This window comes from Mesocricetus auratus, unplaced genomic scaffold (assembly GCF_017639785.1).
Source record: "Mesocricetus auratus isolate SY011 unplaced genomic scaffold, BCM_Maur_2.0 Super-Scaffold_100003, whole genome shotgun sequence".
NCBI classification, from domain to species: Eukaryota; Metazoa; Chordata; class Mammalia; order Rodentia; family Cricetidae; genus Mesocricetus; species Mesocricetus auratus.
In genome coordinates, this window is record NW_024429188.1 from 7,604,804 (window position 1) to 7,748,982 (window position 144,179).

The window sequence follows — 144,179 nt, forward strand, 5'->3', positions numbered from 1 at the left end:
TCCAGTTCCTTCATCAAAAGTATATAAGCTTCAGGTGTCAATAAAATTGCACACTACTCTGGCTAAGGCAAATAGGACTCAGTTACTAGAGAGAAGGTTTAGTGGTTAAGAGTGCTTACTGCTCTTGCAGAGAATCCAGGTTCAATTGCCAGGAACCATGGCAATTCATATTCTCCTATAACCCAAGTTCCAGGGGACCCAGTGCCCACTTTTGACCTTCGCATAGTCCTGCACACATGTGCTTCACATATATACACTCAAGCACTTACACACACACACACACACACACACACACATTTTAAAACAGTCAGTAGTTTCTTATTAAAGAATACAATAAAAACTTTTGCATTATTTTTTTTATTTTGGTTTTTACGAGACAGGGTTTCTCTGTATTGTTTTGAAGGCTATCGGTCCAGCCCGGCCTCGAACTCACAGAGATCCGCCTGCCTCTGCCTCCCGAGTGCTGAGATTAAAGGCGTGCGCCACCACCGCCCAGCTAAACTTTTGCATTTTTGTATTGTAGTATCTCTTGACCTAATTCCTTACAGTCTGACTCCTCGTGTGTCTCTATGCGTTTGTGCACCTTATTTTTGTGTACAATGTTATTAAAAATTTTTGATCAGTGATCTCATGTATCTGAGGCTGGGCTGGAACTTACTTACCTAAGGATGACTTTGGACTTCTGATCTTCCTGAGTACAAAAGCTACTAGGTTTATGCAGTGCTGGGGATTGAATATTGGGGCTTTGTGTATGCTAAGCAAGTATTCTACCAGCCGAGGTGCATCTTGTGCCTTAGTGACTCTATACATCCTCTTAGTCTGCCCGAAGTACATCTTACAACAGCAAGCAGCCTTTGAGGCTCTTAGCTTATTTTACTCTTTTTTTTTTCTCCACTCTTTCCTTTCATCTTAAACTTGTGATTCTCCTGCCCTGTCCTCTCAGACTTTTTTACCCCACCAGCTGGTAATCACAACACCCAAGAACCCGGGGCTGAAGTGGAGAGGAGAAATGGGGGAAACAAGTAAAGAAAAATTATTTTTCACTTATGAGGTCCTTTTTTTCTTTATATTTCTGCTTACCAGTCAGAAAAATCATTGTATACATTCTCTTTTCCACCCCACTTTTCCTTTTTTAACATTGTTTTATAAAGTAACGAGATCCTCCAGGAAAGTGGTAACAGTAAAAGAACTAGAGCTATTTAATGTTTGAGGGGAAAAAAAGAAAGAAAACAGCGCCATCTTGAAATATACTACATTCAGTCAGAAAATCCTGGTACAGATGTATGGAAATCCTTGAACTGTATTTGCTCCTTATGGAATTGAACCTGCAGGGTCGGTGAAGAGAGCTTGGAAGAGAAAGGAAGACTGACAACTCAATGTGGGGGGAAATTGGAAGCCGTTTTCACTTTTCACGCTCTCAAATCACTTGCCTTCTCTCAACCTGTTTGTTCATTCGCTTGTAATCACAGATTTTCCTCTCACAGAGTGAAAATTAAACGATGCACCGGCCACGGGAAAAAGACCTCGCCCGCTAACAGCGCTCCGTGGACGGGAGCTGCAGGGAGTATTCCGCCCCTTCCCAGGCTGGAGTACGCCCCCGTAGCCCTCCCTATCAGTTTTGCAGTTTGTGGTCAGAGTTCACCTCCCCTCATAGGAGGAGACTAGGGAGGAGCAGTTTGTGTTAGGAGGGAGGGAGAGAGGAGGAAGGTGCCGAGTTTCTTTAACTCCCAGTCTGCCCGGGGGTAGGGAAGATTTGGGTTCCAGGCCCCACTCAAAATGGAGCCAAACTACCGCCTCGCCTAAGATGGCGGCTTCTCCGCCTATCAGCTCAAGGTCTCGAGCGGCCATTGGGCCACCTAGAAGAGGCAGCGCGTCCTAGGGTTTACTGGGCACCGCCCCTCTTTCTCAAGGTGTCGCCCCGCCCCATGACGTCACGCGAGAGCCGCCGGCTTGACGTTCTGGGCTCCACCTTCACCTCGCGTGCCCGGGTCTCATAAGATGGCGGCGAGCCTGTCTCCTCGCAGAATGCCGCCACTCTCAATATGGTAGCTGTTTACCATATTTCTCCTCCCCTCTCCGCCTCAACTTCCTCGTTATTTTGAATAAACTTTATTGACTGCGGTGAAATTCCTGCCCGCTATTACTGAGTTCTACTGGCGGCTTCTCTGGCAGTCGATCCCAGACCCGGCGACTGGTTCATCGGCTCAAGGCTACTGCCTGACGACCCAGCGACAAAGCCACTTGCCAGTTGGCCCGGCGGACCCCCCCTCCCTCCCCCCCGGATTTGGCCTCGGTCGCTGGAAGTCCCTGACCGGCCAGGCTGTGGGAGCGCTGTGCCGAACGTTGCCCTAAAGCCCCGTCAGACTCCAGGCACTGCGTGACGCGGCATGTGGTTTCCAGGAGAAGGCAAGTAAGGTTCACAGGTTTACAGCGGCAATCCCACAATCCCTCGCGCGCTGCCTCTGGGGCCGGAACTGCCCGGACAGCCTCCGCTTAGCGTAACGCTGTGTTGCCCGGGAGCGAGCCCAGCCGCTGTTGAGTCTCTGGGGCTGAGCGCTGCGTCTTGAGGACTCACTCCCTGCAGCCTTGGACATGAAGAGGTTCCTGTAGGGTTTGGGACCGAGGACATTCTTATCAGGTTTGGGGCGTGAAAAGGTTCCTGTCAGTCGGGGAGGCGTAAAGAGATCCTCGTAAGTTTGGGGGGGCTACAGGCAAGATCGTCTTGGCTAAGATGAAACCTCTGTCAGCTGAGGGGTACGGCAGAGCTCTCGGCAGTCTGAGGGGGACTGCAAGGAAATGCCTGCCATTTGGAAGCGGTGCAAAACAAAATCTTTGCTTAGTTTCCCGGGTATGAGGAAATTGTAGTCAGTTTACTGGGGCTTCAAAGAGATCCTTTTTAGTGTCAGGGGTGAGATGAGATTCCTGTCAGCTTTGAAGTAGACGACAAAATTGCGATTAATTTCATTTTGGAGCACAGTGAGACTCCTTACCGCTCGGGAAGGAATGATACTGAGAATGACGAAAAGGAGCATTTAAACTCTCCAGACGCAACCCCAGAACTGTGATTTGAGTTGGGTGCCTCGTCTCGTTTGTCTTCTTCCTGAGGGCTTTGGGGGTAATTTTGGAATACCCTGCGCAGGCTTTCAGGGCTTTCCACATATCTGGTGCTTCCTATTTGGGGAGCTAGAGAGGGTCTCTCCGTCAGCCTCCCTCTTCCCAGCCTCATCCTTTATGTCGTGGTTTGCGTCATAATAAAAAGGGGCTGGGAGTCCTGGGAAGCAAGAGGGCAGCGAAGAGAGGGTTCAGTGAGGGATTGAAGAAGCTTCCCGAAAGCTTTCAGATATTTACATGGAACCCGGAAAGAAGTTGTCACTGACTTCAGGGCCAAAGAAGGTAGAGGGCTGAGGAGGGCGTTTGGGGAAGGCAAGGGAGGGCAGAACAGAGCAGAGCGCAGTAGGTTCTTTCTGTTCTTTCCAAGTGAAAAATTCTGAAGGGTGGGTGGACTTTCTCACTTAACCTCTTTGCACTCTTACCAGCTGTGTTGAGTCCTGGCTTGGTTACTCCCTATTTCAGAACTGGAGGTTGGTACCCAGGGGGTGGGGTGGGGGCGGGGACACGGGACGATTTGGAAACCCGGGCTGGATTCACTTTGTAACAAGTGTTGTTTGTGTTCAGCCTTCGTCTAGGGAAGGCGCTTGCTGCTGCCTTCTGACCCTCTTAAAGCCCTAAACCTGGCACGACGCAAAGCGACCCACCCCCCAGTGAAGATGGCCTCGGTGCCTGTGTATTGCCTCTGCCGACTGCCTTATGATGTGACTCGCTTCATGATCGAGTGTGACATGTGCCAGGATTGGTTTCACGGCAGGTAAGAAGGGCTGGCCAGGCTGGTCAGGGTGCACCGGCCAAGTGTGTTGTGTATTTATTCACTTGCCCTCTCCTCTCAGCCTGGTTTTCTACTCTTGCTCGGAAGCTAAGCCCTCCCTCAATTTACTTTCAGTTCCCCACTACCAGACTTAGGTTTTGCTATCCCTCCTTGCAGTCTAGGGCCTTGCATGCATATTTGATTTTGTAGCTGCCATCAAGCCACAAAGAAAGTATCAGTTTAGTATCCTGGCTGTTGTGTTTTCCCTCATATGCTGACTTTGGGGGAGGCAGTACTGCATTTTTGAGATATCCGAGTCCAAGAACATGGGCTTCTTTTGTAACTTGCTATCAGTGGCCTTGGACCAGTTAGTTGCTTTTGCTTCTGTGAGCCTCCCTTACAAATCAATACCCCTTTCATAGCTGTAAAGCAGTTTGCATGCATTCAATTAATGGAGGAAGAACTGGAAAAGTATTTTATTTCTGTGCTGTCTGCAGGACCATCTAACAAAATTAAATTTCAAAGATACAGGGTAAAACAACAGAAGGAATAGAATGCACCTGTCATCCATTTCTAGTGAGGTTAGTGTATGTTATAAAAAATCATAATTTTATCCTATTACTGGGAGGATTTACACACTGCAGTATAATAAAATCAGTATATGGTACCCTTCTGCTATATATTAGAGTCTAGAATTTTTAATTGTCACCTTAACTTTCAGAGGAGCTATTCCTATTATGCTCAAAAGCAAAGTAAAGGTACTGGTGTTACCAAAATTCTGACCTATGCTGGGACTGCCTTGGTGCAGTACATCCAAGTTCACATTTAATTGACTTTTACTGATTATTATGTGCCTGGTACCAAGTTCTATGTTCTGCCTTGTTATTTTGTGTAATGGGGACAAACTTATGGTGAGATCTTTTCCTTCACTCTAGAAATGTGGAAATTAAGATGTCTTTCATAAGGGCTGGGGAATGTAGTGCGGTTGGTAAAATGCTTGTCTGGCACACTGGAAGATCTGAGTTCAGTCCCCACCACTGCATAAACTGGGTGTGATGGCATATGCTTGTAATATCATTACATGGGAGTGACATAGTAGTTCTGTGCCTGCTTGGGATCTTGTCTCAAAAAAAAATCTTTCATAGCCAGGCATGGTGGCACATACTTCTAATCCCAGCTTCTTGAAGGAAGTCCTGTCTAATTTGCAATCCTATATAATTTACTGGCTGAGGCCAATGGGTCTCATGTTCAAGGCTAGCATGGGCAATTTAGCAAGATTCTGTCTCAAAATGAAAATAATGTAAAGAGCTTGGGATATGTTAGTGGTAAGCTCTTATCTAGCACGTGTAAGAGACTGAGTTCAGTTCCCAGTATCACACACACCCAAAAGAAGTCAATGTCTCTGGTTGTTTTTAACAGTGTTGATCAGGTATCACTCCTCAGGTTAAATTATTCTCTCAATGGTTACCCTACAGAGTAGAATTTAGGATTTTTTCTGTGATAGACAGACTTACTTAATCTAGTTTCCTGTCATACTTACTACCCCCTGTTCTTGCATACAGGGTCTCACTACTTAGCCTGGCTGGTCTGAAGCTTGAAATGTAAGTCAGGCTGGCCTTGGCTTCACAGAACTCCACATGCCTCTACTTCTCAAGTATGAGGATTAAAAGTGTGAGCTCCTATGCCAGCCTTGTTTTTTATGACCCTGCAAAGCTAAATTATCTCCAACTCTGGGACACTATCCTCCTTTATGCTTTTGTTTTTGTACATACTATTCCCTTTGATGCTATTCCCGTTTAGCTCACAGAATACTTCTTTATAAAATGCTTTCTTTCTCTGGGTTCCTATTGTCCTTTGTATACATTTTTATTAAAAAAAATAATTATTTCATCTTACAGTTATACTATGTATGTGTCTCTGCCTGGGAATATAGTTATCTTTTTACCTTTAGTATTTCTATGCTAAACACAGAATAGATGGTGAGTATATTTTGAATAAATGAAGGAGTCTTCATGAAAAAAGCTACTGCACTGTGGCCCTTTGGACTGTGTAGTAAGTGTGTAAGTTCAATATCTGGAAAAACAACTTTTGCTCACAGTATAGAGATCTGGGAGCAGAGAACAGGGATGAATGCTTCCTAAGTACTTACTCTGTGTCTGACTCCATAACTGACATTCTATAAATTATTTTATCTATACCCAGGTCTGAAAGTTTTATTTTTTTCTCCGTGTGTGTGTGTGTCTGTGTGTGTGTGTGTGTGTGTGTCTGTGTGTGTCTGTGTCTGTGGGGGGGCAGAGGTCAATCTCAGGCTTCTTTTCTTAGGAGCCACCACCTTGTTTTTTTTCGAGATAGGGTTTCCCACTGGCCTGGTACTTTATAAGTAGGCTAGGCTGGCTGACCAGAGAGCCCCAGGAATCTTCCCATTTCTGTCTCCCCCTACTGGGATTACATGTACTCCAAACTTTTTTACTTATCTTCTGGAGATTGAACTGAGTTCCTCATGTTTGTCTAGTAAGCATTTTGCTCATTGAACCTTCTCCCCAGCCTGAAAGTTAGCGTTGTAAGAGTGTGCTCCTGTGAGCATGGTGTATATTCATCCATTTGTGCACATGCAGAGGCTTGAAGAGGATGTCAGGTATGTTTTCTTGTTCTCCACCTTCTTTTTCACAGTAAACCTAGAACTTGGGTTAGGCTAGCTGACTAGTGAGCTCCAGAAATCCACTTGTCTGTTTCCCCTCAGTTTTAGGGTAATACAACTTGTGGCTATGCTCAGTTTTATGTTGGCTTGGGGGATTTAAACTTAGGTCCTCTTGATTTCATAGCAAACATTCCTTACCCACTGAGCCATCACTCTAATTCTTGAAAGTTAGATTTTAAAATTACCTTGTTTTGTGTGTGTGTGTGTGTGTGTGTGTGTGTGTGTGTGTACGTGTGTACGTACATAGGCTTGTGTGTGCACACAGGTGGCATGATATACATGTGGAGGTCAGAAGACAATTTGCAGGAGTCAATTTTCTCCTTCCACCACGTGAGACCAGGAATGCACTCAGATTGCTAGGCTTGGTGACAAATACCACCTGCTGAGCCATCTCATCAGCCCCAACCCATATTTTTAAAAGAATATTTTTAAACTGGACCTTGGGACACAGACCTGTAATTATAGCTACTTTGGAGACTGAGGAAGAGGGATTGCAAGTTAAGACTGCCATGTGGAAAAAAATGATTTTTTCTGATTGTATAGGTGAGACATGTCCTTAATAGAACACACTAGAAGGAAATAAAAAAAATCATCTGGGATGTTGGGTACAATCCACTGTTTATTTTGTTGCTATTGTATTAATTCTTGTCTTTTTATTTATAGTGTATGTTTTTATAGGTTAGGATTATATCATAAATACCATTTTGTGACCTCCCCTGCCCTAACATTATAATGTGGGTATCTGCCAGGGTTGTTATATAGTCATCTAAAACCTGTTTCTGATACCTTGTTATGTGTATGTTTAGTACCAGTTACTTGTACACTTAAATTATTTGTTTTTTTCTTTTTTTGTTTTTTGAGATAGGGATTCTATCTGGAACTTGCTCTGTAAACGAGGCTGGCTTTGGACTCAGAGATCAGTCTGCCTCTGTCTCCTGACTGCTGGGACTAAAGGCATGCACCACCACCACCCACCTGAAACTTAAAAACTTTAAACTTATAAATGTTTATGGGTTTATGGGTCAAATCTGTCTTTAATCATGTTTCTAAGGTATATTCTGGTTTTGTTTATACATCTGACACTAGTTTTATAAAAGCATCCAGTTTTAAAATTCTCTTCTGCTTCTTTCTGTGGGCTGCCAGTGAACAAGGAGCCTAGCTGAAAACCAGATCCTTCATGGGTGGCTGGCAGCTCTTGCTGCTCAGTACACCCTAACTCAGTACATGCTCACTGTACTCTTAAGTTTTTACTTTAGCTCAATTGGAAATTACTAAGTATTGTGGAGTTTTCATGATTGCTTACAATAGTTAATCATGCAGACCTGGTGTGTGTGTTGTACGATTATGAGTATGAGCATATGCTTGTGAACCCACAGAAGTTAGAGGAGGACATTAAGTTTTTTGCTGTATCTTTCTCTATTTTATTCCCTTAAGACAGTTTCTTACTGAACCTTGAGTTAAACTGGTGGCTAGGAAGCCCCAGTGATCTTGCTGCCTTTGCTCCTCACAGGACTGGGGTCACCAGCCACACCTGACTTTTACGTGGGTACTAGGATCTGTGTCCTAAGGTCCTCAGACTTGTAAAGCAAGCCCTCTTACCACTGAGCCATTTCTCACACCTCAGTCTCACAGATTTTTTTTCTACAAATACCTAGAGATTATAGAAATCTGTTCACATCTTTGATAGACTTTTAAAGTTCAGTTAGGGATTATGGTGATAATGACAATTTACTTCTTGGAGTGGTGGTAAGGAAAGGCAACTATGCTATTTAGATGGTAAAAATCTGGAACTGCCTTTAATCCCAGCATTTGTGAGGCAGAGGCAGGCAGATCTCCAGGTTTGAGGCCAGCCTGGTCTATGGAATGAGTTCCAAGACAGCCAAAGCTACACAGAGAAACCCTGTGTCCAAAAGCCAAAAAGAAAAGAAAAGGAATCCTGTGGAGGTTAAGTGACTTTCTGAGTGTGGATTTTCTGACTTTAGAAATTAGACAAAAGCCAGGCGGTGGTGTTGCACGCCTTTAATTCCAGCACTCGGGAGGCAGAGGCAGGCGGATCTCTGTGAGTTCGAGGCTGGGCTGGACCGACAGCCTCCAAAACAATACAGAGAAACCCTCTCGTAAAAACCAAAAAAAAAAAAGGAATTAGACAAAAAATGCCAAATAATTTCATTCTTCTTGTAAGGCGGTTGAGTTGTGCAAAGCATTCTTTTAAACTTTAGTGTGCATCAGAATTATTTGAAAGATCCATTAAAAAAAGATCTCCACCTCAGTTTCTGATTCAGTAGGTAAATGGGGCTCACATTTAAGAAACATATATTTAAAGCAGAGTCAATTTCTTCTCCTTGCATAGAATGTAACATCTGATATTGCAGGATGGATGAGATAATATTATCGTTACTATATACCAATTATTCTTAAAGAATTTATCTGTGAGACCTTAGTTTTACTGATAATAGTTATGATACTTTAAATAGAAATGATATATACATATTAATTTTTGGTTTTATTAATGTATAATAATAGATCTTATGACATCATTTATTTATTTATTTAGTTTTTTTGAGGCAGGGTTTTTCTGTGTAGTCTTGGCTGTCCTGGAACTTGCTTTGTAGAACAGGCTGGCCTTGAACTCAGAGATCCGCCTGCCTCTGCCTCCCAAGTGCTAAGATTGAAGGCATGCACCCCCACTGCCCAGCTGACATTTCTTTTTTAAAATATTTGTTTAGTGTGTTTATATATGTATATATTTGTGTGACTATGTGGGATTGCACATGAATACAGCACATGTGGAGGACAGGACAACTTCTGCCTTGTTGAGGCAGGGTCCCTTGTTTCTGCTGCAAAACTACTCCAGGCTGGCTGATCTGTGATCTTCTGGGCAACCTTCCTGTTTCCACCTCCCATATTCTTGTAGGAGTGCTGGGTTACAGATGTGCACCACTGCATCTGATTTTTTTATGTGTGTTCTAGGGATGGAATTAATTAGCATCTTAAATGCCAAGTGATTTTATCATTGAGCCATATCACCAGACAGACCTCATATATGTATTTTGACCATCCTCATCACCCATTATCCTCTCTCACCTCCCTCCCAATGATCCCCTTCTTCCCAACTACCTTCTACTTTTATGTCTTTTTGATAACCCATTGAATTTAAGATGCTTACTTAAAGCACAGGATTACTTACCAGAACATGAGCCCTTCAGTGGCTGTACCACTGAAGATTTTACATTCTGTCAACATTAACTGCCTATATATTGTCAGGGATGGTTGAAGCCTTGTGAACCCCTCCCTTTTACAGGACAGAATGTTAGCATGCTCAGTCTTGTGCAAATCTACAGATAATTAGCTGCTGTACCTCCAAGAGTTTAACAGCTATGTCATGCCAAGAACTTGATGTTCCAAACTGCTCCTCCACCTTCCTCTGGTTCTTTCATTTTTCTGTTTCTTCTTTCAAGATGTCCCAGGAGCCTTGGAGGGAATGCTATGTAGATGTTCTATTTATGGATAGTAAATAATCATTTATTCTTTGTTCTTTGACCAGTTATGAGTCTGCATTCACCACCATTAACCACTACAAAGAGAAGCTTATTTTCGAGATAGGGTCTGGCTGTCCTGGAACTCACTATGTAGACCAGGCTGGCCTTGACCTCACAGAGATCTGCCTGCCTCTGCTTCTTGAGTGTTGGGATCAAAGGCATATGCCACTGTGCAAAGCTGTTTGTTTCTTTGTTTTCTAACTATATAACCTTGGCTGACCTGGAATTCATTCTATAGACGGCTGACCTCAAACACAGCTGTCCACCTGTCTCTGCCTCCCAAGTACTGATATTAAAAGCATTAAAGGCATTAAAGCCACCATGATCTGCAAGAGAAGTTGCTTTTGCTAAACCCAAGAGCAGTAATATTCTATAGGCATGAACATAGTTATTTAGATGGCATTTTTTGAGACAGGGTTTCTCTGTGTAGCCTTGACTGTCTTTGACCTCACAGAGATCTGCCTGCCTCTGCCTCTGAATGCTGGAGTTTTAGCTGGCTTGATAACTGTTGTGGGTTTATGAGTGCAATGACTCCATCCTGTCCAGAAGACATTATTTCACAGCAGTCTTCCCCATTCTTAAGATTTTTCTGCCCCTTCTTCCACAATGCTCCTTGAATCTTTAGGGGAAAGGGTTTGGTATAGATCCCTATTCTTACAGTCTTTCTCCCCCTTCCACTATGTTCCCTGAGCCTTGGGGATGTGTGTGATATAGATGTCTCATTTAAGGCTGAACACTCCACAATGACTTATTCTTTGCATTTTGACCAGTTGTGAGTCTCTGTATTAAACATCCACTATGTAAAGAAACTTCTCTAATGAGGGGCTCTATAGATACTTGGTAACATTTAGAAGGCCATATAATGGAGGTAAAGGTTTAAGTGGGGACTGGGACATGAGGATAGAGTTTGGGAGGTAGAGGAATAACCAACACTAAATATATTTGAAAAAGCCTCATAAAAACACTGTCTTATAGGCTTCCTATTATATACATATACATACACACAGATAAGTTTAATTGATGTTACCCTACATAGAGGCATAATGCTCATGCCAAAAGCTGTAGATTATTAAAAAACCCAGTGCCAGGTGTGAAATTCCTCATTTGTCAAGGTGGTTCTAGAGCTCCCCCCACCAAATCAGTACAGGGTATTGTCATTGTTCTTGGTTGGTTACTCATTGGAACTAGCTGATAAGATCCTATTGCTGAATATGCCATATACTTTGATCATAGGGCATGGAAAATTCAAACTGGTTCTGACCTGGAAGCATTCGTCCTACTACCTAACTTTCAGAGCATCAGAAGGTGTTTTTGTAGTCTAGTGGGGAAGAAAAACCATCAACAGTCTTTGCCAGCTGTGAATCCTGTGAGCTACAGTAATGACTGTCCTGGCAAAACATATGCTCATTGGTTCAGTAGTAGCATGAATGCTATGGAGGTAACCCACAGCTTTCTAATTGGACTTAAGGCCTGATCCACAGTGGGAAACTCATGCCTTGTTCTATAACTTGGCCAAGAGCCTTTAGCTAAGGAAATTATAGGCCCTACTACTATTATTTTTGCTAAAGAGACATGCCTTCTGAGTTCAACTTTAAATATTTTTTGCTTCTGTTTATTCCTTCTTTCCCTCCGCCTGCCTCCTCTACTTCCCCCTTTCCACCCTCTGTGTGTGATCTTTCGTGCTTGTGTGTGCCATGGTGCTCATGTGGAGGTCAAAGGACGGCTTGCGGAGTCAATTCTCTCTTTACACTATGTGGGTCCCTGGGATCAAACTCAGGTCATCAGGCTTGCAGAACAAACACTTTACCCGGTTTAGCTGTTTGCCAGTCCTGGTTTTTGTCCCTCCCTTTTTCAAAATTTAACTTTTATTAGTGTGTGCATATTTTGATGTATGTGTAATAGGGCATACATGTGCCTTGCATATGTGTGGAGGTCAGAGGACAACTTTCAGAAGATAGTACTCTCCTTCAGTCATATTGAGGCAGAGTCACTTGTTTCTGCCTTGCTGTGTACTCTGGGCTACCTGGCCTGTGAACTTGTAGGCAATTCTCCCTTCCCCACCTCATCTCCCTGTAGGGAAGACTGCTAGGATTACAGGTGTGCACCACTTTAAACTTGCTTCAGGTTTGCATGGAAAGCACTTCTTACCCACTGCCCAATCTTGCTGGTCCCTTTTTCATAGGTCTTTATATGATATTAATATACCCACTCCTATTTCCTTTTGATTAAGGGTGACATTATATATATTTCACCCCCTTTTCTTTTTGCAGTGCTCAAACCCAGGCAATACAGTACAAGCAAGCATTCTGTCATTGAACTATACCCAGCCTTCATCCCTTTTCTTTCCATCTACACTTAAATGAAATGGGATTTTGTTTTTAAATGTTGTGTGTGTGTTGCTCATGTCATATGTTGTGATGGGCAGGGAGGCATGAATGTGGAGGTTAGAGAACAACTTTGTAGAGTTGATTCTCCTTCTACTGCTATATAACTCTAGGGACTGAGCTCAGGTTTCCAAGCTTTGAGGCAAACAATTTTACCTGCTGAATCCTCTTGCCAGCCTTTGTTTTGGTTTTGGAGAGAGGATCTTACATAGCTCAACTGGCCTCAAACTTGACTGTAACTGACAGTGACCTTGAATTCCTGATCCACCTGCTACCACCTACCTCTTGAGCTCTGTGGTTACTACAGACCTGAGATAACATACCTGGTTTTATTCAGTGCTGGGAATTGAACCCAGGGCTTTGTATGTGCTAGGCAAGCTTGATACCAGCTGAACTATATCCTCAGTCTTTCCTGTGATCTGTATGCCTCTGTTTACATTCTCCTGTCTTTCTGTGGCTTACTTATATCTGTTTTATAATTTCATTTTTTGTAGTATATTTGAATACATTTTTCACTTCTTGCTGTAGACAGTGTTTATATATATTATATATAAATAATATATATTATGTATATATGAAACTACAGTCACCTGATATTCATATTTTCTGAGTGAGGAGTAAAGCTTTCTCTTTTAAGTTCCTTTTACATTTCTTTGTGTGTAGCATAATTCATTTTAAATGTGTTCTATGTACATTGAGAAGCAGAGTGCCATAATTTTTGTTTCTGTATTTTAATAGGCCCCCGGATATTTCTAACATTGCTTAAAAATTGAGAAACGTAAGTTGGGGATATAACTAAGTTGGTAGAGTTAGCCTAGCATTTGTGAAAACTAGGGCTGGATCCCAGCATTTAATAAACCTGGCATGGTTATACACATTTGTAATCCCAACACTCAGGCTGTGGAAGCAAGAAGATCAGAAATTCATGGTCATCTTTGCTACATAGTGAAGTTGAGGCCAGCCTGGTATACATGAGATCCTGTCTCAAAAAAAAAAGAACCTTGAGAAATACTGATCTAGTTAGAAAATGGTGACTTAGACCAGAATCTGTGTTGATGAGAAGTGGTTTCATTTTGACTATACAGGATTTACTGATAGATTGGATTGGTATTGTGAAAGAAAGAGGTCAGGAATGATTTCGTTTTGTATTCTAATATAAATGGGTATAGAGTAATGGGACAGTGATTGAGAAGCTCACAAGAGGTACAAAGAATGACCTGTTTTGTCTGTAACATAAAATTATTCTGCAATTTAGTGAGGTCTTTTAAATGATGTGTCAGGTACTAAACAGACAAAGCAGGAACTTCTCAGGTACATGGGAGTTGTTTAGTTTCTTTTACACTACCCCAAGTCCTTTGTGCCTGGAGGCAGTGGAGCCAGTGGTGGGAACATTGCTTCTGTTTGTGTAGATTATGTTCTGTCTGATAAAGGTTGTTGCAAGGAAACCAAAATTGGATTTTTTTCTGAAAAAAGTTTTGACTGAAGGTAAAATATGCTTTTTCTCTTCTTCACTTATGGATGAAGGTACAGGTTATTGACAAGACCTGGCTCCTTGGGCATCATCAGAGACCAGAGGCTAAGTAGATAGGAAATCAGATAGAATCTTGAGCAAAACTTGCTATTGTTTTGATATTGAGTCCCACTTGGTTTCATAGCCCTGGATGAAGCAACCAAATGCCTGATTTTGTGTTCTTGTAGCATTTGGTTCTTCTAACTACCCCATTCTAGTTAAATACTTGGTTACATATTATAGATTCATAAAGATCAAAAATTTTATATTATACCTGCTGCTTAGTTTTGTAATTGATCCATATTTCCCATCTGATACAGATGTTTATCGTGTATTGACACTTGAGTACTTTATTTAAGTTCATTGAATTAAGTGGTTACTACTAATTTTTCTGTTTCACGGGTATAGAAACTGGAGCACAAAGAATTTATATAAAATGCCAGTGTTCGAAGAGCTGTATATGGAAGAGGTGAAATTCAAACCCAGATAGCTTGGCTCCCATATCTTTGTATCTTTTAACCTCTGTGTTTTAGTGTCTCAATGCTGTACAGAGTGTCCTGATTTGTTGTAGAGATTAAATATAATGTATTTAAAGTCAGTAACTCAGTTTTCTTCTTGGTTACTTTTATGTAGGCTTTAAATGTACTAGTCCACTTAGCAATCATTATTCTGCTTTACTTTGTAGCACTTAATGAAACTTTTCTGACACTTCCTGTATCTTTCCCTCTAAAATGATCGTTATAGATGTCTGTATACAATTAATATTTATTTATGTACTCATTTACTTAGTAAATATTTGTTGAGTGCCTATAGTGAGCCCAGCTTAATTTCTGTGCCCCATACTGTAATAATTATCTTTACCAAGGAAGCTACCCAGAGCAATACAACATTTACTATCCTTGGCACCAGTGACAATTATTGAGAAAGTGAATCTAAGATTGATTTTAGTTTATCTGCTTCCCTAGTCTGAGGAGTTCTCTAGCCGCTTGCATGTTTGCTGAATTAGGCTGGATAGTAAGTAAATGAAGCAAGACTGGGAGATGGAGGAGCTGAGGACTTTGGGTAAATACCAGAATTTCCATGTGCTAAATATAGTAAACACAAATGGCAAGTAAATGAATATTTGTTGTAGGCCAGCATAGGTAGAGCTGAAATAGTATTTCATGGAGTGTCAGTAGTTGGGAAGAGAAAGAGCAGTAGAGAGCATCATTGGCCGGCACTAAGAATCTAGCTGGTTTTTTAGTCTTCTTTTTTTTTTTTTAGCTCATTTTTGTTGTGCTAGAGATCAAACACTTACGGGTTCACTCGTGTTAGGCAAGTGTTCAATCTCTAAGCCACATCCCCAGCCTTGTTTTAGATTAAGGGTGGCTTCATGAGCATGTGAATGCTGTTGTCATATGGAGCTTCACAGTTGAGGTTAAATGTACTGCTTCTGTTGTACCAAAAGTCTTAGTATATTGTACTTTGGAATATTTATATGTGACATCAGTGGGATGTGTGCTGAGAACGTAGAACTTTGAGTTCTGTCGTTCTACCTATTCCCTCTTTCTTGACTCCCTGAGTAGGTTCCTGGCTAATTGCCTGGGACCCTGTCCCCAGGTGGAGATGTGGAGAAACCCAGGGTCCAGAGCAAGTATTTTGTGTACTGAGTGATGTACCCTCACCCTAGGAGAGTATGACAGAAAAAAATAAAGAAAAGTCTCATATTGACAAGCCTAAGTCTGTCATTGTACTGGCTGGTTTTGTGTCAACTTGACACAAGCTAGAGTCATCAGAGAGGAAGGAGCCTCAGTTGAGGAAATACCTTAATGAGATCCAACTGTAAGGCATTTTCTTAATTAGTGATTGATGTGGAGAAGGCCCAGCCCATGGTGGGTGCTGCCATCCCTGGGCTGGTGGTCCTGGGTTCTATAAGAAAGCAGGCTGAGCAAGTCATGGGGAGCAAACCAGTAAGCAACACTCTGCATCAGCTCCTGCCTCCAGGATCCTGTCCTGTTTGAATTCCTGTCCTGACTTCCTTCAGTGATGAACAGCAATGTGGAAGTATAAACCAAGTAAACCCATACCTCCCCAACTTGCTTTTTGCTCATGGTGTTTTATCAAAGTAATAGAAACCCTAACTTAGTCATTACAGTTACTCAGTAAGCTGAGGCAGGAGAATCATGAAGCCAGCTTAGTGAGACCCTATCTAAAGTAGGATTTTTGTTTGCTTGTTTGTTTTGAGACAGGGTGTCACTGTATGTAACTGAGGCTGTCCTGGAACTAGCTATGTAGACCAGCCTGGCCTTGAACTCACAGAGATATAACTGCTCTATCTCCTAAGTGCTGGGATTAAAGGCATGCACCACCCTGCTGGACTTGAGACCATATCTCAAAATTTGTGAGCACTTTGCCTAGCATGTATGGCCCCAGGTTCAGTCTCTAGCCACAAAACAAACAATAATAACTGAAATTCATGTGTGTTAGTTACTTTTCTATTTCTATGATAAAATACCATGACTGAAGCAATTTATAGAAGGAAGGGTTTATTTCAGGTTTATGGTCCAGAGGGATAAGAATCCATTACCGTCATGATAGGGAGACATGGAAGAAAGCACCACGAATGGTAGCAGGAATAGCAAGTAGAGAAAGCTTTTGAAATCTCAGAGCCCACCCTCAATGACATACTTTCTCCAGCCAGACCACACCTAAGCCTACCTAAGCTGTGTAACCAATTGTGGAGTAAGTATTCAGATACCCAGGAACATGGATTCAAATCACCACACCAGGTAACGTGAGTGACCACAAAAAGGAAAAAACTCTTTTTTTTATGTTTCTGAAGAAGGAATACTTACTTCTCTTGCACTAAGTATTTTCATTACTAATGCTATGTGTTGGTATAAAAGGTGAGACCAAAGAGGCAAGGCCTTTATAGGCCATGGTTAATTCTTTTTTTGATTTTCCAAAGCAGGGTTTCTTTTCTATAACAGCCCTGGCTGTACTGGAATTTGCGTTGTAGACCAGGCTGGCCTCGAACTCACAGGGATCTTCCAGCCTCTGCCTCCCAAGCACTGGGATTAAAGGTGTTCACCATTATCACTAGGCTTGGTCAATTCATTTTTTAAGAAAAATAGGGAGGAAGTAGAGAGGTGACTAAGTAGCTAAGAGCATTTGCTGTTGCTATTCCAGAGGACCTGGGTTCAAATCCCAGCATCCATGTCAGGCACTTCACAACTGCTTGTAACTTCAGTTTCAGGGGTTACAATGCCCTCTTCTAGCTTCCAAGGACAGCCTCCAACACATACACATATACATAAAAATTTTAAAATGTTAAAAAAAGAAAAATAAGGAGCTTTTGAAGAGTTTTATGTTTGAGATAATAAGCTCACATTTGTGTTTTTATTTAATTAATTGATTTATGTGTTTTTGTGTATCTGAGTGTATGTATGTACACCATATGTGTGTAGTGGCCAGAAGAGGTCAGAAGAAGGTGTTGGATCTTCTTGAATTGAGGTTCTGGATCCTCTGCAAAAGCAGTAAGCACTCTTAATTGCTGAGCCATCTCTCTAACCCATACTTGTTTTTTTAATTGTTGTTTTAGTATGTAGAATCATTTTGTGGGAGACAGAGCAGAGGCTTGGAATCTAGGTGGGTGATCAGGACAATAATTCTAGTTAGAGATCATAATAATCTGCATTAGGACAGCAACAATAGGAATGACAGAAGAATACAGCTGATAGTTAAAGATTTAGGATATAGAGCTGATCTTTTGAGTTTTGTACCATGTTTAACTGCCACCTATTCAAAAAATGGTCATTTTGAGCTATATAAGTATAGAAAGATGTTTAGCTTTGAACTGTCAGAGAGGGGCAGGCAAGGAATGAAAGAAAAGAATGAGGGTTTTTTATTGTTGCTCATTAAGTTCCGTGTACTTGTTTAAGTGGTATTGTGAAGAAAGGAGAGAAAGCAATAGGGTGAGAAAGTGAAGATACTTTAAAAAGAAGGGACAATTGAGAAAGTTGAAAAATGTGACCTAGATGTAAACACCGACTTTAGGATAGATAGCACTTCTGTTGTAATAGAGGAAAGGATGGGCAAAGGAGATAGAGTTGGTATTAGGAAGTCAAATTAGTTCTTGTCTGATTATTTCATTTGCTTTTTTTTCCAAGAAGGAAGTAAATCATTTGCATGGAGAGAAGGGAGAGATCAAAGATTTTATGTTTACTGTGCATTGTGGGAAGGAAAGAGCTAAGTAGGAAATGGTGGGAGGATTATCAAGCAATATAATATACATATTTTATACAGTGAATTTATTTTGCCACCAGCCCAGTGGGTGGTTATTTTTCTCTAGCATACGCAGTAGTCTAGTGTTAGGTAGTCGGAGTGAGCTAGGGATAGGTTTGTGAATGTGATGAAAGGTAGTAGGGCAAGTGAAGAATGCTGGAATTTAAGCTAGATAGTAAATAGGTTGAAGTCAAGAATAGGTGGATTTGGCAGGGGTTTGGTGTCACAGGCCTGTAATCCCAGTGCTTGCCTATAATCTCATTATTCAGGAGGCTGAGGCATAAGGATTATGAGTTCAAGGTCAGCCTAAGCTACACAGTAAGACCCTGTCTGAAAACAAAGCATAACATTAAAAAAGAATACACTGAGTGTGATGTGATGGCACAGGCCTTTAATCCTGGTGCCTAGGAGGCAGAAACAGATCTTTGAGTTTCAGGCTAGCTAACACTACACAGTGAGACCTTATTTCAAACAACGACAACAAAACAAATAAAGAATGGGTGAAAAGTAGAAACAGCTAGGTTTTTGAGAGCAAAGAACAGGTATTATGAGAGCTGGATGGATATATTTATGGTCAAAGAAATGGTGCAGTTGCTGGGCTGTCTGGGGGATGGTCATGAGAGTAGCTGAAATGAGAGTGGAGGTGACCATCTGAAGATGACCCAATCAAAGAAGAGTGAACCTAGGAAGTTGGATCCCCATGTTAATACTGATACCATGTAGAATTTTGAAAAGACTTAGGGTGGAGAAAAACTTGTGAGCAGGTTCTTCGATGAAGTGTTGGGGAGAAGGGCAACTAGAAATAAAGAGGAGCAGGAAGTGGTATAGCTGCATGGTATGAAACTCAAAGAGCAATGAGTCATCATCTCACACAAGGCCTGATGTTAATGCCAGTTGTTAACTTGATGAAATCTAGAATCACCGGGAGTTGGGCCTTTGAGCATGCCTGTGGGAAATGATCTTGATTGTATTTTAATTGAGGTGGGAAGACCCACCCACTGTGAGTGGTACTTTTCTGAATTGTGTAAACAGAAAAGGAACTGAGCAGCAGAATTTTTTCTTCCTGACTGTGGACTCAGTGCCTGCTCCCTTGACTTTCCTACTGAGATGTACCTTTTGGATTGTGAACTATGAGCTAAAATAAACTCTGTCCTTAAGTTGCTTTTGATTTTGACATTCGATTATGGTAACAGGAAAAGAAACTAAGACACGGAGTAGAGATGATTTCAAATCCTCATTGGAGTGTTAAAAGGGTCATCTACTGAATTTGACTTGTCAATGGCTGGGATAATTCAAGGCTTCCATCTGATAGAACTCTTAACACAATGCTCCTTAGACTCAATGGTGAAGAACCAGGACATATTTTCCTTTATTTTCAGTCTATAATGGATTTTATATAAAAAAGAATACCTAGAAAAGTAATGTGAACAAAAAGCAATATAACAAGCCCTAGTTTTTCATTATTAGATTCAATGACTATTAAAACATCCTGCCAGGCAGTGCTAATGCACACCTTTAATCCCAGTACTCAGGAGGTAGAGGCTGGCAGATCTCTGTCAGTTTGAGGTCATCCTGGTGTACAGAGCTGTTTTCCAGGACAGCTAGGACTGTTACACAGAGAAACCCTGTCTCGAAAAACAAACAAGCAAATATCCTGCCAGATTGCTGAGAAGTGATACCTATTCTCATTTTCTGTGCTTAACATAGATCTGAAAGCAACAGTTCACAGATCAGTATTAGACTATGGATTATACCTTGAGTGGTGCTAGTATGGAGAAAATAGTTTCCTTGTAGAAAAACTGTATTTAGCTAAACTTGGAAAGTAAAGGAGGGTTCTTTTTGTATTGTTTTATTTTTAAATGGGTTTCATCTAGCCAAAGCTGGCCTCCTGATCACCCTGCTTCCATCTCTGAAGCTCTGAGATTACTGGTATCCAAACATGGGAGCTTATGGGGAGCATCCTTATTTAAACCACCATAGAATGGATGTACCACCAAGCCTGGTAAGAGTTTCTTGAAGGGGAAAAACAGCTAAAAGCTTTAGGCTAGTGAGGGGTGATAGCTGGATTTGGCAAAAAATAGTTATTCTATGCCAATCTCTGCTTTCATTGTGCTATGACCTTTATGTACATTATCTGCTTGACTCCTCTAACCTCTACAAAGTTTATGATGATGATGATCAGATTTCTTGACATACTGCAGGTTTATAGACAGAGTTATTGTTGGAAAGATGAAAGTAAGGGAGGGGCTTGATTTCAGGAAATTGATCATTATAATCTTGACTGAAACTATTTGAGTTCTACCATGTTTTTATGCACCTTGCTTTATGTGGTTGCTGAAAAATTTTTAAACATTTAGCCATATTTGAAGGATTCTTGTTACCTTCCTTCATGAGGGAAGGGTTTAATATGTGAAGTTCCTGCTTTATGTACACACTTACAAAATTAAATCTCTTTTAAACTTTAAAATATGAAACAACACATTGTCATTGTAGCAAGTACAAAATACAGTGAAGCTGCAAAATAGGGTTACTTAATAATCCTTCACTCAGTTTTTGTTGACTGTATAATATATTTCTAATAATTTTATTTAATAAAGTATCTCATAAAGTTCTAAGTTTAGGTTCTATGTTGAAATAGTTTGGAGCCGGGTGTGGTTGTGTACGTCTTTAATCCCAGCACTCAGAAGACAGAAGCAGATAAATCTCTGTGAGTTCAAAGCCAGCCTGATCTACAGAGTGAGTTCAAGGACAGGATGGTTATACAGAAACCCAGTCTTGAAAAAAAAAGAAAGAAATAGTATTTTGGATGTGTAAAGCAAAATAAAATGTTATTAAAATAAGACCGGTTTTTAATATTTTGAGACATGTTTTCCCTATATAGCCCAGGCTGGTCTAATACTTGGGGGTAGCCAGAAACACATGATAATCCTCCTGTTTCTGCCTCTAGAATACTAGAATTGGAAACATGAACTAGAACATTGGCCTTTTTTTGCTTTTTAAAGTTGACTATTTGGAAACATTTAAAATTATTTGGTTTACATATTTCTGTTCATTCACACATATGGATGCTCTAGTTTCTTTCAGCTTTGGCCATTCTGAATCCTAATAAAGTTTTTGTTTACTTGATTTTCAAAACAAGGTTTTTCTGTGTAACAGCTCTGGCTGTCCTGGAGCTCACTTTGTAGACCAGGCTGGTCTGGAACTCACAGATATCTGCCTGCCTATGCTTCTTGAGTGCTGGGATTAAAGTAGTGTGCCATCACCACCCGACCCTAATGAAGTTTTTTTTTTTTTGGTTTTTCGAGACAGGGTTTCTCTGTGGCTTTGGAGGCTGTCCTGGAACTAGCTCTTGTAGACCAGGCTGGCCTCGAACTCACAGAGATCCGCCTGCCTCTGCCTCCCGAGTGCTGGGATTAAAGGCATGTGCCACCAACGCCCGGCCCCTAATGAAGTTTTAATGACACTTTGTCATCATTGTTTCAGACCAGTAGAATTTGCATTGATGAAAATGTTTTGTAATCTTCATAATATGTGGTTAATGAAATGTAGCTAATGTAATAGCTACATTTCATTACTAAGTTTTAAAAAAGTTATTTACTTTTTGTATGTGTGAGTGTTTTGCCCACATGTATGTATATCTGTATACCATGTGCCTGGTGCTGGTGGAGGCCAGAAGAGGGAATCAAATCCCCTGAAACTTGAGTTAGACCCAGGTATTTTGGAAGAGCAGCCAGTGCTCTTTACCACTGAGCCGTCTATCCAGCCCCCAATTGTACTTAATTTTAATTAATAAAAATGCAAATAGCCACATGTACTATACAGGACTCACTGTTCTAGAACTTTTAAAAGTAAAGATTTTATGAACCTTTACTACTTTTTCTTTTCCAGTTGTGTTGGTGTTGAAGAGGATAAAGCTGCTGATATCGACCTATACCATTGCCCCAACTGTGAAGTCTTACATGGGCCCTCCATTAGTAAGTAGATTTTAGGGTTTTCATCAGGAAGTGATTAAGGGGAGAAATAAGTCAAAGGTAGTTTTTGGAGAGCCTTTCTGCAAATTGCCTTTGCCTAAGTGCTTCAGATGTGTCTTCCTTTGAAACAGAAAAGCTTACGCAAGTGCAGCAGCCTCCAGCTATTGCCCTGAGATGGCAGAAGTGCATAGCTTTATCCCTTTTTAGCAACTGCCTAGAGGAAGCACACTCTTCTTCACCAGGAACTTTTCTGTGTGTAAGAGAGTCTCTTTAACTCTAGATACCCCCTGGTGTTTTAAGATTAGAAAATAAGAGTATTGAAAATACTATTGAGTATTGAGGAGTTTGTTCTTGGAATCTTAGCTCTTGGCCATTCTAACTTATGACCTGTTTTCTTTTTCTGGATTAGTGAAAAAACGCCGTGGATCTTCCAAAGGGCATGATACTCATAAGGGGAAACCAGTGAAGACAGGGAGCTCTATGTTTATCCGAGAACTCCGGAGTAGGACTTTTGACAGGTGAGGACTCATATTCCAAAGAAATGTTAAGCATGAGGGCTATGGGAAGATGAACATATTTTCCTTAAGTTTCTCCTCTGAATGTGCTTCCCTCTCATGTCTGAATATCTTCTAGGCTCTGCAAAGTCTCCTGGGTGGGAACTTCTGTTTTGGTCAGTTTCTAAGTAATAGTGGCCAGAGTTTCACTTTATGTTTAGAGTACATTATGGGCTACATAGAAAAATCTGCAGTACTTGGGAAGCAGCATTTGTCTTAGTGAATTTATAAGCATCTGAGTAATGTTAGAATTGGAAGAATTCTTTTTGTTTTTCCCTGTGTATACTAATTATACAAAGTAATGCATTTTGTTATGACATTTCCATATATGCTATAAAATGTACTTTGATCATAGGCAACTATTCTATGACCCTTTCCTATTCCCTCCCCTTTCCTCTTCCATATTCATAACAGTCTTCCATTTAATGTCTGAAAGATTTTTTAATGATCAGCAAATTTAATTCACTCATTATAGAGGAGAGAAAACTTTAAAACTAAAAAGAAATTCTGCTGTCAGGTATTTGTTTTTCAGTCAAAATTGTTTTCTTTTTTCTTTCAATTACCTGGTTTTATTAAAAATCAAGTTAAGTACTTTATGAACTGAACAAAAATAATGAGTTGGAAATTAATAAATTTTATGTGGTTTTTAAATTCAGTGTTTTCAGGTTTCTTGTACTTCAAGTGTTATTCGGAGTATTTTTCCAATTTATTGGTTGAAAAGTTTTTAACAGGTGTCAGTCTCCTTTCTTCTACCTATGCTAGCTAATTTCTTTTATATTCTTTCAAAAATAGTCTTTGTATCCACATATGTATATATGTTTGTTTGTCCTTTTTATTTTTGAAGCAAATGAAATCACTATATTTTATACATTACTTTTGTTTTTAAACCTAAAGTATATGTCTTTGAAATCAATACACAATAGCATGTACAGATATTCTTTATTCCCATTCATGGTCATTTAGTATTACGTTGAATAGATATAAATTTTATTTAACCAGTCTTCCATTGATAACTATTTAAATTGATTCCAGCATTTTGTTGTTATTAAGAAAACTTTATTTTTTCAGTCATGATTATTGAATCTAGACCTTTACTAGTGGACTATATTTGATGCCTCAGTGAATATCTTTGTACTTAAGTTTTTGAATATGTGGCATAGGGTTGTAGATTTAACTGTAAAAATGAAATTGTTAGGGCAAAAAGGATTTGCCTTAAGAATCTGTAAATATTACCAATTGTTTGTGTGAAGGTTTTACAATTTTATATACATTTTGTCAAGGCTCTGATTTTACTATATTCTGACCAATAATTTTTTTACTATTAAACTTTTTATCTTAATCAAAATTTAGAAAATCTTTTTATTTTAACTTTTAGTACTTTAATTATGAAAGAGGTTGATTTTTGTATATTTACAAGTCTTTTTCTTCTGGTTTTGGTTTTTTGGGACAGGGTTTCTCGATGTTGCCCTGACTGTAATGGAACTTGCTCTGTAAACCAGGCTGTCCTGGAACTCACAGAGATCTACCTGCCTCTGCCTCCTGAGTGCTGGGATTAAAGGTGCACACTACCACTGCCTGGCTATTTATAAGTCCTCTTTATTGAAATTTTTCATTTTTTCTAAGGCATTTACCATATTTTTATTGAGAAAAATTTTCATGCATCATATTCTTATGCTTTTTCCCTTCCCCCAACTCCTCCCAGGTCTTCCCTACTCACCCCTTTGCACCCTTTCTTTTCTCTCTCTTGAGAAAAGACATATAATGCAAAAACAAACAACCCCACAAGAAACACACTCTCTGTCTCTGTCTCTCTGTCTATCTGTCTCTCTTTCTCTCAGACACACACACAAATACACCACAAAACATTAAATCAACAAAAGACAAATAAAACCAATAAAAAAGTCCTAACAAAGCAATATGAAACAAAAAGTCCACAAAAATACCTTTGAATTTATTTGGTGTTGGCCATATACTGCTGTGCATGGAACTTACCTTTAAGTGTGATTAATATACCCAGTGAGAATCCATTGAAGAAAACTGATTTATAACAGTTTTTCTTGCAATTTTTATTTTTAATGCAGATCAATTCATTTATTAACCATTTTAGTAACAACTGAGTCTTATCTCTTAAATGCTTTTTTCCCTAGTACCTTTTGCAGTTTAATTTTTGGGCTAATTAGAAATACATAAAGAGCAAAACAGATACTGAGTTTAATAATGTTTGTTTTAATTCAACTCATTTTATTTTTCTTCATAATATATTTTCTTTTCCTATTGTTTTGTTCTAGAGATTGAAATCATAGTCAGTGCAAGCTAAGCAAACGATCTGGTACTAATCTATACCTTCATCTATCTACTATCTTTTCTCCATCATGACTAGGAGTTAAGAGAAGGGAAAGAATATGATCAAAATATATTGTATGAAAAATTTAAACAAGAATTCCCATTTTATAAGTATGTGTACTGAAGAAGTGGTTATATACTGTTTTTTTAAAAACTCAGTCTTTGTTCTCTTCACTAACATTTTAAATTGGATGTTGCTATTCTGGGTTAGAACAAATGAGTCAAAATAATTAGTTATATCTCTTCTTAGGTAAGCTATTGACTAGTTTCCTTTGTTATTCACAGAAGAGCAGTCTGTTCACCATAAATTCCTACCTCTGTCAGTGACCTTGTCTCCTACTTTGGGGAGGCCATTTCTTTCCTGGCATATGAGGTTTATGCCATTAATTGTCAACCCATATAAGACTCCCTCAGGAAGACTACGCCCCTTGAGTAAGAGGCTATTAAGGCCTTTAGTGAGCAAAATCTCTAAAGTCAGGGTTTCTCTCCTATGACTCACACAGCTCAGATGAAGTGATTCTGAAGCCCACTGGAAGTCAGCTGACAGTGGAATTCCTGGAAGAGAACAGTTTCAGTGTGCCTATCCTCGTCTTGAAGAAGGATGGGTTGGGGATGACACTACCCTCTCCATCATTCACTGTGAGGGATGTGGAACACTATGTTGGTAAGACACCACAGACCCTTTTAACTGTGACATTATCTATTCCCATCAAGACTTGAGTCACGCTTGGCCTGGTGGCATACACTACCTATAATCCCAGCACTCAGAAATCATAGGTAGTCAGATCTCTGTGAATTTGAGGTCAGCCCACAATAAGTTCCAGGATAGCCAAGGATACATAGAGAGACCCTGCCTCACACAAAACAGAAACAAAAAGACTTCTCTAAACCACCTTTTATATTTGCTTTCTAGCCATCTTGAGAATATGATGTGAAGTACCTTTCCAAAGTCATTCTTTGGCAAGGTAAATAGACAAAATACTAGTCTTCTTTCCTTCTTAATTTGTGTGTGTGTGTGTGTGTGTGTGTGTGTGTGTGTGTGTGTGTGTGTGTGTGTGTGTGTAGTTAATGACAGTATTTGCTTGTTTGATTCTCTTCTCTTAATAGACCACACAAAAACTAAGTTGGCCCTCCCCACTTTAACCTGGCAAATTTTAGGGTTCATATTTTCTCTGACACAGTTCTTACATACTATTTCTTACCAAAGCATGAGTTGTGGGGAGAGTGGAAGAGAAGAAATAAAGAAGCAGATCCATGGCAAATAAACTATATGAGAATCTCTGTCAGGTAGCTCCAGAGCCCTAACAGGCCTCCACCCCAATCTTGAGAGGGTGTGATAGATTCTACTCTCTGCCCTGAACACAAGCAGTATCTGAAGACCAGAATTCCTGAGCAAAAGGCCATTCATTCTAGATGCTGATAATGGGGCAAGAATTTTTTCTCTCTGAGATTGCTTGGTACAGAACTTGTTTCTTTACTTCAGGTTCTGACAAAGAGATTGATGTGATTGATGTGGCCCGTCAGGCTGACTGCAAGATGAAACTCGGAGATTTTGTGAAATATTATTACAGTGGAAAGAGAGAAAAAGTCCTCAATGTCATTAGTTTGGAATTCTCTGATACCAGGTAGGAGGGGAAAGGTAACAAAAAAGCCTGACCACATGTCTAAAACTTGTAGATATACTTGAATTTATATTTTGGTTTGTTTCCTTCTGATTGTTTCTTCCTTTGGAGTGGGGAGGTGGTGTATACTTTCTAGGGTATTGATTCAACTTTATAGTAGCAGCCAATTTCTTCTCTTTTTTCTTTCATTTTTTTTTCTTTTTTGAGACAGGATTTCTCAGTGTGACAGTCCTGGCTGTCCTGGAACTCACTCTGTAGACCAGACTGGCCTCTATCTCACAGAGATCTGCCTGCCTCTGCCTCCTGAGTGCTGGGATTAAAGGTGTGTGCTACCATCACCTGGCTCTTCTCCAGTTTCTAACATTAGGTGGATTGTGTAGTATCTATTTTACTTAATTTGTCTCCTTCATTCTAGGGCATCTTTCTTTGAACTTTTCCTAGTATTTATATTTTTACCTCATAACTGTACTAACTGAAGTAGAAGTCCTTAGTCTCTGGAAGTAGATTTTAAAATCTAAAATTAAAAATAAGTATTTTTTTCTAAAGGTAGGTTGCTTATGATTTTAAAGTGAGAGGTTATAATCTTTAAAATATTCTATTTATACTTGTATACTTAGAACTGTGGTGAATACAAAGGAATCATAACATTTTTGCTATTAGGATAACTATTGATTATTGATTATTGGCATTTTAAGCTGTGAAATAATAAAAAGTTAGATTTGCAAGAAGATGCAAAAGCAGTGTACAGCAAGGTCCTGTGAATTTTTCTGTTTCCCACATGGTAATAAGATTATAATGTTAAAACCCTTGCTGTTGCTTTTAAGATTAAAGACCCTAAAGGTATTTAAAAGCTATAGTTGCTTTATATATCACTTTATCTACAAAGTCTATGAGATAGCTTTGAGGCATGCAGAAAAGAGAAAAAAGAAAAGTGGAACAGAAAATAAAGGTGGGGGACTTGGATGCATATGGATAGGTAACATACATATGAATGTATAATTTGTTTAAATTGTTGGTAGTGATGGACTGCAGAGTTTTCTTTGAATTTCCTGAAAATTAGAACAAATAGGAGTGGAGAGTAAAATTTGTGGGTTTATATGATATAGAACAGCCTGATGTATGGGACTGATCTCCTGGAGGTTGCTGTAATATAAGGGCTTTTCATAAAGAAGATATCAAGTTAGGAACTGTCATAACTACATGCTAAATGGTAGACAGGAAGTGAAATAATAGGCATGACAATTTAGTAGGAGAAATGACCACTTCCTACTACGGAAGGACTTGGAGCTAGGATTTAGAACTTTTGAGAGCTTGGTGGGATAAGACTGCTAATAAGGGTTGGAGAGACGACTCAGCAGTTAAGAGTACTGGTTGCTCTTCCAGCCTTCACATGGCAGCTCATAATTGTCTATAATTCTAGGGGACCTGACACCCTCACACAGACATACATGCAGGTGAAACACCAATGTACATAAAATAAAAATAAATAAATAAAATATCTTCAAACTTGGAGGGACAAGTGTTGTATATACTTTTGAGTTCTGTGGAGAAAATGATTTTTTTTTTGGTTTTTACGAGACAGGGTTTCTCTGTTTTGGAGGCTGTCGGTCCAGCCTGGCCTCGAACTCACAGAGATCCGCCTGCCTCTGCCTCCCGAGTACTGGGATTAAAGGCGTGCGCCACCAACGCCCGGCGAAAATGATTTTTTTTAATTGTCTTATATGACCAGGGTATTTTATTCAGGCTTGAACTTTCAATTTTCAGTCAGCTTACATTTCTTTTTACCTTCTTTACTAGGCTTTCAAACCTTGTGGAAACGCCCAAGATTGTTCGAAAGTTGTCATGGGTGGAGAACTTGTGGCCAGAGGAAAGTGTCTTTGAGAGACCCAATGTACAGAAGTACTGCCTCATGAGTGTGCGGGATAGCTATACAGATTTTCACATTGACTTTGGTGGGACCTCAGTCTGGTACCATGTGCTTAAGGTAGGAATGAATATGATTTCTGGAGGTAGTCTACCTCTCATAGTCTATTTAGGTAACACTTTGACATAATTAACTCTGTTGAAGTTTCTTACTTAGGGTCTCTTAATTTTGATGCTTAAGCAGAAAGTTTTAGGTTGTGTCTATAATCCCCAACACTTGGAAGGTTGAGGCAGGAAGGTTGCCATGAGTTAGAGGTCAGCCTGAGCTACATGATAAGTTTCAGATCAGCTTGAACTAAAGAATGAGATACTGTCTCATAAAACCCAAACCAAAACAAAGAACAAAAAATAAATACATGGGGAGGGAGGCATGCATAAGAAGGCCCTAGGCAATCCTGGTGGTGGCACATACCTTTAATTCTACCACTCGGGAGGCAGAGGCAATGTGGAGCTCTGTGAGTTCAAGGACAGCCTGTTCTCCCATTACGATTTCCAGGACACCCAGGGCAGTTATACAGAGAAACCCTGTTTCAAAAAAACAAGCAAAAAGTCCCCAGGGTATACCCCAGCACTAAAACAACACTTTTTTGAGGCCTGGGGATATAACTCAGTGGTGTAGTGATTACTTAGCATGTTCAAATCCCTGATTTCTATGTATCTCTAACACTGCAGAAGTAGTTTTTAAAATTATAATAGATCCCTTAAGATATTCCCAACTGTTACCTTCTTAAATGAACCGATTTTTATTATTTCTAATATTCGACATTTCTAATATTTCTATTCTGTCAGTATATATGAAAATGTCTATATTTACTGTAGAAATTTTTGATAATATGAGTTTTCCCTCCCCCAAACTTTAATACATATACCACAGAATTATTTATATGTTTGTGTATTTTGACAGTTATATACTCACTTAATTGCCACCACAGATAAAACAGACATATTAGAATTCCTTTCAAATGAATAATTCCTATGATTTTTTAGTGGTTGTTATGATTTTGTAATTACTATGTGGTGACTATAAAGGATTTTTTTCAGTTGGGAAAACAATTTCTTAAATAATATTGATTGTTTTCACCACTGTTTATTCTATTTGTCTTATCAGAAGTAATAAGGAACAGAAAACTTGCTTTGTGTTTGTGCAAAATGATCATACATCTTCAATTAGTTGTTTTCTTTGGTTTATAATGGAGAATTGGAACATATAAATGAAAATGCTGTCATGCAAATGCATGCTTTACTGTTTCCATGGAGTTGGACGATGGTGGTGCACTCCTTTAATCCCAACACTCTGGAGGCTGAGGCAGTCAGATCTCTGTGAGTTCAAGGCCAGCCTGGTCTACAGAGTGAGTTCCAGGACAACCTCCAATGCAATACAGAGAAATCCTGTCTCAAAAAAAATATTTTCATGGAAAAAAAATGGAAGAATAATGAGATGACTTTCTGTATGTTCTTCATCCAGATTCACAATGCTTCCATTTTCTTTCTCCAAAGCAAATAAAATAAAGTGACCATGTCTATTTTTTCCCTGAGACATTTGGGAAGAGTTCCAGACATAGTGTCTTCTTATCTCTAATAGTTCATTATATAGCTCTTAAGAACAAAGGTATTCTCTTAAGTAATTCCAGAACAGTTGTCAAAATCAGGAAATTGATATAATACTATTATTAGCTAATCTATGAAGGCTGTCAGTTTTCTCTAGCTGTACAGTATGCATATTTAGTTTTCTAATGCATATCATAATTTTCTATGTTTAAATTTATAATATTTTAGCTAAGCTATCAGAGTTATCCTTATGCTATGGTATGGTTCTTTTTCACCAAATTATCTATCAGGTGATAATGAAGGAAAAACACAATTAGGAAATAAAATATTCTTCCAATCGATAATCATCTAATGAAAAATAAACTTCTAGAAGTCCTTGGGCAGTTACTGAACTTTTACAGTTAATTAACTTTGATTGCAGATGTGAGAAGGAACACTGTGTAACTGGCATTTAAAGGCAGATTTAATTTTCTTCTCATCAATAACATGGCCTTAAATTCTAGGCCTAGTAGTATGGCTTTTATCTATAGAGGTCATGTCTCACTTGGTATTACATTTAAAATCAAAGCATTTCTTATATATTTCTCCTAACTTAAACAGTTTTGATTTAAATACCTCCTTTAAGTTGTTTTTGTAAAATTTGAAGAAAATTTCAGCAGTTGATTTAAAAAATGATATAAAATTTGGGAAACGGCTCTGACACACTGCTCTGGTTGTGAAGCATGGGAGAGAGATTTGGTCTTTTGGAACAACCCTTTCCCTAGAAGGACTTTTCTTGAAAGTGGTGTGGCATCTTTTTTGTTTCAGGGTGAGAAGATCTTCTACCTGATCCGCCCAACCAGTGCTAATCTGACTCTCTTTGAGTGTTGGAGCAGCTCCTCTAATCAGAACGAGATGTTCTTTGGTGACCAGGTGGAAAAGTGCTACAAGTGTTCTGTGAAGCAAGGACAAACACTTTTCATTCCTACAGGTCATTCCTGAGTCCCTCTAGAGGGGAGGATGGGAGGATGGGAAAGGCAGAAAGAGGGGAGATAGTAGCACTGCACTAAATCCTGCCTGTAATTTATTAGTCTCATTATGTGACGTCTTTTTTTCTTATCAGTAGGTAATGTGGTTGTTTGTGGAGGCTGCAGATGGCAGAGCAGGCAGGAGGAGGATATATATCAACTGGGTATACAGATAGAGAACAGGAGTTAGTTCCATGATTCTAGGGATAATAACTGGGAAGCTGATGTTCTAGTCTATAATTTTGAATGACCCAGGATGGGAACATTCTTTCTTAATAGTTCTTGCCTGGGTTTTACTTCTAGAATTCTTAGGTCTCATGTAAAGTCTGAATTTGTGTATTTTGCTAGGCAAGTGTTCTTCCACTGCTATATCCTGAGCTGAGTATGTACATTTAAAAAAAGTAGCTTTGTTGTCTCAATCTGGGAAGAGTTAATATCTGGAATTTAATCGAGGTTCCTATGAATGAGGTGTCTCTATCCAACTTAAATATTCCTTATTTAATCAGAATTAACATCAAATTTTCTTGAAATACTCTTATTGAATGTGGCATAGTGAAACACCTGGAATCTCAGGTACTTGGGATACTGAGGCAGGGGAATTGTGTTTTCAAAACCAACCTGAGCAACTTAGTGAAACTCCATTTAAAACAAAACAAAGTAACAAAATAAGTATTTTAAAGATTCTCTTTTTGTTTTCTGAGACTAGGTCTCACTCTGTAGATCTGATTGACCTTGAACTCACAGAATTCTACTTGCCTCTGCCTCCCAACTGCAGAGATCAAAGGCATGAGCCATTTTGCTCAGCTCAAAACTAATACACAAGTAGACAAATAAAGGGAATTCTCTTGAAATCATGTGAACCTGAAAATTGGGGGGGGGGAATTTTAATTTAGCATTCAGTTTCCTTAATCTTTATAAGGTTCTTTGTATTATCTAGCCCATGTTGCTTTTACCAACAAGGCCATCTTGCCAGCCCATCTATTCCATATTAGATGAGTTATGGTCTTCTATTCTTTTCAAAGAATTATTTTATGTTCTTTCATTCTCATTTATTCATATTTTCTCTCTCCTTCCCTCCCTCCTTTTCTCTTTCGTTCCTGATACTAGTTATCTGTGTCTTCTCTTTTACTTTTGTCAGTTTTGCTAGAGGTTTATCAGTTATACTAATCTTTTACACTAAGTAATTTTTGTCTAATTTTTTCTCTCCTTTATATTTTCAATTTTGATTTCTGATTTTATTTTTATTTGTCCTTATGTTTGTTCTGAGTTCATTTTGTACTTTTTTCTTAGTTTTGTTCCTAGTCTTGAGAAGGATTTTAGATTATTGATTTCAGACTTTCCTTTCTTTTGTAAAGTGAGCATTTAGTGTTAAAAATTCCAGCACCAAGGCCAGCAGAGATGGTATAGTGGTTAAAAGCACTGGCTGCTCTTCCTAGTGTACCTAGGTTCAATTCCCAGCATCCACATGGTAGTTCACAACTGTCTGTAACTCCAGTTCCAGGGTACCTAACACCCTCAATGCAGACATACAGGTAAAACACCAGTCCACATAAGTTAAAAATTTTTAAAAAGTTTCCAGCATCAATTTAGCTCTTAGACGTTTATGTTATCCGTTTCTTTTTGTTAAGTGTGCCTTTGTAGAAAATGAGATGGAATTTACATATTGTAAAAATTACCAGTTTAATGGTTCCTAGTGTGTTATAAGGTTGTGTAACCAGGGATATTAACAGTTATTGTAACAGTGAATGTTTTGCCTCCCTTGTATATGAATTTGCCTCTTTTGAGTATTGCATATAAATTTGCTTGTGTTCCATATAAATGTGTTGTTGCCTTTTGTTTCTGTTTTTTTTCCACTCAGCATATTTTCAGAGTTCATCCATGTCACAGCATTTATTGTCACTTTAATAGTTTTTGAGATAGGATCTCATGAAGCCCAGGCTGGCCTTAAACTCAACTGTGTAGCTGAAGTTGACCCTGAACTATTGATCCTCCTGCCTCCACCTTCTGAGTGGTGCAATTACAGGTGTGCACCACCTTACTTTGTTTTCTCTTTCCACAGAGTCATGTGATCTTGGAATTTGCTGTGTAGCTCAGCCTTGCCTCAAGTTTGGAATATTTTTTCTGCTTCATGAGCATGTGACACCTTATTTACTTTGTTCCTTTTAATGACAAAATAGCCCCTCCCCACCCCACCCCTTGTAACAGGGTCTTTGTATTCATGTTTGCTGTGTAGCCAAGGATAACCTTGAACTTCTACTCCTGCTTCTATCTCCTGAGTACTGTAGTTACAGGCTTGCACCACCATGCCTACTTTTTGTGTTTATGTAGTAGAAGAAATCAAACATGGGGCTTTGATCATGCTAAGTAAGCCCTCTACCAGCTGAGCTACAACTCCAGCCCCTGCAAAAAATATTTCATAATGTGAATATGCCACAAACTTCCATTTTCTTTTTAATTTTTTTTTTGTATTTCAAGACAGGGTTTCTCTGTTTAACAGCTCTGGCTGTTCTGACTCCCTTCGTAGACCAGGTTGGCCTAGAACTCACAGAGATCTGCCTGTTTCTGCCTCCTGAGTGCTGGGATTAAAGGCATACATCACCATCACCCAGTTTAAAAATGTTTATTATCATATATTATCCATAATAGTGGAACTCAGTATGACATTTCTATGCATGTATATAATGTATTTCATATTCACTACTCCCTTCTGTCCCACCATTTAGTTCCCTTTCTACTTTCATATCTTGTTTGTTTGTTTGTTTTTAGAGACAGGATTTCTTTGTGTAGCCCTAGTTGTCCTGGAACTCGTTCTGTAGATTAGGCTGGCCTCAAACCCACAAGAGATTAGACTTCCTCCGTCTCCCGACTGCTGGGATTAAAGGTGTGCACCACCATTGCCCAGCTTACTTTTGTGTGTGTGAAACACAGTGAGTTTCCTTAGAGTTGTTAGCAGGAGCATATTAAGAACCATATCAGTGGCTATACTACTGAAGAAAATCTCTTGTCTTCCCTACCAACCATTAATTGCATATCAGTCTTTAGGGAAGGATGGCCCCATGAACCCTTCATCTGACTGGGTGTTGGAGAGTCAATCCTGTGATCGCAGATGCTGTGAGTTAGAGTGGGAGAAAAAAGTAAAATAGCCATGTCATGCCTTGACATACCACTCTACACTGCTTCCTCCAGCCCTATTTTGTTTTTTATTCACAAGCTCTGGGGATTGAATGCAAAGTCTTGTGAATGCTGTGTAAGTGTACTACCAGTGAGCTATTTCTTTTTTTTTTTCTTTTTTAGTTTTACAAGACAGGGTTTCCCCATGGCTTTGGAGACTGTCCTGGAACTCACTACGGAGACCAAGCTGGCCTCGAACTTGCGGAGATCTGCCTGCCTCTGCCTCCCGGGAGCTGGGATTAAAGGCCCCTATTTATTATTTATTTTATCTTGCTTATTTTATTATTTTTTTGAGACAGGGTCTCACTAAGTTGCCCAAGTTGGCACTGAGCTCATTATGTAGTCCAGTCAGACTTTAGCTTCTTGAGTAGCTGGACTTATACTTACATGCTAGACAACTTAGCTCAGAATTATTTTTGGCTATTATGAAAAATGCTACTGTGAGTATTCATGTACAAGTTATTGTGCCAGCATAATGATTTGAATATTCCTAATTAAAAATCTGGAATCCAGCTGGGTGGTGATGGCACACACTTTTAATCCCAGCACTCGGAAGTCAGAGGCAGGTTGATCTTTGTGGGTTTGAGGCCAGCCTAGTCTACAGAGCAAGTTCTAGGGCAGCTGGGGCTGTTACACAGAGAAATCCTGTCTTGAAACCCTTCTAATAATCTGAAACCTTTGCCTCCAAATCATGTTTTATTGATGTTTATTTTCTATGTGCAGTGTATGTACATAGTCTGTGTGTACACATGTGTGTGTTGGTATGTATGCACATGGAAGTCCAGAATTTGACACAAGATGTTTTCTGTAGTTGTTCTTCACCTTATTTTTTTTTAGTCTTAGTGTTTTTTATATTAGTAAATGTAAGTATGTGCCTCAAGTGCTTTCCTTGTTCCCCTGGAAGCCGAAGAGAGCAATTGAATCATTTGGAATTGTAGTTACAGACCATTGTGAACTACAATGTGGGTGTTGGAGATCGAAACCGGGTCCTCTGGAAGAGCAGCCAGTGCTCCTAATCCCCAAACCATCTATCTCTAGCCCATCACCTTATTTTTTGAGATACAGTTTCTCACTAAACTTGACTAGCTGTAACAAGCCTGAGGCATCCTCTTTTCTCCAAGCTCCCCAATGCTGGAGTTACAGACACATGCTGCCATGCTCAAAATTTACATGAGCTATGGCAAGTAGTTTACTGATTGAGACCTTTCAAGAGCAAAAGCAACCCTCAAATAGAGAATTTCACATCTGACTAATGTGATGGGATCATGCTCAAAGACATAAGTGCATTAAAGTATGTAAAATTTCCTTCAGGCGGTTTGTATAAAGTACATTTGAATCATAAATGAGTGTTTTGTTTAGACTTGGGTCCCATTCCCAGAATAACTCTTTTTCTCCTCAAGATATTTGTGTATTTGCAAATATTCCAAAATTTTAAAAATGTCTTAACTCTGAAATACTTCTGATCTGAAGTATTTTAGATAAGGAATATTCAAGTTGTATTTTCCGTTTTCTTGTTTATCTGTTCGGGAGAGGAATGCCCCTATCATGCAGTAACTCCATAGTTTGTCTTTTTGAGCAACTGCCAAGCTGCTATCAAAGTATATGTGTGCACTATTTTACATTCCAGACAGCAAAGTATAAGGCTCCAATTTCTTCATATTTTCTCCAATACTTGTCATTTCTGTCTTTATGATTATAGCAATCCTAGTGTGAGTAAAGTGGTGTAACACAGGTTCTAGTTTGTGTTTTCTCTAATGACTATTGACCATCTTAAAAACGTACTTTCTGTACTTTATAGATCTTTGTTCTTTGTTATTTTTGTGAAATCCTTACTTATTCTTTAATTAAATAGTATTTTTATTGTTACAAAAGTTCATTATATTTTTGTGCTGTATCTTTATCAGATATAGTGTTCAAAAATATTTTTCTAATTTTTGAATTTGTCTTTTGACATTTTTAATACATTAAAAATTGATTCATTGACAATTCCATACATATACATGCACCTTATCCATGTCTCCCATTATCTTCTCTTATACTTCTCTCCCTGCTTCTGAAACCCTTCTTCCAAACAAGTATCCCTCCTACGTTCACGTCTGTGTGTGCTCCACTGCATTTATTAGGTTGCTCACATGACCATGGGTGGGGATTATCGTACCATTGACTATGACTCCCTCTTTCCCAGAAGCACTTGACTGTCTTTAACTCCTCAGAAAGAGTTGTCTTTTGACATTCTTTGGTAGTATACCATAAAATTGAAAGTTATGAATACTGTCCAATTTATTTATTTTTCTTGTGTCATTTATCTGTTTTCCTTTGTTGGCTTGTGTTACTGGTATCTTATGTATTGTCATAATGTTTTACAGGGTGGTTTGGATTTTTTGTTTGTTTTTTGTTTGTCTCATTCAGGCTGTGTTCAATCTTACTGTATAGCCACCAGGTCTCAAACCTGTGACCTTGCTGCCTTAGCTTTTTGATCAATAGGATTATAGATATTTCTATAGGTATTGGTAACTCAAGGTCATGAATACTTATAAATATTTTATAGAGTTTTTTTGAGATATTGTCTTACTCAGACTGTTCTCTGCCTTTGTAGTTCAGCTAGCCTCAAACCTGTCATCCTCCTGCTTAGCTTTCTGAGAATGTGTCAGTCTCCAGTTTAGTTTTGGCTCTTATATTTAGATCTTTTATTAATTTTTAGTTTGTTTTTTATATATAGTTTGAAGTGAGGACCCAGTTCCATTCTTCAGCATATTGACATCTAGTTGTTCCGGACTATCCTGAAAGATGAATTTTCTTCACTGAATTGTCTTGATATCTCTCTCAAAAATTGGTTGATCTGAGTTTCAAGTTGTAGTGCAGTGGTAGACTGCTTGCCTAGTATGTCCAAGGCCCTGGGCTTGCTCTCCAGTATTGAAAAACCAATAATCAAATGAAAAAGAAACAGGGAAAGTCAGCTGACCATATGTGAGTTTAATTTTTGGATCTTATATCTCCATTGATTTATATGTCTGTTCTTATGCTATTGCACACTTTTTGATTACTATACATTTGTAGTATGTTTTAAGTTGGGAATTGTCAGTCCTCTCACTTTGTACATCATTTCCAAGGTTAGTTTGTTAGGATCCTTTGAAATTTCATATGAATTTTTAAGTTTAGACTTTGTGTTGGCTTTTGGTGGTTCTAGTTTACTTGTTCTAGTTTTTTGTTTGTTTGTTTTAGTGGTTGTTATATATGGAACATATCACAGATTATTGGTGTTGGTGTTTTACCAGTTTGAACAGTTTTAGTCATACCTAGAGGTATAAAAGAACCAGTTTGAATCCAATGGTAGTCACCAGTCCAATCACAGAGGATGGCCAGTTCAGACTGTGCATCCATTACTGCCAGAAGTCTTAGCTGGGACCATCTTTGTAGACTCATGAGAGTTTCCCTTGCATCAGGCTTCTCTACCCAACCTTGAATAAGGCCTTCCCTTCCAGTCATCTGTCTCAGCACTCTCTTCCAACTATCTCACAACCCAACCCCTCAGGTTTCCATGCCTACCTGCCTTCAGTCAATCTAGGATATCTCATCTATTTCCCCTTTCCAGGGAGATCCCTTTTCCAGGAGGCACCCTTGGACCCTCCTTGTTACCTAGCCTCTCTGGGATTGTGGATTGTAGAATAGTTAGCCTTTACTTTATAGTTACTATCCACTTTTGAATGAGTACATACTATGTTTGTCTTTCTGGGTCTGGATTACCTCATTCAGGATGATTTTTGTAGTTCTATCCATTCACCTTCAAATTTTGTGCTGTCATTGTTTGTAACAGCTGAGTAATACTCCATTGTGTAAATGTACCACATTTTCTTTATCCATTCTTTGATTGAGGGGCATCTAGGTTGTTTCCAGGTTCTGGCTATTACAAATAAACCGCTTTAAACATAGTTGAGCATGTGTCCTTGTTGTATGATTGAGCATCCTTTGGTTATATGCCCAAAATTATTATAGCTGGATCTTGAGGTAGATTGATTCCCAATATTCTGAGAAACCACTATATTGATTTCCAAAGTGGCAGTACAAATTTATACTCGCACCAACAATGAGGGAATGTTCCTCTTGTGCTTCATCCTCTATACCATAAGCTATCATTTTTGTTTTTGATCTTAGTCATTCTGACAGGTATAAGATGGAATCTCTTGATTTTCATTTCCCTGATGGCTAAGGATGATGAATATTTCTTTAAGTGTTTCTATGCCATTTAAGATTCTGCTGTTGAGAATTCTCTGTTTAGATGTATACCCTTTTTTGGTTTTTCAAGACAGGGTTTCTCTGTGTAATAGCTCTGGTTGTCCTGGAACTAGCTTTGTAGATCAGGCTGGCTTCAAACTCAGAGAGATCCCCCTGCCTCTGCTTCCTAAGTGCTGGGGTAAAAGGCGTAAGCTACTTCCAACTGGCTATACCCTATATTTTAATTGGATTATTTATATTTTGATTTCTAGTTTCTTGAGTTCTTTATATATTTTGGATATCAGACCTCTGTCTGATGTGGGATTGGTGAAGATCTTTTCCCATTCTGTAGGTTACCATTTTGTCCTATTAATGGTGTCCTTGGCCTTACTGAAGCTTTTCAGTTTTATGTGGTCCCATTTATTTATTGTTCATCCTGTGTCTTTGCTACTGGTGTTCTATTCAGGAAGTTGTCTTCTTTGCCAATGCAATCAAGCCTAGTTTCTCTTCTGTCAGATTCAGTAGAACTGGATTCACATTGAGGTCTTTGATCCACTTGGATTTGAGTTTTGTGCATGGTAGTAGATATGGATCCATTTGCACTCTTCTACATGACAGCATCCAGTTATGCCAGAACCATTTGTTGAAAATTCTTTCTTTTCTTCATTGTATAGTTTTGGCTTCTTTGTCAAAAACCAAGTGTCTATTGTTGTGTGGATTTACTTCTGGGTCTTCAGTTCAATTCCATTAATCTACTGTCTGTTTTTATGCCAATACCATGTGGTGTCTGTTTGTTTGCTTGTTTTTGGTTTTTTTCAAGACAGAGTTTCTCTGTATTGTTTTGGAGGCTGTCTTGGAACTCGCTCTGTAGACCAGGCTGGGCTCGAATTCACAGAGATCCACCTGCCTCTGCCTCCTGAGTGCTGGGATTAAAGGCATTCGCCACCAACGCACGGTACCATGTGGTTTTTAATTATTATAATTCTGAAATAGAGCTTGACATCAGGGATGGTGATACTTCCAGATTATTGTACAGGATTGTTTTAGTTATCTTGGGTTTTTTGTTTTTCCATATGAAGTTGTGTATTGTTCTTTTGAGATCTGTAAAGAATTATGTTGGGATTTTGATGGGGATTTCATTGAATCTAGATTGGTTTTAGTAAGATGGCCTAGCTGTAGGAGTTCCCTGGTAGAACTTTTCAGGTCACACATATACTATCATCTGCAAATAGCAGAAGTTTGACTTTTTTCTTTCCAATTTGTATCCCCTTGATCTCCTTTTGTTGTCTTATTGCTGTAGCTAGAATTTCAAGTATTTTATTGAATAGAAATGGAGAGAGTGAATAGCCTAGTCTTGTTCCTGATTTTACTGGAATTGCTTTGAGTTTCTCTTCATCTAATTTGATGCTGACTGTTGGCTTGCTGTGTATTGCTTTTATTATGTTTAAGTATGTTCTTGTGCCCCCAAACTCTCCAATACCTTTATCCTGAAGGGATGTTGGATTTCATCAAAGGCTTTTTCAGCATCTAATGAGATGATCAAACATTGCGCTGAATTCAGGGAGTCCTGCTGAGGAGAGCGAGCAGGGATTGTAGGATCCAGGAGGGACCAGGGACATTGCAGGGGAATCTACAGAAACAGCTAGCCTGGCTCATGGGAACTCAAAAGATTCTGAACCAACAACCAGGGAGCCTGCATGGGACCGACCTAGGCCCTCTTCCCATATGAAACAGTTGTGGAGCTTGGTTTATTTATGGGAATCCTGGCAATGAGAGCAGGGGCTATCCCTGGTGCTTTGGCTGGCTCGTGGGAACCTATTCCTCATGTTGGATTGCCTTGCCCAGCCTTAATATAGGGAAAGGTGTTTGGTCCTATGGCAGCTCGATATGTCATGCATTTGGTCTGATACCCATGGGAGGCATGTCTCTTTCTGGGTGGATACAGAGGAAGGGTGGTGGCAGACGAGAGATAGAGGGAAGGGAGGGATGCTGTGGTCTAGAAAAGAAAGAAAAGAAGAGAGAGAGAGACAGAGACAGACAGACAGAGAGAGAGAGAGAGAGAGAGAGAGAGAGAGAGAGAGAGAGAGAGAGAGAGAGAGAGAGAGAGAGAGAGAGAGAGAGAGAGAGAAAGTTAAGTTAGTTTGGAGCAGTAGCCATTATGAAAGTATGAAAGGTGGGACATGAACCTCTCATAATGAATGATGACTATTGAACAGATTTAAGAAAAAAACATAATATAAGATTAGATCAAAGGCAAGGGGAATGAATAATTGCATTCTAATGGTGTGCATTTTGGAAAGAATAGTTCTAGCAAAAGTGTTATGTTCTTTTAGATAAGAGAGGGTAGGTAAAGCAATAGGAGGATTTTTGAAGTGGACAGGGGATAAGTAGAAGTGCATTAACTTCAGAAGTTGATTCTGTTTAGGGTTACAATAATGACAGAGTAGGCCAGGTTGGATATCGTTACAGTGAAAACATAGGAGTAGTTTGAATTCAGTTGTAGACTGTTTTGATGGAGTCAAGGTTAAGCTGACTAGGCAGTGAGGTGTCCAAAGAAAGGAAGGCCTTTTGCTAGCTGTGATCTTTGCCTTATTATACTACAGGATGGATCCATGCTGTGCTGACTCCTGTGGACTGCCTCGCCTTTGGAGGGAACTTCTTACATAGCCTTAACATTGAAATGCAGCTCAAGTGAGTTCTGAAATTGTCCTTTCTTGCGGGCTATAATTCTTGTGTTTTTCACTGAGTTAAGAATGCAAGTATAGTAAGATAAAGACAACCAGAAGGAAAGTATTTGGTTCTTCTTTTGTGTGTGTGTGGTTTTTCTAGGCAGGTTTTCTTTGTGTAGCCCTGGCTGTCCTGAAACTTGCTTTGTAGTCCAGGCTGGCCTCAAACTCAAGAGATCTGCCTGCCTCTGCCTCCCAAGTACTGGGATTAAAGGCATTCACTGCCACTACCACCACTACCGAGCTGTATCTTGGTTCTTGATGACACTCAGTTTGACAAGGTTAACATCCTTTCTTCACTTGGTTGTTCATGTGTCTTTGGGCAAGTCACATGATCTTTGAGTTCAATGTTTCTAAATAAGATTTTACAGGGTCACTGTGAGGATTAAATACAGAAGATACATATCACAAAGAATAATACTTGGTACACAATAGGTTCTCAGTAATAGATCCTTTTTATAGTCATTTTGTTTCTTTACAGAGCCTATGAGATTGAGAAGCGGCTGAGCACAGCAGACCTCTTCAAGTTTCCCAACTTTGAGACCATCTGTTGGTATGTGGGAAAACACATTCTGGACATCTTTCGAGGTATGGGTCTCCTTACGAGCTGTCATTTTTGCTAAGAGAGAAAGGAGGAAGAAGAAGGAGTGTGGAAATTGTGGGAGAAAAAAGCTTGCTACAGCTGGTGCCTTGTGTATAACAAAACAGCATTAATACCTTAAATATGTACAATAAAAAGTCCCAATAACTGAGCTATAGAACCAGCCTAGATATCTGTAAATAGATGGTAGATAAAGAAAATGTGCTACTTAGACACAGTAAAACTTTATTCAGCTATAATGAAAAGCTGAAATTTTGGTATTTGCAGAAAGTGGTTGTACTAGAGATTATTATGTTAAATGAAATAACCAGACTCATACAAATATTTTGTTTTTCTCATATGTGGAATCTAGGTGTGTGTGTGTGTGTGTGTGTGTGTGTGTGTGTGTGTGTGTGTGTGTGTATGCAAATTAGAAGAGGACTATGAGTATAGAGAAGGAGGTCTAGCAGGTATGGAGAAGGAGGTCTAGCAGGTATGTCACACCTGTGGTCTAAGAGCTACATCCATCTGCATGTGGCCAAGGACAGCCGAAAATGGGGCCAGCACAAAATTGTAAACTGACTAAAGATATTATGAAGTGTATTTGTAGTTTGTTTTGGTAACTCAGTTACATGGTTATCTAGTTTGAACTTTGAAGATAACCGCATTGCTTTGCAATGTCAGAAGGCTGGACACACTTGATGAGGGATGGGCAGGACAAAAGGTAATGGAATATATGTAACATGGAAGCAGATGCCAGGACTCTGGGGTAAGGAAGCAGGTAGAAGAGAGCAGTGGGTTGAGTGAATAAGAACAAAATACACTGGTTTATATGTATAAACACCTCTTTGTATTTTTCTGTACTAACTAAAAAATAAAAGTGACCTAAAAAGTGCTACAACCATTACACTACACTTTCTTTCTCCCCCTACATCATCCCTAATTTATAGAAACTACTAATCTGTTTTCTATCCCTATAATTTTGTCATTTGAAGAATATTGTATAAATGGAATCATATAGTGTCTGTTAGGATTTGCTCTTTTATTAGTATCCTGGATGTGCCTCCCTCAGGGATGAGGCTCAGTCCTGACATCCTGACCTCATCATATATATTCTTGGGTATCAGCCCAGATGGAAGCCAACTTGCTGGTTTTCCTCTTTCTTGGTCTTGTCTGAAATAGAGTCCTTTGTTTGGATCTGAGATTGATTCTTCAAGGTAACTTGGTCAGAAGGAATCAGTATCTCAATTACAAAGGACCTCATAGCCCAGTGGGTATAGTTTCTTACCCAATACTTCAAGCCCTTACTCTGCCACTTTGACAGACTGTCATATAAGTTTTCAAATGTGGAATAACTAATGGCTCATTTACCTATTTTGAACAGCTTAGTTCAGTAGAAAAATCTTTATAAAGCCTGAAACTGGGTGTTAGTAGCTTCCTCATGAAGTAAGGCAATTTTGAGACCTAAAAGGCAGAATAATTTAATAGAAAGAATATAGGCCTCCCTTATATTCAAATAGACAGTCTGTGCTCTGGCACTTACTACATGTATATCCTTGCTCAAGACTCCTCAGACCTTTAGTTTCCTGAACTATAAAATGAACTTTGCTTGCAAGGGATATCAGGATTAAATAACAAGTGCCTAGTATATAATACATTCTCAGTAACTGAACACTATTGGTGTAACAGAGCTGAAGTTGTGCCCAGAATCCTCAGCATTTTCTTTGGTTGACAAAGGTAGCAAGTCCTACATCCCTTTGAATGACTGTATTGAGATTCTTCTTTTTGGTTTTTTCCCCTGTTTTAGGTTTGCGAGAGAACAGGAGACACCCTGCCTCCTACTTGGTCCATGGTGGTAAAGCTCTGAACTTGGCCTTTAGAGCCTGGACAAGGAAAGAAGTAAATATGCTTATTTCTATACCTACTCAGTAGTTCTTCCTTCTGTAAAGGCTAGCTATTGGTACGTGTTTGGGGAGACTTAAGGAATCACAGAAGCAAGTAGGCTCCTGCATTAGAGTGGAATACTGGGCTAGGAGCCTTTATTTCTGATTTTAAGAAGCAATACATGCTTATTCTTCAAAATTAGAAACATATAGAAGGTTGTAAAGAAGAAAAATATCACTTGTAATTTTAACTGAAAGGAATTGACATTTAGTTATATTTCCTTTTGATCCTTTTGTGTGCATTGCATTATTTTCCATTTTACTTTATGTGTGTGGGTGTTTTGTCCAAATGTAAATGCACAGCATACACAGTGCCTGCAGAGGTCAGAAGAGTGTGTCAGATTCTCTGGAACTGGAGTTGTAGACTTATGTGGATATTAGGCATTGAACCTATCTCCTCTAGAAGAGCAGCCAATGCCCTTAACTGTGTGCATATTTTGAGGGCACTAGAGGTAAACTCTAGAGCCCTGCATATGTTTTGTACCTTGTATCCCTGGGTCTCATATGTGCATTTAGAAACATAATTGATATTGCATTATTTATTCAATTTTGTATCTCACTAGATTGACTTAATTTTTTTGTGTTACTCAAGTTCTCATAAATACTTAATTGCTACCTGCTATTCTTTTTCAGGAATATGCTATCTTTATCTAATTATTTGCTTATAGTTGCTTTCTGTTTTCTTATTTAGAGGGATGTAGTTATAATGAATCATGCAGTAAATATCTATGCATCAGTCCTTGCCCTCATCTCTTGTTAATTCCTTCAGGATAGATTCCTGAAAGATCAGTGTATATGAAAAATGTTAGGCTCTTGATGCACACTGTCTAAATGGCTTTTTAGAAATGTACCAGTATTCCTCTCTCTGACTATAAAGCAGCTATAAAAGATAATTTTTATATCTTTCTTAAGCTCTCTATGTACTAATTTGGAAATATCCCAAGAATTTTGTCAAATGAAGGTACAGAACTATGTATAGAAGCAACCATTTATGTAAAATGGGAGGAAACAAGAATTGTGTTTGTGTACATTCATATTTGCCTGAAGACATACATAATCTGTAGAGATGTTTCAGAAGTTAAAGAAAAAGTAGTTACTTATGGGAGAGGGTAGAATGAAGATGCAAGGGATAGGGTAGTAGTGAGGGTTTTCAACATAATCTTTTTTCTCAATATATGTCTTTATTTAAATTAGAAACGGGAATGTTTCACATGTCAGTCCCAGCTCCCTCTCCCACCCCTCATCCCTTGTCTCTCCACCAGCCCTCCAGGCCCCCACCCAATCCCCACATCATTCCCCAGGGAGGGTGAGACCCTCCTTGGGGGATCTCTAAAGTCTGCCATTTCATCCTGGGCAGGACCTAGGCCCTTCCCCTTTGTCCAGGCTGAGAGAGCATCCCTCTATTTGGAATGGGCTCCCAAAGCTCATTCATAAACCATGATAAACACTGATCTACTACCCAAGGCCCCAATGATTTCTGTGGCCTCCTTTCTGGCACTACATTCATGGAGTCTGGATCAGTCCCCTGTTGGCCTCTTAGCCATCAGTCTGGGATTCAAGAGATCCCCTTTATCTGATCAGCTGTCTTTGTGGGTTTCATCATCATCAACATAATCTTTTTAATTATTTTTTGAACCATGTAAATATATTAATTTCCAAATGTTCATTTAAAAAATGTCAACCTTAAGAAATTCAAAAGTAGTTTGTTTTGTGTTAGTCAACTACTCTGTCCTGGGGTATGGTTAATATACCCAGTGAGACTATATTGGAGAAAACTGATTTCTCCTTTGTCAACAGATATCAATCACAGATAGTTTATATTGGCTAGGAGTGAGAGTTCATGTTGATTTCTGGGTTTGTGTGTGTGTGTGTGTGTGTGTGTGTGTGTTCTCTGTGTGTGTTTCTTGTTGGGTTTTTTGTTTGTTTGTTGTTTGTTTTAAATGATAAAAAGGACATAAAGTTGGATGGGTAGGATTTGGTTGGAATTAGGGAAGGGGAAACACACGATCAAAATATATTTGATAAAATTTGTTTCAAAAAGTTAAAAACAAAGAAATGCAAAATATAAAAAAGTATCAATGCTGTCCCAAGGTTTCAGACATTGTAGGTTTAACCTGTGCAATCTCTTCATTTTGTGTTGCCAGCATTCCCCTAATACTTTTGAACTTCAGGTTTTGGGCTTTCCCTTGTTCCCTGATCTCAGTACACCTCCTTTTTAGCCTGTAGTTCTGTTTTATCCATCCTTCTCCAGTGTGGCTACCTTTAGTGTTTAATGTTATCTCTGATCCTTCCTATTGAATATACTTCAGACAGACTCTTCAAGGAACACCAAAAGAAAGTGAGTGAATAGTTCTTAAGCTCTCATACACTGAGTCAAGATGGAACCAGGAACTAAGGAATAGCTCCAAATAGCATGGCCAAAGGAAGCTTGAGGATAGTAGAATACTATTAAGGAGCCCAGGCAGGCTCATGGAAGAAGTCTTCTTTGAAGTACAGATGATTTGCATGGAAGCACTTGCTCCCTTCCCTCCAGTTCTCTTTGCCTGGAAGGGACGGAACCATTAAAGTTATCCAACTGGGTTACATGGGTCTCATTGCCCTATGTAGCATAGCCCTCAAATTCCAGGTTAATTAGTTGTTAAGGGGAGAAAGAATTGAACCATGAGAAATAAAAAACAATACTGAGAAACTGTATTCATCTTCTGCCTACTGAATACAGAAGCAAAATGAAAAGTGGTAGAAGAAATAACAACAAAAAACTTGATCTCAGGCAAGGCGTTAGTGGCACACACCTTTAACCCCAGCACTCGGGAGGCAGAGGCAGGTGGATCTCTGTGAGTTTGAGGCCAGCCTGTTCTACCGAGTGAGTTCCAGGATAGCCTCCAAAACTCTATCTTGAAAAACAAAACAAAACAAAAAAAGTTTGATCTCAATATATAAAAACCTAAACTTCAATACTCAAAAAGATGACAAACAAAAGACACACAACTAGCAGGTATCTCCCTGCTATTGAGCTAGCTGTGGACCTGTATCTGTTGTTTCTGAGGTCTGTTCTCCCAAGCGGAGAGGTTGGCTTGTCCCAGTTGATCTCCCTAAGGTCATTGTCTTCACTAGAGGTGTGACCCAAATTTACATCTTAATTCTTGACACTTCTTGATATTGTCCTTTATGAGATATGTGATTTTTATTTCTTTTAAGCAGATTTTTCACTATATAGCCTCAAATGGAATCCTCCTGCCTCAACGTCCTAAGCACTGGAATTATAGATGTGTACTTCTATGTTCAGCCAGATATATGTTCTATAAAAGTTTTCTCTCAGTCCTTTGTTTATCTTAAAGTAACAGAGATTTTTCAAAGGCAGGTGTTTGCCTTCTGTAAGTCCATTTTATTTGTTTAGTTCTTTGTAGTTTGTGCTATTTTTGTCTTATGATATAGTTGCTTAGCAAAAGTTCATAAAAATTTTCTCCTTGATTATATAGGGTTTATATTTTTAAGTTCTAAATTTAGGTCTGTTATCCTCTGTGTCTATTTCAAGAAATGTATTAAAGTTTTTGCTTTTGTTTTGCCTGTGGATATCCAGTATCCTATTGGTTCCCTATCGGTTATTGAAAAGACGATTCTTTCTTCATTGCTTGCCCTTGGCATGTTTACAAGAAATCAGTTGTCTCATGCTTCTTATTTGACAGGCTCTACCAGACCATGAGGATGAGATCCCGGAGACAGTGCGGACTGTACAGCTCATTAAAGATCTGGCTAGGGAGATCCGCTTGGTGGAAGTAAGATGCATGGGAGGAAGGAAGGCATTTGGGAAGGGCTGGAGACTCAAGTGGCAGGTCAGGACTTTGTAGTTGGTATAAAGCCCAGGGAAGGAATGGGAAGACTATCAAGCCTTATTCATTCATTTAGTCATTCATTTAAATAATTATGTATTCTGAGTGTATGCCGCCTGCTGGGCTTGGTTCTCAGGTTACACGAATGATGTAGTGTCTCCCACAAACACACATAGTTAACCTCTCTGAAATTCAGTTTCCTTATATCTAAACTGAGAATGATATCCACCCAAGGTTGTTAAGAAGATTATATAAGGTAATCTGAATTGGACGTTAAGTATAGTGTTTGACATGTAGTTGGCACATAATAAATTCTAATGGTGGACCATAGTGATAGTTGTAGTTATTCAATTTAATACTTTTACTCAGTCTCTGAATTCTACAAAATGACAACCTCAAGTTGAAAATTATTGCAAAGGCGTGTTTCAACAGGTGGCATATACCATGAGACAGGAGATATAGTAATAAGAAGCCTGGGTTCTTTCACTTAAGAGCCTTTCAGAGTCTCAGTTTCCTGATCTGTAAAGTGAGGAGTAACTTTATCAACCTTTAAGATCTTTGGTAGAATTGAGAGGTCATATAGAGCCCCTCGCACAGTGCCTGGCAGAGTAAGTACTCAATAAATGTGAGTCGTTGTTATTAATAGACTTTGTAGCAAAGAGAAAACTCAGTGTGGGCTGGTAAGTAGCAGAGGCACCAGAGGAGAATTGAAATTGAGGATGTTAAAGTTGTCTTAGGATCTGTACAATTGTATTTAGTGCCTAAGAGATATCGACTATGTGTCTGTCTGTCTCTCTTTCCCTTCCTTCTTCCTCTTTCTTTCCTTTTTTCTTTCTTTCCTTGTGTATGTATGTATGCATGTATGTGTATTCATGCTACAGGGTCATTTGCTTTTAGAAGTTGGACTTCTGGCCTCACTGCTTGTAGCATGTTTCACTATCTACTCCATGGTCTTCAGTGTCTACATCCTACCTCATTTGTCCCATTTCACCTAATAAAACCTTTCAGGAGTCAGTCAAAGGACTATATTGTTTACAGTTTATACTTAACCCAATTTTCTAATACAGAACTTTGGGCTAGTTAGAAGAAAACTCATGAGATAGACCAGGACTAGTTCACTGGCTTTAAAATAAGCAAAGGAATCCTTTTTTCCCCATGTAAGATCTTGTACGGAAGCCAGTTTATATAGCAAGTCAAAGCATAGCTGCTTTGAATAGGATAAAGGTCAGAGACCTAGAGCTCCCCTTGTTCCTCTCATCTGCCTTCCACATACCACCAGTCTCCAAGATTTCTCCCAGGAAGCTCAAAGAAACCACAGAACATCTTTGAAAATACCTTTTTAGTATTGACTTTTAATTATACAGCTGAGCAAACAAGCTCTACAGCTTGTTCAGTCAGATAACTTTCCCAAGGTCACAGGGATATCTGGTAGCAAAATTAGGACTAGAATATGTCTTCAAAAGTCCTATAGTCCATAGAGTTTGAACCACACAGATATGTACTTGATTATTTTTTTTATTTTGTGTCAGCTAATCTTGGAGTCTTTTCCCTCCAGTTTTGACAGTAATACTGGGCTTTTTCTTTGCTCGTCTTCTCTTTACTTGTCAATGGCTGGGTAAATAAATGCCACCCAATAAATTTATGATGACTCACTGTATAGAAACCAGGGGTGTGCATATGTGGAGCACCTGTGTAAGCCACTTCCATGGCAGTAACATTAGTGCTGGGAACAGACCTCTGCTCTTAAAATAGAGAGAACCATTGAGTAAGCTCTAACCCCCGCGTGTACTAATACTCTTATAGGACATCTTCCAACAGAACGTTGGGAAAACGAGCAATATCTTTGGGCTGCAGAGGATCTTCCCAGCTGGCTCCATCCCCTTAACCAGGCCAGCCCATTCCACTTCAGTATCCATGTCCAGGCTGTCACTGCCCTCCAAAAGTGGTTCAAAGAAGAAAGGCCTGAAGCCCAAGAATATCTTCAAGAAGGCAGAGCGAAAGGGCAAGGAGAGTTCAGCCTTGGGGCCTGCTGGCCAGTTGAGCTATAATCTCATGGACCCATACAGTCATCAGGCACTGAAGACAGGCTCTTCCCAGAAAGCAAAGGTGGGTGCTGGCCCATGGGTTCAGCCCAACCCTTTTGGGTCCCTTGGAAGAGCAATATTTCAAAAGAACAGGCTATCCTGTTCTGTTTCCATCTCTTAGGGCCCCTGGTGTTTGGCTACTAGTTCCACTCATTTAACAGGCATTTATTGAGACATTTTCTGTGCTGGGCACTGTGATAGGTGCTGTGAATGGAACTCAAGAGGCTGATAGGCTAATAAGAATGATAGGTGTGAAAACAAATGAATGAAATGAAGTGTGGATGTCACAATCAAGGGTCTGTGCGGGATTTTTCAGACACAGAAGGGGGTTAATTTTATCAAGGTAGGGCTCAGAAGCTATTTTCCAGGTACATGACACTTGAGTTGAATCCTGATAAACTGATGTGGGAATGAGATTTAAGAATGTTGTGTGTTGTGTTAGAATCTTGAACAGGTGCTTGTCTCCTCCTTCAGGGTTTTACTTTGTCTCAATATGATGTTGCCCTCTGTGGGTATCTAATGATGGTACCCTCTTCCTTTTTTGGGGGGAATATGTTTCACAAGCTATGATATGTTTTTCCCAAGCAAGCTATATATTCTCAACCTCCTACTCCTGTAATGGTTGGAGGTGGGGGTTGGGAACAGGCATATCAGAAGGTCTTGGTTCAGAGGGTTTTTGACAGTTTTGCAGTAAAACCAGAGGGAACTGGCCATCTTGATTTACCTGGGTCCCAGTCTCAGACTGGTGACAACTGAGCCTCCTCCTTCTACAGTTCAACATCACTGGTACCTGCTTGAATGAATCAGATGATGACTCACCAGACATGGACCTTGATGGCAGTGAGAACCCACTGGCCCTGTTGATGGCCAATGGCAGGTAAGATGGGTAAAAGAAACAGAGATAACTGAGATTGCCAGTGACAAAATGTAGACCTGGAGGTTGGGACATGGGTGAGAAAAAGGCAGTATTAGACTAATATTCAAATGTTAGTAGATAATTTACTTTGTTCAGAAGTCATGGTAGACAGGGAGAGAGGTCTAGAACCTAGCTGGTAATTTGAGAAAGATCTTATATAGGTTCTAGAATTTTAGCAAATTATTGTGGTAGAACTACTAGTAGAAATAATTAGTGGAAGTAATAAATATACAGGTTAAGAACACAGGGTGTTGGGTTGGAGAGATGGCTCAGTTGTTAAAAGCACTTACTGCTCTTGCAGAGAACCCCAGTAATATTTCCAGTGCCCACATGGTAGTTCACAAACATCCATAACTCCATTTCCAGGGAATCTGATGCCCTTTTCTGATCTCCATGGGCACCAGGCTCACATGTGATGTACATACATGCATGCAGGACAAACATTAATATACATAAAATAAAAATAAATAAATCTTTAATAAAAGTACATAGAGGGTTTTGATTAATTTTTATTCACTATGTGTATGGAGGACAAGGGCACTACATACAGGGATGCCATGGCAACAACTTTGGGGAATCTATTTCTTTCTGATGTGGGTTTCAGGAATCAAACTCACGTTGTCAGGCTTTGTGTACCTAGGCCCTTTACCTGCTTTGCCATCTTGCTAGCTCAAGAACATACTTTATAAAATATGCTCTAATAATTAATGTATAGGAATTCAGTTTATGGAGATCTTCATACAAATGTGTAAGAAGAATTGTTCAATGCATCCTGCATCCTTGTAATGATATGTGTCTGAAATCATTCATATATTCACCAGCATAGGTTAAATTATAGCATATAGCATCTTTAGAATGGAGTCCATGTATCAGAGAATTAATAAAAAATAAACGGAATGGAGCACTTTAATATCTATTAGCACAGAAAAATGACCAAGATAGTGTCTTTTTTTCAATTGAGGTAGGTGTCTCACTATATTGTTCAGGCTAGTCTTGAACTCCTGATCTCAATTAATGCTCCAGCCCCGAAATAGTTGTCATTGTAGACATGCCTTGCTTCAAGATAGATTTCAAGTTTTTTTAAATTCAGGGATTGAATTTAAGGCTTTATATATGCTAGGTAGGCACTCTGCCACTGAACTGCCTCCCCAGACATCCCCCACCAAACACACATACCTTTTTTGAGACGGTCTACCTGCATGTCTCAGACTGACCTTGAATTCACTTATGTAGGCCAAATTCTTGAAATCATGATCCTCCTACCTTTATACCCTGATTGCTAGCATTGTAGGCATGTTCCACCACCATTTCTGGCTTGGTGTATATATGCATACATACATGTACATGTGTGTCTTAATGGAAATATTCCTTTTAAGATTTAATTTAGTGTGTAAGTGTTTGTGCCTGCATATATGTATGTGCATCAGGTGCATGCAGTGCCCAAGGAGGCCAAAAGAGGAAGTTATATTCCCCAGAACTGAGTTAAAACAGTTGTGGGCTCTATCAGGGTGCCAATAATTGAATCTGGGTGCTCTGGATGAGCAACCATTGAATGTTCCCAACCATTGAGCTGTCTCTCTGGCCCTAAGGTGTTTTTCAATGAAACAAATCAGGTTACAAAATAGCATGTAATTCTACCTTTACTTTTAAGAAGGCATACATGTAATTAGTTGTGTGTGGGAGTTAAATGCAATATATGGGCTTTTATTTACATTTTTAATTTTTAGAAGACACTTAAAATTCAGTTTATATCGTTTTAAAATTCAAAAGGGTCAGTCCAGGGAGATGACTCAGTGGTTAAAGGCACCTCTCACCAATCCTGATGAGACCAGTTTGTTCTCTGAAACATTCAAAGTGGAAGGAGAGAGTTAACTCCTCCCTTGAGTCATCCTCTGACTTCCATATGAAATGTATGTGCCTCCTCCATAGAATAAATTAAATGTATTAAAAATCAAAGGTGACAGAGCACTCAATGAAAAGTCCTGTTCCCATCTCTCTTTCCTTGTTCTCTCCATGGACAGCCAATGTTGGCGTTTTCTCCTAGATAGTTTTTTTTAAGTTCCATTATTTTTTAGTAAGCTTGTATAGGCAGTAGATTTTTATTATGATCTTTTTCTTTATTTTTTATCGAGGGAGCTGGATTAAGAGCTCAGTGGTTAAGAGCACTAAGAGGACCTGGGTTCAATTCCTAGCACTCACATGACAGCTAACAACTGTCTGTAATTCCAAGATCTGATACCCTCATACAGACATACATGCAGGCAAAACACCAATGTACATAAAATAAAAACAAAGTATTAAATTTTTTTCATACAATATATTTTTATCATGTTTTTCCCTCCCCAAACACTTCCAGGTCACTTCGCTACCCATCCACTTTCATGTGTACATACATACATGTTCTCTCTTGCTTGCATTTGTCTCTCTAAAGAAAACAAAAACAAAATCCAGACAAATAAAACCACCAAGAGAAAATAATAATAATAGCAATAATAATAGTAACTCAAAATAAGCAGCCCACCAAAAAATAACATGAAGTTTACTTTGTGTTAGCCAACTACTCCTGGGCCTGAGGCCTGCCCTGGAGTGAGGTTGACATTCCATTGGAGAGAACTGATTTTCCTTTTGCTAGCAGGTATCAGTTGCACATAGCTTTTTGGTTAGGGGTTGGAACCAGTGTCCACTTCCCTGTTCAATGCTGGGACCTCTTCTGACTTGAACCGTGTCGGTATTGTGCATGCTGCCACAGTCTCTTTGGATTAACATGTGCATCAGTCCTGTTGTGTCTGGAAGACAATTTTCTTGGAGTCATCCATTACCTTAAGCTCTTCGAATCTTTTTGTCTCCTCTTCTGGATAGGGGAGGAATTTGATGAAGACATCCCGTTTAGGACTGAGTGTTCCAAAGTTTCTCACTCTCTACACATGGTTCAGTTGTGGGTCTCTGAGTTTAATTCCCATCTATTGCAAGAAGAAGCTTCTCTGATCTATGGGTACAGTAGTATGTCATTAGGAGTCATTTTTTTGCTATGTTCCTTTAGCAGAAGTCATTATGACATTTTCATGCATACGCAAATTGTATTTGGTTTATATTTACTTCCCTATCACTATCCTCTGTCCTCTTAACCTCTGCTACTGGCCTGCTTTTCCTCACAAACATTACCCTTTCTGCTTATATGTGTACATATATATGTACATATATATATGTTTATATAGCTAAATATAGATTCTACATGAAAAATGCAATACTTTTTCTTTTCCTCATTATCCTCTGTTGTTCTGCCTCTTCCTCTAGATCACTTCTTTCTAGAGATATGTCTATGCCTTCAAGAAAGGATGTATATTTATTATATATTTTATACTTGCTATTCCAAACCTTTGATAGTGGTTATCTCTAGAAAGTAGAATAAAGGGAGAAGAGAGTACAGAAATTCTCTTACATGGGATTTTCTTTGGTTTTGGTTTTGGTTTTCGAGACAGGGTTTCTCTGTGTAGTTTTTGGAGCCTGTCCTGCAACTCACTCTGTAGAGAAGGCTAGCCTCAAACTCACAGAGTTCGGGAGCACTCTGTGTCTCAAATGCTGGGATTAAAGGAGTATGCTAGCATGCCTGGCATGTATATATATATGTTTTTAACATAATATTTGTATGTATTTATGAGGTACAATGTTATATTGGGTAGTGACTGACTCAGTAATCTAAATTTTTAGTGCATTCTATACTGCTTTATGATATATAAAGCATTATTGTTAATTATATTCATCCTGTATTCTATAATAGAATACCAGAATTTATTCATTTGATGAAACAGTAATAACATTATACCAATTGATTGACCTTTCTCTTTCCTTTCTATTCTTCCCGGTCTCTGAACATCTATAAAAATAACTTTTAAAGATAATACTTACTAACAGTTATTTGCATACTGTAAAATTAACTTGCTCAAGTATGTAATTAAGTGAATTTTATTAAGTTTATAGAATGGTCCAGTTATCATTATAGTCCAATTTTAGAAATTTTCTTTCATCCTTCTTATCCCAGGCTAAAACTATCTCATCACTACTACTAAATATATTTATTTATCTGTATGATTTGCTTTTTCTGGAAATTCCATATAAATAAAATCAGAATATGGTCTTTTATGTCTGACTTATTTTACTTAGGGTATGCTGTTTTTGAGATTCATTTATGATATAGCAAAGATCTATTATTAGTTGCTTCATTTTATTGTTGAGTAGTATTCCTTTTTCTGGATATACTAATTTTGTTTATTCACTATTTTGTAATCATTTGGATGGCTTCTATTTTGAGCTAGAAGCAATAATGATGAATAATGAATAATGATGCTTTGAACATTCTTGTTCAAGAGTTTTGTTTTTGCATATGTATGTGTGTGTTATGTATACACATGCATGTTTGTGCACATTTGCATGTGGAAGCTTGAGGTAGGTATCAGATGGCTTCTCCAGTGTCTCTCCACATTATATGTTGAGGTAAGCTCTCTTTCTTAGCTGGAAGCTCTCCTTTCAGCTGGTCTGGCTAGCCAGCTTGCTCTGGAAATTCCCTGTCTATGCTTCCTACATCTAGGGTTTACAGGTTGACCACCACAGGCCCACCTGATGTTTACATAGGTTCTGGTAATCTGAATCTCCACTACTTCATTTCCCCAGCCCCATATACAAGTTTTTATGTGGAAGTATATTTTCGTGTCAAGAAGTGGCTAAAAATTGTTCTAAAGTGTGTTTGTGTGTCATTTTACATATTGATCAGCAATCATAAAGTTGTATCTCCTGTGTTTGGTTGGTTGGTTTTTGGGTTTTTTGAGATAGGGTTTCTCTGTGTAGCTCTAGCTGTCCTAAAACTTGCTCTGTAGACCAGGCTGTCCTTGAACTAACAGAGATCTGACTGCTTCTGCCTCCCGCGTACTGGGATTAAACAACACCTGGCTCTCCTGTGTATTTTGCATGAGTTACTTGAGACTTGGTTTTAGAGTTAAGAGATTTGGTTTGTTAGAACTAACATGCACTTCATTATTTTCTTTCTAGTCATGTGTAGTTTGGGTGGTGTTTCTGTAATTTTAAAATATTTTTTGAGATAGAGTCCCTTGTAGTTCAAGCTGGCCACAAAATCTTATTATAGCTGAAACTGCCCTTCAGCTCCTGATTTTTCTACCTCCACCTCCCAAATGCTAAGAGTACAGAAGTATACTACCACACTAGACTCATTGTACATTTCTTTTTCAATTTTATTTGTGTATATGTCTGTATATGTGTGCAGGTATCTGTGGAGCCCAGAAGAGGGCATCTGAGCTAGAGTTACAAATTGTTGTGAGGCACCTGGCATGGATGCTAGGATTCAAACTCAGGTCAGCAAGGGTAACAGCTGCTCTTAACTGCTGAGCCATCAGTCCAGTCCTGTCTATTGGTGTTTTTAATAAAGATTATGGGAGTGTTTGTTTTGTTTTGTTTTGGGCTGTTTGGGATGGAACCCAGAGCCTCATACATACTAGACTAAGTCCTGTGCCACTGAGCTACATCCTTAACCCCTAGTTTATAGTTAATGGATACATTGTAATGTTTTATGATACACCTATATTGTGAAATGATTACCAACCTCAAAATAGTTAACTTATTTATAGTGTTAAGTTTCAAATGTGCAGGGCAATATCGATGAAATAATAAAACCTCTATATCTTACTCATCGTAACATAGCTACCGCTGTATATCCCTTACCAGTATCTCTCCCACCTCACCTTATCCTTTAAAACCACCATTGTATGTACCCTTTACTTATACAAATTTCTGGGTTTTTTTTAGATTCCATATGAAAGTCTGATCATGCATTTTCTTTTTCTGTATGACTTGCTTCACTTAACATAATGTCCTGCTGTAGATGTATCCACATTATCAAAACTAATCAGAAGTAGTTTTTTGACAGAGTCCTTTTCTGTAGCCCACGCTAACCTCAAATTCACCAATCTCCTGCCTTAGCCTCTGTAGTACTGGGATGATAGTTATGCACCACCATATCTGACTCAGTATGGTTTACCTGGTGACTAATGTTATGGAATGCATTTTTGTGTGTCTGATTGTGGTCATTTGCATATTACCTTTGGAGAAATGCATATTTGAATCTTGCTTGCTTTGAAATTATCTTAATTACTGACATCTAAGAGTTCTTTAAATACTCTGGGTGTAAATCTTTACTAGATAAATAGTTGCAAATATTTTTCAGTCTTTGGCATGACTCCCTTCCTCTTTTCTTTGTTTCCAGGGCCTTGCCCTATAGCCTACACTATTCTTGATCTCTTCCTCCTGCCTTCAGTTTGCTTAGTGCTAGCATTGCTGTCTTGTGCTATTGTCTCTACCTTGACTTTTCATTTTTGTTTTCTTTTTTCTTTTGTTTTGTTGTTATTGTGGGGGTTTTTTGAGTCAAGGTTTTTCTGTATAGCCCTGGCTGTCCTGGAACTCTTGAACTCAGAGATCCACCTGCCTCTGCCTCTGCCTCTGGAGTGCTGAGATTAAAGGCATGCTCCACCACTGCCCAGTGGACCGTGTCTTACTTTATAATTCTGACTTCCCTGGATTACATAAACCAGGCAGTCCTCAAACTACAGAGATCTGCCTGCCTCTGCCTTCAAGGTATTGGGATTAAAGATGTGTGTATACCTGCATGCCCGGCATAGATAGATGTCTATTCTTATGCCATTCTCATAGTACCTCATAAGTTTTGAAATAGTAGTTTAAGTCCTATGGTGTTTTTTTCTAGCAATGTTGTCTATTTTAGGTACTTCCTTTATATATCAGGGTTTTAAAAATCATTTTTTCTTTGACAGTGTCATCACTCACATACACAATGCATTTGCTGATTCTAAGAACAGTTGATCATCTATTTTTGTAGTAATTTTTGTTTGTTTTTTGAGACAGGGTTTCTCTTTATAGCCTTGGCTGTCCTGGAACTCAGTCTGTAGACCAGGCTGGCCTCAAATTAGCAGAAATTCATCTGCCTCTGCCTCTTGAATGCTGGGATTAAAGGTATGCACCATCACACCCCAGCCAATAATTTTTGATAATTTAATCTTAATATGATTGTCCAAATAAGATGATGTAAAAATGACCACAGAAGTTGTTGTCCCAACATGTAAAGGGAACTCTCACAAGGTCTTGTGCCTAGGTGAAGAGCTACAGACAAGGGAGAATCAATCTTCTCCAGGAATGAGGCACCTAATAGGTTATCTAATCACGTGTTTAACCCTAAGCACATAGACATTACAAACAGCACTAAATGGACACAATAGGTAAGCACATAGACATACAAACAGCACTAAATGGACACAGTAGGTTGTATTTACATGTATATATGTGTATGTTATTATTGTAACATATAAGTGACAATAAGAAGAGGTTATGAATTTGAAAGAGAGTAGGGGGACATGGGAGGAACTGGAGATGGGAAAGGGAGGTAGAAATAATGTAAATATGGTGTTCATGTACATGTCATTTTTTTACAGGAATAAATGGTAGATTTTGATGAGGTTTACACTTAGGGGAAAATTGCCTTTTGGGGAGAGTAATGAGTAGGGACTGAGGCCAGTGATTTGCATATGCTAAGCATATGTTCTACCATTGATCCATATTCTTAGCCCTACCATGGTAATATTTCACATGACTCATTTTATGTTCTTCTCATTGTTTTCCTAGTACCAAGAGGGTAAAGAGCTTATCCAAGTCTCGGAGAGCCAAAATTGCAAAGAAGGTAGACAATGCAAGGCTAGTAGCAGAACAGGTCATGGGAAATGAATTTGACTTGGATTCAGATGATGAGCTGCAGATTGACGAGAGACTGGGAAAGGAAAAGGCGAGCCTGATAATAAGATCAAGTATGTTTCTGTTCTATTTCTTCTCTGCCCTGACATTTCATGTTTGTTTTAGGTTTGAGCTTGTTGGCTTTCTGATTTACCAGGCACTATATACCTACATAAGTTTTCTTTTTTTTTTGCTTTAGAGATTTATTTTTCAGTTAATTCCTCACCGCTTTGAATTATGTGTTGGTGCTTATTACTTAAAAGAAAATTGCATTCTTTTATTTATTTTTGTTGTTTTTTTTTGAGGCAGGGTTTCTCTGTTTAGCCCTGGCTGTCCTGTAGACCAGGCTGGCCTCGAACTCACAGAGATCCACCTGCTTCTGCCTATTGAGTGCTAGGATTAAAGGCATGCGCCACCACTAACTGGCCAAAATTATATTCTTGTCCTCTTTCCTTTGAGTGTTTGGCTCAGATGCATCATAATCTTAGCCTCATACTAATATATTGCATTGTATTTTAGAATTTCCCCGGAAGTTGCCTCGAGCAAAACCTTGCTCTGACCCCAACAAGATTCGTGAACCTGGAGAAGTTGAGTTTGACATTGAGGTAGGAGCATGCCCTGGTTCTAGTCAAGGGACAAAAATATTGTATATTCAATTTCTGAAATATTTACAAAATAAAAGAGTGCATGCTAGGCTTGGAATATTCTTCACTGTAGAGCATTTACTTAGCATGTACAACGCCCTGAATTCAATTCCAGTCCTATAAAATTTTAAATCGCATGCTAAGTTGTGATCAGGCAATAAATGGAGATTATAATTTATTTAAATTTTTTAAAATCCTTTAATGAGCAAAACATAAGGCAGTATCACTTAACAAAAAAAATCTACCTGATTTGCAGTATATGGTATATCCTTTCACAAATTGTCTTATTTCATTGGTACCTAGATTGCTCACGTGTCAAATATGTATTATAGTATTTTTACAAAGATACAGTAAAGATTAAAATGACAGAAAAAATGTTCTGCATAATTAATGGTCTACATTTAGGATGTTAGGATTCATACTGTCAACCCTATATTGGAAACTTACCAGACCTGCCCTGTACAATTGAGGCAATATGCTCTTTCCTTAACAGGAGGACTATACAACAGATGAGGACATGGTGGAAGGGGTTGAAAGCAAGCTTGGGAATGGGAGTGGTGCTGGTGGAATTCTTGATCTACTTAAGGCCAGCAGGCAGGTGGGGGGACCTGACTATGCTGCCCTCACGTGAGTAATCTCCATTTTCCAGGCTATCAAAGAGTACTACCCAAAGGGCTAGGCTATTTATTGAGCATTTTTATTTGTTTTGGGTTTTTGAGACAGAGTCTCTTTATTTAGCCTAGGCTAGTCTTCTACCTTGACTCCAAGTGAGTGCTGGTATTACAGGGATGTACCACCATACCCAACTTACTGAACCAAGTAAACAGACAAATAACAAGGAAATTTATGCTGAAAGAATAACATAGATGTGAAAATATCCTGGGAATCTTTAGATCTGGCAGTGACAAGATATGTGGTAGTGACAAGATATGTAGACTTGAAGAGAAATCAATTTTAAGTGCATTGAAAATGGGCCAGGGGGAGTCATAGAAAGAGAATTGTTAATAAAAAAGAAATAATGTAGCATAGATTGAAAAAAGAGGATTCTGTCTCCCCTCATTGCTTGTCTTTAGAGAGATTTGAGGCAAAACTAGCTTTTCATGAAAACAGTTTTTAAAATTATCTTCATTCTTAACCAACAATGGTTCTCCCCTTTGTAACACCTTGATTGCCATAGCTGTTCTTCCTTCCTGAGTGTTCTTATAACTGCTTTCTTCTGACTAGAATAACTTCCCCAGTGTTTCTCCTCTGTCCTTTACAGTGAGGCCCCAGCCTCCCCCAGCACTCAAGAGGCCATCCAGGGCATGCTGTGTATGGCCAACCTGCAGTCCTCATCATCCTCACCAGCTACCTCCAGCCTGCAGGCTTGGTGGACCGGGGGGCAAGACCGAAGCAGTGGGAGCTCCAGCAGTGGGCTGGGCACTGTGTCTAACAGTCCTGCTTCTCAGCGTACCCCAGGGAAGCGGCCCATCAAGAGGCCAGCATACTGGAGAAACGAGAGCGAGGAGGAGGAGAATGCCAGTCTCGATGAGCAAGACAGCTTGGGAGCATGCTTCAAGGATGCTGAGTATAGTAAGAATGTGTTAGCGTATGGAGCTAGATTGAAGGAGTTCCCTTTAGCCCAGTCTCAATCCTAACTCTAAAAGAAGACAGTCTTACCTTAAGCTAGGCACTTATTTTTTTTTCTGAGCCATGTTTTCTTGTTCTGTAAAAAGGGGGTATCTCTAGGTTGTTGTAAGAATTAAAAATTATACTTACTCAGTGAACTAAGCCCTTGGTGGCTTATTCATGGGAAGTCCTTCAATATAGTACAGTTCTTTTATGATTAGCTGTCATCTGGTTTTGGTCATATTAATCTTTCACTCTAACAAACTTTCTTCCACTCTTGCTTATTTGATTACCACCCACCATCTGTGTTGTTAATTTTCTGTGGTAACCAGTTCATTTTTTTTGTGAAGGTATATGCCACCAGCTGACCATAGCTGAACATTCCACATCTATAGTTTCATTCATAGATCATCAATATATGGAAAAATTACATCTGTACTGAACATGTACAGACTCTTTTCTTTCCATTTTCCTGTAACTTGTATAGTACAACTGTTTCCATTGGAAGTATGTGTGGTGAAGGGCATAGAGTGTATGCAAATACCATACCATTTTATATAAGGAACTTAATCACATATGGGTTTGGGTTGGTGGGAGAGGACATTCTGGAGCCAGTTTACTTCAGGTATTGATGGAAAACTGAAATGATCTTCATTAAACTTTGCATATTTAAGAAATAAGTCCTAAAAATGATGAGTCATTAAAAGGATGATTTTTGGAGTAATATAATGAATGAAGCACTGATTTATATAATGTAGGTAACAATAATATATATATTTTTATTTTACTATTTTTTAAATTATATATAATTAACTTTTATTGACTGAGACCAAAAAACTAGAAAAAGACAAAATTCCTTAAGCCTTATACTCTCCTTTCTGAGTTTCCTTTAGTTATGTTCTCATATAACTTACATGTAGACAATATTTGTTTAATGTATGTGACTCTACAGTTTGGCTGGCTATCTTTCAACATCAGTACATGGAAATATCAGATTCATCAATGCGTTGAGGCTTGCTTGTTGCAAAGTATTCTGTAGCATTATATGTTTAACCATTTCCTTATTTGATATTTAGGTTGTTCTTAAGGTTTTTTATTGCATTGAAAATCCTTGCAATAATCTTTTATGTCCATTTACTAGTGAATGTTTCTCTAGGATTGAAAAACTTGTTGGTTTAAAGATTGTGTACGAGATACAAATTAATAATGTTAAACTGTGCTTCAAAAGTTTCAGCTTATGAATAGTTTATGAGAAATACCTTTTTTCATACAGTCTTAACCAGCAGTGGATATTATCAACCATTTAAATTCTATTGCTAAAGGTAGTGTTTGCTTCTTTGTTTTATATGTTTGTAGACCCTCCTTGTTCATTTCCTGTTAGCTGTCTGTTCATTCAACTATTTTTCTTTTCAACATTTTTTCTTATCGATTTGTAGGTGTTCTTTTCTTATTGTTTTCTTATTGTTTCCTTGTTTTGTTTTGTTTTTGTGGTACTGAGAATTGAACCCAGTGCACCCTACAACTGAACTATATCCCCAGTCCTTGTAGTTCTTATTCTGTGTTTATTAGGTTATTTTCATATATTCCGGATATGCTCATTTTTCTTCCCTTTTTTTGGTTATTCGAGACAGGGTTATTCTGTGGCTTTGGAGGATGTCCTGGAACTAGCTCTTGTAGACCAGGTTGGTCTCGAACTCACAGAGATCCGCCTGCCTTTGCCTCCAAAGTGCTGGAATTAAAGGCATGTGCTACCACCGCCTGGCTTCCTTTTTTGTTAGAGAGGAGTACCAGGTATTTTTCTCATGTTTGTGTAGGTCTAATGTGGTTGAGTTCTACTGGGGAGCCGACAGAAGAGTAGAGACAAGAAGTGGAGATTTTTTTTTTCCAGTCTTGGCTACTCTAGTTCCAGGCTCCTTACTGTCTCCTTGCCTCATTTTTTTCTGGTCTGCTCTTTGCTGTGCATCATAGTTTGACAAGTGACCTCCTTACAGGAAGATTACAATATTGCTCTCTAATTTTTGAGGCAGGTTTCATTAGAAAGCCCAAGGTAGCTTCAAACTTGTGATTCTCCTGCTGCAGACTACTGAATGTTGGGATTACCATGACCAACTGGGTGGGGGTGTGAACTTTGGAAAATGGAACTGGGTGTAGTGGCTCACACCTATAATTCCAGCACTTGGGAGATAAAAGACAGAGGGTAAGGATAGCTTCTGCTGTGGCAAGGCTAGTCAGCTTCATAGTGAGTTAGAAGCCAGCCTGAACTACCTCAAAACTTTATCTTTGTGGTCTGGATACAAGTCCTTTATGTGAATTTAACTTATGAATACTATCTCCCAAACTATAGTTTGTCTTTCATTCTCTTAACTTTTATAACAAATTTGTTATTTTCTGTAAAGCTCAAATTATTAACTTTATTTTCAATGGATTTTGATTTCTGTGTCTCTATAGTTATATAGTTTAACTACTATATAAACCTAGTCAATGATAATTTTTAGGTATTACATGCTTTATTCATTTTGAGTAAATTTTTATTTACAGTATATTAGGTCATTGCTTACATTTTTGGCTTATGGATTTACAATTGTATCAGCACCACTTATTTTAAAGTTGTTTTTTCCTACTGAATTCTCTCTGTACTTCAAAACAGTTACTTAATTCATTTTGAGAATGTGTATGCAAATGAGAGGGGGCTACATGTCACTGCACATGTGTTGAGGTCAGAAGATAGCTTTGGGAAGTCAATTCTCTCCTACCATGGGAGTTCTAGAGATTGAATTCAGGTCATCAGGCTTGGCAACAAGTGCCTTTACTCACTGATTGCTCTCTACCTTAGGTTTTGAAACAAGGTCTCTCTATGAGCATGAACTAAAGTATTTGGCTAGACTGGGTTAGCCAACAGGATGCAAAGGTCTTTGTGTCTTTGCCTCCCCAGGGCTGGGATTACAGACACATGTCATCATGCCTGGCTGGCTTTTTTGTTGGACAAGGAATTGAACTCAGGTTCTCTTGTTTGCATAGCAAACACTTTACAACTAGGCCATCTCTCTGGCCTTTTGGTCATCTCATTTACTACCTAAGCCCAGAACCATAGTTTCAATAGTTTTTATCTCTTAGGGAATATGATGGCTATACCAGTTTGCATTCCTAGCAGCATTGAATAAGTGTTCATTTTCCCCACATCCACATCAGGATTTGTCATCTTTTTTTTGTTTGTTTGTTTTATGTTGATTTTTTGTTTTTGAGCTGGGATTTCTTTGTGTTGCCTGACTGTTCTGGAACTTGCTTCAGAAGATAAGTTTTAATTTGTATTTGTCTAATGGCTAAGGATGTTGGACCTTTTAAAGTGTTTTCAACCGTTTACATTTCATATTTTAATTGGGTTGTTCATTTCATTTTTTAATTCTTTGTTTTTATATATTCTAAATACTAGCCCTCTGTTGGATGCTGTGTTAATTACTTTTCTATTGCTGTGATAAAACACCATGACCAACACAAATTATAGAGTGTTTATTTGGGCTTAGGTTTTTAGGGGGTTAGCATCCATGATGGTGGAGCATCAAGGAACAAGTGGGAGCCCACATCTAAAACTTCAAGCAGGATGAAAAAAGTATACTGAACATGGTACAAATCTGTTGAAACCTTGAACCCCACTCCTCAGTGACACACGTCCCCTAACAAGGCCACACCTCTTAATCCTTCCCAACAATTCTACCAATTGGGGAGCAAAGAGTCAAACATATGTGTAAATACAGGACATTCTCATTCAAACTGCCACAGGCGCATCTCTGATAAGAGTTCTTCCCATTCTGTAGACTACCTCTTTACTCGATTGTATCCTTAAAAATTGTTTAGTTTTATGGGGTCTCATTTGTTAAGTTTTGGTCTTAATGCCTGTATTATTACGGTCTTGTTCAGAAAATCCTTTCCTGTACCAGTGAGTTCAAATATACTCCCTACTGTGTACTCTATCATTAAAGTTGGGGTATCAGGTATTAGGTTAAGGTCCTAGATCCATTTGGAGTTGACTTAAGTTCGGGGTGAAAGATGAAGATCAAGTTTCATTCTTCTACATGTTGTTGTCTAGTTTTACAAGCTGCTTTTTCTCTTGAGTATTATTAGATTCTTTGTCAAAACTCAGGTGTGTTTATGAGTCCAAAATTCTATTCTATTGATCAATGTGTCTCTTTTTAAAGTCAATACCATGCTGTTTTCATTACTATAGCTCTGCAGTATGATTTATAATCTAGCAGTTTTGCTGTTGTTATTCAGGACTTTTTTGCCATCCTGGGACTTTTGTGTTTCTGAAATTTAAGATTGTTTTTTTCAGTTTCTGTGAAGAATTGTATTGGAATTTTGATGGGAATTGTATTGAATCTGTAGCTTGCTTTTTGACAGGATGGCCATCTTCACAGTATTTATTCAGACAATCCATGGATGTAGGAAATATTTCCGTCTTCTGTTGTCCTTTTCTGTTTTTCTTTTCAGTGTCTTAAAGTTTTCATTGTACAAGATTTCATTTATTTTATTTTATTATTTGTTCTGTTTTTTTTTTTTGAGACAGGGTTTCTCTGCGGCTTTGGAAAATGCCCTGCAACAAGCTCTTGCAGACTGGGCTGGTCTCAAACTCACAAGAGATCCACCTGCCTCTGCCTCCTGAATGCTGGGATTAAAGGCGTGCACCACCAATGCCCGGCTAAGATTACATTTCTTTAGTTAGATTTATTCCGAGATTTGTTTTTGAGGCTATTATGAAAGGTACTGTTTTCTCTGAATCCTTCCTTTCTCAGTATGTTTGTCATTTGTATATAGGAAGATTACCAATTTTATAGAATAATTTTGTATATTGCTACTTTGTTGAATGTATTTATCAACTGTAAGAGGTTTCTGGTGGCATCTTTAGGGTCTTTTAAATCTAGAACCATATCATCTGAAAATAAATATACCTTGACGTCTTCCTTTCCAATTTGTATCCCTTGATATCCATCACTAGTCACATTGCTCTAGCTAAGGCTTCAAGTATTCTGTTGAACAGGGATTGGAAGAGTGGACAACCAAGTCTTCATGATTTTAGTGGAGATGCTTTGAATTTCTCACCATTTAGGTCGATGTTGGATGTGAACTTCTTGCATGTTGCCTTTATTATTGTTGAGATATATCCTCTGTACCCTTAGATTCTCCAGGACTTTTATCATGAAGCGGTGTTGGATTTTGTCACAGGCCTTTTCTGCATCTAATGAGATGTTCCTGTGGTTTCTGTCCTTTAGTCTACTTACATTGTGGATTGTGTTTATTGAATTTGTGAATTGAACCACCTCTGTGTCTCTGAAGTAAAGCCAGCAAGCGATCACAGAGGATAATCTTTTTTTATATGTTAGTTAATTCTATTTGCAATTGTTTTTGTTACTAAGGGTCCATCGCGTTCCATTCAAACTTTAGAACCAACTTCTCCACTTCTGCAAAATTGTTTTGAAAGGGATTATATTGAGTATGTAGATCATTTGTTGAATATTATTGTCTTAACAGTATTAGACATCCAATTTACTATTGGATATCTTTTCATTTATTTTTGTCTTTGTAGTTTTTCACCTCTTATACTTCCTTTGTTAGATTTATTCCTTTTCATTTTTGATACTACTATAAATGCAATTTTCTTAATTTCCTTTATGGATTTTTTATTGCTTATGTATAGAAACACAACTAATTCTTGTATGTAGGTCATACATTTTTCAACTTTGTAGATTTCTATTAGCTGTAATGTCCTCACTCCCAGCCCTACCATGGTTGGTTCTTTTGCATCTTGTATACATAGGGATTTTATTTTTTCTCCTTTCCTATTTGGTTCTCCCTTTTAAATTTTTATGCTGATGTTTAGTTTTGTTTTACAAGCAAGAATTTTCTATTTCCAATGGTGATTATATAACATCATTAGATAAGGATGTTAGTTTAAAAGAAATTTATACAGAATCCTAAAATGTAGTAGATGTTAGTACTCTGTAAAATGAAGCAAACTTGACTATTAGCAGTTCTCTGTGCCTTTTACTCAGAAACAGTTCTATTTTGGCCTCCATATCCTATGATTTTGAAAACAAGGCCTTCATTACTGTATTCCCATCAAAACTTCAACACATAGGTTTTCTTTCTTTCTTTTTTTGCTGTATTCTGGCCTAGAAATGCCATAGATGTGTACCCAAAGTCAAGGTGTTTGTTGTATCATTTTAGTATTTTGATTTTATTAATTTGGTACTACTGCATCCTGTAGTTTGTCCTTTTCTGTCACTGCTAGCAGTGCTTCTTCTTCTTCTTCCTCCTCCTCTCCCTCTTCCTCTTCCTCTTCTTCTTTTGTTTTGCTTTGTTGTTTGTCGAGGCAGGGTTTCTCTGTGGCTTTGGAAGCTGTCCTGGAACTAGGTCTTGTAGACCAGACTGGTCTCAGACTCACAGAGATCCATCTGCCTCTGCCTCCCTGGGATTAAAGGCATGCGCCACCATCACCACCACCGCCCAGCTGCTAGCAGTGCTTCTAATGCAATAATACTATAAAGAGAGTCATTACTGCTATTTATTGATCTTTCAGGATATCCAAAGAAATAACCCCTGTAACATAACTATTTATTAGGGTACCATATTTTAATGATAAAGCAGACCTTAGGGGGAGTAAATGAATGTGTTTCGGGTATATTTTGCTTTTGCTTTTAGGGCTTTTTTTAAATTTTGGTATCTTTTTGTTGTTGTTTGTTTCGGTTTGGTTTTTGATTTTTCAAGACAGTGTTCTCTGTGTTACAGTCCTGGCTGTCCTATATAGTAGCCATCGGTAGTAGCCTCACGTTGCAGTGTCAATCTGTAGTAGCCTGTCTCTGTGGACCGTCAGTCAGATCCAGCCAGCTTGCCTGGTTAGTACCTGAGAGGGAGAATTCGGATTGAGAAACAGCAAGTAAATATACTAAGGAAAATAGAGACACAGAGTAGAGTCAGGAGGGCAATCCAGTGAATACTGAATGTCCCAACTTTATTCTTCAACATTTTTGAATACCCCAACCAAAAAGAGGAAAATGGCAAAAGACTTCTTTATCAAGATACAAGGAAGAAACAGACTTTCTTCCCTAATTCTCCAAACATCTCTTGTCGCACTTGCTGTGTGGCCTATATCTGAGAATGTAGCGAGGTGGTCAGGATAGATGACACAGAGACCAGTTGGTTGCTTTAAGAAAACTTTATCCTTCCCAAGTCAGCTTAGGAGGAGACCCCAGTCCGCTTAGGAGAGAGCTCTCAGGAGAAGTCTCTCTAAGAAAAAGGAGCTTCCCTTTTTAAGGACTTCTGCCATTCATCTACATACCATTCTTTCCAGACTTCTCACCCTCCTGGCTGGTGGTTTAATCTCCGGCCCCAGAATGGGGAGACACTGTAGGGAAACAGGAAGAGGCATCTAGCCTTAGGGGGTGTGAAAGGCATGGTATTTCAGTGAGTAAGCCCTTATCTGAGCCCTATCAAGAGCTTTAGCACTGAATTGTTTTCAGTAAACATTACACAGCTGCCTGCTCCCAGGCCGAAGGGGAAGTGGGTTTCTGCTCAAGGTCTGGTGTCCCCACAATCTCTCATTATCTGGCCTTAAGTATTAAGAGTAACCACACCTCAGACCTAGTGTCTTGTTAATTAGATAAGAAGACATCCAGGCCTAAGAGCAAACATCCTACACTAGCCATACCTTAGACCTTTAGGTTTTATGACTTTTTGGAAGAGTAAAGATAATTTTGAACTGTGACCTTAAGCCAAGATGAAGCAAACCACTTTTATGGGCCCCAACAGTCCTGGAACTCACTTTGTACACCAGCCTGGCCTCAAATTACACCTTTGTACACCTGCCTCTGCCTCCCAAGTACTCGGATTAAAGGTGTGTACCACCACTGCCCAGCCGGTTGTTTTGTTTTTGAGACAGAGCCTGGCCTTGAACTCACCATATAGCTAAAGGCAGCCTAGATTTTTAATCTTTGTCTTAGTTAGGATTTTTATTGATGTGACGAAGCACCATAACTGAAAAGCAAATTGGGTAGGAAGGGGTTTACTTGACTTACACTTCCACATTGCTGTTCATCACTGAAAGAAGTTAGGACAGGAACTCAAACATGGCAGGAACCTGGAGGCAGAAGCTGATGCAGAGTCCATGGTGGGGTGCTGCTTATGGGCTTGTTCAGTCTGCTTTATTATAGCACCCAGGACTACCAGCCCAGGGATGGCACCACTCACAATGGCCTGGGCTTTTCCTCATCTTTCACTAAGAAAATGCCATACATACCCTCCAGTATTATGAAGCCATTTCCTTAATTGTGTTTCCCGCCTCTCAGATGATTGTAGCTTGTATCAGAAATCTTGCCTGCAGGTCTGAGTATCAGAATTATAGGTGTACACCACCACATTTGATTTCTGTTCCTGGTTTTCATCTCTAGCTGTTATTTTCTTCCTTTATATGTTATATCTGGAAATCTTTATATCTCATCTTCATTCTATAAAATTCTCATCTGCTTGATCTACTTTAGACTTTGCTCATCTGTCCTTATTTATGTGTACTCCAAATTGTAGTTCAAAGGAAAAAATGAATTTTTTTACTCTAGAGAAATACCACATTAATGTATATATTAATCTCTTTTTTATTTCTATGACTAAATACCTAACAAGATATACTTAAAGGAAAAACAGTTTAAAAGGAGAATACAGTTCATCATAGTGGGGAAAGGATAGCAACAGGAATGTGAGACAGCTGATTGTATTTTGTCTACAAACAAGAAGCCCAGAGCAAACAGGAAGTAGGGCCAGGCCACAAAACCTCAATACCTAACTCCATCTACCCACTTCTCCAGTAAGGGTCCTCCAACTAAAGGTTCCAAAACCTGCCTGACAGTCCCCTTTAGTCAGACTTTTTCTGTCCCACCTGCCAGCTCCCAAATCACAACATGGAGACATTATTAATTATGGAAGCATGGCCAATAACTATCAATCTACTTTTTGTTTCTTGGCTTTATTACCTTTATTGTGTACTGCCCATGCTGCTTCCTCTCTGTCTGGCAACTCTCCACATCTCTGCCCTTCTTCTCAGTGTCCTCACTGCCCTGAAAATCCTGCCTGGCTATTGGCCATTTAGCTCTTTATTAAACAAATCAGAAGGTGCCTTGGCAAAGACACATCTTTTCAGTGTACAAAAAGATTATTCCACAACAGTGCCACCAGCTAAGGACTAAATAATCAGACACATGAGCCTAAGTAGGACATTTCACTTTCAAGCCATAATATTCTGCCCTGGCTCTCTCCAGTTTGTTCATGGTCGTCTCATAATGTAAAATTGTATTCATTACAACCTCAAGCTGGGCAGTAGTGGCTCACACCTTTAATTCTAGCACTTAGGAGGCAGAGGCAGGCTGATCTCTGTGAGTTTGAGGCCAGTCTGGTCTACAGATTAAATGCCAGGACACCCAGAGCTACACAGAGAAACCCTGTCTTGAAATAAACCAAAACAAACCCCCCCAAAAGCCCTAAAACAACCTCAAAAGTCCCTATAGTCTTTAATAATTTTAAAACTACCCAAAAGTTATTGTTGTGCCCAAGTTGCAAAGTCCCCAGAGATCACCAGGATGACAGACCCACTAAACTGCAAAAGCAAGGTTTTAATTGTTCATTCAACCATGACATGGACCCAGTCTAGCAAGCCGACGCAGCCTCCAGAGGGAGCTAAGTTCCCTGTCTACTGCTAGGTTTTAAAGACAAAAGTTATAGGAGTACATCAGTGGGTATGGGTTGGTTTCTGATTGGTTGACATTTGGGGAATAATCAGGAAAATTTTCAAAAAAAAAGAATTTTCATGTTCACTAGTTGGAGCTTTGATACATGAGTTTCACCCTTAAGATATCTTTCCTGTCATCCCAGTGCAGAGTACTAGGTTACTCTTTAATAATGCTAATTACCTCACACTGCACACTTTTCACGTCTTTGTGCACTATTGGATAAAAAGAGCAAAGAGTAACCAAGACCCATCCTAACCTAAATGCTATCCTGTCTTGAGATTTCTTCTACACACACTAAAAGTCTATTACCTTTTAATTCACCCTCATTGAATTTCTCAGGACACTGGCAGAATACAGCTAGATCAATTACTAGAATATAATTGGCTTCTAGGCCAGGTTCTGATAGCGATCTTGTTCCCTTGTGAAACCTCAAGAACTGGGCCTCCAAGATCCATATTTCTTTTGGCATTCTGGTTTTATGAATCCTATTCTAATGTCTCATTTTGTTTTGCTTGCTGTATTTAAGGGCTTTAATAGACTGTGTCGCCAAATTCTTTTACATTTCTCCTTTAAACCAGTTCTAAAGGCCTGTGAACCACAGGGCTGGGCAGATAATTGTATAATTAAGAACACTGGCTGCTCTTCCAGAGAATGTAGGTTTAATTCCCAACACCCGTACGTGGTGGCTCACGACCAACTGTAACTCCAATTCCAGGGAGTTTGATAGCCTCTTCTAGTCTCTGGGCATCTTGAACACATGTGATATACAGACATACATTCAGGTAAAACATCTATCCACAAAAAATAAAAAATTTAAAAATTCTATTAACCCATGGGCAGGTTTGTCACAGCAAATAGCCCCACTCCTCAATACCAATTTCCTGCATTATTTTTTTACATGACCAGATGCTTGTTGAGAAGCAACTTAAGGAAGGAAGGGTTTATTATGACTTAATGATTTGAAAAGGGGTTCAGTGCATCATAGTAAAGAAGGGAAGTAACCAGGTGGTGGTGGGACCCATCTTTAATCCCAGCACTTGAGAGGCAGAGGCAGGTGGATCTCTTGAGTTCGAGGCCAGCCTGGTCTACACAGCAAGTTCCAGGACAACCTCCAAAGCTACAGAGAAACCCTGTATCAAAGGAAAAAAAAGAAGGGAAGGCAGCAGGAACCTGAGGCAGCTAGTCACATAGTATCCTCAGTCAGAAAGCAGACAGCCTTATTGTTTTGAAATATTTTTCTTCTAGTTCTATTCTGTCTAGGGCTTTTATCAAGAAGACAAGCTGGATTTTATCAAAGGTTTTTAATGCATCTATTGAGGCGATCATGTGATTTTTTGTCTTGAAGTCCATTTATGTAGTATATCACAATTATTGATTTGTTTATTTTGAGCCATCCCTGCATGCCTGTGATAAAGTCATCTTGGTCTTGATAGATACTCTTTTGATCAATCTCGTATTGGTTCTAAGTATCTTATTGATGATCTTTGAACCTATGTTCATCAGATATTGACCTGTGGTTTTTCTTGTTTGTTTTTTGTTTTTGTTTTTACGAGATAGGATTTCTCTGTATTGTTTTGGGAGGCTGTCGGTCCAGCCCGGCCTGGAACTCACAGAGATCCGCCTCTGCCTCCCAAGTGCTGGGATTAAAGACGTGCGCCACCACCACCTGGCGACCTGTGATTTTTTTTGTTCTTATTATTTTGTCTTTACCTGGTATTGGTACTGTATTAGAATAATGCTGGCTTCATAAAAGGAGCTTCGAAGTGTTCTTTCTAGTCTACTTTTTAAATAATAAGGATTGGCTGTAGTTCTTTGCATGTCTGTTAGAAATCTTCTGTGAATACATCTGGACCTGGACTTTTGTAGTTAGAATGATTTTTTAAATTACCTGTTCATTTCTGATTCTGCTAATTTGGGTCACTATTTCTTTCTTTGTTTCGTTGGGCCAAGAGTGTCAATTTTTGTTCATCTTACAGAAACAGATTTGTTGGTTCTTTATATTGTATTCTTTGTTTCTATTTTATTAGTTTCTGCTGTGATTTTTTTTTATTTCTTCCAATACACCGGATTTGAATTAGCTTTGTTCTTGTTATCCAAATTCTTGAGTTGTATCTTTAAGTCACATATTTGTGTTCTTTCTGTTTTAAATTTGTTTTTGAGACAGGGTCTTACTGTGTAGCCTTTCAATGGAGATAAGACTTGCCAGGCGGTGGTGGTGCACGCCTTTAATCCCAGCACTCGGGAGGCAGAGACAGGCGGATCTCTGTGAGTTCAAGGCCAGGCTGGACCAACAGCCTCCAAAACAATACAGAGAAAAAGACTGGCCTGGAACTTACAGAGACCTGCCTGCTTCTGACTCCCCAGTGCTGACATGGGTCTTTCTGATTTTTTTAAGATTTATTTATTTATGCATGAGCACTATCTGCATGTATACCTTTTATGGCAGAAGAGGGCAGCAGATCCCACTAGAGATAGAGATGGTTGTGAGCTGTTTGTAGTAGCTGGGAATTGAACTCATGACTTCTGGAAGATCAGCCAATGCTCTTAAACACTGCACCATATCTGCAGCCCCAGGGTCTTTCTGATTTTAATGTAGACACTTAGAGCCATACTTTTCCCTCCAGAGGTTTTATTATGCTGTGTTTTCATTGTCATTACGTACCGTTTTTTTTCTTTTATTTCTTTCTTGATTCCTTCTTTGCCCCATTCATCATTCAGTAGTGGGTTGTTTTATTTCCTTATCTCCAAGAATTTGTGTATTTACTAGAGATTTATTTCCTTTGATTTTGTTTTATTATCTTACAGTAAGATAGGATACGTGGAGTTTTTCTGATTTTGTGTGTGTGTGTGTGTGTGTGTGTGTGTGTGTGTGTGTGTGTGTCCTATTATGTAGTCTATTTTATAGAAGTATTCTGATCATGGTTTTCCCTCCCCCAACTCCTCCCAGATCCTCTCAAACTCCCCAGCCACCAAACATCATTCCCTTTCTTTCTGTCTCTTTCCAAAACAAACAAGCAAGCAAAATAAAAACACAAACAAGAATAGAAAAAAATACACACAAAAAAATTCCCATAAAAACACAAAATTGGAAACCATAATGTGCAACCAAAAGATTGCTTTAGTCTTATGGAATGTTTTCCTTTCTCCTTAACTATGTCAGTTTCCTGGGTACAGCAGTCTGGGTTGGCAGTTGTGGTCTTTATAACTTGAAGTGCATTGCTCCAGGCTCTTCTGGCCTTCAGATTTCCATTGAGAAATCAGGTATTATGCTGATGGTTTTTCCTTTAATGTGGTTTAGGTCCTTATCCATTTGGAGTCGAGTTTTACAGGGAAAGGATGGGGACTGACTCTGGAAGTCTCTTAATTAGGACTTGGGGTCTGGCTTCACGAAAGGTGGCAGAAGCAGAACTAAGGGTAGTCTGGATCTGGCCACAGGTCTGAGGGAAATGGAGATGAACTAGAAGGAGAGGGCTAAGCATTGAAGAGGGAACAGAATAGAGGAGAGGAAAGCGTAGTCTACTGGTAGTCTACCTGGGTCCCAGCCAAATATGGTGTCTTTGTCCCTAGCAGAAAGTGGTTCTGAGGGTTGTCAGGGTTGTCACAAAGGAATGGAAGTGGGCTAGGAATAGTGGCTAAGGGGGTGGGGATTGAGGGTCAGGTCATTGAGTTTGTCAATTCTATTTTCATTTCAGCTTGAATTTTCTCCAATATTTCTATCTCATTACTCAATTTAGTTTTTAAATCCTGAATTGTCTTATCATTTTGTTCAGTTTTGTATTCATGTTTTGTTGAACATCACTCAAGTGTATGTTGTTATCCTCTTGAAGTTCAATGAGGTGTTAGTATCTTCTTTTAAACTTCTTGAATTCCTTAATGATATTATTCTTTTAATTCTATGCCCTGGAGTTCAACTAGATAGTTCCCATTAGAGAACATTTCTATAGGACTAGTGGGTTTGATGGGACATATACTGTTTTGGTATTTCATATTGTTTTTCGATGGGCTTGCGAACTTCTTTGGTTGTGTGTCTAATGTGTGAATTTAGCTTTCCTTAGATTTGACCAGTGCAGGAACTATGTGCCCATAACTAGGTTAAGTAAAACTGGTGTATGTATGTGTGTATGAGCTACTGGATTGGACCTAGGCCAGGCAAAGCCAGTATTGGAGCTGTGGTTTTGAGTTAGGCCTGTGGTTGTGGAGATGAGAGTGGAAGAGGGAGATGGGCTTATAGGGGAGGAACTAACCAGGTTATATCAGAGTCACAGGTCGGTCACTAGGCCTGTGCAAAGGGATGGATAGGAGTGGGTGGATATATCAGGCAAAATTCTTTTGTAAACTGTGGCCTGTGGGTATGAAGATGGTGGCAGGGGCTGATGGGAAACATAATAATTCTTTTTGTATGAAGGTGGGCTATTGTTTTAGGATCTTTCATCTTTTTAAGTATAGGTACTTACAGGTTTAAATTGGTATCTGTGTACTGTTTTTCAGCATCTTTTAAAGTTTTCGTATGTTCTATTTTTGTGTTATGTATGTGTGGAGGTCTGAGGACAATTTGTGGGAGATTTTTCTCCTCCCACAATGTAGATCCCAGAGGTTAATCTCATGTGTTCAGGCTTGGTGGTAGGCATCTTTAACTACTGATCATCTCACTGATCCCATATCACAATTTTGAACTCACACATGTGATTATTTCTTTCATTCTCTTTGAGAACATATAACTAGTTTAGAATCTTTCATTTATCTTTCTGTTACTGACTTTTTCGCTTTTTTGTAGTTGGAGAAGATGCTTTGTGTTATTTTAGTCTTTTAGAACTTATCGGTACTGAGGAGAACATCTATGGAAGGGTGGAGTCATATGTGCAGTATACAGTGACATATGCATAAAATGCCATAACCCATTATTTAGTATGCCAACTAAAAGTATTAATAAAAAAGGAAACAGGTACAAAAATCTTAGTGAGAGCTGGTCATGGTGGTTTATAACTGTAATCCCAACAATCAGGAGTCAGAAGCATTTGATATTTGAGGTCAGCCTTGGCAGCAGAGTGAGACCTTCTACCAAAAAACAAAAGAATATTATTTTTCATTGGTTCTTGTACCTGCCTTTATGCCAGTTGTACACTGAGTTAATTATTATTGTTTAGTAAGATGTTTTAAAATCAGAAAATGGCTTCAACCTTATTTTAATATGCATATTTAAATATATTTTCTTTCAATGCATAGACTTAATTTGTAATCTATACCTTATTACCTGTTAATTAAAATGTGAAGCTCAGAATGGAATTCCTTATGTAAGTTACTTTACACATTATCTGTTTCTTATTAAATTAAAAAGTATTATCATGTGTGGGTGGATGATCAGAGGACAACTTTATGTAGCTCATTCTTCCCACCTTTATGTGGGTTCTGGGAACCAAACCTAAGTCACCAGGATTGCACAACAAGCATTTCAAGCATTTTTACCTGCTGAACCATATTCCTGCCCCACACATATCATCTCTTAAGTACAACTTTGGAACACATCTTTGTAAGGCAAGGTTAGGTATTATCTGTTAATTTGATTTGATGGGTTAAGATTCTGAAACTGTTTTTAGACCACTACTATGTCATCCAATTTCAAAGTAGTTTCTGACCGTAAGGTACCAAGTCTTTCTGCTATGCCATACTTATTTTCTTTGGAGTTGAAAAGCTTTCAGATCTACAAAGTAATAGTGATGGCTTTTCCTGAAAGAGCTGTGTTATTAGTACTCATTCTTTTCTAAGAACAATTGAATCCTCTTTTCTTGAAAGAAAATAGAGTCAGGAGACAAAGTTTTTACCTCTTCGCTGAAGGAGGAAGGTCTGAAAAATAGACTTAACTTTTCTGTAGAGACGCCTTCTGGAAAGAAGAAAGAGGAGCATTCCTATGAGGTTGTTAATTAAAATCCGCTTCTAGACTTGGGAGTGGCATCAGAATTTTCCTTCATCAATAGGCTCTTTCTAGACTATATTCCCATGAAATCCTAAGTGTCTTGCCTGTGGATTATAAGGAATTGCCAATGGATTTTGTGATATTCTGTATACTTGTATTTGTTTCTGTAAGGTAGGATACTTGTATATTTATCAGTGATCATGCAGTTTCACTAATCTTGGCCCCAGTTCAATTTAAATGTTTTTATGTGTATTAAGTGCATGCTATTTATTTTTCCTATTATTTCACAAACAATAAAATACCTACTCTTCATTGTATGGGACTTCTTTAATATAAAATCAAACACATATCCCTGGCCTCACCTGTAATTAGAGGCAGCAGATACAATAATCAGTTTCTAAGTACAACAAAGTATCTCCAGTGTAAGCATAATACAGGTTGCATGGAGAGCTAAGAAGGAGGAATCTGAATCAGATTACAAGAACGAGGAAAAGCATCTTACAGGGCTAAATCTAGGGCTAAATTTTAAAAAGTTGAGCTAAGTAATTCAACTGAGTGATGTTGGCCAGAATTAAGTGAATGTAGAAGAAGGACTTTTATAACAAAGGTACAACCATAGAAAAGTAACAAAATGTCAGATATTTAGGGACCTTCTGCAATTGATTGAGGAATAAGTAAATGAGTATACTTGAAGAGGAGTAAGAAGGGCTGAAGTATGTGTCATTCTGTCATTGCCTTTTTGGATGAGATTTCATTTTTCCTGCTTTCACCTCTCCCTACAGTATATCCATCCCTGGAGTCTGATGAAGATGACCCTGCTTTGAAATCTCGACCCAAGAAAAAGAAGAATTCAGATGATGCTCCATGGAGTCCTAAAGGTGATCTAGTATCTGTGTCTTAAACTCTGCAGGTGTGATCGGGTGAAAAAAAGTTAAAGTATGAGATAACGTGATACAAGAAGATCTTATTCAGTCACTCATTTGCTTAGTCAGAAAAAAATCTGTTACATTTAGTATCATGGTAGGTGCCAGAGCTAAAATAATTGTGTGACACAGTGTATGTAATCTAGCCAGGAAACTTATAGCTGTTGTTTTGATGTTATATGACTTGAGATGAAGGGAACCAGGAAAATTTCAATAAGTCGTCTAGGGTTTCTAAGAACATTCTGGTAGCCATCATCCCAGCTCCCCATGGTAATTTTGTTTCCAAGGAGGAAAATTTTGCTGACTCTTAGGCTCTGCAAGAATCTTAAGATTATCACCTACGGAGAAGTCATCATCGAGGAAGGGAAGGAAGAGAGGGAAAGTAGGTCACTGAGTTCAACATGGAATTTTGAGATGGAAAATAATTTTCTTCATCTCACTGATTGGGCTGTTTACACCTAAGAGCATTTGGGAACTTTTTAAAATTTGAATATGTGTGATGTATGTTTCTATATGTAGTGTTTGAATGTGTGTGTTCACTCGTGTGTGATTGTTCATGAGTGCATGCAGTTGTGTTTATGTGGACATGAAAGAACAACTTCAGGTGTCGGCCTTTGTCTTCTACCTTATTTGAGGCAGGATCTATTGTTCAGTGCTTCAATACACCCTGCTTTCAGGGATTCTTCTGTTTCTGCCTCCATCTCATTGTAGGCATTCTGGGATTGTACATGCTCAGTATCACAGCCACTTTTACATGAATTTGGGGATCCAAACTCCAGTTCTCATGCTTATGTGGCAAGTTCTTTAGCCACTGAATTATCTTCCCCAGCCCATGGTGCTTTTACTGCTTAGCAAGCTATCCAAAACCTAATGGCCTAAAAGAATATTTACCGTTTCTCATGATTCTGTAGGTTGGGTAAGCTGTTCCTGCAATCTCAGGCAGCTCGATTTTGGACTAGGTAGTATAAAGTTAGCTAGGTCCTTTTCATATACCCGTTTATCCTCCAGGAGGCCAGTCCAGGATTTTTCACAGAGTGGCAATGGAATTTCATCAGCAAGAAAGAATAAGCCTCAAAATACACACACTTTTCAAGCTTCTAAGCTTCTACTGTCATGTTTGCTATTGTCCCAGTGACTACAGCAAATTGCATGCCTAAGCTTATTATCTCTGTAATTCTTGGAATGTGTATTAGTGAGTGAATCAGCAATTTACAAAAAATCAGGCATATTTTCTCTATTCTCTAGTTTTTTTGTTTGTTTGGTTTGGTTTGGTTTTTCGAGACAGGGTTTCTCTGTATTGTTTTGGAGGCTGTCCTGGAACTCACTCTGTAGACCAGGCTGTCCTCGAACTCACAGAGATCTGCCTGCCTCTGCCTCCTGAGTGCTGGGATTAAAGGTGTGTGCCACCAACTCCCGGCCTACTATAGTTTGTTTGTTTTTTTTTAAGATTTATTTATTTATTCATTTATTTATTTATTTATTTATTTATTTGTTATGCATGCAATGCTCTGTCTGCATGTATCCCTACAGGCCAGAAGAGGGCACAAGATCTCATTACAGATGGTTGTGAGTCACCATGTGGTTGTTGGGAATTGAACTCAGGACCCTGGAAGAGCAGTCAATGTTCTTAAACTCTGAGCCATCTCTCCAGCTCCTATTCCTATAGTTATAACCTTTAGCTTCCTCTATGAAGATAAAACTTTTGACTAGTATACTAGAAAAATGTGAAAAGTATTGAAGTACTAAAAGTAAAGAAAATTATGAAGAAGTAAGTCATCAAGGATGTTGTCATTCAGAAGCAGCCACTGTTTTAACATTTTGACATTTCCTTCTAGTGTTTTCTTTTTCTTTCTTTCTTTCTTTCTTTTTTTGGTTTTTAGAGACGGTTTCTCAGTATTGCTTTGGGACCTGTCCTGGAATTCACTCTGTAGACCAGGCTGACCTCGAACTCACAGAGATCCACCTGCCTCTGTCTCCCAAGTGCTGAGATTAAAGGTATGTGCCACCAAACCTGGTGTGTTTTGTTTTTCTATCATTTTTTCTTTTTCTGGTTGAAATAACACTGTGGGGCTGAGAATATTGCTCAGTAGTAGAGTGCTTGCTTATCATGTAAGACTCTGCATTTAATCCCTGGGGGAGGAAGGTTTGAAATAATACATGTATAATAAAACTTCATACTTTTTTAATCAAAGAACAAAAGTAAGTAAGTAAATAAATAAATAAATAAATAAATGGAAAAATATTTTTGCCAGGCATATGTCTTTAATCTCAGCATTGGAAGGTAGCAGCAGGCATATCTCTGTGAGTTTGAGGCTAGCCTGATCTATATAGTAGTTTTCAAGCCAGCCATGTCTGCATAATAAGACTTTGTCTCAGAAAATGAAAGTATTGCAGACTTATGGTTAGCCTGGGTTACATAGTTAGATTGAAGTCAGCCTTGTCTACATAGTGAGACCATGTCTCAAAGAGTTTTTACCACTATTTCTCAATTTATCAACCTAATTTCTATTTTCCTTTCATCAATTTCTGATATACTTCCTACTATTTTTCCCCATTTTTCCATTAACTGTTCTTTCTCAGTTGTATTATTAAAGAAATATATACTTTGTCTTATGATTAGCACTCTGCATTTACTAAGGATTGACTGTAAAAATACAAACTATTAAATTGTACCTTTTGCATTACTATATTACAAACATTTTCCTTTGTACTTGTTTATAAATACTTTAATAGCTAAAAATATCTCTCCATGAAAATACCTAACTTCTTTAATGTGTGTGCATTTATGCCATTGCCAGGTTTTATAATTAGTAATAACATTTGAAGTAAGCATATTTACATGTATCTCTGGTAATTTATTTAGACTGAATCTCCATGAAATCATAGAATGGTCAGTTTGTATAAGGATAAACATTGAAAAGTGTTTCTTCTACCCTATTTCTGTAGCCTTCCGCTTCTCCATTTGGAGTAAGCCACTGTTAACAATTCCTTAGGTTTTCATAGATTTTTTTGTCTTTTTTATTCAATTGTAAGATTCCCCTATGTACTGTGTTTGCTTTTCTCACTTAGTAATGCATTTTACTTGTTTGTTGTTATTTGACAGGGTCTCACTGTGTAGACTTGGCTGGCTTAGAACTCATAGACATTTGTCTATGTGTAACATACCTGGCTCTTATTCAAAAAAATACACCTTACATATTGTTTATGCACCCACAAAATGATGTATAAGACTGCTTCTCTATTCCTTTGACAATAGTTTGTTAATATGAACTGTAGCCAAAAAGAACCTTTTTTTGGTTTTTCTCTATGTAACTCTGTGTTAGCTGTCCTGGAACGAACTCTTGTAGACCAGGCTGGTCTCGAACTCACAGAGATCCATCTGCCTCTGCCTTGCGAATGCTGGGACTAAAGGCATGCGCTGCCACCACCCAGCTCAAAAAGAACTTTAAACCAAGCCAAAGCCGGGCGTTGGTGGCGCACGCCTTTAATCCCAGCACTCGGGAGGCAGAGGCAGGCGGATCTCTGTGTGTTCGAGGCCAGGATGGACCGACAGCCTCCAAAACAGAGAAACCCTGTCTCGTAAAACCAAAAAAAAAAAAAAAAAAGAACTTCAAACCAAGCCAAAATAAACTTTTTTCCCTTAAATTATTTGGTCACAAGGATAAGAAAAATAACATATACGTACATAAATACACATTAGTTAATACCTACCTTCTATAATATTAACATTTTGTCAAAGCTATCTATAGTTTTTTTTCCTGAGGCACTTCAAAATAACATATAACTATCAATATTTTGCCTATTAATATTTGAGTATTTCCTAAGAATGCCTCCCTCTATGATAATACTGTTTATATCAATATTTGTCAATTAAGAATTCTATAAGATGTTATAATACTCAGTCTATACAGAGATCCAGAGGCAGGTGGATCTCTGTGAGTTCGAGACCAGCCTGGTCTACAGAGCGAGTTCCAGGACAGCCTCCAAAGCCACAGTGAAACCGTATCTCAAAAAACCAAAAAAAAAATCTCCAAAATCAAGATCCAGTCAATGAGGGACTTTTTTATTCTACCATTTATCATGTTTATGTACCCATATTTCAAGAATTGGAAAGGTCACAATGGGAATGGGTTGACTCTAGTTTGTGATTTCTGGGGCCTCAGGCAAAAGACCTTTGAAGGCTGAAGCTATCCTTGTAGCCAAGAGTTTGATTCTTTAGAAGTTTCACAAGCCTGGTACCTGCTGTGATAGCATTCATTTGGTTTCTCCATCTGCCTCGCGTCCTCATTGCTATGTGATCTCAGAATAGGTAGGCTTGATAATAACAGCTTAGGTGGGTTTGCAAGCATGGGTGTTCAAGGAATCCACTAAGAGCTTGCCTTTCCTAACTTCACCTTAGAAGTCACACATTGCATCACTTGAGCCATAGTCTACAGTTTCCAAATGAGTCTTCTCAGATGGAGATGTAGATTCTTTTTTATTACTAATTTATTTTTTGAGATTTTAGTATGATTACATCATTTCACCCTTCCATTTCCTTCCTTTAGATCCTCCCATATTCCCCTTTTTTTCTCAAATTCGTATTCATGACCTTATTTTTTCATTAATTATTGTTACATACGCATATATTCCTAAATAGATGAATATCACCTGCTAGGTCAGTATACTGTTAATTGTGTGTATGTTTCAGGACTAACAATTGGTTTTGGATAACCCATTGGTGTGTTTATCCCTGGGGAAGACTGTTTATCCCACTTTAAGCATTCCTTAGTTCCCTATAGTGTTTTATATAGGATTGAGGCTCCTGGGTTTTCCCTGTCTGCTTTGGCTATCTAGTGTTGTTGTACTTCTTCAGCTCTTATTGATGGAGTCATGCTGATGAGACTTTATAGTATTGCTTCTGGCATTCCTAGAATATACAGTCTCACAGCAAAGCCCCTGATTCTCAGGCTCTTAGAATCTTTCCATCCCCTCCTCCCAATGATCCTTAGGAATGTTTTGTAGATATGTCTCTTGGTTCTGACCTCCACAACTCTGCATTTTAATTGGTTGTAGTTTTCTCAAATGGTCTGTATCGTTGCAAAGGGAAGTTTCCCTGATGCAGGGTAAGGACTATGCTTATCTATGAGTAGAAAGAAGTACAAACATATAGAATGTAGTTAAAAATTATGCTCATTTGGGAAACTGGCTTTAGGTTCTCTTCCAAGATTCTTAACTTCATTAGCCCTGGGTAGTTGGCTAGACTTCCAGTATCAGACATGATATACCTCTTTTTGAATGGGTATGAAGTCCAAGGTATGTTCGCCACTACTGCACCCTTATGGGTTTTGTGCTGTGCTGGTCGTTGCTGTGGCTCACAGGCATCATGACTGGGTAGAACTTCAGCTTGTTTCCCTCCTTGGCATGGAACCTTCTGGCATTATGAAAGCTAGTCATCAGAGAGGAAGCTTTCATATCAGTTCCAGCTCAGGGCCCTGTGGGCCATGTGTCTGAGGTGCATGGTATCTGTCTTCAGCAATAAGGACTTAACTTCCATCTCTGGGATGGGGGCAACCAAATGCAATAGCAATAGCCTACAGTGTTTTGAGAGTCTCTTGGACAACCCTAATCAACAACTTAAAGAGGGCTTCTTGTGCCTGGTGTTAGGGCTTTTTTTAAGGTAATTTCTGGCTCTTGAAGGGAGAATTGTCATCCCACATGGGAAATTTTCATTTAAATGAGATATGCATGTACACTTTTTAAATGCACACATATGGAGTTATAATTTCCCTTCTACAACTGCTTTCAATGTTTCACAGAGGTTTTTGTAAACATTTTGTTTTCATTTTCATTCTTTCTTAATTTCCTCTTTGACTCATTCATCATTCAGTAATGAGTTGTTTAGTTTCCATGAGTGTGTATTTACTAGTGATTTGTTTGCTATCAATTTTAAGTTTTATTTTGGTTGTGACCAGACAGTATACATGAAGTTCTTTAAGTCATTTTGAGTTTGTAAAATTTGTTTTGTGTCACAAGATGTGGTCTTTTTCTAGTAGTTTCTGGGAGACACTGAGTAGAATGTGTATTTTTTGGTGTTTGGGTAGAATATTCGGTAGATATCTTTTAGGTTCATTTGATGTATGATGCCATATAATTATGTTTCTCTGTTTATTTTTCAACCCAATGACCTGCCTGTTGGAGAAAGTAAGGTATTGAAATCACCTACTATTAGCATTAACGGGTTTATGTTAATCTGTATCTTTAAATCAAATAGTACTATTTCTATGAAATTGGACACACCAGAGTTTGCTGCGTATATGTTTGGAATAGCAATGTGTTAGTTAAGTGTTCCTGTTAGAATGAAGTATCCCTCTTCATCTCTTCTGATTAGTCAGTCTAGTTTGTCAGACATTAAGATAGCAATGCCTGCTTGCTTTTCAGTCCCATTTGATTGAGGTACTTTTATCCATCCTTTTTACTCTAAGGCGATTCTTACCTTTAAAGCTAAGATGTGTTTTGTTTTGTTTTGCTGTTGTCGTTTTGGTTTTTCGAGACAGGGTTTCTCTGTATTGTTTTGGAGGTTATCCTGGAACTCACTCTGTAAACCAGGCTGGTCTCGAACTCACAGAGATCTGCCTGCCTCTGCCTCCCGAGTGCTGGGATTAAAGGAGTGCACCACCAACACCCAGCTAAGATGTGTTTCTTATAGACAACAAATACTTTGCTTCTTGTTCCATTCAATCAGCCTGTCTTTTTATTGGAGAATTGAGGCCACTAATATTTAAAGTTATTATTGAAATGTGTGTATTAATTGTGGTCATCATGTTGTTAACTTTTTGTGTTTGTATTTCTACTGGTATTTTGTAGTTTAGTAGTTATGGCTTCATATTTCTTCCCACAGTCTCTTGGTTATACTAATTCCTCTCTTCAGTGAAAAATATTACTTCCTGACTTTTCTTTAGGTTTGGTTTGTTGAATATAATTTTTAGGTTGTTTATATCAAGGGTAATTTTGTTTATTAAACTATGGTAGAGTTTTGCTGGCTATATTAGTCTAGTTTGCTCATCATGATCTTTTAGGACTTAGAATGCATTGCTCCCAGCTCATCTGGCTTTCAAAGTTTCCATTGAGTAATCAGATGCTATCCTTCATTTGTGACTTAGGGTTTTTGGTTGCTTGTTTTATGTTTTGTTTTTTGCAGCTTTCAATATTCTTTCTTTGTTCTATATATGTAGTATTTTGATTATGATATACCATGAAGAGTTTTTTCTGGTCCTTTTGTGTTCTGTATGCTTCCTGTATCTTTATGGTTTGTTTGTTTTTCCCATAGTTACGGGAAGTTTCATGATCTGGTCTATGCCATTGACTTTGAATTATTCTTCTTCATCTATGCCTATAATTTGGAGGTTTGGTCTTTTCATGGTGCTCCACATTTCCTGTATGTTCCTTTCCTGTGTTTTTAAAAACTTCTATATTCCTTGTTTCTTTGATATATCTTCTACTTGATTCTGTCTACTTGTAAGGCTTTCCTTTGAAATTTCTAGTTAGGCTATTGGGCTTTCCAGTTCCTTCTTCATTTCAACTTGAATCCTCTTCAATTGTCTATCCCTCAGATGAATTCCTTTCTAAAGACCTGGGTTGTCTTTACCATTTCCATCAGCTTTATATTTGTGCTTTCTTGGGCATCACTCAGGCGTATATTTTCCTTAATTTAATTAAGCTGTTTCCAAACTTCTGTAACTCTTTGACTAAGTTTAAGGTTCTTTTAAATTGTATCCTGGGATTCATCTAGGTAATCTCATTGGCAAACATTTCTACAGGACTGGTACATTTTAGAGGAGAGATCTGGGCATGATCTTTCATATTGTTTGTATGTTTTATTTGAACATATGAACTTCTTTTGTTCTGTGTTTGATGTGAACAGACTAGTGCCTTGGCCAGCACAGCCATAGGCATCAAAAGGACCTAGAAATAGGGTAATTGTAGACAGAGACATAAGACTCTGGGTTCACTTCAAGAATGAACAATTTTTATTTTTTCTCACTGCCTTTATATATTGTTCAGCTAACTACTAGAGATAGCATTGCAAGCAGAACTTGTGTGAACAGTATCTTTGGCCCTCTTATCTAAGTTGTTCCTTCCAAAGTTTCCTGCCCTTGTGGCCTTGTTTTGCCCCAGAGGACATTCCTCCTATGCAGTTTTCTGCAGTCAGGGGGCCACATCTGGGTCAGGGTTTGTGCCAAGAAAAATCTGCAGACCATTTGGACTGCAGCAGAGCAAGTTGGGGTAGAAGAAAGGATATTTAGGCTAGTTGAACCTAGAAGTTGGGAGTGTTTTAAGTGGAATAAAGTCAGTTAGACAGAGAAAACTGCGCTGGTGTGCAAGATGTATCATGTCCTGGTCCAAGCCTAGAGTGTGAAGGTACATCTGAGAAGTTAGATGTAGCATGGGAGGAGCCTGTGTGTCAGAGGAAGGCAGAGAAGGTCTTGGTAGAAGCCTAGAGATTGGTAGTGGCCATACTAGGCTAGAGAACTGGGTCTGGTTGGTTGGAGAGGGCATGTAGAGGGGAGAATCACGCAGACTTACTGGAGAAGGAGGTATAAGATCTGACTAGGTGGAGGGGTTGGATGTGGCAAGGGGAGGGGCCTATGGGTTGGGACAGTCAGGGAGGATCCTGGCAGTATCCTGGATTTACATACAAATGTTTCAAAAGATGTGTGATTTTTTTTTGAGGCTGAGCATCATGTTTCCCAGTTAGATGTGAACTCATTATATAGCCATAGATGACCTTGAATTGGTAATCTTTCCTGCTATTTTACCTCTGAGTGCTGGGATTACAGGCATGCACAACCACACCTGGTTTTAGGAGGTATAAGGGACCCAGAGCCTTGTGCATTCTAGGCAGTCACTCTTCCAACTGAGTCACATCCCTAGCTATAGTCATATTTTAAAAACTCTACACTGGACTATAGAGGAAAACTTAAGATGTCCCAGTATCTGTGACACACAGTTTTGTGTTAGTATTTTGCTGGATTTGCTTTTAGGTAATATTTTTGGGGGGATTCGAGACAGGGTTTCTCTGTATTGTTTTGGAGGTTGCCCTGGAACTCACTCTGTAGACCAGGCTAGCCTCAAACTCACAGAGATCTTCCTGCCTCTGCCTCCCGAGTTCTGGGATTAAAGGCATGAGCCACCAACACCCAGCTAGATCATGTTTTAAACACACAAAATATCACCCTTAGAAAATTAATTTCAGCCGTGTGGTGGTGGCACATGCCTTTAATCCCAGCACTTGGGAGGCAGAGGCAGGGAGATCTCTATGAGTTCGAGGCCAACCTGGTCTACATAGAGAGTTCCAGGACAGGCTCCAAAGCTACAAAAAGAAACCCTGTCTTGAAAAATCAAAACCAAAGAATTATTTTCAATCTCCTGCATAACCTGTTTACCAAAGTGCATTTGTGGTTTATTCAGAAATTCTTCTCTTTTATAATGCCAGTAACTAACCAACCAAGGACTTTTATAACACACCCCAGATATTATATCATTTCACCCTATGCTTTTCTCACATAACCATAGTCCTGCTATATATAACAAAATTAATGATTACTCATTAATCACATGATGGTATCTAGTTCCAAGCACATAAACAATTTGTGAGCATTGTTTGATCAAAACATTGTATATTTAATAGATTTACCTTACGGTCATGCTTTTTAAATCACTCTTAATCTGTAGCCATTATCATCTTCTAGATTTTTCTATTTGTTTTCATGTGACATTGATGCTTTTTGAGATACTAAGTTATTTATGCAAAATATCCCTTTTTCTCTTGGCATCATTTCTATCCTTGTCTTTTTTAAACTCTCAAAATACTGTGAATAGTTTGCTTGCTTTTAATTTCTTAACAACTCAAATAATGCTGTGAATTGCCTGTTCCTACATGGTTTCATGTTGTTTTACTATAATTGCCACTAATAATATGAAAATTCATAATTGGAGTTGGGTGTGGAGGATTTTGCCTTTAGTATCCATACAGAGAGACAGGTGGCTCTTGTGAGTTTGAGCATAGACTGCCTGGTCTACATAGCAAGTTCCAGGGCCACATAGTAAGACTCTTTCTCAAGAAAACAAACAAACAAACAAAAAACAAAAAGCTAATACTTAGAATACTACATATGTAGGTGCTCTCTCAATTTCAAAAGTGTAGTTTTCTTTTCTTTCTTTCTTTCTTTCTTTCTTTCTTTCTTTCTTTCTTTCTTTCTTTCTTTCTTTCTTTCTTTCTTTCTTTCTTTCTTTCTTTCTTTCTTTCTTCGAGACAGGGCTTCTCTGTGTAACAGTCCTGGCTGTACTGGAACTCATTTTGTAGACCAGGATGGCCTCAAGCTCACAAGTGCTAGGATTAAAGGCATGTGCCGACCTACCCAGCTTATAGTTTTCATTCTTGGGACTAACATAATACTTAGTTACTATGCAAATACCCAATTCTCTAGAACCAGTGTTTCATTAAGACTTGCAAACCTAGGATTTTTTAGGTCTATCACTCCTCCTTCATTTGTAAAATAGCATTCGTGTGTGTGTGTGTGTGTGTGTGTGTGTGTGTGTGTGTGTGTGTGTGTGTGTGTGTGTGTGTGTGTGTGCGTGTGTGTCTGCCTACCTGCCTGTGTATGTTCATATGTGTTTGGATACATGTTTTAATGGTTGTTTCCTTCTGTCTGACTATTCAAAACATGTTTACCTTTCAAAAGTATGTTATTATAGGGCCATTTGGGATGACTCATCTGGTAAAGGCTCTCAGCACAACACCTAACAACCTGAGTTTAAAATCCAGGACCCACATATTGGAAGGAAAAAACTGGCTCCCACAAATTGTCCTCTGACCTTCACAGTTGTACCATGGTATATATGCACAACATGAGTGTGAATGTCAGAGGACTTCAGCATGAATAAGGAGATACCTCAGTTTGTGCAAGAATGAGGACCAGAGCTCAACCACCAGCACCCACATAAATTAAAGAAAAAAAAAGCAAGCATTGGTGATGCATGCTTGTAATCCCATTGCTGGGGAGACACTTGCTCATTCATATTGGACTATGTCTGTCATGTCTTCCCACTTTGTAGGAGGCAATATCTCTTTTTGTTTGCTGCTGCATACCCCAGAATACTTGACCTCTCCTCTTCAGGGTTTCTCTTGTCTCTGCCTTCAATGTTGCTCTAAGAGTACTGGAATGAAGGACAAATGCTACTGCATCTTGCCCTATGTGGGTTCTGAGAACCTGAACTCTGGTCTTCACACTTGCAGGATAAGTGCTTTACCCACTGAACACCCACTAGTACCTGGGACTTGCTGATTGAATCCTCCTGATTCTGCCTCCCCAGCACTGGGGCTACAAGTATCCATCATCAATGCTTATTTTTCTGTTTGTTTGTTTGTTCTTTAATTTATGTGGTGCTGGTGATTGAGCTCTGCTCCTCATACCTGCACGACAAGTACTTTGCTGAGCTATCTCTTCAGCCCCAGCTGGGATTTGTTTGTAAAGAAAATCTTTCTTTCTCACCTGAGGATATTTGTTTCTCCTAGAATATGCTTATTGAAAAGCATAAACAGGTAACAGTTTTTAAATTTAGTATTGTTTAAAAAGTTTTGCTATGATATTTAAGAACTCATTATTTGGTTGGTATATATAAAATAATAATCCTCAATAGGTAGTGTGTACTACATATCAAATCACTTGCTCAGATTATAAATTCTGAGAGTGAAAAGAGCATTGGATTCAGGGAGGTCCCATACATTTTGTATGAGAGATATTATAGCATACTTTTGACGGATAAGTATGTTTTAAATAGGCAAAAGGAAAATACATGCTCTAAACAGTTCAGAAGGTATCAATATGGAAGGAAGGATGATGCAGTATCAGTCTCTGGGGGTGTAATAAGGAAGTCATTTTTGTGGAGTAACAAAATAATGATGTTTAGTCTATTTTCTGCTGCTATAACAGAATGTCACAACTGGGAAAATACTAAATAAAAGTTTGTTTTTCTCATGGTTCTGGAGGCTGGAAAGTCTACGAGCATGATGCTTATATGGTTCAGGCCTCCATGCTAAATTGTCCCATAAGTAGAAGACATCACATGGTAAGAGGGTGGGGGAAGAACCTCACCCACTCCTACAGTAATAGTTGTATGCCATTCAGGAGAACAGTGACATCATGACCTAATTGCCTCTTAAAAGTTCTTCCTTCTAGCCTGGCAGTGGTGGCATACGCCTTTAATCCCAGCACTTAGGAGGCACAGACAGGTAGATCTCTGTGAGTTCTAGGCCAACCTGGTCTACAGAGTGAGTTCAGGACTGGCTCCATAGCTACTGAGAAACCCTGTCTGGAAAAAAAAACGTTCTCCCTTCTAAATTATTAAAATGATAATTAAGTTTCCACATGAATTTGGAGAGGGCATTCAAACCATAGCAGTAGATACAAAAACAAGGTTGGAAAAGTAGGTAAGCCAGGAACAACAAGAACATAAAAAGCACATGAACAACTTTAAATGCCAGCTCAAGAGGGTTAATTCGTATTCGTGTATGCCTTGGTCATTAAATAGGATTTCGTGAAAAGCTAGAAGCAAGAAGACCAATACAACCACCTTTGGGGTAGCCAGAAGTTGGGGGATATAAATGGCAAATAGATAGCATCCTGTTTCCTTTGCAGCCCGTGTGACTCCAACTCTGCCCAAGCAGGATCGTCCTGTTCGTGAGGGCACCCGAGTGGCCTCTATTGAGACAGGTTTGGCTGCAGCAGCTGCAAAGCTTGCCCAGCAGGTAAGTGTTGATACCCAGCCCGTGACCTTGCTACTGATAACTTAGAGCCTCACAATTCAGACCTTTAGGGTGGTAGGATCCTGCTGGCAGTATTCCAGCCCCTCTTATATCCTTTACATGCCAGCTCTGTGACAAGCTACTTTCATAGTTTACATAGTTGACATGATTTAGGATGAAAAGGGGGGTCAGGGAAGTGTCCTTGTTGATATCACATAACACTTCTAAGTATATAAAATCCCTGCAGATGGAAGCCGGGCGTTGGTGGCGCACGCCTTTAATCCCAGCACTCGGGAGGCAGAGGCAGGCGGATCTCTGTGAGTTCGAGGCCAGGCTGGACTGACAGCCTCCAAAACAATACAGAGGGACCCTGTCTCATAAAACCAAAAAAAATCCCTGCAGATGGAGAGAGAGTCATCTTTCTTTACAAATGTGGTCCCTGGTGGGCCATTCATGCCCCATGAAAGGCCCCATACCATGCCAGCTCTGTGGGTTTTTTGACTCAGTGGGTTTTTTAAAAAATGAAGAGGATGTGAAGTTGGGAGGGAAACATTGGGGAGAATCTGAGGCTTTGGAGAGGTAGGGGAGTTAGGTGTGAATATGATCAAAATGCATTGCATGTGCCAGGTGTTGGTGGCACATGCCTTTAATCCCAGCACTCGGGAGGCAGAGGCAGGTAGAACTCTGTGAGTTTGAGGTCAGCCTGGTCTACAGAGTGAGTTCCAGGACAGCCTCCAAAATAATACAGAGAAACCCTGTCTCGAAAATCCAAATATTGCGTGCATGTATAAAATAACAAGTAAAACTATGTATTGGGGAAAAAATCCTCAGATAAAAAAAGACTAGATCTGTCATTTGTCTTTAGATTTAGTTCTGAGGAAGTGACTCAGTTAAGTACACTTAAGTTTTGAGTCACCCACCAATACTGATATTTGACCTTTTATAAAGAGGGTTTTTTATACCCTTTATCAAACATTATTACCTGGATCTTCACCCCCTGCTTCTCAAGAAAACAGCAGTCACCATTTTCTTCCAAAAAGGTCCCCTTCACTGAATCAGTTTTACCTCTTACCATTAGTTTACAATGTGTTTTAACATGTTGTATGCTCAGAAACCCTAGGAGCATTTGGAGATGAAGTTTTTGTTTTTTAACAGTGTCCACATAGCTCCTCATGCCATATTCCTATAGCTTAGAGCACTATTGAGCATCTGCTTAATGTTAGGCATACCTATGTACAATGTCTATATAATATGCCCAGTAGTCTTATTCAATAGATGATATTTTCATCATTTTACAGGTGACGAATATGAGGCTCACTTTTAAGTGACTAGTCCAGGATAAGACAGCCAGTAATTGGAGGAGACAAGATTCAAACTCATATCCTCTAACTTCTGATTTCATTCTACTTGAATTTTCAGTAAAGTGAAATAGTTGAATGTTTATATATTTTATTATTTTTTCATATATAAGTAAAATTTAAGAATTTCTTTTCCTATTATATAGAACTATAAAGTTTCTAAGAAATGTCCTACAGACTATTAACTGGAATCCAGCAGATATCAAGTAGGCCAAGTGGCTCTTCTTTAACTAAAATTTGCCCATGTCATTTGTTAGTGCCACATAAGATGTAATTGATAAATAAAGATTTTCTATTGCTTTAAACAAACAGATAAAAGTGTGAAACTACTCTTAGTTCTTTCTAAGGAGTAACTACGATTTGAGTTGGTGGAATTACTTCAAGGAAGAGGCTTTAAAGTTGGGGGTGTTAGTAGAGACATTTTTGGTTTTTTGAGGGAGTGGGGGACCGGGAAACATTCCTGGAAAATATTACTCCTTGCTATCACACATAAAGCCCTCTTTGTTTATTCTATAGTGACTTCTCTCTCATCACCTGATTTTCATCAAATATACATCCTTTGTCAACCGTACTTCACTACAGTGTTCATGATTTACCCCGTGTACCACATTGTCTCATACCTTCATGGGTTTAGCATAAACCATTCCTTCTGCCCATTCACATCACCAACTACCATTTTATTTCTTTGATCTTCATCTGTACTTCTATATTGCATTATCGAGACTTCATGTTGGGGGATAAGTGTGATAAGTAATAGTTAAGAAGTGGAGGGGGCGCTGGAGAGATGGCTCAGAGGTTAAGAGCACTGGCTGCTCTTTCAGAGGTCCTGAGTTTAATTCCCAGCATCCACATGGTGGCTCACAACCATCTGTAATGAGACCTGATGCCCTCTTCTGGCCTGCAGGGATACAAGCAGACAGAGTGTTGTATGCATAATAAGTAAATCTTAAAAAAAAAAAAGAAATGGACCCGGGTGGTGGTGGCATACTCCTTTAATCCCAGCACTCGGGAGGCAGAGGCAGGAGGATCTCTGTGAGTTCAAGGGCAGCCTGGTCTACAGAGCGCCAGGATAGGCTCCAAATCTACACAGAGAAACCCTGTCTCGGGGGGAAAAAGTGGATTCTGGGGCCTGAAAGATGTATCTGTAAGTAAAGGCACTTGCTACCAAGCATGGGGACTTAAATTTGATTCTAGGACACTCAAGGTATGAAAAGAGAATATACTCCTGCAAGTTGTCCTCTGACCTTAACACTTGTATCATGGCACTACACCCCTGCCTGAACACACACACACACACACACACACACACACACACACACACACACACACACACACACACACACACACACACTAACTGGCTTTAAATCGTACCTTTACTACTTAGACAAGTTATATAATTTCTCTTTGCCTCAGCTATTTAATGAGATTTAAGATTAAATGAGAGGGTGTGTGTGTATGTGTGTATGCATGTGTATGTCTGTTTTCCTCCTTAGAATGACACTTGTAAGGCATTTTCACCTTCAATCTTTAATCATTTATGGGTTGGCTAGGTATAAGTAGCTACATAGTGAAATACCATGAATGTCAGACCTGGAAGTTTGAATTTGGTTGGAAGCTTGATAGATTTTTTTTTCAACAAAGAACTTGGCAAGGTGAAAGTGCTCCTGTCATAAGCCACTTACATCCAATAGAGAATAACAGCAATAGAAGGAAAATTAAAGCTAAGTAATCTAGATATGAAGACATAATTTATGGAGCCAGACCAGAGAACAAGGGAACAGAAATAATTTTCTTTTTTTGTTTTGTTTTGTTTTAGTTTTTCAAGATAGGGTTTCCTTGTATAACAGTTCTAGTTGTCCTGGGACTCCTATAGACCAGGCTGGCCTTGACCTCACAGAGATCCGCCTTCAGGGATCAAAGGAATTCACTGCCACCACGAAGGCAGAATTCACTTGTAATATGAGTGAGAAAAGAGATTCCTGGTAGCCAGGCGTTAGTGGCGCATGCCTTTAATCCCAGCACTCAGGATGCAGAGGTAGGTGCATCTCTGTGAGTTCGAGGACAGCCTGATCTACAGAGTGAGTTCCAGGGCAGCTTCCAAAACAATATCGAGAAACCCCGTAAACAAAAAAAGAGAGATTCCTAGTAAGGGTGTGACTGAAAAGAACAGATTCTGAAACCAGAGTCTGAACCTCAGCTTGAAATAGGAAAATAACTTAGGATTGGAGAGATGACTTAGCAGTTAAGAGCACTGACTTATCTTCCAGAGGACCTGGGTTCAATTTTCAACGCTCACATGGTAGTTCATAAATGTCTGTAATTCCAGTTCCAGAGGATCTTACACACACACACACACACACACACACACACACACACACACACACACACACACACACACACAGAGGCAAACACAAATGCACATAAACAAAAGGATAATAACAACTTTTTTGCCCTAGTCTCTTTATTCTTAGAATGGGAGTATAATTCTTCTTATCCTTAAAAGTATTAGGTGAATAATTAAGAAACAGTACCTGATATGCATTACTAATGCCATTATTTTCATCCTCCAGAAATTTCTCTGGTAGCCATAGCATAACAAATCTTCTGAAGGCAGGTCTAGGCTTTTGTTAACAAGAGAAAACTAACATATATAGTCATAGAATTGGTATGTGTGGCTGAGTGGCATTTCAGAAAGTAAATTTATTCACATGTTCCCAATACCATCTTCCAAGTTCTCAGGGCTTCACATGCCCATTATCCAGGTACTTACTACCCAGTGGGTAGTAAATCCATAGAGCAATAAGTGGATGAAATACAAGATACTAGAAGAAGTGGCACAACTTCATATTCATTCATTTCATCCAAATTGAGATATTTAGATTGGCACAACTTCATATTCATTCATTTCATCCAAATTGAGATATTTAGATTCAGTGATTAAAAGACTGTCATCAAGTCCTCTGTTCAAAGAACCAAGATGAGCAAAAGGAAAAAAGATAAGAAATAGAGAATAATAATTAACTACTTGCTGAGTTCCTTTCATGTGTTATATACTTTTGTCATTATTTAAGCTTTCTAACAACTTTGAAAAGCAGACAAAGCAGCTGAAATTCAGAAAGGTTAGTAACTTCAACCAAAGTCATCCAATTTAGACAACAAAAGCCTGGGTTTGAACTCATGTTTACCTTATTCCAAAGCTAACACTTTACTCTCCCAGTTGATTTTGAGAAGTTTTATAAGCTGATTAGATACTAGATCTAACTACTTTTCCATAAGGGTTTAGGCTTACATTACTTAATATCCTTGCGCTTCTGTTTTGTCATTTGCAAAATGAAGAGTTCTTTCCCCTTAGGACTGTTACAAGAATTAAATAAGAAGATAAAGTGAATAAAGTACCTAAGCTGCTAGTGTAAATTTAGTTATTAGAAATGACCATAGTTCACCAAAACTCAAGTCTTCAAAATCATTTACAGTTTTCTTGCTGTTGTACTATTAAGTGGTAGTGATGAATTAAGGATGGATGACATCGAGGAAATCGCCATGGCATTGGAAAGGCCTTTGTTGTAGGTCCATGCAAGACAGATTTAGAAGGGATGGAGAAGAAGTGGCAGGATGCAGACACTTATTGACTATTGTCTCCTTACTTTCTGGGAAATTTTTTCTCTTTTCTTCACTCTTTAATCTCCCCTCTGACTTGGCTTGTATTTCAGGAGCTGCAAAAGGCCCAAAAGAAGAAATATATCAAGAAGAAGCCTTTGCTGAAGGAGGCAGAACAGCCTCGCCCTCAAGATTCCAATGTCATTGTTACAGTGTCTGCACCAACACTGGCTACTACACCCCAGCCTCTCACCTCCTCCTCACCCCAGCCACCTCCTGAGCCTAAGCAAGAGGCTCTGTCAGGAAGTCTTGCTGACCATGAGTATACTGCTCGTCCCAATGCCTTTGGCATGGCTCAGGCAAATCGAAGCACCACACCCATGGCCCCTGGAGTCTTCCTGACCCAGAGACGTCCTTCAGTTGGCTCCCAGAGCAGTCAGGCAGGACAAGGTACATGACCCAAATTGGCATTAAAATGAGCAATCTTAGAACTCCCTGATCTAAATCTTAAGTGCTCTAGTTGATGAGAAAACCAGGAAGGAACACTGAAAGCCAAATATCAGGTGCTTCTATTTGAGCTCAATAGGCCATGAAGAGGTGGTCATAGTGGAGGATGGATTGGAAGTAGGTAGTGTGTACATCCATAGATTCAGGAAGGAATGGGGAAAAACAAACATAGTACCTCTGATCAGAGTAATGAGGAGAGATGATAAGTGGAAATAATGGTTTTTATCGTATAGGGTGTGAGAAATGATTTGAGGTGGGGAGACAGAAAGGCATGAAAGAGAGAATTCAAACCCTCCTTTTCCACTCATTGGTCAATCCCTAGAGTATGGATGTGTAAGTCAAGGATACTAAATTTGGTATGATGTTTAGGATTGACTAGCATGGGAGTTTCTAATGAAAGAAGACCCTGAGAATGGTACCCTTAGGGAACTGAACTATACTCACTAAATCTGGTGGTCAGGGTAACATGAATGACACGGAAGCATACTGACCTCTTCACAGAATTTTCTAAGGAAAATGATTGAATTCAAAGAAGTCAGTGGGGGAAAAGAGCCAGAAAACTAGAACTATAGTGTTTGTGGCTGCTGCAACAATCAGAGAAGGAAGAGTCAAGCGTGCGGCATTGAATCGAAGCATTTAAGGAGGATTCTTTGTCCTATATGGCATAAGGATGAAGAACCTTTGTTGAGAAAAACACAGGAGGGGTGGTACAAGAACAGTTGTTGCTAAAGTTGCTCATATAGCCTCTGCTTACTTTACCCTTCCTTTACAGGAAAGCGTCCTAAAAAGGGCCTGGCCACAGCAAAGCAGAGACTTGGCCGCATCCTGAAAATCCACAGAAATGGCAAGTTACTTCTGTGAGCTGAGCCCCATCGTGTCCCACTTCACCCCCCTTCACCCCCATTGCCTTCTTCGTTGTCAACTCGGGGCACTCCTGGATCCTATGAGCCCCGGACAAGGTGCATTGTCCTGCTATCTTGGGACTGACCAAAGGCACGGACTATCCCCAACTCCCTTTCTCACTTCCACTATGGCTATCCTGCCTACCCATGAGTAGCAGGTAAATGGGAGAGGTTTCCAACTGATAAGAAGAACCTTTTCCTGCTCCTCCCACATATTTCCCTTCCACCTTATCTGTACTCTTTCCCTCCCTTCACCCGTTTTGGAATGAACGATGAGGAGCAGCATAAAGGGAGTCTGGGCCCTTCAATTTCCTCGTCATGAAGTGAGAGGCCCAGTGCTCAACATTTGCTCCAAATCTAGCCCTGTCTCTAAGCCTCCCCCACCTCCACCCATTTTCCTACCCCTTCCTCCCAATCTGGTGGATATGCCCTGCCTTCAGTCTTGTTCCTGAAAGAAGATTGTGGTCTTTATCTCCTTTTGCCTCTTTTTATGAGGAAAATGAAGAGGGCCTTTATTGCCCTATCTTGGGCCTTCTCCAGAGCTGGCCTAGAAAAGCTGACTTTGTCTGTCTTTGGGGAAAAAAAGGAGATTGCTGTTACTTTTCAAGGTGGGGAAGAAGACAGATACTCAAGCCTTTGACCATAACTGTTGCCTAGCCCACCAGAGGAGACTACTTTTGTCTCACTGCACATGAAGCCCCATGGTGATCTTCAAAAATTTGCCTGTATTTTGAGGACCTGTGGAACATTATCACCATAGCTAGAACTCGGTTCCAGCAGGTACAAACCTACTCCCTAGAAATCCAAAGTACCTGCCACATTGATAACTCTGGCTCTATAGCCTGCTCCTGCCACCTATGCCACAAAGCACAGCCTGGACCTTCTGGAGAGGGTATGGTGAGACAACCTAACCCTGCAGGGTCATTTATCAGGAGTCTCCATGCTTCTTTCCCCATCTGAAGTCTTAGTCTGAAGAAGACTTCAGGACTCAAATCTTCACCTTTGGACCTTTACTCTTCAGACCACAGGCCAACATTCAAGCCTAATGCAGATAGGCTGTTCAAGGCTGAATTTAGAAACGATGCCCATCTGTGAAGTAGCAGATCTTCTGATCCACTTTTTTTCTCCTTTCCTTTGTGATTGTCACCATTTTCCAAACAGTGCCCCCACCTCCCTTTTGTCTTGCCTTACTGGCAATCTGGACTTGATGGAGACTGCCCCCTCCAAACAACCCATTTTGGCACTGTCCACATGGGAGTGTTCTCGACCTTCCACTCGTCCTCACCCCAGCTTGCCTAGTCTTCTGGGGAATTTAACAGCTATGATGCAGACCACAGGGAATTTGTGAGGCCTATGTGTTATCTATGTTTGTGCTTCTTTTTTTCTGTAGACCCCCCCCCTTTCCATTCTTCTTGGAATCAGGGGTACTTAGCATATTGCTTTTTCTACCTTGGGGACCCCAGGGGCCAAGCAGTCCTCCTTTAGTCACACCAAAGGCAAAAGGCCTGGCTACCTCCCCCTTAGCACGTGAGGTTCCTACTCCCCTCCTTTCTACTCAGCTTTGCTTATCTTGGAGATTTCAAGGTAGTAGTGGGGAAGTAAGGGGGAAGCAGGAGAAGCCTCTGACCCTATGTGGGCAACTTCCTGACTAAAGGCTGACTGTTGTCACCAAAACCAGGTCCCCAGCCCTTTCACCCATTGAAACTCCCTCTTGATCTTTAAAGGCAGCTAATTGCTAGCACACTCTCCCCACCCATTCCAGGCCTCTTTTCCCTCTGTTTCTTTGTTAGAAGGTTCTGTGGAGCTGAAACCCAGCCTCTGATGGGGCTTGTTTAGTTTAGTTGGCTTCTCAGAGTCTCCCGTTGTTTTGTGTTGTTTCCAATGAAAAGCAAGTTTACCCTCAGAGTTATGCTTTTCCAAAGAAGCTAGTGTGTTTTTTGTTGTTGTTGTTGTTTTGTTTTGTTTTTATGTTTCAGGTTCTAAGTGAAGTGAGGTAGAGAGGAGTTGGGAATAACCAAGGTTTAGAACATGGTGAGATAGTTACCTCTGATCTGCAATCCCCAGCAGAGAGCTGGGGTAGGATAGGAGGGCAGAGAGGATTTCTATTCACCTTTAATATATTTTTACAAAAAAGCAAACAATTTAAAAACAAACCCACCGCTTCTGTACATGTCTAAATATATTTTTAGAAGTGGGTAGGATTGTGATTTCTGATGCAGGGCCTTTTTATAAATAGGTTAGAATAGCATCATCCAGATTTCTCTGTTGTTTGTTCCCCATGTTTTTTCTTATGTTGTGTTACTAATGTAATTTATATATTTTTTAGAACTCCCTTTCCTGTAGAGATAAAAGTGATTTATCTTGACAATTTTGTTGCTTGACATTATTATTATCGGTGGGTGGTGGGTGGTGGTGGTGGTGGTGGTGGTGGTGATAAGGTATGGAGTTCAAGAAGTTACTTTACTTTTGTCTCTCATTCAGCAGTTTATCAGTGGGAATTTCCCTGGTGCCCAACATTATACCTGAGGTATGAATTTGGCAGGATCCTGTCTCAAAGGCACAGTTTAACCACATGAAATACATAATTTAAATCAAAATAGGCAGAAAATACAAGGTGCAACAATTCAGTGATCCTGAGAAGTTCGATGAGAAAGCTTTCAATAGTTTTCATGAGCTACTTTTTATTAGCATATAGTAGTTATACATGATATGTGTTTCATGACATTCTCATTAGTGTGTGTGTGTATGATACTTTGATCATATTTATCCACCCCATAACACTTTACTACTCCCTTCCCATTCCTGCTAGTCCCCTTCTTCTTCAAAATCACTCCCCCTTCCATTATCATGCCTTTTCTTTCTTTGGTAGCTACTGAGTTTAATTAGGGCTGCTTACAGAAACATGAGAAGGAGGTTATTTACTGGAACATGAGTACCTTACCAGTAAAGAAAATATCTCTTCATCCCCCAGCAACTATCAACTAACTGCATTCATATCCTTGGTGATGGATGAGGCCTTGTAATCCCCTCCCTTCCCCTCCCCATAACAAAAGGTTGACAGGCCCAGTCCACTGCAGGTCTTCTTGATAATCAGCTGCTGAGAGTTCAAGGGTCACAGCTATGTCATACCTTTTAGAAACCATTCCACAAACATTCACTGCTTCCTTCAGGCCATATTCCTCCCATCCCTCTTCCATATTATTTTTTCACCTTATAGACGTCCATTTATATATGCTTAAACATATAGATGTCCCATTTAGGGTTCAGCCTTATTCTCAGCGTGTTGACCAGTTATGGGAACAAAGTAACCCCTGCTCCTCTGTGCCATGGTCTAGTTTTCACTGACTACAGATATGCTTTATTTTTGTGACTGGGAATGTTTTCTCTGATATCTGCCCAGCATTTGTGATATGTATAATCTTGATTGATTACTGTGCTTAAGTGCAGTGGAAGGAATATAATCATAAGAACTAACAATTATTATTCTTAGTGTTTTCTGTATATTGACTGTTATAGTTTGCCTTCTATTGCTGTGGTAGAAACTATTACCAAAAGGAACTTGGGGAGGAAGGGGTTTATTTGACTTCAAGTCTGATTATAGTCCATCATTAAGGGAAGCCAAGGCAGGAACCTGGAAGTAAGAACTGAAGGAGAGGCTATGGAGGAGTGCTGCTTACTGGCTTGCTTTCCATGGCATGCTTATCCTGCTCTCTTAGAGAACCCAGGGTCACAAGCCCAGGGGTGGCACTGCCCATGTCAGTTATTAATCAAGAAAATGCCCCCACAACCTGCAGGCAAATCTGATGGAGGCATTTTCTCAATTGAAGTTCCCTCTTCCCAGATGACCCTAGCTTGTGTCAAGCATAATTGACCCCATGTCAGTTTGATACACAAATGTATCATTATTTAAACTATAACCATTTCCTTTTGTTTATTCCCAAGATCTCATGTTTATCATAATATCAAACTGAGTATAACTTTTAAAATCCCAGTCTTTAAATTTTCAACACTTTAAAAGCTCAAGTTCTCTTTATAATATAGTCTCTCAACCCTGGACTCATGTAAAACTAAATTCAGACTAACAGGGAAGAACCATGGTAGTCACAATAAAATAAAAGCAAAACTATCTAGCAGTGTAATCAAATTCTCTAGCCCAGTGTTCCTTATCTGTGATTCAGTCACAATATCTTCTGGGCCCCAAAGGGCTTGTGCAGGTTCACTTGCCTGCCTCCGTCATCCACAGCATACTTAGCGTGTCTCATAAGTTCTGGCCAGCTCCAACCCACTCCTGGTACCTATTTCTGTCCTAGTTTGCCTTCTGTTGCTGTGATTAAGACTATGACCAAAACAATTTGAGGAATAAAGAGTTCATTTTAGCTTAAATCACTGAGGGATGTCAAAGTGGGAACACAAGCAGAACAAAGCAGAGGCCATGGAGGAATACTGCTTACTGATTGCTGCTTGTGGCTTGCTCAGCCTGCCTTCTTATCACAGCTTAGGACCACATGCTGCAAGCACCTGGAGGCAGGAGCTGAGACGGTGCCAAGCATAGTAAGCTTGGCCATCCCACATCAATTGTTAATTAAGAAGATGCTCCCCGCCGGGTGGTGGTGGAGCACGCCTTTAATCCCAGCACTCGGGAGGCAGAGGCAGGCAGGTCTCTGTGAGTTTGAGGCCGGGCTGGTCCGACACCCTCCAAAACAATACAGAGAAACCCTGTCTCGTAAAAAAAAAAAAAAAAAAAAGAAGATGCTCCACAGGTTTGCCCACAGGCCATTCTGATAAACACAATTCCTCATTTGCGATTCCCTCTTCCCAGGTGTCTAGTTATTTTGTCAAGTTAGCAAGCACCAGCACACTTAACCAGCTTCCTCATAAGGAAATAACAAAGTAACTTTTAGGCATCACAAATGTAGTGAGTTCTGGGGCCAGCCTAATTCTAGAGCGTGTATTTTTTTTCTATTTTTTATTTAAATTAGAAACAAGCTGGTTTTACATGCCAATCCCAGTTCCCTCTCCCTCCCCCCCTCCCCTGCCCCCACTAACCCCCTATCCTATCCCCTTTCTGCTCCCAAGGGAGGGCAAAGCCTTCCATGGGGCATCTTCAAAGTCTATCATATCCTTTGGAGCCGGGCCTAGGCCCTTCCCCGTGTGTCTAGGCTGAGAGAGCATCCCTCTATGTGGGATGGGTTCCCAAAGTCCATTTATATGCCAGGAATAAATACTGATTTACTACCGGAGGCCCCATAGATTGCCCAGGCCTCCTCACTGACACCCACATTCAGGGGATCTGGAACAGGCCTATGCTGGTTTCCCAGCTATCAGTCTGGGGTCCATGAGCTCCCCCTTGTTCAGATCAGCTGTTTCTGGGGGGATCCACCAGCCTGGTCTTGACACCTGTAGAGCCTGTATTCTTAACAACCTGTTCTACCATCTCTTATAGCCATTTGTTTAAGTGTTTGGTGGCATTGAGTTAATTTACCTAGTATATCTCATTTAATTTTCTTAACCATGTGATAATTAGCCCTAGTTTTCACTTAACAAGACTGAAGTCTGCCGGTGGTCTTCCACAGCAGGATATGCCTGATTCCAAACCCCATCCTTGTCCTTCACTGTGTTAGAAGATCATTTTGAATCTCAAATCCAATAGATTAATTGATTACTTGTTGTGTGTCCACGGTGTAGCACAGACTGTTGTATTCTGAGGAATGCCTCCAGAGTGATCAGAGACAGGTGGATCTCAGTGAGTTTGAGGCCAACCTGATCTACAGAGTGAGTTCCAGGACAGCCGGGCTATACAGAGAAACCCTGTCTTTAAAAAAAAAAAGAAAGAAAGAAAGAAAAGAAAAAGGGGGAAGAGCCTTGCTTCCAAATCACCAACACCTGGACTGAGTTCTGTAACCTGGGCAGGCTTATTGTTATTTGTCCATCGTCTGTTAAGGAAAGTTTTGAGTCTAGTATAGTGGTGCACGCTTTTAATCCCCACACTTGGAAGGCAGAGGTAGTCAGATTTCTGTGCATTCAAGACTAACCTGGGTTTACATAGCTAGTTCCAGGCCAAACAGGGCTACATAGAGAGGCCCTGTCTCAAAAAACTAATACAAATTTGAACCAAATTTAAGATTATTTTTCCTCTCCAAAGTTTCACATCTATTTTGTCCAAATGACTACTTCTAGGTTCTCACAATCAGATTCTTACTATCAGAACAGTTTGGATAGAGAAAAATCATGTCTGGCACACAGGGAATGATGTCTTCTGATAGAAAGAAAATGTGACAGTGAAGGGATTTTAGAATCTTTGCAAGAATAGTGGGCTAGTTTATTTTTGCTCCTGACTCCCACTGTCTGTGAAAGGGTAAAGCACTGATACCAGCTTCAAGTCAGAAAATAGAAATGAGATTTGATCTGCTTACTACCCAGTATAAGCAGGAGATCCCATCAGTTCAGAGGCTTCTGTCTAAAAATGGAAGGTAACAATTTCCTTAATTTCAGTCTACTCTCTTTCCAGAACTGAGTTAAAGTGTAAGTCTTGTTCAATGACTAAGTAATTTGGTGGAGTGTCTTAGAGAGAAGTATATGTGGAAAGTTTAAGAAATTTAACTGTAGCTATAACTTCAGGGATAGGCAGAATTTCTGTGAATATGTAGTTTGAGAAGGTATACAACCATAATTAGTTTTAGAACATAATACTTAATTTAAAACTTGAGAAATGGTTGATAACTAATTTTAACATTTGTCAAAAGACCTGATTGTCCCATCAATAATAACAACCATTAAAAGATGGAATGACCCTATAACTACCAAGGAAAATTAATTCAAACTCCTGCCCCCAAATCTTCAGGTTCAAATGGTTTTACTAGATAATTGTAGGAAGTCTTTCAAAAATTAACATTTCTACACAAGTTCTTTCAGAAAATAGAAAAATAGTAGGTGGTAGTTTTTCAATGCATCCTGTTCAACTAATATTGCAGTTACCATAATCAGATATTACAAAGAAATCAATGTGGGTGTATATATAAACATCTTTCATAAAATATTAGCAAATAGAATTCACCAGTATATTTAAAATGCATCATGAATAAGTGGAGTACATTTAAAAGGTGCATGGTTGCTTTTTCAAAATCATTCTAATAGACCATATAATTAAGTAAATTAAAAAAGGAAAATCACAGGCTGGAGAGATGACTCAGAGGTTAAGAGCACTGTTTGCTCTTCCAGAGGTCCTGAGTTCAATTCCCAGCAACCACATGGTGGCTCACAGCCATCTGTAATGAGATCTGGCGCCCTCTTCTGGCCTGCAGGTGTACATGCAGGCGGGACACTATATATAATAAATAAATCTTAAAAAAAAAAAAAAAGGAAAATCACATTAGCAAGGTTCTGGAAGCCAGGAAGACAGAAAAGTTCCGGCATGATGGGTTTCTGGTGAGGACCATTGTTTGTTTTTATTGTTGTTTTAAATCATGTTCAATCATTCATTATAATGGAGTCACATAAATAATCTTAATTACAGAAAACAGATTTTTATCACATAAACTTTTATTTTGTCATTTTTACCATCTTTTAATTCTGTACAGTAATGAAAAAGTATCAAGCTTCTATATCCATGCATATTCAAATATAAAGTAGTATGAAGAGCTGTAGAAATTGCTCAGTGGTTACAAGCGCTTGTTCTCTCTGAGGACCCAGATTCAATGCCCAGCACCCACACAGCGTCTTAACAACCATCGATAACTCCAGTTTCAGGGAGTCTAATGCCCCCTTTGACATTTGTGAGCATCAGGTATGCACATGGTACACTGATTGAAGCAAAATACTTATACAGCTAAAAATAAAAATAAATGTGAGCTATATATAACATATCTCAATTTCTATGGGCAGCTATAATGAATACTGTGCTAAAATTGTAAACTGGAACAAGAAACAAAATTGATAACATAAACACCATAAGGAAACAATATACTGCAATACTAATAGCATGGGACCTGCCCTGAAGTGTAGTTGATAATGCTCTGTTCACTCCATTGAAGAGAACTAATTGTCCCTTTTTCAGAAACTACCATTTACAAAAAGCTTAGCTAGGGGTGGAAATTTGTGAGAATGTCTCCTCCGTAAAGCTGGGATTTTGTCTTGATTGGGCATGTGCAGGACTTTTGCATGTTGTCGCAGTCTGTTTTTAATAGCGAGGACATGAAGTTAGGTGAGTATGGAGCAGGGAGGAGTTGGGAAAGATACGATAAAAATATAATCTGTGAAATTCATCTAAATGGGAGTGCATTAATGAAGATGCTTCATATTTATATACTCTACAATCATACTTAAATATTCAATCTTAGAGAATCCTCTGCATGGTACTGGAGAAATGGCTCAGGAGTTAAGAGTGCTTACTGCTTTTGCACAAGTCTAGGTTGTTTCCCAGCACCCATGACATCTGGTGGCTCACAACCACCTATAACTCCAGCGCCAGGAGTTCCTAAGGTGAATGGACACACACATTAAAAAATATTTTTAAAAGTTGTTGGCGTGAGCCAGGTGTGGCGCACGCCTTTAATCCCAGCACTCAGGAGGCAGAGGCAGGCGGATCTCTGTGACTTTGAGACCAGCCTGGTCTACAAAGCGAGTTTCAGGATAACCAAGGCTTTTACACAAAACAACAAAAAATTGTTGGCATTCATGCTGGCAGGAATCTGGCAAACACTCATATACACACATAAAATAGTTTAAGGGAATCTGTTGCATACATGCTTACAGGCAGGATCTGGCAAGTTAATGAGAATTGTCTCACCAAACCAAGCACCCCTGCTGTTCAAATTTTGTATTCCAGAACAACAGAATATCTTTTGGCTGTTTAGCTTGCAAACTGCTTTGGTGTTTTGATGGGTAGAGATGAAGCAAGAACATGTGTGAGATTTCTTATAAAGGTACTAATCCTATCTGGAGGGTCCCAACCTTCATAACTTCATCTAAACCTGGTTATCTTCTGAAGATCTCACCTTCTAAATCCCTCACAGTACTTGGGACTTTAGCAAATGTATTTTGGAGTAGGAGTACATAAATATCAGTCTGTGACAACTTGCTAAACTTGGTGTCTACAAAGGTATAACATGTAATATTCCCAAGATTTGAAATAAAGATGGCTCCTATCACTATTCATATTCCGCTTACTATTTGTAGCATGATAAATAAAAGACCCGAAGGCTGATATTGGGGTTCAAGCTCCTATCACTTCATATTCCACTTGCTATTTGTAGCATGATAAATAAAAGACCCAAAGGCTGATATTGGGGTTCAAGCTGAAGATCAGAAAAGCAAAGCAGCCAGCCACTAGCTCTTACCTGTACCTTGGCTCAGACCAAAGGGGCACTCCTCAGACTACTCCCAACTCAGACTGCTATGCTCTATTCAATGTGGCTAGAGACTAACTCTCAAACTGAATGCCTGTACCTTTTATACCTCTCAAATCCTGGGATTAAAGGCATGATCTCTGATTCACTCTCCGGTAGCCCAGGGTGGTCTTGGACTGTTAATCCTGAGTCCTGGGATTAAAGGTGTGTATCGCCACCTGGCTTCTATAGCTAACTAATATGGCTGGCTTTGCTTTCTGAACCCCCAGGCAAGCTTTAATAAACCATAAATGCTATATCACCAACTATAGAAGCCAGACCAATTAGCAAAGCATAAGTAAAAGGTATCTGTATTGGAAAGGAAGAGAGAGTTGTTTTTATAAAGTTTTTATTTACATAATGATGGTTGCATGCAATATTCCACAAAACTTAACAGGATTTGATATATGACTTCAGAAAAGCTGCAGTATATAAGATCACATATAAAAGAACTATAGTTCTCTTAACTAGAACTCTATAGTTTGAGGATGAAATTTAAGAAGTACATAAAATGTGTGAATTGAACACAAAAAAAATTCAAAATGTAATGCTTAAGTGTATAATGAAACATAGTCAGGTCGTAATATGATGAAAAATGCTGATGAAAGATTTTTGAAGTTCTAAAAAAGTTCTTTGTTTAGAAGATGAGGATAGCATTTCTTCCAAGTTCATATATAAGCATAATGTGATTCTGATAAAAACTTCCAGCATATTTTGATATGCACAAGATTATTCTAATGGCTGTATGGAAAAGCAGAGGGATGTAGTAGCTATAGTGTGTTGAATGCTGATCTTCAAGATGTGTCTTCATTTGAATCCCTGAAACCATCCTGTGGCATTCATTTTATTTAGAAAATTTGTCTTTGCAAATATAACTAATCAAAAGATCAGAAGAGGAAATCATTCTGGATCATCTAAATGACCCCCAAATCTAATGAAAACACTTTCAGAGAAAACAGACACAAACGACATACCCATGTGAAAATGGAGTTGGAGATTGGAATTATGCAGCTACCAGTCAAGGAACACCTGCTGCCTCAGTGATCAGGACAATATTAAAGAGAAAGGGAAGGGGAAAAGACAAAGGTATAAAAGCAACAAAGAAAGAACACTATTTTTAAAGGTGGGGGGGTGCTGGAGTTACTGAATATGTATAGGGAGAAGTGAACCCTGAACATGACTTGAGTTTGATCCCCAGAACCCACATGGTGGAAGAAGTGAACTGACCTCCACAAGTTGTGCAATGACTTCCAATTTCTGGAAGATTTCAAACATATCTAGTACTCCTAACAGATTTTTAGTTTTTAAGTTTTTCATACATTCTGATCATATTCTTTCTCCTCCAATGTCTCCCACCTACCCAACCTAATGTTCTTTCTCTAACAAAGAAAAGCACACATAAATAAGGAGTTTGCTTTGTGTTGACCAGTTATTCATGCTTGAGCATGAGGCCTGCCCTGGAGAGTGGTTGATATACCCAGTGTCACTCCATTAAAGAAAACTGACGTCCATCTCCTAGCAGGTATCAATTGCCTCTTGTTTGAGGGGGTAGGATTTTGTGCCCACTTCGCTATCTCCATGTGGGATGTTTGGTTTGATTTTGTGCAAGTTTTACGCATGCTGCCATAGTCTCTGTAGCTCCATATGTGCATCAACCCCATTGTGTCTGAAAAATGACATTTTCTTGGGGGGTGTCCACCACTCCTGGCTCTTAGAATCTTTCTACCCCTCTCTTCTGCACAGATCTTTGCATCTTGAGGGGAGGAGTGTGATAAAGATAAATTAGGGCTAAGTGCTCCAAAGTCTCTCAGTCTACACATTGCACAGTTATTGTTTCACATATTCTGAAATGGGTTAGCCAGGTGGCTTGGTGTAAGGTGCTTAACACTAAGCCTGATGACCTGGTTTTCAGAACCCATTGGTGGAAAGAGTGAATTTCTACCCAGAAGTTATCCTCTGACTTCCACTTTCTGGAAATTGCAAACATATCTTGTACTTAGTAAGTTTTTCATATCTGATAATGTTTAAGTTCTAAGAGCACAATTCTTTAAAATTATACCATGGTCTTATCTTTGCATGTAGCCCTGCATTCGCTTACACTTTTGGGGGTAGCTGAAGTAGCCTAGTGGCATTTTCTATTCTTGAAATGGAAAAATCTCATTCTGAAACTCATATGAAATAGCAAAAAATAACCAAATTAATTTTGAAAAGAACAAGTGAATGACTCACACTTTCCTATTTTAAGACATAATCCAAAGCTACAATAATGACAAACTAGGTGGGGTGGCTCATGCATGGAATTGCAATTCTTGGAAGGTGAAGGCAGAATGATCACAATTTCAAGGTCAGCCTGGCTACCTAGTCACTTCCAGGTCAGACTAGGTGACAGAGTGAGTCCTTGTCTCAACCAAACAAAAATCCTACAATAAACATAGTGTTGTGCAGGCATAAAATAAATATATATACTGATTCACTAGGATTGTGCTGAGAAAAAGAATTGAACATCGATAACTTTGTCAAGTGTTTTAATAGCTAGATAAGTGTTTACAAAAGGCCCAGGTTGGACCCTGTCTTAGCAGTTTCTATTACTGTGATAAAATACCGTGACCACAAGCAATTTAGGAAGGAAAGGGTTTGTTTTAGCTTATAACCACAAGGTCACCCTGTATCATCAAGGAAGCAGGGTAGAAACTAAAGCAGAGACCATAGAGGAATGCTGCTTACTGTCTTGCTCCCATGGATTCAGCAGCCCAGGAGTGGTACTCCCCACACTGATCTGGGCACGGCTCTTACATTTAATCGTAAATCAAGAAAATGCACCACAGACCATATTCTCAATTGAAGTTCTTCCCAAATGACCCCAGCTTGTGTCAAGCTAACAAAACTAGCCATCGCATACCTCGCCCTCAAACTGTATACAAAAATTAACTAAAATAAATCATATAAGTCAATATATGACCTAAAAATAATAAAGTCTTATGTGAAAACATTGCCTGGTTACTTTGGTTTTGGCAATGGATTCTCATGTGACATAAAATCAATAGAAATAACAAGATTAATAAATTGCACTTAATCAAAATATTTTTTGTATCAAAGAACGTTATGACAAAAGTGAAAAATACAACTTAAAAAGAATTTGCAAGCAATGTATGTGAAAAGGTCATAATACACAAGATATATAAAGACCTTTATGATTTGACAAGGAAGTTTTTCAGTTAAGAGATGAACAAAGACCCATTTTCCCAAAGATATAGTCTACAAGCATATGAAAACATGCTCAACATCATTAGCTAGTATGGAAAACTTCAATGTTTTGCTGCTTCACACTGATCCAGGTCAAGTGGACAAGCTCAGTAAACATTCCAGTAGGAAACACCAATTGGATGCAGTTACCAAAAAAAAGGTATGGGAGAGGAACTGGAGTTGGGGGAATATGATGTTTTCCACAAGTGTGAAGTTATCAAGGAATAGAAGTTATTATTTTTTTTGGTTTTTCGAGACAGGGTTTCTCTGTGGCTTTGGAGGCTGTCCTGGAACTAGCTCTTGTAGACCAGGCTGGCCTCGAACTCACAGAGTGCCCGGCCGGAATAGAAGTTATTTAAAAGTGAAGAAAAATGTGTTTAGCCGGGCATTGGTGGTGCACGCCTTTAATCCCAGCACTCAGGAGGCAGAGGCAGGTGGATCTCTGTGAGTTCGAGACCAGCCTGGTCTTCCGAGCAAGTTCCAGGACAGGCTCCAAAACAATACAGAGAAACCCTGCCTCGAAAAACCAAAAAAAAAAAAAGAAGTGGTAGAGGAAATTCTGATGTTTGATCATAATGTCTTTCCCTGTCAGCTGATAGACCAATTTAGATTTTCAGCGTAGAAATTTGGTCTCTAGGTACATAAACCAATAGGTCCATGAACATCTATACTCCTATATATTGTAGCAACCAGAAACCTTGACCTACTTAGTTAACATTTTCTACCCAGTTAGTTTACAGGCACCCAGTTGACTTCAGGAAAAGAGTTATAACTGGTCTAAATAACTAATAGTGTTCTCAGTGCTCTTGGTTATTCATCAACCTCAGCATGAATATGCAAAGAAAGCTAATGTGATACAAGAGGAGTCCCACTGGGAAGTTTCACTACCTGAACATTATGTGCCAATTACGTCTTATGGGGACTCCTGGACATCAACTGTGAAATCATACTGATTCCAGAAAGCCCAAAATTTCATTTGTGACCCTCCAGTCTAAGTCTTTCTGTCTCATACTTAAATGGAAAACTCAGAGGAGGTTTGGGGTGTGTTTGTGTGTGTGTGTGTGTATAAGAGAGAGGGGGAGAGAGAGAGGGGGAAGGAGTGAGGGGAGGGAGGGAGGGAGAGAATGGATAAATATTCCCACTGAAGGCAGGCACTTTGCTCTCTTCTTGGGACATTTTTAAGCTGTACCTCAAGAGTTTGTGGTCTTGTAGCACTAGTAGTTATTTGCCTACTTTTGGAAAGTATGATCAGAATAGGCATGCTCAGCACTGACAGATTCCCATAATGGCTCCCTGGCCTCTAGACTGAGGGAGACTGTGGTGGGAAAGACCGTGTGGAAGCCACCAGAACTTTGCTTTCTGAAAAGCTGGTTTTCTTCATCTTCCATTCCTAAACAAAATCTCCCTGTCCTGGAATTGAATGTGTGGCGCAGCATTTGTGATCATGAAGGAAAGGTTGAGTGAATTTGGGGGATGTCAACAGTGAAATTTTAAGTCATGGAAACAACTTCATACAGCATTTTTGTGTGTGTGCACATGGAAATTTAAGCCCTGCCTTGGGTTCCTTATTGGCATCTACATTTCTGTCTGCTGCCAAAAGAGCTACACCTCAAAATGAACAGAAACAAGCATATTATCCTTTCCACTAAACTTATGTCTCTGGCATTCTGTTCCAACTCAGTCATTTGTACACTGTCCACTCATTTATGTCACAACACATGGTTTTTCCTGAATTCTCCACTCACATCGCAATACTTTAGGAATATTGTACTTTAAATATATCTCAGATCTTTCCATATCTGCTGCCACTACATTTTACCACCCTTGCCTGGACCACTTAAAAGTTTTTGTATTAGTTCTTTTTCTGTTGCTGTGATAGAATACCATGACCCCAAGCAACTTACTGAAGAAAGGGTTTATTTTGGCTTACAGTTTTCAGAGGTGGGGTCCATAATGGAAGGGGAGGCATGGCAAAAGGTTGCCAGAGCAGAAAATTGAAAGAACACATCTCTAACCACAAACACATACTAAAGAGGGTGAACTGGAAGTGGGGTGAGACCATAGGTGGGATGCTCCAGTGACATACTTCCTCCAACAAGGACATGCCTCCCAAAAGTTCTATAACCTTCCCAAACAACACCACTAACTGAGACCACGTGTTCAAATATCTGAGCTTATGGGGAACATTTCTCATTCAAACCATTGCAGTTCTTATTTCATCTCCCTGGTCTAGCTCTAATACATTCATCCAAGGAATAGTTTTTACTAATGTCTTGAAGAGAGGAGTCATGTCTGTTCTGTGTCTGAAAATAGCTTAATGGGAATGGGTGAGCTGGCCCAATAAAGTTAGTCATATTTTCACCTTTCCCAACCCCACTGCATATTCTCCCATCTATGGTTCCTAGTTCCCAAATCTTAAGATATGACTAAGGATTCTGTAAGTTCACTGTAGAAGAATCATGTGCAGGAAAGAAAAAAATACATAACCAGATAAGTGTCTACTCCAATAAGGACAAAGAGTTGTCCTTTCCATGAAGGCCTGCCACCAGTCACTGGCTACTCAACCCTGGGAATGGTACCATATCTTGGGCTCATTGTTGGTCTCTGCTCAATAGCAGCTGTGGCCATGTCATCCTTGGTGAGTAGAAGTCCATATTGATGAGCCCATGCATAACCCTCATCTCTGTCACAATGACGACTTTATTCATGGGCCCATTGCACAATGACAGGAATAGCTGGCAGGAAAGGATGGGGGTCCACAAGGTCATCCTATCTACTTGATTACTCTGATGACGACACCTTGTATGAGCATTAACATGGGACACAAGTATCTTCACATCCTTTGCCCACTTGGAGAGATCTGTCAACATACATCTTCCCCGGTTGTCTTTCTCACCAGTTTTCCAATAATTCTCTTTCCAAGTCCCTGACCATTGAGCCAGTCTGTTGGCTATAACCCATGAATCAGTGAGTAATCACACATCTGTCCATTTCTCCTTCCAAACAAAATGTACGACCATGTGTACTGCCCAAAGTTCTGCCCACTGTAAAGATTTCCCTTAACAGTGTTTTTCATGGTTGTACCAGAAAGGGGTTGTAATGTTGCAGCTGTCTACTTTGGAGTAGTGCCTGCATAACACAGAATTATCAGTCAACCAGGCCCTAGTGTCTTCCTCAGACAACCAATTATAGGGCCTACCCCCATAAGGCTATAAGTACATGCTAAGGAGCAGACAGCATTGTAATGGGAGTAGAAACCACAGGCATTTGGGAAACTTCTTTATATAACTTGCTTGTGCCTTCAGGATCTGCTCAGGCCTGATCATATATGTATCACTTCCCTTTGAAAATAGATTATTACTGTGAATGTCTCTATGATTTGGTGTGTCAGATAACACCCAGCTCATGATGGGATGGCTCAGGTCTCATAGTAACTTGGTGGCCCATTGTCAGTTGTTCAGTTTCCACTAAGGCCCAATAGCAGTCTAAGAGTTGTCTCTCAAAGGAAAAATAGTTGTTTATATATGATAGTAGAGTCTTGCTCCAAAATCCAAAGGTCTCTTTTTTGATTCGCATCTAAGGACCTATCAAAGGCTCCAACAGCATCCCTATCTGCCATTGACACCTCAAGTACCATCGTACCATATGGTCCAAGTGGTAGAGCATCCTACATAACAGCCTAGACCTGTTGAAAAGCCTTATCGTGTTCCAGGCCTCACACAAAGCTAGGAGCATTCTGAGTCTCTTGGTATGTGGGTCACAGTTAACACACCCAATTGAGAAATGTGCTGTCTCTAGGATCTATAGGCCCACTAAATATTGTGCTCCTTTCTTGGTGGTGGGATGGGCCAGGTGTGATAACTTACCCTGGTCCTTAGAAGGAATATCTCTGCATGCCTCATGCCATTCGATGCCTAAGAATTTCACTGAGGTAGAAGGCCCTTAAATTTTTATTTCTCATCCTCTGATAGGCATATTGTATTACCAATGAGTCCAAAGTGATGGCTACCTCCTGCACATTTGATCTAATCAGCATAAAGTTGTCAATATAGTGTACCATTATGATATTCTGTGGAAGAGACAGTCAAGATCTCTTCTAAATTATGACACAGGGCTGGAGAGTTAATATATCCTTGAGGTAAAACTGTAAAGGTATACTGCTGGCATTGCCAACTGAAAGCAAATGGCTTCTGGTGGTCCTTATGGGCAGGTACTGAGAAAAAGGCATTTACTACATTAATAGCTACATACCATGACCAGAAGATGTGTTAATCGGCTCAAGTAAGAACAACATATCTGGTACAGCAGCTGCAATTGGAGTCACCACTTGATTGAGTTTCTGATAGTCAACTCTCATTCTCCATGATCCATCTGTTTTTTGTACTGGCCAGATAGAAGTTAAAGAGAAATTTCTGCAATCCCTCCAGGTATGTGATATTGATTTGATTCACTATTTTTCTTGGCAGAGTCAAATCTAAAGGCTTCCATTTAGTCCTTCTGATCATTATAACCCTCACTTGACAGGTTAGGGAATCAGTATGGGAATTCTGCCAATTTCTAAATATATCTTTCCCAATTATACATTCTGGGGAAATAACAACAGAAAAAGTTCAGAGCCTGATTGAACCTATTTTTTTATTTATTTATTTTTTTAGTTTTTCAAGACAGGGTTTCTCTGTATTGTTTTGGAGGCTGTCCTGGAACTCACTCTGTAGACCAGGCTGGCCTCAAATTCACAGAGATCCGCCTGCCTCTGCCTCCCGAGTGCTGGGATTAAAGGCGTGTACCACCAACACCCGGCATATTGGACCTACTTTGAGTTAGACATCAGCACCTGACCTGTATAAGCCCCTACTTTAACTGGGGGGGGGGCTGCAATGCTTCTTGGGGTCTCCTGGAATCAGTGTTATTTCTGAAACAGTATTCAACAGACTCAGAATGTCTGATTGTTTCCTTTCCCCAGTGTGCAGTTGCTCTTGTAAAAGGCTGTATGTCCTTCTGGAGAAGGATTATAGAAAAAATAACAGCAGGAGAACTTGGTCATCCCTTCATTCAAGGGGTTTAGGGCCTACAAACTGGCTCAAGGCTGGAAATCAGGTCACAGGCTGAGATTCCCTTTTGACATGATTCAATGTAGCCTTTCATTTGTTTGAGAATTATTTTACTTATACAGATCAAACAAAAATTCAGTAGGCTTTATATCTATTTCATGCCTGGAAACACCATGACTGATTAGCCATTACCAATGGTCCATACAAGTCACGCCACCATAAAATTTTCTCTACCTGTACTGACCATTATAGGTAAGGCTATTATGGATATTGTGTTGTCTAACTATGTGTAGACTAACTATGATCACCTTGCCTTTGGCAATTTGGTGCTGCCAACTGACCCCTGCTATTTCAGGGCCCAATTAAACCCATGGTATTTAATTCATTCAACCAAGCAGCAGTGTCTGCAATCCTAAGGTCTGGCTGGCACAAGGTCAATGACAACAACAAAACTCTTCAAATGTGCTGGTCCTCCTCTCACCATTTTGTCTTACAAGATTAGTTGAAGGGCATGTCTTCTAGGCCTTCCCATTGTGGAGAATTAGGTTTTACAAAGTGTATCCACGCTAGCATTACAGTTTCCCTGAGCCTTATAGCACCCCTTCATCATACTAAGACAATGGATATCAGGCATCTCCAACTCCTTTTCATTAGGTCAGCTTTTGACAAATGCTTCAGCCAACCAATCAAACTTTAGACACCTTTTTAACTGTGTGAGCTTCCATATTAAACCTAGAATCTCCACTCAGAGAGCCCATATCAGTAAATGCAGCCTAATCCCGTTTTTCATTCCTTCCATTATTATCCCGCTGCCTTAAATCCATAATCCCCAGACTTCTGCTTGAGTGAATTAGAAACTCATTAAGACCTTTAATAGTGTAGTGCACCTCCTCATAGACTATACTTTCTCCCCTCAAGGAGCCTCCTTTGCCTTAAGTCTGGTTACAGGTCTAGAGAGAACTATTGATGGGCCCTGAGGGACATCAGTATTGTCTTGTTTGGCATCTCCTTCCGAGAAAGTCACTGCTGGCTTAGCAGACAATGAAGGATTAACTTCCTCAGTCAAAGTGGAAAAGGCAATCTTTCAGGGAGTGGGGTACATCTTCAGCTGAGAGTAGAGAGAGTACTTTCTCAAGTGAGATAAACCTGGAGAGTCTGAGGGTTTAAAATTCTCAACTTCAGTAGGGTCCTCCCATACCTCCCCATTCCAAGTCATTGGAGGAGGCCCATTCTTCACCAGTTAATGCTTTGACTTTAATCGCCAACACCCTCAAAGGCTAGGACGTGGATTTTTGCTGTAATTCAGCCAACCTTATAATGAGGACATCAGTTTGATTTGCCACAACTTGAGTTCTGTGGCTGCTGGAGAGAAGATTCTCTCCCAGGGCACACTTAGGAACCCTTAGACTGTTTATGAGCATCTGGAGCCGGTCAGTTTTATCACTGAGTTCATTGTCCCTCACCATATCCTCATGCTAGAAATCCGTTGATTTTATCACAAAGATCATTCATTTCTTTGTCAGTTTATCCAGAGATGCTAGGATCAACCAGCCAGCATCATAGTTTTCCTTATTTTTCCACAAATTGTCAAAAATTTCATATACAGAGTCAGCAAATCTGTTGCCTCTCACAATTGGTGAATCAACATAATCAAATGCATTTGTCTCCTTAAGTTTGTAAAATAGTTCACATCATGGGATTTCAGGACCTCTCTGAGTTCCCAGGAGAGGTTCCAATTACTGTAGGTTGGCAAATTGGAATGCCTATTCCAGATACTTAAAATATTCATCCTTATACATCAGTTACTCTAGAACCACTTCTGGTACCAAAATTCTGTATTAGTCATGGTCCTCTAGAGTAACAGAACTTATAGAATATACATATATATGGGTGGGATTTATTAGAATGGCTGTGGTTCATCCAATCCAACGATGGCTGCCTATGTATGGAAGATCCAATAATTCAGTAGTTGCTCAGTCCATGAAGCTGGATGTCTCAGCAGGTCTTCAGCATGTGCTTAAATCCCAAAGAAGTAGGATCTAATGCCAGTGAAGGAATGTGAGAGCAGGCAGGCAGAGAGCAAAAGCTCCCTTCTCCTATGTCCTTTATATAGACTGCCAGCAGAAGATATGGTCTAAAGGTGGATCTTCCCACCTCAAAAGATCTGGGTTAAAGGTTTATCTTCCCACATCAAAGATCCAGATTCCCACTTCAAATGATTTAATTAATAAAACTATCCTGCCAGTCGGTGGCAGTGCAGTTTAATCCCAGCACTCGCACTCAGAAAGCAGAGGCAGACGGATCTCCATGAGTTTGAGGCCAGCCTGGTCTATGGAGAGAGTTCCAGGACAGCCAGGACTACACAGAGAAACCTTGTCTTGAAAAACAAACCAAAACAAAATAAAGAAAAGAAAACTGTCCCTCACAGGTATGCATTAATTCAGGTTTCAGTTAATTCCAGATGTAATCAAGTTGACAACCAAGAATAGCCATTACAACATATAAATGCATGTGTATGCATGTGTATATAGCTTAATACTCCCCCACAAGAGCTATAGTCTATCTCATTCCAGTACCAGGAATGAGATACCTCCTTTTGAGTTGTTTGTAAGTGACTCTGAGTCTTCCAAAACAACATAGGCTGTTTCCATTGCCCTTGGTTGCTCCTAGAAGTGGAAGATAAGTCCCTATTGCTGAAGACAACACGTACTTCAGACACATGATTTACAGGCCTTGGAGGAATCCAGTTGGAACTGACCCAGAAACCTCTTCTATGAAGACTAGTTTTTATAGTACTCAAACGTGCTGTGCACACTTCCTAGGGAGAAAAACAATATATGGTTCTACATAGCTGTAAGCCTATGAACCACAATAATGACCAGCCCACCAAGATATCCCCAAAGGTGCAATAGTGGAGCTTATTTATTTTAGGACTAATTAACAGCTGCCTAATTGGACTTAAGGTATGCTCAACAGGAAGGAAATATTTACTGGCACTCTAAACACAGACAATTACCCATGGTTAGAGAGGCTATAAACCCTAGAAGAGAATTTACTGCTGCCAACTTCTTAAACCAGTATAATTCCTAACTTCATTCTAAATATTTATCCTTATATTCACAGATAAGTGTAGCTCTCACACTGCACTAAGAAGCTTCTTTTTGCAACAGATGGACTGTGTGGTAGTTTGAACGTAATTGGCCCCCATAATCTCACAGGGAGTGGCACTATTGGGAGGTGTGGCCTTTTTGAAGGAAGTGCATCACATGGGGATGGGCTTTGATGCTTCATATGCTCAGGATACCACCCAGTGTCTCAGCCATTGATTTCCTGTGGCCTGAAAGATGAAGGAAGGACTCTCAGCTATTCCTCCAACACTCCATCTCCCTGCACACTACTATGCTCCCCAACATGATGATAATAGACTAAACCAATGAAACTGTAAGTGAGCCACCTCAATTAAATGTTTCCGAATAAGAGTTGCAATGGTCATAGTGTCTCTTGACAGCAATGGAAACCCTAACTAAGACAGAGACCATTACAGAAAATCACATTTGGTCAATAATTCAGAGAACAACTGATCATGAGTATCCAAGCCAAATGGATGCGTGTACAACATAACCCCTACACCTAAGGTTCAGAGAACATTTGTTGCGTCTGCTGCGCGGCCTGTGTCCGAGAACGTGCGGAGGGTGTCGGGAATTGACAACACAGAGACTTGTTCAACGATGTAAAGAAAACTTTAAGCAGGCCCCAAAAAGGTTCAAGAAAACTTCCTAAGAAAGGCTCCCACCAGAGAAGCTTCTGCTCTCTCCTCTCCCATGGCTGGTTCTGCTGACACCAAAAACTGATCTGGGCGTGGCAGAAGAGGCAGTTAGTCTTTGGACAAGGTCGAGGTCAGGGTGGTTTCTGTGGGCAGGCCTTTTCCAGGAACTTATTGCCCCCGGGCATTGTATTGTTTTTAGTAAACATTGTCTTACAGCTGCCTACTCCCAGGCAGAAGGGGAAGTGGGTCTGCTCAAGGTCTGGTGTTCCCACAACATTGAGGAAGATGGGGTGGAAATATCAAAAAGCCAGAGAACCAGGAAGTCTGTTGCAAGATCGTGTCTTATAGATATGACAGAAAAGCTGCACTCCTTATATCTTAACAAGACCTAAACAACGAGAACACCAATTAACATGCCAATGTGGATGGTGGAAATCACACTATACCTGACCCTTAAATGAGTTTCAGGCAATTGATGACTGCTGAGAGAGGAAGAATTAGTCTTCCTCAAGGATGAATCCCCCCATACTCAATACCAAGTGGTTAGCCCTAAAAACATATACATACAAATGTCAATAAACTGACTTGGCAAAGTGTGTGTGTGTGTGTGTGTGTGTGTGTGTATTCATCATTTTCTATATGTAACTAGTAATTCAAGAATAAGAGACCATGAATTTGAGAGGGGGTTGGGGAAACATGGGAAGGATTGGGGAAACATTGGAGGGAGTAGAGAAAAGGGTGAAGTAATGTAACTATATTTTTATTAAAAATTAAAAACTCTATTGCCTATTTGAAAAAAATCTAATAACAAACTATGTTTAGTGATGCACACCTGTAACTCCAGCCCTCCAAAGACAGGTATGAGTGTGGGAGTTCAATTCCAGCCTGGACTGCATGGTAATACCCTGTCTCAACAACCAAGAGATCAAACAAGCAAACAGATTTCTAATGGCTTTCCACTTAACAGAGCATGAAGTCTGAACTTTGTACAGGGCTTATGAGATTTTATGTGATATGAGCCTTCATCATTTCTCAAGCTTTCTGTCAACTTGCTGTTTCTTGACCTCTAGAGTCTAGACAACAGTGCTGATTTTCCTCTTTCCCCAGTCATTCATTTACTCCCTCTTTTATCAGTTTAGTCCATGTTTTTTCTGGCTTTTGCCCCAATAACTCCCTTATCATCATTCAGATCACAGCCTAAACTTTTCTTTAATAATTTTTCTATAGACCCCTGATACCTGATACTAAGTCAAGTCCTTCATCAATGCTACCTTAGCAACATGTTAATTTTTTGCACTTTTAGCATGTGTGTGTGTGTGTGTGTGTGTGTGTGTGTGTGTGTGTGTGTGTGTGTGTGTGTTCTATTCTGGTCTGTAACAGCCTGAGCATAGTCATTATGTGTGTTTTGAAACAAAAGCTCTCATCTCTCTGCCATCAAAATTTTAAACCTACATTAATTATAAACCAATTTCCTCCTATTACAAGAGAACTGTCTTACATAGGGTTTTTATTGTTGTGAAGAGACATCATGATCATGACAACTCTTATAGTTCAGAGGTTTAGCCCATTATCGTCATGGCAGGAATCATAGCAGCATGCAGGCAGACATGGTGCTGGAGAGGTAGCTGAGAGTTCTACATCTGGAACCTCGGGCAGCAAGAAGAAAGCTAGGTAAAAAAGGAGATCCCAAGATGAACACACATGGAGGGCCCCTGGAAGGGGAAATAGTTAAGATCTCCTGGGTAAAGTGGGAGGGGGTAGAAGGGAGAGGATGCGCGATAGGAACATGAGGGACAAAGAATGCTGAGTTGAGGGAGGGACAGAAGGGGAGAGCAATGAAAGAGTTATCTTGATAGAGGGAGCCATTATGGAGTTAGGGAGGAACCTGGTACCAGAGAAATTCCCAGGAAACCACGAGGATGACCCCAGCTAAGACTCCTAGCAATAGTGGAGAGGGTGCCTGAACTGACTTTCCCCCTTTAATCCGATTACTGACTATCTTAATTGTCATCATAGAACCTAGGGCGAGTAGCTGATGGAAGCAGATGCAGTGACCCACAGCCAAGCACTGGGCTGAGCTCCTGGAGTTCAGATGAAGAGAGGGAGGAGAGATCATATCAACAAGGGGGTGGGGAGTCAAGACGATGATGGGGAAAATCACAGAGACAGCTCATGGATTATGGAATGATATCTGAGGAACCTGCATGGGACTGAAGTAGACCCTCTGAATGTGTGTGACAGTTACGAGGCTAGATCTGTTGGGGCATGGCTGGCAATGGGAGCAGGACCTATCCCGGGTGCATGAACTGGCTTTTTGGAGCCCATTCCCTATGGTGGGATACATTGCTCAGCCTTGATGAGGGGGGAGGGGCGTGCTTCTGCCTCAATTTGGTATGCCAGACTTTGTTGACTCCACAAGGAAGGCCTTACTGTCTCTGAGGAGTAGATGGGGATTGGTGGGAAGAGGGGGAAAGTAGAAGGGGTTTAGTATGTAAAATGAAAAAAATTTAAAAAAAGAAAGTGAACTGGGGTTGGCATGTAAAAGAAGATTGTTTTTAATTTAAATAAAAAATAATAAAAAATAAAAAAGAAAGTGAGACACTGGGCGTGGCTTGAGCATCCTAGACCTCAAAGTCCACTCCCCACCTCCCACCTCCCTACCCCCACCCCGAGACACTTCCTCCAACTAAGCCACACCTACTCCAACAAGACCACACCTAATAATGCCACTCCCTATGAGCCTATGGGTCCATTTTCATTCACACCATAATAAGAACTAATGTGTTACCTCTTGACCCTGCATTTACACTTTGGATTCCATTCCACCTCAACTTCTAAAGTTTTTTCAGCCATTAACACTCTTTTCTCAAACATATACCTTTCAGATTCATTAGCAGTTCCCTTACTTCAATCTAGACTCTAGAAGATATCTTAAAAACAATCACAAAAATAGAAAGACATCCACATTTAAATATTTCCTCCTTCAATTACTTTAATATGTTTCCACTCTTCCTCATATTATGCTATAATATGTATTATTATTTGGTAACAGTAGGTAATATTATTTAGTAGAATAATACATTATTTTACCAAAGAGATGGATTTAGAAAATACGATGTTAATGATAATATGAAGATAAGGAAAAATCATTATACAGAATGGAATTTTGCTAGATACTTAGAAATTCTGAGTTTAAAAAGAAGAGAGAGAGATGTCACATTAAGTGTAGTGGCGCACGCCTTTAATCCCAGCACTCAGGAGACAGAGGAAGATGGAAACTGTGAGTTGGAGGCCAGCCTGGTCTGCAGAGTGAGTTCCAGGACAGCCAGGGCTACACAAAGAAACCCTGTGTTGAAAAAACAAAACAACAAAGAATTGTTCACTACAGTATTGGTCAAACCCTACAAACAAGATTGGCTTTACCAGAACCCTGTATAACTTGTCAACTCTTTGAGCCTTCTTCCCATTGCCTGCTTTGTTATGAACATTCACATGGAACACAAATGTTCTCAAATTGTGCACCCATCCATTGAGGTCTATCCGTGTATCTCCTCTTCAGACCTTGTCAACAACCTTCCAATCCTATTCCTTTAGTGTTGCAGCGAATCATAAGCATAGTCCATACATTAGTGTACATTTTGACTCCAGCCTCTGTACCTCCTGGGAAAATGGACAGTATATTTACCATTATTCCATTTCTTTAGTCCACCCATGTCAAAGCCATAATAGATTGGGAATGTATTGGGACAGCAGTCTATTTCCACATAATTTGGCATTTTCCATACAGCTCTTCAAAGTTTTTCTCCCAAGTCTCAAGAATTTCCTAACAAATCCACATATGCAAAAATGGGTGGCAGCATAGAGCAGAATAAAAGCCCTGGCCTGCCTTTGGTGACAGCACCCTGGTTACACCATGCTTTCACTTTATCCGGTAGGGGATTAGTCAATACCTACCTACTTTACCATGGACAGTTAAGATCACACGACCATCTGGGTATTCATGACCAGCATCTACCTCAGCAAGCTACCGGTAGCAAGTTAGGAATGCTGTAGTTGCATGCCAATGAAGATTCAGATTTGCTCCAATCCTAGGAGCCACTAACATTTTACTCTCAGAGGTTACAGTAGACTCCATATGGAATTATCTCTTATGAAATACCTCAGGCACCATCAGCTCTCTTAGATCAAAAAGACTGGATAGTAGTCTGAGTGTATTGAAGCTTGGGACAATGGGAAGCCTTTATTCTTACAGGGCCCACTGAACACTGGTCACTTGTAGCACATGTAATAGAATTTCCCACTCTGTCCTGCTGTATGAACTTTGTTCCCACAGAACACTGTTTCCTCTCCTGAGAGGAACGCCTCTGCCCACCCCAATGATGCTTCCTATGCCCTCTTTGTAGATACAACCAAGTGCATTCAAGGATGGTGTGCAAACAGCCCTCCTTCAGCCGTGAGATCTTCTGTCTCCTGAGAACATTTAATGGTAGTGACAAGAAACACCCTGTATGCTTCTCTGTCCCTGCTTTGAACTCTGCACTGAGCTACCTAAAGAAAGGCTCTGGAGAATGTCACTAAAGGCACTCTTGTGCAGCATAGTCTTGAGTCCCCTGTTCTGTTGAACCTTGAGTTACACTTAAGTTTCTCTGCATAGGTCATAGGTGGGTCTCCGTACTCATTTTTCTTTGCCCCTACAAAATGAGTTGGAATTCCTGTTGCCTACAAAATGTAGCAATCTCAACTCTAGTGCCATGTCTGCCTGTATATCTCCATGCTCCCTGTCATGATGATAACTTCTGAACTGTAAATGAACCACCCCAATTAAATGTTTTCCTTTATAAGAAAAAAATGAGTTAGAACAGAATACTCACTACCGCAATTTTTTTTTTTTGGTTTTTCAAGACAGGGTTTCTCTGTATTGTTTTGGATGCTGTCCTGGAACTCATTTTGTAGACCAGGCTGGCCTCGAACTCACAGAGATCCACCTGCCTCTGCCTCCCAAGTGCTGGGATTAAAGGCGTGTGCCACCAACACCTGGCCTGGCAATTTTTTTGGTTTTCAGAGACAGGGTTTCTCTGTGTAGCCCTGGCTGTCCTGGAACTCCCTATGTAGACCAGGCTGACCTTGAATTCACAGAGCTCCACTTGCCTCTGCCTCCTGAGAGTGCTGGTAGTAAAGGTGTGAACCACCACTGCCTGGATCACTATTATCTTCAGTGTCCAAATTAATGCACTAAGTCACATAACTGTCACCCACATTCAGAGGGCATGGTTTGGTCTTATGTAGGTTTCCCAGCTATCAGTCTGGAGTCAGTGATCTCCCACTAGCTCAGGTGAGATTTCATGCATGCATTCACCATTCCATGCTCGGGATATTTTCCTGGATTGAGTTTGTGCTGATTTTGTACATGCTATCACACTCACCGTCAGTTTATAAATACAACTACCCTATTTCTTTGAAGTCATCCACTACTTTCTGGCTCCTACAGTCTTTCTTTCTGAGCCTTAATGGAAGGCATGTGATCTAGAGGTCCAATTTAAGGGTAAATACTCATTCTCTGCACATTGACCAGTTATGGATCTCTATGTTTATTGCCATCACAGCAATAATAACCTTGTCTAGCGATAATTGAGAGATTTAATGATCTATTCACAGAATAATAAGTCATTAGGAGTCATTTTAATATTATATCCAAACAGCAGAATAATAGCTTCTTCTCTAAGGCCTATGACATACCTGTTTTTTGCTGTTGTTATTGCTTATTTATTTATTATGAATACAGCATCCTGCTTCCATGTCTGTCTGCACACCAGAAGAGGACACCAGATCTCATTATAGACGGTTGTGAGCCGCCATGTGATTCCTGGGAATTGAACTCAGGACCTCTGGAGGAGCAAATCAGTGCTCTTAACCCCTGAGCCATCTCTCCAGCCCGTGCTATTGTTATTGTTGTTGTTGATGTTTGCGTGGGTTTTTTTTTTGACCTCATTAATGGTGTCAGGTATGGGTTCCATTTCATGGAGAGGACCTCAAGTTCAATAAAGAAGTGGTTGGTTATCTCTGTGAGTTCGAGGCCAGCCTGGTCTACAAAGTGAGTTCCAGGACAGCCTCCAAAGCCACAGAGAAACCCTGTCTCAAAAAACCAAAAAAAAAGAAGTGGTTGGTTAACAACTATTGCATTCATGCCAGTATTGCAACAGTGGGAATGTCTTATCAGGCAGGTTGTTATTATAGCTTTCAAGGTTTAACAGTACATTTCATTTTTCTTGATGATGAATAATATTCCATTATATAAATATAGAACATTTTCATTTTTGTTTTATCCATTAACGGACATCTATGCTGTTTTGATTTTCTGGATATTGTGAGTAGAGCAGCAATGAACATGGGTGGAGAAGTATCTCCATAACAAGATGTAGAGTCCTTTGGGCTTGTGCCCAAGAGCATAACTGGATCTTGTGGTAAATCTATTTCTAGCTCTTTAAGGAACCTCCACGCTGTTTTCCATTGTAGTTGTAACAGTTTTTACTCCCATTAGCAGTGAATACATGATTCCCTTTCCCCAAATCTATACCAACACCTGCTGTTATTTGTTTCTTTGATCTTGCCCATTCTAACTGGGGTAAGATGAAATTGCAAAGTACTTTACTTTAAAGCACTACCAACTTCCTTGATAGCCAAAAATGTTTCATCTTTTGAGAATTCTGTTTAGTTCCATGACCCATTTTTAATTTATTTTGTTTTCTTTTGGGGGGTGTATATTCTAGATACAAACTCTCTACTCTCTATCATATGTACAGCTGATAAAGACTTTTCAATTCTGTAGGCTGCCTCTTTATGTGAATGATGGTATCCTTTGTTACAAGGAAGCTTTTCAGTTTCATGTGGTTCCATCTATCAATTGTTGGGCTTAATGTCAATGTTTCCAGGGTGTTTAGAATATCCTTTCTTGTACCTATAAGTTCAAACATATTCCCTACTTTCACCACTATCAGATTCAGTGTGTTGGTTCTTATGTAGAGTCTTTCAGAGTTTAGTTTGTTGTTTTTGAGACAGGTTATTACTATACAGCCCTAGCTGGCCTGGAACTCCCTGTGTAGAACAGACTGACCTACAATCCACAAAGATCCTGCCTCTGCCTCCTTTGTGCTGGCATTAAAGGTGTGGAGTACCACATCCAGGATGGAGTTCAGTTTTATACAGAGTGAGAAATAAAAATCTTGTTTCATTCTTCTACATCCAACTACCCAGCTGAACCAGTGCCAGTTGTTGAAGATGCTGTCTTTCTCCAGTATGTATTTTAGGTTTTTTATTTATTTATTTTGGTTTTTAGAGACAGGGGTTCTCTGTGGCTTTGGAGGCTGTCCTGGAACTAGCTCTTGTAGACAAAGCTGGTCTTAAACTCACAGCGATCTGCCTGTGTCTTCCTCCTGAGTGCTGGGACTAAAAGCGTGCGCCACCACTGCCTGGCTAGATTCTTTACTTAAAAAAATCTGGTGATCATGGACTTAAATTCAAATCCTCAATTGTATTCTGTTTATCAATGTGTCTATTTTTGCACCAGCACTATATTATTTATTAGTTATTTTTATTACTACAGCTCTGTATATAACTTAAAACTAGACATTTAATACCTCCAGCACATCTTTTATTGTTCAGGATTATTTAGTGTTACCCCACACACACACACACACCCTAGCTCTCTGTCTGTCTGTCTCTGTGTGTTTCCCATGGAATTTAAGATTATTTTTTCAGTTTATGTGAGGAATTGCATTGGAATTTTGATGAGGATTGTGTAGAATCTGTAGATTGCTTTTGGTAAAATGGCAATTTTCACAATAGTAACCCTACCAAGGTGTGAGCATGGGAGATCTTTCCATCTTTGGTTGTCTTCTTCAATGTCTTAAGCTTTTGTTATAGAAATCTGTCTTAGTTTGGGTTTCTAGCATTGTGATAAAACACAAGAGCAACTTGGGTAGGAAAGAATTTATTTGGGCTTCCAACCCTCAAGTCATTCTCCATCACTGAGGGAAGTCAGGACAAGAAGTTAAAGCAGGGGCCTGGAGGCAGAAACAGAAGATGAGGCTGTTTACTGCCTTGATCTCATGGCTTGTTTAACCTTTTCTATAGCACCCAGGGCCACCAGCCTGGGAGATGGCACTACCCACAGTGATCTGGGCCCTCCTACATCAATCATCAATCAAGAAAATGCACCATAAAAAAGAAAATGTACCATAAAGCTTGTCCACAGGTCAACATAGTGGGGCGGCATTTTTGCAGTTGGGGTTCCCTCTTCCCAAACGACTGGAGCTTTATGAGGGGGGCATAAACTAGGCAAGACAAACTCTTACTTCTTTAGTTAGATTTATTTCAAGACTTTTTTGAAGTTATTGTGAATAGGATTATTTTCCTGATTTTTGTTTTGGTTTGTTGCCAGTGCATTTGTCATTTTTATATATAGGAAGGCTACTTTTTGTGTGTTAATAATGTCCTAGTTGTTTGGCAACTGTTTTTATCAGCTAATGGAGATTTTTGGTGGAGTCTTTAGAGTATGTTAGTTATAGAAACATGAAATCTGCAAGTAAGGATACTTTAAATTTCTTCATATCCTATTTGTAACGCCTTGATTTCCTTCATGAGTCTTATTGTTGTTAAGACTTTAAGCACTGTACTGAACGGGATGGAGTGGGTGGAAATCTTTGTCTTGTATATGGTCTGTGTTTTTCTTGATTTAGCAGGATGTTGGCTGTGAGCTTGTATATTGACTTCATTACATTGATATATGTCCCCTGTATTCCTAGATTTTCCAGAACTTTTATCATGAAGGGATGTTGGACTTTGTCAAATGCCATTTCTGCATCTGTTGAGATAACTGTGTGGCTTCTGACCTTGTGTTCTATTTATATGGTAGATTATATTTATTGAGTTATGTATATTGAACTATTCTTGTACTCTAGGATGAAGTCAACTGAATCATGGTGGATAATCTTTTTCATATGTTCTTGAATTTGGCTAGAAAGTATTTGGTTGAGAATTTTTGTACCTGTATTCATCAGAGATATTTGCCTATAGTTTTCATTTTTTGGAGGATCTTAGTCTGGTTTTGGTATAAGGGTAATGGGGGCTTCATAAAAATAATTTACAAATATTCCTTTGCTTTATATTTTATGGGATAATCTGAGCAGTATTAATATTCTCTGAAGGCATATTAGAATTCTACAGTGAATCCATCTGGCCCTGGGATATTTTTAGTTGGGAATTTAAAAAAATTATTCAAAGGAAAGCCTTACAAGTAGAATGATTCAAACAGAAGAAAGAGAATATCAGGACTCAAAGGTAAAGTACAGAATCTAAAACCTATAAACAAAATCAGGAAAAAATTTTAAAAACAGGAAAGAAATATGCAGTAAATGTAGGACACTGTGGAAAGACTGAATTTTCAAATTATAGACATAGATAAGAGAGAAGAATCCCAGGTCAATGGCACTGACTGAGTCTTCAACCAAGTCATAGAAAAAAATCCCCAAATTAAGTGAAAAGCAGATGCAAGAAGTACATAAAACACCAAACAGGTAGAAGTAGAAAATACCCCCAAGGCATATAATACATACACTAAATATATATATAACATAGGATAGGTACTGAAAGCTGACAGAGAAAAAAGAAACATAAATCACAAATAAAGGAAAACCCATCAGAATAACACCTGATTTCTCAATGGGAACTCTGAAAGCCTGAAGGGCCTGGACAATGCAGTTCAAGTCCCAAAAGACCATGATGGCCAACCAGACTAATATACTCTGAAGAACTCTCTTCCTTAGTTGAAGGAGAAAAAGTCTTTTTGTGATAAAAAAAAAACAGCCTAAAATTCTAAATCCATTAGAACAGACCTAAAGAAACACACGGGAAGTAGTATTTCAGGCTGAAGAGAGGAATTAACATGTCCAAGAGAATGTAAAAAGAAAACAAATGAAGTTGTAATTACTGGAACTCAAAGCATCACACAAAGAACATCATCAAAAACCAACATCATGCCGGGCATTGGTGGCGCATGCCTTTAATCCCAGCACTCAGGAGGCAAAGGCAGGCGGATCTCTGAGAGTTTGAGGCCAGCCTGGTCTACAGAGTGAGTTCCAGGACAGGCTCCAAAACAATACAGAGAAACTCTTGTCTAGAAAAACCAAAAAAAAAAAAAATCAACATCACAATGACTACAACTAACTCACACCCACACCTTTCAATAATAACTTTATATTTTAACAGCCTAGAGCTGGAAAGATGGCTCACAACCAAAAATTCAGCCTCAGTTCTTCAAGTGAAAGACACAGACTAGCTAAATAGGTCAAGGAATAAAATCCAATTTTCCATTTTCTTAAAAAAAACAATAGGGAAAAAATTCCATGTAAACATGATAATGAACCTAAAAACAAGCAGGTGTTGCTATCCTAATAGCTCACAAAAGAGCCTTCAAATTAAAACTAATCAAGAAATAAAGATGGACACTTCATTCTAATCAAAAGAACAGTTAACAAAAAGGCATTACAAACCTAACCATATTGCACCAGACTGTGATGTACCCAATTTTAGAAAATTGTACTACTGCATTTAAAGATACAGATTAGCATGAACCCATTAAAAGTGAATCATTTCTCCAGTAGACAGGCATCTTGACAAAAAAATAAGCATAGAAACATCACAATTAAGTGAAATCATACATCTAACAGACTTAACAGACATCTACAGAATATTTCACCCTAACACCAAAGAATGCATGTTTTACTCAGCAGTCTATGGAAGTGTCTCCTATTCAATTTAACCATAACATAATAAAACTTAAAATTGACAACAAACACATCTCAAGTAAGTAAACAAATTCATGGAAACTAAACAACTCATTATTGAATGATAAGTGGATCAAAGAAGAAATCAAAAGAAAGAAATAAAAAATTTCCTGGAACCAAATGCAAACGAAAACGCAGCACAGTAAAACTTGCAGAACACGTTGAAAGCAATCTTCTGAGGGCAATTTATAGCTGTGAGTGCCTGTATTAAAAAATCAGAAGAGAACAAATAAATGGCTTGCTGATGCAACTCAAGAATTTGTAAGAACAAGAACAAACTAAATCCAAACCCAGCTGATGACAAGAGATAATAAATAGCAGAGCAGAAATCAATGAAAAATAACAAGGAAAATAACACACAGAACCAGTGAATCAGCTGGGTGGTGGTGGTGCACACCTTTAATCCCAGTACTTACGAGGCAAACACAGGCAGATCTCTGTGAGTTTGAGGCTAATCGAAGCCAATCTGGTCTACAGAGCGAGTTCCAGGACAGCTAGTACTGTTACACAGAGAAACCTTGTCTCGAAAAACAAACAAAACAAAACAATGAATCTAAGAGTTTTTTCTTAGAGAAAATAAACAAGATTAATAGATTTTTGGTCCAGCTAACCAAAAGAAAGAAAGGACCCAACTTAACAGAATCAGAAATGAACAGAGAAACATTACAACAGACACTAAAGAAATTCAGGATATTATAAGGAAATACTTTTAAAACCTGTACTTTTACATTTTCAAACCTAAAAGAAATGGATGAATCTCTAAAATAACCCAAACCACTATAATTAAACATAGAAGAGATCAACAAACTAAACAGACCCATAACAAATGAGGACATTGGAATAGTAAGAAAAAGTCTTCAGAGTAAAATAATGTCTAGGCCCAAATGGATTCAGAGCAGAATTCAGAGCAGAGAAGATCTACATCCATCTATTCTTAGACTATCAAAAAATTGAAATAAAAGTAACATTCCCAACTCCTTCTATGAAGTCAGTATCACTCTAATACTGAAACCAGGTAAAGACAAAAATCAAAACAGAAAACTACAGGCAATATCCCTGATGAACACAAATTTAAAAATGATCAGTAAAATATTTGCAGACAGAATACAAACATAAAAAGATTACCCACCATTACCAAGTTGGATTTATCCCCGAAGTGCAGGGATAGTTCCACATACAAAAATCAATAAATGTAGTAAACCACATAAATGGACTTAAAGACAAAAATCACATCATGCCTTCATGGTAAAAGTACTAGAAAGACTATGACCAGAGGGAACACATCTCAATATAATAAAAGCTTTCTATGAGAAATCCTTAGCCAAAATCCTAAATAGATAAAAATTTGATGCAATCCCACTGAAGTCAGAAACAAGGCAGGTATATCCACTACTAATACTCTTTTATAATATAATCCTCAAAACACTAGATGGAACAAGGCAAGAGAATGAAACTAAAGAGATACGAACAGAAAAAAATAAATAAAACTCTGCTTACTTCTAGATGATATGATATCATAATAAGAGATCCCCTATATTTTATCAGAAAGCTTCTAGAAAGGATAAACAAATAAGCAACTTGGCAGTATACAGAATTGCAAAAATAGTTTCTTCTATTACACCACCAACAAGCATACATAGAAAGAGATCATGGATACACTGCCATTCACAATAGCCTCAAAGAAAATAAAATATCTAGTAATAAAACCTAACCAGGGAGGTGAGGACATCTACAATAAAAACTTTAAAATTGACGAAAGAGAAAAAAGATGCTAAAAAATGGAAAGACATCCATGGTCATGGATTGGAAGAGAAGAATCTTTGTCAGCTGTATATCTAACAGAGAATTAATATAAACAAACAACCCATTGAAAAATGGGTTTGGATCTGAACAGAGAGTTCCCAAAGGAAGAAATAAAAATGGGTAAGAAATTGCTCAAAAATTGTTCATGGTCCTTAGCAATTAGGGAAATGCAAAACAAATATAATTTTGAGCTTTCATCTTATTCTAATCATGATGGTAAAAATTAATAAAACAACCAGCATCAAATGCTGGAGGGGACTTTAGGGGAGAGAAATTCTTTTTATTAATTTATTTTATGAGCATTGTTGTTTTGCCTAGATGTATATCTGTGTGTGTCAGATCTGCAGACAGTTGTGCGCTGCCATGCGGATGCTAAGAATTGAACCGGGGTCCTCTGGAAGACCAGTCAGTGCTCTTAACTGCTAAGCCATTTCTCCATCCCAAAAAGAAATTCTTCTTCATTGTTGATGGTATTGCAAACTGGCCCAGCCACTCTGGAAATCAGTGTGGAGAATCCTCAAAAAGCTCCAAAATCAATCTACCACACAACTCAGATATACCACTCCTTACCATATGCCCAAAGAACTCTACATCATATGCCATAGATACCTATTCAGCCATGTTCATTGCTGCACAACTCACAATAACTAGGAAACAGAAACAACTTAATGCTCTTCAACTGATGAGTGCATAATGAAAATGTGGTGCATATACACTATGGGATACTCTCCAGCTGTAAAGAAAAACAAAATATCATGAATTTTGCAGGTAAATGAATGGAACCAGAAAAAAAATATATTGAATGAGATAACCCAGACGCAGAACAGTGACTGCAAAAGGCGTTGCAGGAATAGCTGTCATTGGTCACAAGCATATTCCTAGGCTAAGCAATAAGGGCAGAGCAATTACCATGGCAACATAAGGTTCCAAGGCCAAAGGAGCAAAACCACGAGCAGACAGGGGGCACAGGGCCCAATGACAACTTTGAGACAAGATCCATTGTTAGTAGACTGGCAAGTGAAGAATTGGCGTGCTTTTCTTAGTGACCCTGGTTGGACATCTATGGCTCTGACCTTTTACATAGCTGTAAGGTTTCAAACTTAAGATTTATTTACAAAAGTCCTTTAGCCTAGTTTGAAATTGCTCTGAGGTGAAAGTGAGCTAATTGTGTGCAGTTAGTGTGTGTAACAGAAACACCATCTACAAGTCCGAGCAAAAGAACAAGGCAGGTTGTTTAGTGTTCACAGTCTTTGTGGGACAAATAGATTCAGTTATGAAGCATGCCACAGTATATTTTCTATATATAAAACTATATAATTAAATGAAAACTCATCTTCTGACCACCCACCAATATATGTGCCCAGGAATTGATTAATACATTGTTGGGGCTTGGGGGACGAATCCTACCATAGAAAGGGAGTGCTATGGCTTCACAGGGAATTTATAGTAAGGACGGTTGGCTATTCAGAAAGCAAATATTCCCACCTCCCTGTGTGCGGGTCTCCTCTGTTGGAATGTGTTTCTGGTTAGCCTTATGATTTGTCATCTGTATAATCTTTTTTTTTTTTTTTTTGGTTTTTCGAGGCAAGGTTTCTCTGTATTGTTTTGGAGGCCTTTCCTGGAACTTACTCTGTAGACCAGGCTGGCCTCGAACTCACAGAGATCCGCCTGCCTCTGCCTCCCAAGCGCTGGGATTAAAGGCGTGCGCCACCAAAGCCCGGCATCTGTATAATCTTATGGACCGCAACACCTCTGCCTCCTGAGGGCTGGTATTAAAGGTGATCCACTGTGCCCAGCTTACCAAACTTTATAAAAACCAGCATAATTCCTAACTACAATTTAATTTTTTAACTTTTCCAGGGCTACACAGAAAAACTTTGTCTAAAGAAAACAAACAAAAATTACTGAAAAAATTATATATTCCGGTCATAGTGTCTGCTCTCCCAATTCCTTCCATACATCACCAGTCTCCACCCACCCAACTCCACACCCTTTCTTTTTCTTGCTCTTTAGAAAATAAATAGGCAAACATCAACAAAAGAAAAAAGAAAAAAAAGAATTACAAGAGGGGATGGCAGTGGTGGTGCATGCCTTTAATCCCAGCACTTTGGAGGCAGATGTAGACAGATCTCTGTGAGTTCAAGGCCAGCCTGGTCTACAGAGTGAATTCCAGGATAGCCAGGGTTTGTAACTGGATTGATAGGTTATTTTCTTCTTTGATAGCACAGTGCCTTTCAGTCCCATGAGCACTCTTCAGTAGGGGTGAAGGCTATAGTTAGGCACTAACTCAACTTCTCCATGTTCAATGAGATATGTAAGTGTTGTTTTCAGCAATTAGTCTTACAATTAGGTCAGTTTGTGGAGAGCCACCAATAAATAGCCTTGGCATTAGAATGAGATGTTTGGGGCCTACTGTCGTCAATGATTCAACTAGATGCAACCAATTCCTCAAGTAGGAAGTTTGATGACAAAACATGTATTTTTAGGTCATTGTCTCATTATTATTGGTGACTACATTTAAATTTCTTTCATATATGTATACATTTTAAGAAGCTCTAGCCGGGCATTGGTGGCGCACGCATTTAATCCCAGCACTTGGGAGGCAGAGGCAGGCAGATCTCTGTGAGTTTGAGGCCAGCCTGGTCTACAGAATGAATTTCAGAATGGGCTCCAAAACAGTACAGAGAAACCCTGTCTCAAAAAACAAGAACAGAAGGAGGAGGAGGAGGAGGAGGAGGAGGAGGAGGAGGAGGAGGAGGAGGAGGAGGAGGAGGAGAAGGAGAAGGAGAAGAAGAAGAAGAAGAAGAAGAAGAAGAAGAAGAAGAAGAAGAAGAAGAAGAAGAAGAAGAAGAAGAAGAAGAAGAAGAAGCTCTATAGTAGTAGGTTTTCATATGAACTGTCAAATGAACCTTAGTGTTGGATCCTCCCCATATTCCCTCCATTACCAACTCTTTTTTTTTTTTTTGATTTTTGAGACAGGGTTTCTCTGAGGCTTTTGGAGGCTGTCCTGGAACTAGCTCTTTTAGACCAGGCTGGCTTTGAACTCACAGAGATCCGCCTGCCTCTGCCTCCCGAGTGCTGGGATTAAAGGCATGCGCCACCAATGCCCGGCTCATTACCAACTCTTCTATCCTCATTTTTGTTCATTTAATTCCCCCACTCCAGTCTCCCTCCTTCCTCTTCCCTGAGAGATCCTCCCTCCCCACTAGCCTCTTACTCCATATCTAACCTATGTGGTATATTGATTGTAGCATGCCTATTTGAATGTTTAAATGCTAACATTCACATGTAAGAGGAAGCACAACATTTGTCTTTTTGGTTCTGTATTACCTCACTGAGCAAGTTTTTTTTCCAGTTCCATTTCCCTGTAAATTTCATAATTTATTGTTGTAACGGAATAATATTCCACTGTGTAAATGTATCAAAATTTCAGTATCCATTCATCAGTTGATGAAAATATAGGCAGTTTTCAATTTCTGATTATTATGAATAAACCGTAAATGAACATGGACGTGCAAATATCTCTATTGTAGGATATAGAGTTCTTTGGGTTTAAGGCCCACGAGTGGATCTCCCAGCTTCATGAGGAACTGCCACGCGGACTTCCTGTGGGAGTTTGTACTTTTACAGGTTTGACTGTGCACACATATTTGGCTGTACAAGTTTGTACTACCACCAGCTAATGTTAAGTGTTCTGCTTTCTCCACATACTCGCCAGCATTAGCTGCCAAGTGTTATGTTGATTTTAGTCATTCTGACAGGTGTTAAGATGGAAATCTCAAAGTAGTTTTGATTTGCATTTTTCTTATGACTGAGGATATTGAACATTTCTTAGTGTTTCTCAACCATTTGTGTTTCGTCCTTTGAGAATTCTCTGTTTGGTTCTGTACCCCTTTTTTTAATCGGGTTATTTTGCTTTCTGGATGTCAATTTTTTATCTTTATATATTTTGGATATTAGCCCTCTATCGGATGTATAATTAGTAAAAACTTTTCCCATTTGGTAGCCTGTTACTTTGCCAGAATGATGTTGTCCTTTGCCATGCAGAAGCTTTTCAGTTTCATGAGGTCTCATTTATTAATTGTTGGTCTTAGTGGCTCTGCTAAAGGTGTTCTGTTCAAGAAAGTCTTTACTTGTGCCAATGAGTTTAAGGCTGATCCCCACTTTTCTATCAGGTTCAGGGTATCTGGCCTTATCAGGGTATCTGGCTCCTTGATTTGGAATTGAGTTTTATTTAGAGTGATGAATATGGACCTATTTGCAACTATTATGATTGACAGTTTTTCTGGGTATATTTGTCTGGGCTTGCATCTGTGCTCTCTTGGAGTCTGCAGCACATCTGTCCATATATATTTGTATGTGTGTGTATTTTTCCCTTGCAGTTTTAATATTCTTTCTTTGTTCTATACTCTAGTTTTTTGAGTATTATGTGCTGAGGGGACTTTCTTTTATGGTCCTGTCTATTTGGTGTTCTGTATGATTCTTGTACCTTGAAAGGTACCACTTTCTTCAGGTTGGGGAAATTTTCTTCTTTGATTTCATTGCAAATATTTTCTGGGCCTTTGAGCTGGGTTTCTTCTCCTTCCTCTATTCCTATTACTTTTAGATTTGTTCCTTCTATGGTGTCTCAGATTACCTGTATATAATGTGACTAGACTTTTTTTTAGATTTAACATTTTCTTTGGCTGAGTTATTCATTTATTCTACCTATATTCAACACATTAAATTATTTTCTTCATGCTTTGTACATAGAAGTGGAGGATATGAAGGATAGTGAAAATCATCTACCTGAGTCCCAGCCTGATGTAACTACTGGAGGGACCCAGGTAGAAAATCTACATTCTAAATATTTATCCTTATACCTACAGATAAGAATAGTATAGGTTTTATCCCTCATCAAAGAAACATTTCTTTGCAACAGATGAAGACCATTACAGAAAACCACAACTAATTAAAATTCAGAAAACAAGCCATTGTATAGTGATTATCCCCAACTGGTGTGTCTACTGCCCAATTCCTGAACCTAAGGCAGAACAGAAAGACTCTAACAGCCAAAGGAGCAAGACGGTTGCTGTAAGACTGTATGTCCTACAAAATCAGAGAGGCTACAGCCACGAGGTCTCATCAATATGGCTCCCTAAACAAGCCCTGAATAAGGATGGCACCATTTTTAGATATCCTAACATGTAAGTGGAAAATCTCTTGGGCCTGTGATGTCTAGTTTATGTGAACTTGACACAAACTATAGTCACCTGAAAGGAAGAAACCTTGACTGAGAAAATGCCTCTATAAGGTCAGGCTGTAAGCAAGCCTGGAGGTCATTTTCTTAATTAGTAATAATTGTAAAAAGCCCAGCTCATTGTGGGTGATGCCACCCCTGGGCTGGTGGTCCTGGGTTCTTTAAAGAAGCAGGCTGAGTAAGCCTTGAGGAGCAAGCCAGTAAGTAGAACTCTTCCATGGCCTCTGCATTAGCTACTGCCTCCAGGTTCCTCCCCGGATTTCCTTGTCCATGACGGACTATGATTTGAAAGTATAAGCCAAATAAACCCTTTCCTCCACAATTTGCTTTTGGTCATGGTGTTTCGTCACAGCAATAGTAACCCCAACTAGGACAAATCACTAACCCTAAACAAACAACTACAGGCAACTAAGGGTAGTGAGATTGGGAGAAATAGTTTTCCCCAGGGAAAAACCCCTCCCATAAATGGTTATACAATACCAGTGGTTAGCCCAGAAATCATATTTATATGGATTGTAAGGTTTATTTACATATATTTGTGTGTGTGTGTGTGTGTGTGTGTGTGTAACAATTAAAAAGAGGTCATGAATTTGAGAGAGAGCAAGGGGAGTATATGGGAGAGATTGGTGCAATTTTGTTTGAATTTTTAAAAGCGTTTTTAGCCGGGCGTTGGTGGCGCACGCCTTTAATCCCAGCACTCGGGAGGCAGAGGCAAGCAGATCTCTGTGAGTTCGAGGCCAGCCTGGTCTACAAAGTGAGTTCCAGGACAGCCTCCAAAGTTACAGAGAAACCCTGTCTCGAAAAACCAAAAATAAAAAAATAAAAAATAAAAAGTGTTTTTAAAATTTTCCCTCTTAGGACTTCTTCATTGATCCCCATGAATTTGGATATGTTATATTTTCTAGAGATTTTACTTTTTCTTTCTTGATTTTTTTCTTTAACCCAATTGCCATTCCCTTTTATGTTGTTTAGTTTCCATGAGTTTGTGTCCTTTCTGTAGTTTCTGATTCTGTTAATACCCAGCTTTATTTCATTATAGTCAGATAGAATGCAGTATATTATTTAATTTTTCCTAAATTTATTGAGATTTTGTCTGATATTTTAGCATGTGGTAAATTTTGGACAATGTTCCATAAGCTGGTGAGAAGGAAGTATATATTTTAGTGTTTGGATGAAATGTTCTGTAGATGGGTTAGGTCCATTTGATTTATGATGTCATTTAATTCCAGAATATCTCTGTTCAGTTTTGTTTGGATGACCTGTCTGTTGGTGAGACTGGTGTACTGAAGTCATCCAGTTTTTTAGGTCAGTCTGTGAATTTAGATCTAATAGTGTTTCTTTTATGAAATTAGGTAACCCTGTGTTTGATGTACATATGTTTTGGATTATAATATACTGTTGATGGGTTATTCATTTAATAGGTATGAAATATCTGCTTCTGAATTAGTTTTGGTTTGAACTCAAGTTTGTCAGATATTAGAATAGCTATGCTTGCTTCTTAGTTTCATTTTCTTTGGAACACTCTTTTCCATGTATTTACCCTAAGGTGTTATCTATTGTTAATGATGAAGTCTTTGTTGATTTTTCTATTCATACCAAAGGTGTTTTAGTTGTAGCATCCTCTGTATAGCTGGATTACTGGACACATATTCCTTAAGTCTATTTTCACAGAAAGTCTTTGACTAGGACTGATAGTTTTGCTGGGTATAGTAGTCTGGACTGGTATCTGTGGCCTTTCAGAATTTGTAGAACATCAGTCAATACACTTCTTTCTTTCAAAGTCTCTACTGAACAGTCAAGTGGTACTCTGATGGGCCTGCTTTTATATGTTACTTGGTCTTTCACTCTTTCTATACCCTGTCTTTGCTTTGTACATTTAATGTTTTGATTCTTATGTACCATGGGGTGTTTCTTTTTCTGATCTTGTATGTTGGTGTTCCAGAGGCCTCTTTCACTTATGGGCATCTCTTACCTTGGATTTGGGAAATTTTCTTTTATGATTTTGTTGATAATATTTTCTGTGCCTTTCACCTGGATTATTCCTCCTCCTCCTCCTCCTCCTCCTCCTCCTCCTGCTTCTTCTCCTCCTCTTCCTTCTTTCTTCTTCTTCATCCTTCCCCTCCTCCTCCTTCTCCTTATATACTTATAATTCACAGGTTTGATCTTTTTATAGTGTCCTCAAATTCCTGGATTCTTTTAGATTTAATATCTTCTTTGACTGAATGATGCAATTTCTCTACCTTGCCTTTGAAATCTGACATTCTTTCTTCCGCTTGATCCAGTCTATTGGAAAATGCTCTGGTTGGACTTTTGTCAACTTGGCATAAGCTACAGTTACTTTGGAATAGAACGTCAAGTAAGAAAATGCCTGCCTTAGATTGGACTACAGGCAAGTTCATGAGGCATTTCCTTGATTCATGATTGATGTGAAAGGGCCCAATCCACTGTAGCAGGAGATCCTGGGCTTGTAGAAGCAAGCAGGATGGTTAAGCCAGGAGGAACAAGCCAATAAGCAGCACTCCTCCATGGTCTCTGCTCTGGTTCCTGCCTCCAAGTTTCTGCCTGTGTGACTTCCTTCTGTGTCCTGCGAGTTGTGAAATAAAGTAAACCCTTTCCTTACCAAGTTTTTTTTGGTCATGGTCTTTATCACCACAATAAAACAGTGAGTCTTTCCTCTGAGCTTTTATTTTTTTCTTCCTGAGTTTTTCATTTCAAGTTCTAATTCAGTTTTGCTTTTCTTTGAAGATTCTATTTTTTTATTAAATTCTATTTTCATATCTTGAAATGTTTTATTATTTCATTCAACTGTTCACTTATGTTTTCATTCAGACATTTATTCATATCATCTTTGAAATCCCTTAATGCATTTATAATTGCTATTTTAGAATCATTGTCTTAGCTGGGCAGTGGTGGTGCACACCTTTAATCCCAGCACTCAGGAGAAAGAGGCAGGGGGATCTCCTTGAGTTCGAGGCCAGCCTTGTCTACAGAATGAGTTCCAGGATAGCCAGGACTACACAGAATAAAATAAATGAATAAATAGAATCATTGTCTTGTACATCTGATAACTTGCCTTTGTCAGGGACTATTATGATGGGATTGCTAATTTCTGGAAGAGACTTATTGTCTTATTTTTTCATGTTGTTCATGTTTTTGGGATGGGACCTAAGTATCTGGAGTTAGATTATTGGTAGTATTTCTTAGTTAAATGGATGTTTGGAGCTTTGCTTGTCAGGTTGTGGAACATCTGAAAAGTCTTGTGTTTTGCATTGTGACCATGTCTTAAAGTGCAAAATGAGGTGTCAGAAGTGGTCAAAGATCAGCTAGGGATAGGTGTAATTTCTGAGTCCAGAAACAAACATTCTTCAGGCTTAGAAGTTTCTCACTGTTGACCTTCAGAAGTCTGTGAAGGGATCACTTGGCTCTTCAGGTGTTCCTTGGGTCACAGAGGCTGGGATCACAGTGTTGATTCATGGTGGAAAAGTGCAGGATGCCACATTGACCTCAGGTTGGGTTAAGTAGGGCAGAGGCCATGCCAAAGGGTCCCTACTTTTGGTCAGGGGCACAGGACAGCATGTGGTCTCAGTACATCTTGATAGGTGGGGTGGCAGACTAGCTCTGGGTTTTCCTACCTGGAGTCTTGGTTGTAGGGTACCATGTGATTCCCTGGCTGAGCTATGAAATAGGGTTATTGGTGGCTTGGACTGGGTCTGGGGGTCCTTTCATGGGGTCTGGGTACCAGGTTGTCTTTTGGTTCTACACAACGTTGCAAGTGGGGAATCTGATGGATAGACAGGTAGGCTGACTGGTTCTGGGAGTCCTACCTGGAATTCTAGGTCTCAGGAGTACATGAGATTCCTTGTATTGACATTCTTACTTCATTCACATGTGTGTGCATGTGTACGTGTATGTGCATACACTCTTGGGACTCAATGAAGGATTTGTTTTCTTCTTTGATGCCTTTGAAGTCTGTCTGAGATTTCATCTAATCTAGTATCACCAGAGGGCCTTACTTTTGGAGTGAGATTCTGGCACACTTGCGCTGAATTGAGCCATCATTTCCCTCCTTGGCATTCTCTCAGCTTGGCTTGGCTCAGCTCACTTGGTGCTATATTAGAGTAGGGTAGTAGGAGCCCATGACTTCAACAGCAGCCTCAATGATCCATGTTGCTGGTGTGTGGGAGTGAGGTTGTAAGTCATTGCCTGGTGGTTCCCATGGACTCCAGCATGCACTCGCCCCCCTGCTCTCTGCTTTGGCTTCTCCTGTTCCTATGGGGGAAGCAAGTAGTGGGAGGAGCATTTTCTAGCTATTTTTACTGCGTTCTCCAGTACAGCCTGGTTCAGTTGGTCACCAGTATGTGCAGCTTCTAATTGCTTGCATTTGCTTTTCTGTGAAGAGCTAACCAGACTTAGCCAGTTTGCTTACAGAAATTGTTTCTTGTGATAAAAGAGATTATTGTGTCATTTTGACTATTGTTTTCCACTGAGTTTCCTTAGTGAAACTTCTAATCTACCATCTTACCTGGAACTATAAATGGTGTTTTTAAACATGTATAGTTTAAAATCAATTATACCTCAACAAACTGCATGACAATTTGAAAAGATACATCTGAAATCAATATGAAGAGAGAACACTTATGGTTTTGTTTTTAATAGATAGCTTCTCTTTTGCAGATGAGAAAGTTGTGGTATCACTAAATGGAAGAGTAAAGAATAAAGATAGGTTGGATAAGAGGTCCAAAATTCAGTTGAGTTAGTGTTCTATAGCTATATAGGCTAACAATGTGCATTAGTTTTCTTGTCACTATTACCAAATATACCTAATACACCTCACAAAAATTATTTAAAGGAGGAATGATATGCTTTGGCTTATGGGATATTAGGAGACCTAATCCAAAGGGGAAAAGATTATATGCCATGACTAATAAGAATTTTTCCCATTGATGCAAAGTTGGTTTAATATATGAAAAGCAACTAATTTAGTAAATTATTTAAATAGAATAAAAGAAAAAAACCCATGGGTATCGTAATTGATGAGTAAAAGGTATTTGATATAATCCAAAATCCATTCATATTCTAAAAAAGCATCTAGCCAGACATGAAGAATCATGCCTTTAATCCCAACACTTGGGAGGCAGAGGCAGGTGGATCTTTGTGAGTTCAAGGCCAGCCTGGTCTACAGAGTGAGTTTCAGCATGTCCAGGGTTACACAGAGAAATTTTGTCTCAAAAAACAAAAAAAAAACAAACAAACAAAAAAGTCATCCAACTGAACATAATAATTTGCAGGTGACTGGAAAAATGGCTCAGTAGTTAAAAGCACTAGCTGTTCTTCCAGGGGACCTGGGTTCAATTCCCAGCAGCTCACAGTTCCAGGGGATCTGATAACTTCACACAGGCATATATGTGGGCAAAACACCAATGCACATGAAAATAAAAATAAATTATTTTTAAAAAGACTTAAAATTTTCTATAATGGATCACATGTCAAGGCTGACAGATTTCACCAGTCCTATTCAATACAGTCTTTATAGCTAGGCATATAAAGGGCACAAAAGGCATCCAAATTGAAAAGAGAAGTACCTTAGTGTGCAAGCAACATTATCTTGTATGTAGAAAACCCTAAGAAAGCCACAGACACACTATGAGAACCAAAAAAAAGCCCTAAGTTTAACAAGCCACAGTGCAATTACAAAGTTCAACCCATTTCTTTTTAAAAAGATTTTATTTATTTATTTATTTGTTTTATGTATGAGTGCTCTATCTTCATGTATGCCTTTATGCCAGAAGAGGGCATCAGATCCCACTATAGATGGTTGTGAGCCACCATGTGGTTGCTGGGAATTGAACTCAGGATCTCTGGAAGAGCAGCCAGTGCTCTTAACCTCTGAGGCATCTCTCCAGCCCCTCAACACATTTCTATACATTATCAATGCATAATTCTAAATGAAATTAAGACGATGCAATCATAATGGCATACAAAGAATACTTATAAACACATTTTATTGAGGCTTCTAAGTAAGGATTACAAAACTCATTTGTTAATCAAAGAAAAAGTCAAGATAATACACAATAATTCCTTCTCTCACAAGAAACAGTATCTGTAAATAAATTTGTAGCTGAAATCTCCATGGAGAAGCAAAAGGGAGTATCCACAAACTGGTGCCTAGCTGTACTATATATATGGTTTTGGCCAAAGTCATGGGAATAGCCAGGGAAACTCAGCCACACACATCCTCCCACTGCTACTCCAATTGGCTGAAATGTCCGAGGGCTGAACACACTGAAGCAAACATTCAGGTTCAGCATGCAGGGCTCCAGCTGAGGTCAGTAGGATCTACAAGCAATGGCTTACAGCCTCCTTATCTGCTTTGTCACTGGAACAGCCATGGAAAAAGGAGACACAGACCTAGGTGTATTGTCTGCAGAGATCAGTGGAAGCTGTGCCCCTGGAAAATGTCACCTTGGAGGGTCCCGCCATTGCCTTGGTGTGTGACAACAGGCAAACTAAGAATGCAGAACTCAGAGAAGTTGTACCAAATATTCAACCAAAAAAAAGCAATTTGTTTAAACTCCATCAGGGCGGCTATATATCCCAAATCTGCCTTTGTAGGTTTAAACTGTAATATTAAAAAAGCACCTCTAACCTGGCAGTGGTGGCACGCACCTTTAATCCAAGCACTCAGAGGCAGGTAGATCTCTGTGAGTTCAAGACCAGCCTGGTCTACAGAACAAGTTCAAGGACAGCCTCCAAAACTACAGAGAAACCCTGTCTTAAAAAAAAAACTTCTCCCATGAGTGGTTTGCTGCATGAGACATCACAGGAAGGGAAAGGAATACAAAACCCATTCATCCCACGAAGAAATGATGGCTCATGAGATAATATTTTTATGGATTATATTTTTATTTTACATTTGTCATCTTTTGTTATTATTTTGTTTAATTTTCTAATTTTTAATTCTTTTTTTCCAGCTTTGGAGGCTGTCCTGACACTAGCTCTTGTAGATCAGGCTGGTCTTGAACTCACAGAGATCCACCTGCCTCTGCCTCCCAAGTGCTAGGATTAAAGGTGTGCGCCACTACCACCCGGCTCTTCCAACCTTTCTAATAGTTTACTGCAGCTATACCATCTTTTATTGCTTGCTGTGAGTGACCATTCTCTGAGCAAAGCAACACTGGCTTGGGGCATTCAGCAGTGGTCCCTTGCCAAAGTTCATCCCAACTGGGTTTGTTGAGAGTTTACATCCCTGGCTGTAAGCCTTCTCACCTGAGCATCCTAATGCTGGCTACCACCTGTTGTTTTCAACACTGCCTTAATTGAATTTGCACATGGCCTGGGGGAGGGATGAGTTTGGGGGCAGGAAGCGGTCATGGAAGCCAAATAAATTTACTGGTTCCCCAGCATGAACAATGGTGGGATTGTGCCTCCATTTCTTGTTGGGACCTTAGGAGAAAAGGTAAATGTTGTTTATGTCTCCTCCAATGAAAGATTTTTGTTGTTGTTGTTGTTGTTTTTCGAGACAGGGTTTCTTTGTGTAACAGCACTGACTGTCCTGGAACTCTCTCTGTAGACCAGGCTGGCCTCAAACTCACAGAGATCCATCTGCCTCTGCCTCCCAAGTTCTGGGATTAAAGGCATGTACCACCGGTGCCCGGCTTCAATAAGAGAATTTTATCAACATGTTTTATCCCCAAAGAGTTATTGAAGTTAAAGTGATAACTTTTTAACCAGCTGTTTCAATATTTGCAGAGCATTGTGATTGCCTCCAGCTAATAGTCTTCTTGACTCTCATAGTAATGTAGAATTGCAAGCAGTACCCTAGGTATTTGGACTGAGAGTTTAGCTACTAAACCATGCACCTCAAACTTACTGCAGCTCTACTTGAACAATGCAAATTCTTTTTTCCCTTTTCTTTCTGTTTTTGTTGTTTTGTTTTGTTTTTAAGACAGGTTCTCTCTGTGTAACAGTTCTGGATGTCCTCGAACTCACTTTGTAGACCAGGCTGGCTTCGAACTCACAGAGATACACCTGCCTTTGCCTGCCAAGTGTTAGGATTAAAAGTGTGCACCACCACTGCCTGACACATTGCAAATTCTTTAACTGGGCTAATACAAATGATAAAAATTCCAAACTGACACAATCCCAGACACACAAGTCCCAATACAGAAAAAAACAAACAAACATAAAAAAATCAAAGCAGTATGACCTTCCTGAAAAATGTCAATTCCACATTAATGAATTCAATGAAAATGAGCTAGATGAAATCCCTAAGAATTCTAAAGAATAATTTTTAAAAATCTTAACAAAATCAATGAGGACACAAATAATCTCCTAAATAAAACCAAATAGAAAACAAAGAA

The 144,179-nt window shown here is 39.3% G+C and overlaps 1 protein-coding gene across 7 annotated transcripts; it reads left to right on the forward strand.

The window, feature by feature from the left end:
* Positions 1–1,978: 1,978 nt before the first annotated feature.
* On the forward strand, positions 1,979–98,858 carry Phf8 (PHD finger protein 8). 7 transcript variants are annotated; one of them, XM_013125112.3, is made up of 22 exons: positions 1,979–2,410; positions 3,676–3,865; positions 22,145–22,230; positions 22,637–22,745; positions 25,628–25,788; positions 26,608–26,749; positions 28,544–28,730; positions 31,025–31,187; positions 41,211–41,298; positions 41,815–41,921; positions 43,721–43,812; positions 47,543–47,632; positions 49,490–49,792; positions 50,544–50,647; positions 58,385–58,563; positions 59,009–59,094; positions 59,627–59,760; positions 60,395–60,705; positions 77,202–77,297; positions 90,023–90,132; positions 95,198–95,534; positions 96,364–98,858. In XM_013125112.3, the coding sequence occupies exons 2-22, from the start codon at positions 3,768–3,770 to the stop codon at positions 96,450–96,452; spliced, it is 3,072 nt and encodes a 1,023-aa protein (XP_012980566.1). In that variant the 5' UTR covers positions 1,979–2,410; positions 3,676–3,767; the 3' UTR covers positions 96,453–98,858. The 7 variants fall into 7 exon arrangements, with proteins under 7 accessions (XP_012980566.1, XP_040599938.1, XP_021078552.1 ...); XM_040744004.1 differs by having other exon boundaries at positions 1,979–2,406; XM_013125110.3 differs by lacking the exon at positions 1,979–2,410 and adding an exon at positions 2,467–2,690.
* Positions 98,859–144,179: the final 45,321 nt, after the last annotated feature.

Bases quoted from the DNA above. Each gene is read 5' to 3' on its own strand.
- Phf8 (XM_013125112.3), top strand. From the start codon at position 3,768: ATGGCCTCGGTGCCTGTGTATTGCCTCTGCCGACTGCCTTATGATGTG. The intron at 25,789-26,607 runs GTAAGACACCAC...TCTTTACTTCAG, and splicing joins GGATGTGGAACACTATGTTG to GTTCTGACAAAGAGATTGAT. The intron at 41,922-43,720 runs GTATGGGTCTCC...CCCCTGTTTTAG, and splicing joins CATTCTGGACATCTTTCGAG to GTTTGCGAGAGAACAGGAGA.